General features: G+C 45.4%; 2 protein-coding genes and 2 non-coding genes across 5 annotated transcripts in view; 3 read left to right on the top strand and 1 right to left on the bottom strand.

Moving 5' to 3' along the window:
• Positions 1-24,672, bottom strand: part of LOC143804730 (acetyl-CoA acetyltransferase, cytosolic-like) — a 35,663-nt gene extending 10,991 nt beyond the window's left edge. Inside the window, exons 1-4 of the mRNA XM_077283120.1 lie at positions 24,492-24,672; positions 22,109-22,226; positions 21,703-21,846; positions 21,388-21,510 (exon numbers count right to left, since the gene is read on the bottom strand). Of these exons, the coding sequence (XP_077139235.1) occupies positions 21,388-21,510; positions 21,703-21,846; positions 22,109-22,226; positions 24,492-24,596 (490 nt within the window). The 5' untranslated portion in view covers positions 24,597-24,672. The remainder of the gene's footprint in view (positions 1-21,387; positions 21,511-21,702; positions 21,847-22,108; positions 22,227-24,491) is intronic.
• Positions 24,673-78,334: 53,662 nt separating this feature from the next.
• LOC143804733 (T-complex protein 1 subunit alpha) lies at positions 78,335-142,677 on the top strand. 2 transcript variants are annotated; one of them, XM_077283123.1, is made up of 12 exons: positions 78,335-78,492; positions 82,711-82,796; positions 93,944-94,072; positions 101,236-101,333; positions 110,004-110,114; positions 110,353-110,534; positions 112,659-112,785; positions 130,993-131,168; positions 134,644-134,767; positions 135,690-135,882; positions 140,901-141,064; positions 142,329-142,677. In XM_077283123.1, the coding sequence occupies exons 1-12, from the start codon at positions 78,429-78,431 to the stop codon at positions 142,540-142,542; spliced, it is 1,668 nt and encodes a 555-aa protein (XP_077139238.1). In that variant the 5' UTR covers positions 78,335-78,428; the 3' UTR covers positions 142,543-142,677. The 2 variants fall into 2 exon arrangements, with proteins under 2 accessions (XP_077139238.1, XP_077139239.1); XM_077283124.1 differs by lacking the exon at positions 82,711-82,796 and having other exon boundaries at positions 78,363-78,492.
• On the top strand, positions 86,322-86,455 carry LOC143810837 (small nucleolar RNA SNORA29). Its single transcript, XR_013223217.1, has one exon. It is a non-coding gene; the product is annotated as a small nucleolar RNA SNORA29 (small nucleolar RNA).
• On the top strand, positions 96,973-97,106 carry LOC143810835 (small nucleolar RNA SNORA29). The gene has a single exon (XR_013223215.1). It is a non-coding gene; the product is annotated as a small nucleolar RNA SNORA29 (small nucleolar RNA).
• Positions 142,678-144,179: the final 1,502 nt, after the last annotated feature.

The raw sequence follows: 144,179 nt of genomic DNA, 5'->3' as shown, positions 1-144,179 counted from the left end.
TCTTGTTGTTATTGGCTTTCTACTTCATAAAAGGGTATCGACTAATTTAGGAGAGAAGCCTTTATTTCCTAACAATGACCGCTCAAACTCCAAGCCGTCAAATGAAGTCCCTTCACTTGTGGATGGAGTATCGGCCCCTGGGAGAGCAAATTTGGGATGTCTGGAAGTACCCAGGGATCGCCCACTGACATCGTCCTGAGCCATGAAAACCAGGTTCTCCTGGGCCAAAAGGGAGCAATCAGAATGAGTTTCGCATGATCTTCTCTGACCTTCCTCACCACTAGAGGTAGTAGGTTCAGTGGCAGGAAGGCGTAGGCCAGAGAAAAATCCCATTTTATGAGGAATGCATCCACTGCCAGTGGATTCTCCCTGGGATTTAGGGAACAAAAGTTTTTTACTTTTTTGTTTTCTCTTGTGGCAAATAGGTCCACTACCGGTTGACCCCATAAGCGTACAATTTGTTTGAAGATGTCTCCGTTTAGAGACCATTCTCCTTGCTTTAGAACATTGCGGCTGAGAAAGTCCGCTTTTATGTTGTCTTTTCCTGTGATGTGCAGAGCAGTCAAAGATTGTAAATTCTCTTCTGCCATCCGGAGGAGACGATCTGTGATCTGCATCAGAGCCTCGGAGTGTGTCCCTCCTTGATGATTTATATAGGAGACTGCCACCCGGTTGTCTGAGAGGATCCTGACGTGGTGGCCCTGCAGATACATGGAGGTTTTTAACTGACCATTCGATTGCTAATAATTCTCTCTGATTGGAAGAGGATGTTGAGTATGGTTCCCATTGGCCTTGCACTACAATGTCATTCATGTGAGCCCCCCAACCTGAGGAGATGGCATCCGTAGTCACAACCCGGGACACGTCTATCATCCAGGGAACACCTGCTGACAAATTATCCCTATCCAGCCACCAACTTAGGGATTTGAGAGTCGCTGGTTCTAGCGTTATTTTTTCCTCTAATACACCCCTCAAGATCCTATCCTTAACCAAAATCTCTTTCTGGAGGGATCTAGTGTGAAAGTGTGCCCACCTTACCGCTGGAATGCACGATGTGAGGGACCCCAACAGGGACATAGCTTGCCGCAGGGTCATAGAGGGTGTATTTACTGCTTTCAGTACCTGATGCTGAATCTGAGATAGTTTATTTTCCGGAAGATAACACTGTTGTGTAGTTGAATCTAGTACTAAGCCCAGAAACTTCTGAATTTTTTGAGGCTGTAATCGAGATTTTTCAAAATTAATTATCCAGCCCAGGCGTTCCAACTTAACCCTAGTTAGTTCTAGTTGGGACAAACAGTGTTCTACCGAGTTACCTATTATGAGGAAATCGTCCAGGTATGGGACAATAAGGACATTAGATTCTCGCAAGTGAGCCATCACCTCTGCCACTATTTTTGTGAATACTCTAGGGGCTGATGTTATACCGAAAGGAAGAGCTCTGTACTGAAAATGATAAACAACCCCTTCCATTAATACTGCTACCCTCAAGAACTGCTGGAAATCCACATGAATAGGTACGTGGTAATAGGCATCCTTTAAGTCGACTACCACCATAAAGCAGTTTTTGAACAGTATCTTTATTGTTGAGCTGATGGACTCCATCTTAAAGGTATGCTTAACCAAAAAACTATTAAGATGTCTGAGATTTATAATGGTTCTATACGAGTTATCAGGTTTTTTAATAAGAAACAAGGGAGAATAGAATCCTTTCCCTCTATCAGTCTCTGGAACCTGTGTAAGAACATTTTTAGAACAGAGAGACCAAACTTCTTCTAGAGCAGATTGTTCTAGGGGATTAGAACGTAAGGGCGTTAACATAAATTTATCCCGTGGGGTATGGCAAAACTCAAGAGTAAGACCTCGAGAAATAGTATCTTGCACCCAGACACTATTCGTGATCTCTGACCATTCTGAACCAAAATGTAAAAGTCTGCCCCCCACCGTGGCTCCTAGTCATTTGTCCTCCTTCTTCCTTTCTTTTGAGGAACGACGGAACATATATCCCGTACCTCGTCTACGTCTGTCGTCCCACCTAGACCGATCCCTTGAAGGTGAAAAGGTACGCTTCCCTCCGCGACCGAACCTTCTTTTATTAAAGGGACGACGGTAGGACCCCAGCAGGTTGGGGAACTTCTTTTTGTCATCTCCCACTTTCTCTAGGAGATCATCTAAGGTGGGCCCGAATAGGTACTCCCCTTTACATGGAATGATGCAGAGTTTTGATTTTGACTGTATATCGCCTGGCCAACATTTCAGCCAAAGAGCCCTTCTGGCCGCATTCGAGAGACCTGCTGCCCTAGCAGCCATTTTGACAGAGTCAATAGACGCATCTGATAAGAAAGCAGCTGCTTCTTGGATCAGTGGTAAGGCAGTCAGGATAGAATCCCTTGATGCACCTTCTTTTAACTGAGTCTCTAATTGTTCCAACCAGACCATCATTGATCTGGCTGTACAGGTTGAAGCCACCGCAGGCCTTAAAGAACCGGCCGCCATCTCCCAGGTCCTTTTTAGAAAGGTATCCGCTTTTCTATCAAGGGGGTCCTTAAGGGTCCCCATGTCCTCAAAGGGGAGAGAGGCCCGTTTGGCCACCTTGGCTATTGCCGCATCCAACTTAGGGGCTTTTTCCCAGTTGGTGACTGCAGGATCATCAAACGGATATCTGCGCTTCTGTGCTGGAGGTAAGGAACCCTTTCTCTCAGGTTTTTTCCACTCTTTATTGATAAGAGCCTGGATTTTTTCATTGAGCGGGAAGACTCTGCGTTTTTTCTGCTCCAACCCACTGAACATAATTTCCTCCTTGGAAAGTTGGGGTCTCGGTTCCGTTATGCCCATCGTTCCTCTGACCGCCTTGACCAGCTTATCTACTCGTTCGAGGGGTAGACAGAAACAGGCGGTGTCCTCATCCGAGGAAGAGGATGACGCAGCCGAACCGGAGAAAACTTCCTCCTTATCCTCTTCTACTGAAGAATCGGAGAGTAACGGAGCTTTGGATTTAGAGCTTCCTCCTTGAGCAAAACCCTTTAAGGATTGTCTGACCTCCATTCTGATCATCTCCTTTAAGCTGGTGGTCATAGTAAGGGATTCCTCCGCCACCTGAGGGGGGTAAGTAAAGCAATCTAATCCCTGTAGATATAATGCTCTCCCCCTCTCCCCTTTCCTGAGACCTCACCGTCTGCTGTATACAGGGGCCACATAACTTTTTAGGGCACGAATCAGGTAGGGGAACCCCGCAGATTCCACATTCCCTGTGTTTCGCCTTCCCGGCACATTTCTTCCCCTATAATGGAACATATGAGGGGAATCATGTCACTGAGTGAACTTTCACGAAGATCACTTACCAGCGCTGCCCAAAGAATAAGTACCGGAATACGAGGGGGATTTCTCCTGGCTGACGTTCCAGACCCCTGTCTGGAGGTGCTTTTGTGGCCAGATTCACTACTCCTTTTGTCGCGATCCTTCTCTTTAGGCTTCTGGGACACCTCTTCCCGAAGCTACACGTGCTCGTCCTCCATCTTTACCAGATATGAGGCCAGAAGCAAGGGATCACGATCCGGAGTTCTTTTTATAGCCCCTCCTCCGGTCAGCAGCTGTGCCTAGCGCTCCCCTGATTGATCTTTCCGGCCTCCCCCTGGTGCAGGCGGTTTTCTCTAGGGCTGAGAACGCCGGCGACGCTATACCGGTGGGCGCCGCCATCTTGGATACACTGCGCATGCGCAGGACCCTGGAAACCCGGAAGTGACTGCCGACTCCTCCCCCGACGTCACCCGGGCTCCCAGCGCTTTACCATCAGCGCGCAGAGCGGCGAGGACGCCGGACAGAGCCGCAGCACCCCGGGTTGCGCCCCCAAGCGCCGCCGCACACAGAGACCCCAGCCACCTCAGCAGGAGGAGACCCCGGGGAAATACTCACCCGGCGCTGGCTTGGAGACAGGACACCACCGGCGACCGCTCTCTGCTGGAATGCCACCGCCATGCAGCCCTACCAGGACCATCGTGGCATCATCCAGGAATTCCGCACCGGCCGAGGTAGGAGACCCCCTCGCTACCTGAGTCGGCCGGCCGGCCTGGGATCCTTTTGTAAATTCTGTAGGATCCCGTCCCATTAGGAACAGGAAACCAACTGATGCGTGGGAGAGGTGCCGCCCTTTTGTATCTGTGGGTTTCCTGTTCCTAAAGGGGCGGATCCCCTCTCTCGTGGTGCTGTCATGGGAGTCCAAATAAAAAGCAGCTAAGTAAAGAAAAACGAGTGGCCATCATTACTTTAAGAAATGAAGGTCAGTCAGTCCGAAAAATTGGGAGAACTTTGAAAGTGTCCCCAAGTGCAGTGGCAAAAATTATCAAGCGCTACAACAACTGTTAAAAAGACTTTGTGCAGCAGGCCTTCATGGTAAAATAGCCGCTAGGAAACCACTGCTAAGGACAGGCAACAAGCAGAAGAGACTTGTTTGGGCTAAATAACACAAGGAATGGACACTAGACCAGTGGAAATCTGTGCTTTTGTCTGATGAGTCCAAATTTGAGATCTTTGGTTCCAACTACCGTGTCTTTGTGCGACGCAGAAAAGGTGAACGGATGGACACTACATGCCTGGTTCCCACTGTGAAGCATGGAGGAGGAGGTGTGATGGTGTGGGGGTGCTTTGCTGGTGACACTGTTGGGGATTTATTCAAAATTGAAGGCATACTGAACTAGCATGGTTACCACAGCATCTTGCAGCGGCATGCTATTCCATCCAGTTTGCATTTAGTTGGACCATCATTTATTTTTCAACAGGACAATGACCCCAAACACACCCCCAGGCTGTGTAAGGGCTATTTGACCAAGAAGGAGTGGATGGGGTGCTACGACAGGATGACCTGGCCTCCACAGTCACCAGACCTGAACCCAATCGAGATGGTTTGGGGTGAGCTGGACCGCAGAGTGCAGGCAAAAGGGCCAAACAAGTGCTAAGCATCTCTGGGAACTCCTTCAAGATTGTTGGAAGACCATTCCCAGTGACTACCTCTTGAAGCTCATTAAGAGAATGCCAAGAGTGTGCAAAGCAGTCATCAAAGCAAAAAGGTGGCTACTTTGAAGAACCTAGAATAAGCCGGATTACTCACCGGTAATGCTCTTTTAATGAGTCCACGACAGCACCCCACATGAGAGAGAGGGATCCGCCCATAGGAACAGGAAACCTACAGAATAAAAGGAGGCGGTCCCCTCTCCTCCTCAGTTTAGTTTACAGAGTATAAAAAGGGAACCGCAAAAGCTTTAGTATTAATTCTTATTCAGCAAAATATCTTAAAAACTCTATACAACCATTATTTGTGAATTAAAGAAAGGGCTGTGCATAATCAGGGAGGGTTGTAAATGGGTGCTGTCGTGGACTCATTAAAAGAGCATTACCGGTGAGTAATCCAGCTTTTTACCCTTCGCCACGACAGCACCCCACATGAGAGACTTTCAGAGAGTTATTACTCGGGTGGGATTACTGTACTAAGCACAGCTCTACCAAAGGTCAAATCAGACGATGAAGATAGATCAAGTCTATAATGGTTGTAAAAGGTAGAAGGTGTAGACCAAGTTGCGGCCTTACATATTAGATGGATCGGGACATCCGCTTGTTCCGCCCAGGAGGAAGCCATGGCTCGTGTTGAGTGCGCTTTAATACCCACTGGAGGAATCTCGCCTTTCGATGTATAGGCCAAGCAGATAGCATCTCTGATCCACCGAGATATGGTAGCTCTCGTGACCCCATGTCCTTTCTTGTGGCCCTGAAAGGAGATAAACAGAGCCCTACTCTCCCTCCATGTTTGACACCTTTCTATATAAGTCAGGATGGCTCTTCTGACATCTAAGGTGTGGAACTTCTGTTGTTCAGGGGTTACAGGAGAATCAAAAAAGGAAGGGAGAAATATTTCCTGTGACCTGTGGTAGGTGGATGCTACCTTAGGGAGGTATGAGGGGTCTGGTTTTAGGACTATTCGGTCATGGAATATCAGTAAGAATGGTGGGTCTACTGATAGGGCCTGGATGTCGCTAACACGTCTGGCTGAGGTCAGGGCTACCAAGAGGGCTACCTTATATGTGAGGACATTTAGAGGTATAGAATCTAGAGGCTCAAATGGGGAGCTGGTTAAGGCTTCTAGCACTAGATTTAAATCCCACGGAGGTAGACGGGGAATATGTACTGGGTTACTCCGTTCACAAGACTTAATGAATCTGGAGACCCATCTATCAGCGGCTATATTATATCCATATAAGGCTCCTAACGCTGATATCTGGACTCTTAAGGTGTTCACTGATAGTCCTAATTCTCTACCTTTTTGTAGGAACTCTAGAATAGGTGTTATCGGAACCTGTTTAGTGAATGGTACTGTATGAAAGTCTAAGAATTTTTTCCATACCCTGCTATATATCAGGGTTGTAGATCTTTTCCTACTTAGTAGCAGGGTGTTTACTAGTTCTGAGAAACCCCTTGAAGTTAATAATTGCCGCTCAAGTTCCACGCCGTCAAGTGAAGCCCTTTCACTTGCGGGTGGAAAAACGGCCCTTGGAACAGTAGTTCCTTGTCCAATGGAAGAATCCATGGATCGGATAGACACATGCTCTGGAGGCAGGAGAACCACGGTCTTTTTGGCCAGAAGGGTGCAATGAGGATTACCCTTGCTTGCTCCCTCCTGATCTTCCTGATCACTAGCGGAATTAGAGACATTGGAGGAAAGGCGTATGCCAGTTTGAAGTTCCAAGGATGGTGTAGAGAGTCCAGCATGTCTGGGTGATCCATGGAGTTCAGGGAAGCGAATCTTTCTACCTGTCTGTTGCCTCTTGTGGCAAATAGATCTATCTGAGGCACTCCCCATGCTTTTGTTATTAGTCTGAACACGGCTCTGTTTAAGGACCATTCTCCCTGGCGCAGCCTGTTTCGGCTGAGGTAGTCCGCTTTGGTATTTTCTATTCCTCTGATGTGTAGGGCTGTTAGGGACGCAAGATGAGTCTCTGCAAGTTGGAAGATCTCCCCTGCGATGGTCATCAGACTTCCTGACCGTGTACCGCCCTGGCGGTTTACATAGGCCACTGTGGTGGAGTTGTCTGAGAAAACTCTTACATCTGCTCCTTGGATCTGTGGAAGAAAATAATTTAAGGCTTTCCCTACTGCTGTCAACTCTTTCCAATTTGACGAACATGATGATTCTGACTGATTCCAGGTATCCTGGACTATATCATCCTCCATATGTGCACCCCATCCCGTAGGGCTGGCGTCTGTAGTAATTATTTTGGATGGATCTATTATCCATGGTACACCCCCTGAAAGGTGTCCCATATCTAGCCACCAGGATAGAGATTCTATGACATCTCTAGAGAGAGTTAGTTTACTCTCTAGGTGTCCTTCCCGTCCCTGGGCTGACAGTACTTCGTACTGTATTTGGCGGGTATGGAATTGAGCCCATGGTACAGCCGGGATACATGAGGACAATGATCCCAGTAAGGACATAGCCTTCCTTAGTGTCATGTAGGGGTTTTTTATCGCTTCTGACACCTTTGACTGTATAGTCCTTTTCTTTGAATGCGGGAGGAAGCTTTTTTGACTTACTGAGTCTAGCTGGATCCCTAGAAACATTTGAGTAGTGTCTGGATTCAGCCTGGACTTTTCGAAGTTGATAATCCAACCCAACTCCTGCAGGGATGAGATTGTGTTAGACAACCGCAATTTACATTGAGCCACAGAATTCCCTATTACTAGAAAGTCATCCAGGTAGGGTATTATTAAAGTGTCCCGTTGGCGTAGATGAGCCATTACCTCTAACATCACCTTTGTAAAAATGCGGGGGGCCATAGAAAGCCCAAATGGCATTGCTACATATTGGAAGTGACGAACCTGTCCCTCCAGGATGACCGCTACTCTTAGATACTGCTGGTGTTCGGCATGTATAGGAAGGTGATAGTAAGCATCCTTTAGGTCTATCCCGGCCATGACACACCTAGGGAACAAAAGCTTGATGGTAGAACTAATGGATTCCATTTTGAAAGTGTGGTTACGTAAAAAGGAATTTAGTTTTTTGAGGTTTATGATGGTTCTGAATGAACCATCTGGTTTACTGATCAAGAATAAAGGGGAATAGAACTCCCTCCCTTCTTGATCCCGGGGAACTTCTATCAATACTTTTTTAGATAGAAGCGATAGGATCTCTGATTCCAGAGCTTCTTGTTGTTGTTGACCTCTCGGAGATGTTACAATAAAAGAATCCCAAGGGATTCTATCAAATTCTAATTTTAATCCATTCCCAATAATGTCCAGAATCCAAGGACTAGATGTTATTAATTTCCATTTAGCAGCGAAATATTTCAATCTACCGCCCACTTCATAATTAACGGTACTTGTTACGTCTTGGGTTATAGGATCCGGAAAACAGAGCACCTTTTTGTTTTGGATCCTTTGCCTCCCAGCGCTCCCTTTGCTCAGTGGGTTTATTCCTGGTGAAGGGGCGTCTCCTGAAAGCTCTCCTGTAAGAGGGAAGGTACTGGTTAGGGAAGCCTTTCTTCCGCTCTCCTGCTTTATTTAAGAGCTCGTCCAGAGCTTTCCCAAATAGGAACTCACCCTGGCAGGGGATCGCACAAAGTTTTGCTTTGGCCTGTGCGTCCCCTTTCCAATTCTTCAACCAGAGTGCTCGCCGGGCTGTGTTTACTAGGCCGGCTGACCTGGCTGTTAGGCGTAGCGAATCCACCGAGGCATCGGCTAGAAATGCTACTGCATCTTTCATTAGAGGGATTTTCGACAGAATTGTATTTCTGGAAGCTCCACTTCTAATTTGTTCCTCCAGCTGCTCCGTCCATACTAGCAGTGACCTTGCAGTACAGGTGCTAGAGATGGCTGGTCTGAATGCCCCCGTATTAGCCTCCCATGATCTTTTAAGCAAGACTTCCGCTTTCCGGTCTAACGGATCAGTTAGCGTCCCTGAGTCCTCCACAGGCAAGACCGACTGTTTAGAAGTTGAAGCCACTGCAGCATCAACTTTTGGTACCTTTTGCCAGGAATTAAGTTCTTCATCACTGAAGGGGTAGCGTCTTTTAGCAGAGGATGGTAAAAATCCTCTTGTATGTTGTTTCTCCCACTCTTTTTTAACCAGCTCCTTAATTGTGGGTATGGCGGGGAAGGACCTTCGTTTTCTTTGTCCTAACCCCGCGAACATGATGTCCTGCGCTGACTTCTTTCCCTTCTCATCTGGGCACCCCATCGTGCTCCTGACGGCTTTAACTAAACTGTCTACACTGCTATTTGGTAGACAAAGCCCTCCTTCATATTCCGATGAACTTGGCTGGGACTCCTCTTCATCAAAGGATTTTTGCACTACCTCTGACTCCGAGCTTACTGGAGATCGGGACCTGCTGGGCTGGCGGGTACTGGTGCTACTTGTATGGGCCAGACCTTGCATCTCTTCCCGAATTATGGCTCTAACGTCAGATGGAGTCATTACGTTTTCTTGCCGTAAGGTCAGTACGATGCACTCTGCACATAACCTCTTAGTATATGAGTCCGGGAGGGGTTGCAAGCATAAGGCACATTCTCTGTGTTTGGTTTTATGTGTCCTTTTCTTAGTCTAGAGGAAGGGGATATAGGAGGAACATATATCAGCATATGGGAAGAGACTCTTTTAAAACTCACCCAGTGAAGCTGACAGGTACCGGTTCTGGAGGCGGATTCTTAGCTGAAAGACCTTTCTGTTTGGTGGCAGATCGCTTTTCCTGGGATCGATCTCCACTTTTGGTGCTGCTCCTGGCGCTCGTCTCCTTACTGGGAGACTGCTCTGTTGCAGACAAGTGCGCTACATCGGCCGGTGAAGCCATACTTACACACACCGGCCGACGCTAGCGCTGCACTTTTAAATCTGGCGCCGAATCTCCTGCCTCCCCGGACCCAACCCGGAAGTGCTCCAGCGGCTTCCGGGTTAGACGCGCCGCTCCTCCTTACCATGCGGCGGCTGCTGGATAAGAAGCCGGCCGCTGAGCGCGCGCGTCCTCATGGATCCGGGCGGCCCAGCGGCACCGAACCCGGACCATGGCGATGAACAGACGAGGGGGGAGGCTGCAAACAGTGGCTCCCCCGCCGCTGCCTCTGGTACCGCAGCCCCTGCCGTTCCACCAGAGACTGACGCAGGCGGGTGCATGGCCCAGGAATCCTTTTTGGACTGCAGGTACTTCGGGGTTCCCATAGAAACAGGAAACCTAAACTGAGGAGGAGAGGGGACCGCCTCCTTTTATTCTGTAGGTTTCCTGCTCCTATGGGCGGATCCCTCTCTCTCATGTGGGGTGCTGTTGTGGCGAAGGGTAAAATAAGACATAACAAAAAAGTGTGAAACAACTGAAATTAAGTATATAATTCCACATGTGTTGATTCATAGTCTCGATGCCTTCAGTGTGAATTTACAATTGTCATACTCATGAAAATACAGAAAAATCTTTAAAAATGAGGTGTGTCCAAACTTTTGGTCTGTAAAATAAAAAATTATATATTAAATTAGGGGAACACTTAAACAACAGAATATAACTCCATGTAAATCAAACTTCTGTGAAATCACACTGCCCACTTAGGAAGCAACACTGTTTCACAATCTCACATGCTGTTGTGCAAATGCAATAGACAACAGATGGAAATTATTGGCAATTTTCAAGACTCAATAAAGGAGTGGTTCTGCAGGTGGGGATCACAGACCACATCTCAATGCCAATGCTTTCTGGCTGATGTTTTGGTCACTTTTGAATGTTGTTTGTGCTTTCACACTTGTGGTAGCATGAGACGGACTCTACAACCCACACAAGTGGCTCAGATAGTGCAGCTCATCCAGGATGGTACATGAATGCGAGCTGTGGCAAGAAGGTTTGCCGTGTCTGTCAGCGTAGGAGGAGCATAACAGGAGGAGAACTGCCAGAGCCCTGCAAAATGACCTCCAGCAGGCCACAAATGTACATGCGTCTGCACAAACGGTTAGAAACCGACTCCATGAGGATGGTCTGAGTGCCCGACGTCCACAGATGGGGGTTTTGCTCACAGCCCAACACCGTGCAGGACGATTGGCATTTGCCACAGAACACCAGGATTGGCAATTTCGCCACTGGCGCCCTGTGCTCTTCACAGATGAAAGCAAATTCATACTGAGCACATGTGACAGTCTGGAGACACTGTGGAGAGCGATCTGCTGCCTGCAACATGATTCAGCATGACCGGTTTGGCAGTGGGTCAGTAACTGTATAGGGTGGTATTTCTTTGGAGCAGGGCTGTGGAGTCGGAGTCGTGGAGTCGGTAGAAATGTACCAACTCAGACTTTAAAAAAAATGTATTCATATTTCATAATTGAACTTTCATATGAATTTTATAAATGTTACTCAAATATATATGTACTATCAAACTATGAACAACAGTGATAAGCAGTTCTGCTGGAGATAGAGACATTTCTTACTTCTTGTGTGTCACTGTTCTCCACTGCCCTTATCTAATCTTATACTTGGTTAACCTCATGCTGCCCCAACCCCCCTACTTACAATGTATGAAACTGAAAGTGAAAATGTGTTGCAAATTCTTAGTAGTAAAGCTCCTCCTCTAGACTAGATGTTTACTAGGTGTGCGTCTTCCAAGCATCTCACAGCTGCTACTCAGAAGAGGAAGACTGTAAGAAGTATTATCCTTTCAACAAACTTTGCATCAGTTAACTGTGAGTACATGAGGAATAACAGTATTACTGACCACTATATCAGTTGTACGACCTGGCAATAATTTTGTACAATTGTTTTTAGGAAAAACAATTGTCATTTGGATTGTGAATGCAGAATTAAAAACCTGAGAATTTCAAAGAAGCGTCACATTAAAATCAGCTGTATTTGAACATTTCACCGTCACTCAAGATAGAAAACATTATGTCTGTCGGTGTATGACAAATGATCCAGACGAAAACAAATGCTGTGAAGCCAAGATCAGTGCATATCCAGGAAAGATAAAAATGCTCCTACCAGAGCTTCTAATCTAAAGAGACATTTACAGCGCTTTCATCCAGAAGTACTGAAAGCAATGGATGAGAGACTGCATCCAAACCAATGAACCAGTGCCCAGCTCTTCCAGCCAAACAAAGGAGCAGAGAACTTTGCAGCCATCAGTTGCAAGATATTTTGTCAGTGACAAAGTTACTGTGACAATGACAGTAGATACATTTAAAAAACAGATCATAGAGCTTGTTGTAAAGGATAGTGTGCCTATTTCATTATTTTCACGACCAGCTTTTATGTGTCTTTATTGGGAAATGGCCCGCAAGCTTGGTGTTTCTCTGGAGAGAGAGAGTATTAGAAAATTTGTTTAAAAGCTTCTTCGATTACTAAAGGAAGAACTTAAAACTCTCAAGGGACGCTTTCTGCTTCTTAAAGGGAACCTGTCACCTGAATTTGGCGGGACCGGTTTTGGGTCATATGGGCGGGGTTTTCGGGTGTTTGATTCACCTTTCCTTACCCGCTGGCTGTATGTTGGCCGCAATATTGGATTGAAGTTCATTCTCTGTCCTCCGGAGTACACGTCTGCGCAAGGCAATATTGGAAGGCAGAGAATGAACTTCAATCCAATATTATGGCCAGCATGCAGCCAGCGGGTAAGGAAAGGGTGAATCAAACACCCGAAAACCCCGCCCATATGACCCAAAACCGGTCCCGCCAAATTCAGGTGACAGGTTCCCTTTAAAATGGATGCCTGCACACGTCACAGAACTATTTTGCCATCAATGTCCGATTTGTGACAAAAGTGAAATTGTTACAAAGACATTGGCAGTAAAAGACACCAAAGCTAATCACACCAGTGAGTTTCTCCAGGTCTTGGTGGAAAAGGTTCTGCAAGACTATGAACTTAAAAAAGAGCAAGTTCTTTCTGTCATAACTGACAATGCTTCAAATATGATAAGTACTATTAACCCCTTACTGACCTCGGACGGGATAGTACGTCCGAGGTCAGCTCCCCTGCTTTGATGCAGGGCTCCGCGGTGAGCTCGCATCAAAGCCGGGACATGTCAGCCGTTTTGAACAGCTGACATGTGCCCGCAATAGCGGCGGGTGAAATCGCGATTCACCCGCCGCTATTAACTAGTTAAATGCCGCTGTCAAACGCAGACAGCGGCATTTAACTACCGCATCCGGCCGGGCGGATATGAGCGCATCGCCGACCCCCGTCACATGATCGGAGGTCGGCGATGCTTCTCCATTGTAACCATAGAGGTCCTTGAGACCTCTATAGTTACTGATCCCCGGCAGCTGTGAGCGCCACCCTGTGGTCGGCGCTCACAGCACACCTGATTTTCTGCTACATAGCAGCGAACAGCAGATCGCTGCTATGTAGCAGAGGCGATCGTGCTGTGCGTGCTTCTAGCCTCTCATGGAGGCTATTGAAGCATGGCAAAAGTAAAAAAAAATAAAAAAAAATGTGAAAAAAATAAAAAAAATATAAAAGTTTAAATCACCCCCCTTTCGCCCCAATCAAAATAAATCAATTAAAAAAATCAAACCTACACATATTTGGTATCGCCACGTTCAGAATCGCCCGATCTATCAATAAAAAAAAAGCATTAACCTGATAGCTAAACAGCGTAATGAGAAAAAAAAATCGAAACGCCAAAATTACATTTTTTTAGTCGCCGCGACATTGCATTAAAATGCAATAACGGGCGATCAAAAGAACGTATCTGCACCGAATTGGAACCATTAAAAACGCCAGCTCGGCACGCAAAAAATAAGCCCTCAACCGTCCCCAGATCATGAAAATGGAGACGCTACAAGTATTGGAAATTGGCGCAATTTTTTTTTTTTTTTTTTTTATAGCAAAGTTTGGAATTTTTTTTCACCACTTAGGTAAAAAATAACCTAGGCATGTTAGGTGTCTATGAACTCGTAGTGACCTGGAGAATCATAATGGCAGGTCAGTTTTAGCATTTAGTGAACCTAGCAAAAAAGCCAAGCAAAAAACAAGTGTGGGATTGCACTTTTTTTGCAATTTCACCGCACTTGGAATTTTTTTCCCGTTTTCTAGTACACGACATGGTAAAACCAATGATGTCGTTCAAAAGTACAACTCGTCATGCAAAAAATAAGCCCTCACATAACCAAATTGACGAAAAAATAAAAAAGTTATGGCTTTTTATGGAAGGAGGGGAGTGAAAAACGAACGCGGAAAAACTAAAAATCCCAAGGTCATGAAGGGGTTAAGCAAATGAATGAGAGTAATGATGGTGACCAGCAGCTAGAAGAACAATCTGGGTCCACAGACACAGAAATGTTTGAAATAGAGGAACACAGTATTGTAACTGAGGAGCAAACTGAAGTTGCTTCAGATGAACAGCAACATGATAGATTAGATGATCTTGTTGAAACTGTCAATACGTTGTTTCATTCATCACATGCGCTGTGTTGTGCATACGCTACAGCTGGCTATCATAGACAGTCTGCAAAAAGGACATGCTGCTGCACTGATTGGCAAGGTGAGAAAATTGGCTACTGTTACCAGAACCCCTAAAGTTGACTCAATTTTGAAGAGACGTGCTGGAAAAGGGGCAATTATTGATCAAGCCACACGAGGGGGCAGTACTTACTTAATGATTCAGTGCTTGGTTGAACTGAAAAGCTTTCTTGTAGACATGGCTAACCCTCAACTGACGCTAAATGAAAGTCAGTGGAATCAGGTGACTGAGCTGGAAAAATTGCTAGAGCACCCATTTACAGTGACTAAAAAATTACAAGCAGAGGGTTAATTGCAAGTGGCATTGCTACATCAATGAAACGGAGAGAGGAGCTACTATTACAAAATAACATTCTTTTGGCAGCTGTTTATGTAGACCCAATGCATCGGATTCTTCTAGATGATCAACAGCTAACTAAAGGAAAAGAAGCTCTGTTTGAAATAGCAGTAAGGATGAAAGGGTTGCAGAACAGTCAGGAGGAACAAGAAGAATTTGGTCGTCCTGCCACATCTTCACCCTCATCAACTGATGAAGAATTTAATTTAGAAAAATATTTGGATCACAAGGACCGTGCAAAGCGTTCCTGCATAGAAGAAGAGTCATCCCCATCAAAGAACACAGCCAGTACATTTCAGCAGATTTTCTCATGTGCACTAAAAGAAATTTGAGAAATTTGACCGTTCATCAAAAAGAACAGTGCAACAAGCGATTCCTCTGTATCCTGACATTGTCAGAGATGTTGCCCGAGTGGTTACTGCTTTGCCACCAACCCAAGTTAGTGTAGAGAGGTTGTTCTCTGCTCTCAAAATAATTAGATCAGATTTGAGGGCATCCATGAAGGAGGATCTGACAGAGGCAATACTTTTTCTGAGGACAAATTTATAGATTTCTTCTTATTAACTGCATAACAGTGTTTATTGCATATTTACTTACAAGAGTTTAGAAAAGTTTATAAAAGTTATTTGCTATATTCTAATTGTATTCTAATAAATATAGTTTTTGCTCTAAGTGGTCTGATTACTTATATGATGGTGAGAAACTAAATAAGCACGATGTTAATATTTTACAACAGTAAATTTATTGTTACGAATTGGCCATTTATGAAGGAATCAGAGTCAGAACCTGATAAAATCCAGGAGTCAGAGTCGCAGTCGCAACTGTGGCTTACCGACTCCACAGCCCTGCTTTGGAGGGCCGCAAAGCCCTCCATGTGCTCGCCAGAGGTAGCCTGACTGCCATTAGGTACAGAGATGAGATCCTCAGACCCCTTGTGAGACCATATGCTGGTGTGTTTGGCCCTGGGTCCCTCCTAATGCAGGACAATGCCAGACCTCATGTGGCTGGAGTGTGTCAGCAGTTCCTGCAAGATGAAGGCATTGAAGCTATGGACTGGCCCTCCCGTTCCCAAGACCTGAATCCGATTGAACACATCTGGGACTTGTCTCGCACCATCCACCAACGTCACCACAGACTGCCCAGGAGTTGGTGGACGCTTTAGTCCAGGTCTGGGAGGAGATCCCTCAGGAGATCATCTGAAGCCTCATCAGCATGCCCAGGTATTGTAGGGGGGGTCATACAGGCACGTGGAGGCCACACACACTACTGAGCATCATTTCCTTGTCTTGAGGCATTTGCACTGAAGGTGGATCAGCCTGTAACTTCATTTTCCACTTTGAGTTTGAGCATCATTCCAACTCCAGACCTCCGTGGGATATTAGTTGTGATTTACGTTGATCATTTTTAGGTTTTATTGTTCTCACATTCTACTATGTAATGAATAAAGATTTACAACTGGAATATTTCATTCAGCGATATCTAGGATGTGAAATTTTAGTGTTCCCTTTATTTTTGTGAGAGAGATAGAGAGATATACACATACTTTTCTTGAACCCCGACTCCCCTCTTTCCATTCTCTTTAGCTCCTGCATCCTTTTAGAAGCCCCTGTGAACTCTTAATACTTGACATGCTGTTGTGTTACCCAGGTATTCCCCATGTTGATTCTCCTTCGCATTCTTGTTTTAAATGGGACTATCGAATGCCTCGGTTGAGGATAACTGGTTAGTCTATATTCTTGACACCTTGTTCTTTTGTCTACTACAGTATCACTCCACATATGTCGTGCATTACTAGGTGCTGTTCGTGTATGTCTATTTTTGTCTAGGTGATCATGTACGGTATCTCAGTAGTTGCACTAGTAACTGGCTGTCTTGGACTGTGAAGGATCTCTGTACTCCCCGTAAGAGGTCAATGTTGTTTTCTTGGATCAGGTGATAAGAAAATTTGTCTCCAAGAAACAAATCTTACTATTGAACATTCAGGATATCTGACTAAACCTTGGACCCAGTAGATCTGTTACTCATTTGCTTTCTTTTAGAGAGGCATCTCGCTCTTAATTCTTTTCGATTAGACCCTTTACAAACTTGACGAGACACCGAGGGACACTTTATATTTGTCCATGAGTAAATTAATACAAGTCCTTCAGGATTTGAGGTATATATAATCCTCCACATGTGGGAACCTGTGCGCTCCAAGGAGCAATTTGTTTTGCTCAACAATACCACTCCTCATATGTTTTCTGCATGGGAGGTTTTAATCAGACTTTGCACCCAACGATTGGCAGATTATATTCAGTCTTACCGGATGATACCCCCTTCCCACTATAGCCAATTATAGCGAGTGTGGGCTAGGTGGACCTCTGTAGACATCTCCATCCTATGTTAAGAAAAATTATTTGATATTCTTTAAGTAGACATCCCTTATCAAGAATTGATAGAGATTATATATTTGGGTCCCCTAATTTATGTCTCCTTTGTTTCACATGGTCCCCATAGGATTTCTGATCATAGCCCAGTTATCCTGCTACAATTTGGTTATCTGTCTATAAAGCCACACTGAACAGTTCACCCCTTTTGACTTTTGAATGGTAATGATAGAATTCCGTATCAGCTCAGCTTCTACCTTGAAGTTAAAGGGACTGTCACCTCAAAATTGGCAGGATATTTAAATGACTTTTTACCTGTCCGATGGGCGGTGTTTCATCTTCATTTCTCCACCCCGTCCGTCCCTGTTGTCAGCAATATGTTAGTGAATTAGAGTAAGTGTGCTTCATAGTTGGCGCGTGCGCAATGCAATCTTCGTTCGTGCACGCGCAGTATGCTTTGCCAAACTGTGGGCAAAGCCAAAAAGCATTATTGTGAATGCGCCCGCGCACTATGTCCTGGAAGTATTTCGCTGTGTTGAGGGACATAGTGCACGGGCGCATGCGCAGTTATGCTTTTTGGCTTTGCCCGCAGTTGTGCAAAGCATACTGCGCGACCGAATATTGCATTGCGCATGCGCCACCTATGGAGGACAAGTACTCTAATTCACTAACATATCGCGGACAACAGGGACGGACAGGGTGGAGAAATGGAGATGAAACGCCGCCCATCGGACAATCGGACAGGTGAAACGTCATTTAAATATCCTGCCAATTTGAGGTGACAGAGTCCCTTTAAGGATACTGATCTACCGTAAATCCTTCACTTTGCTGGGATACGATTAAAGCGTACATAACAGGATTCCTGAGATCCTGTATCGTTTATTAAGCGAGCAACAGTGCAAGAGGAGGCATCATTAGAGTCTTGGGTCAAGGAGGCTGAGCAGCAATATATGGTATTGAGGACGTCTGTGACCCTAATAGGCTGAGTGCTCAGGTTATATAGTCATGAACTGAATATTAGCTACAAAAAGTAAGAAACTTTTCTGTGCTAAAAACATTTTTTACAGGGTAAGCAGAATTGTCATCTCTTGACACAGAATAACTAACTTAGGGCCCCTTCACACTGTGCAATCAAAGTCTGAACGAGCGTTCGATTTGTGACGTTTATCCGTCCTCGTTCCGAGGTTGCAAAGTGTGACATGGCGTTACGATTTGCGACGCAGCCCAGCATCGTACGATGTGAAAGAAAGAGCAGAACTTTCTTTCGTCGTAAATGTCCCGCTGTGGCGGTCGAAATCGTAGTATGTGACGGCGGTCATACCAGCTCGTAATGCGACTACGTGGGTTGGGCTTCCGCATACCTGTCTCCTGATTGGGCGTGACGTTTTAGCACGCCCATGCTGGTAATACGTCACGCTCGGAGTCGTAGGACTATGGCGGTGTGAAGGGTAGCGTACGATTGCGACGCGTGACGTTCACATCGCAACTACGTCAGAAAAAGCGTTAACATCGTAGAGTGTGACCGCTGGCTGCGAGCTCGTACTGCGATGTCAAATATGACGCAAATGCGTCGTAATCGTAGCAGAATCGACCAGTGTGAAGGTACCCTTAGTCCTTAAAATACAAGGCATAAACGGTATGATAATTATGGAAGCGGTAGTAATCACTTCCAGGTTTTAAGAACATTATTTTACCCTGTACAAATCTACTACTGACAACTTCATAGATAAGGTGCTGAGTACTTGCTATTACATTCATTGCATTATCCCAGCTCGATGCTACATTTACTACTGAGGAGTTGCACTTCTCCATCTCGGACATAGCATCAAACATATCATCTGGACCTGAAGGTCTTCCTATTAAAAATCATAAAAGATGAGATTTTATCCATGATTTTACTTGCCACACTGCACCATGAGTTCACGGCCCATTGACTCCTTTTATGATGCATCTAATATTGCACTTTTGAAGCCAGATAAGAATTAGACTGCGCCTCATATAGACCAATCTGCCTGGTTAATGCAGACTACAAAATATGGAGCAAAATCTTGGGCAATCCTCTACATTATCCATCTGGATCACATGGCCTTTATGCCTAGGAAGTCCACTACGACTAATATTAGACCAATATCGGCATTGGTTCAGCTAGGCATGGCTGATGATAGTTTGTGGACTTTGGCCTCACTAGATAAAAGGAAGGCCTTTGAATCACTGCAATGGCTCTACTTCATAGCCTGCTTAAAATCTTTTGGTTTTGACCCCAAATTTTCTACCCCGTCAGCTAATGTTTGTGTTAGCGATATTCCATCTGCCACTGTCCCATTAAATAGGGGGACCAGACAGGGGTGCCCACTATCACCTGACCTTTTTGCAATTGTTATTGAGGCGATGGCTATTCACCTCTGTAGTAACCCTTCTATATGGGGAGCTGAACTGGCCAGAAGAATAAATTTAGTTTTATCTATGAGAGATCCACATTATTCATTGCCCTATGCCATAGCAGTAATTGATAAATGTTCAGGTATATCCGCCGTGTTAATTGGGTAAGTCTGCCTTAATGTACCTATTCAATTCTCAGATAACTAGTCCCCCTGCCTTGAAGTTCGGGCAACGTGTACAATAATAATGTACTTTGTTCATTTGCAGAACACCTTTGGTCTCCCACGCTCATACAGGTTGAGCTACTTTAAGCTGAGACATGTCTTGATCGCATAGTTCAATAAAACCCACCATCTCTATCTTATTGGTATTCTTAGAGCCCAGGGCCTTAACCCCTTAGTGACCAAGCCAATCTTGACCTTCATGAACAAGTCAAATTTTACAATTCTGACCACTGTCACTGTGTGGTTATAATTCTGGAATGCTTCAATGGATCCCACTGAATCAGACTTTTTTGTGACATATTGTACTGCATCATAATGGTAATATTTCTTTGATATGACTTCTGTGTTCCCATCAGGGCATAAGTCCTAAATCCCCGGCAAAATGGGGTCCGGATGCATGCGCCTACAGGCCAAAAGATTAATGGTGATGACAGAGCGAACAGAGAAACACAACACAGTGTGAAAGCATCCTTTTTCTAAGTCAGAAAAACAATATTCTCCATTGGATGGCTGCCAGATGCCTCACTATTAGCAGTTGGAAGGCCCTGGTTAACAATACTAATAAGAGAAAGTTATCCTTCAGAAAAGGATATGCCCAGCAGAATTTCAAACGGTCTGGGGTCTTTGGGTCAAATTGTCTCCTAACTAGGGTTGAGCAACTTTTGCTTTTTTAGGATCGAGTTGGGTTTTGTGAAACCCGACCTTCTCGAAAGTCGGATCGCGTGAAATCGGCCGATTCTACTGTAAAGTCGGGTTCCGGACTGGAACACGAAACCCAATGCAAGTCAATGTGGATTATTTTTTACATTCTCTCTCCCTCTCTCCCCTCCGTGCAAAGCATATGTTGTGTTTGCGGAAATCACTGCAGCCCAAACGGTAATATGGCTCTATGACGCCGCAGAAACCAGGCCGGAACCTATGTCATCACGCTGCCCACACTCCTTAATTGGCTGAAAAAATGGCGGGGAAACGCGACTTTGGCGCCAAGATCGCCGACCACGTGGCCGATCCCACGCTGGAGTCGGGTCGGGTTTCACGAAACCCGACTTTGCCAAAAGTCGGCGACTTTTGAAAATGAACGATCCGTTTCGCTCAACCCTACTCCTAACCATTGACACTCACCCATCGCAGTAGTGACATTTCATTCTCGTCGTGTTTTTTTTTTCCCCCCCCCCTTCCTTCATCTCACCTTGAAGGATTGTAACTCTGATACCAGCACTATTTTGCTCAAGGCTTGGGTAGGATAATTGGTCCTGATGTATTATCTATCTGAAGAGTACTTTATATTTTTTTGCTCCCTGTATATGTTCTCCCAGGCTGCAGTAATTGGACTTCTATTTTTGCATATGTGACCACTTATTTGTTTTCAGGTTGCCCAAAAATCATAGTGACATTCATTTCTTATTAATATACAGTACATATGGCATGTTACCAAGAATTGTAACAATGGATGTGCTCAACCTCAGTTCTAGATGTGTGCCCAATGATTGTGTAAATATTACTTTTATTTGGCTACTTTTGCTTCAAACTTTCTATGCTGAAACACAAAATCACAGTATGCTCATGGAAATAGACCCCCATTTGTAAAACAAGTACTGGTATTGACAACAATACTAACCTGAGGCGTTAGCTGGGGTTACAGTACCAGTCCCATCCTTCAGAAAATAGGGTTTTAATTTTGTCATTCCCTCTAAACTGCTTCCATGTCGAGGAAACTCATCAGTTGTGACAATCACGGGGCCTGTAAAGAGAGAGGAGAGAATACAGATACATTTGTTATGCAGGACCTATACATTCTCAAAATATTAGAAATGGGAATACATTAATATTGCTATGGCCATGCAGTGCATGTTGGACAGTAGTACATGGAATCACATAGATATGTGACACTGTAGATCAGCGCTATCTCACTACCGATTCAGCTGCTTTTTACCTTTTCTTGAAGGAACTTCAACAGGTACAATCTCCTTGTCAAAATATCCCTCTTTCTGTGCAGTTTCAGTCCTTCTCTGTGATTGGACTGCCAGCAGATCCTGCTCGTCCCTGGTGATTTTCCACTGTTTGGCTACATTTTCAGCTAAAAACAAACAAAAAAACAAACATATCTAATAACTGTAAAAATTATTGACTATGAATAAGGCATCATTAAGACTGCGACAGAGATATATATAGATAGATAGATAGATAGATCTGCATTTTCAAAGAATATATCATCTGTTCAATGAAAACCAGCACTCACTTGACACAGAGGATATCTGTACAGAGTACACGAGCTCTCCATGAAAGACCAGACTGTTAGTTGGAAAATATGTCAACATTTTACAGTACAAAAATCTTACCAGTCACTCCCATATGATACTTGTAAAATGCATCATTAAGGCCATCACAAAGGATACTATCCTGTAAGGACACATCCCCGGCTTTCACACCTTCTCGCATGTGCACTATATGAGGGGCCTGAAAATAAAGTTAAATTGCTGAAATCACAGAAGTTATACAGAAAATGGCTTACTATGCACATGGAAAGTAACTGACATTTCTAGCAGACGCTGTTCCTGCCACAGACTGGTGAACCTTGATGTCATAATAACGGTATATTTCACCATGAGTGTAGTACTAGTGCATCTACATGCATGTACAGTATGTCATTAGAACTATTAAATTTCTTTTATAGCACCCTATATTTTCGGGTGTTATACATATGGTAAAGATGCAAATGCCATTTACAATACATAACATACATAAATGAATATGTACGTATATGAAATGTCAGTTACAATACAAAATTAAAGCACCGCTCTAGTGTTCTTTTTTATTGCTGCGCTGGAGTGGTGCTACTAATGTACGTTATGCTCACTGCCCCCAGCCTTATACCTGCTTCATCTTTTATCAGCACCGCTCCACTCTGTCTCCAGCAGTTTGAGACCTGCCAAGTCACCCCAGCGTTTGCTCGGAGATCCAGAAGTCATAAATCAATGTGAGTCTACGAGACACTCATTCTGGCACTCAGACTTGCATTGACAGCATGTGACTGTTAGGGTATGTGCCCACGTCAGGATTTCTTGCAGAAATTTCCTGAAGAAAACAAAATTTTCTGCAAGAAATCTGCATTTTTTTTTGGCGTTTTTTTCCCTTTTTTTAGCATTTTGCAAGCGAAATTAGCTTGCAGAATGCTAAAGTTTTCCAAGCAATCTGTAGCATTGCTTGGAAAACTGACTGACAGGTTGGTCACACTTGTCAAACATAGTGTTTGACAAGTGTGACCAACTTTTTACTATAGATGCTGCTTATGCAGCATCAATAGTAAAAAGATATCATGTTAAAAATAATAAAAAAAAAAAAAAAAATGGTAATACTCACCCTCTGCAGACACCCGATCTCCTCAGCGGGTCCGTTCCTATAGATAGTGTGTGCAGGACCTTCAATGACGTCACGGTCACGTGACCGCGGTCATATGACCGCGACGTCATCACAGCTCCTTCACACACACACACACACACACACACACACACACACACACACACACACACACACACACACACACACACACACACACCATCTATAGGAACGGAAGCGACAGCGTGCACCTGAGAGGCGGGAAGACTCTGGGGGCCATCGAAGGTGAGTATATGACTATTTTTTATTTTAATTTTTTTTTTACCAATTATATGGTGCCCAGTCCGTGGAGGAGAGTCTCCTCTCCTCCACCCTGGGTCCAACCGCACATGATCCGCTTACTTCCCGCATGGTGGGCACAGCCCCGTGCGGGAAGTAAGCAGATCAATGCATTCCTAGGTGTGCGGAATCCCCACAATTCCGCAAATTTAATGAACATGTTGCTTTTTTTTTTCGCGATGCGATTTTTTCGCGGAAAAAAATGCAACATTTGCACAAGAAATGCGGAATACACTGTAAATAATGGGAGGCATATGTAAGCGTTTTTTTCGCAAAAAAAAAACGCAAAAAATACTGAACGTGTGCACATGGCCTTACATCTGACTTCCAGTCAGTTAAAAGTTGGGTCACAGAATGGCGCCGCGGGACCGGAGCAGCGCTGATGACAGCGGCTGATAAGTATATGGATCACTCCCACTTGATATGTAAATACATGAGTGCAATCAGATATACAATTTTTGCTTTGCACTCGTCCAAATGTTAACCTATAGGCCAGCTCACATCTGAGATGGTTTCATGCCGATTCAGCATGTGAAAACAATTGCAGCATTCTGTGAGAACGAGAATCAGATTGCATGCACCTATACAAGTCTATGAGTGCGTGTGAAACAGCAGACTGCACTCTGATGTCACCCACGCACAGTGAGATTCCCGCATACGCCAACAAAATATAAAAAAAAAAACAAAAACTGGAATATTGCTTTAAATTAATGAATGACCGGGTGACATGAGTGAAAATATCAATCATGAGGAAAGCCTTTTTCCCCTATACCAATTTGGAAGTCAGTTGAAAAACAGATTTTGATGGCAGCTTGCAGTTGTAATATACTGGTCACTACTCCACAGACTCTGAATTCATGTAGGTCTGTTTGACCACATCAGGACTACACGGATGTCGATTCAAAAGTCATTTCATGCTCATACATCCATATTTGGACAAAAGCATAAAGCTGAAACATTACACCAACAAATGGTCAAAATATCCTTATACTTTTAAATATCTAGAATAATGTGAACATTTTCTCTGCACGCCATACATATTCTTACCTGACTCATATTCTCCATACCACCGGCCACCACTATACCAGATTCCCCAGTTATTATAGCTTGAGCTCCAAGGCTAACAGACTTTAAGCCAGACCCACAGATCATTTGGCAACTCCACGCTGGAATAGAGTAGGGAATTCCAGCACCCACACTGGCTTGACGAGTAGGGTTTTGTCCAGTACCTAAAATATATATGTATATATTATATATAAATATTCACACAGTTATGTGAAAAAAAGTGTTTACCACCTTCCGGATTTCTAGTCTTTTGCATGTTGGTCACAAGTAAATGTTTCAGATCAAACAAATGTAAATATTAGAGAAAGATAACACAAGTAAACACAAAATGTAGTTTTTCAATAAAGGTCTTTGTTATCAAGTGAAAACGAAATCCAAACCTACAGGGCCTTGTGTGAAAGAGTGATTGCCCCCTATGCCCTTAAAACATAAGTTAACTGTGGTTCATCACATCTTTGGGAAGAGTGGTTCAAATTCCCTAGCCATACGTGGGCCCGATTACTGCCACACTTGTTCTCAATCGAGAAATCACTTAAATAGGACCTGCCTGACAAAGTGAAGTAGCTGAAAAGATCCTCATAAGCTAGATATCATGCTGCGATCCAAAGAAATCCTGTATCAAATGAGAAACAAGGTAATTGAGGCTGAAAAATGTTATAAAACCATTTCTAAACCTTTGAGACTTCAGCAAACCATAATGAGAGCCATTATCCACAAATGTCAAAAACATGGAACAGTGGTGAGTGGAGGAGTGGGCAGCTGACCAAAACTACCTCAAGAGAGCAGCGATGGCTCATACAAGAGGTCACAAAAAAACCCATAACAACATCCAAAGCTCTGCAGACCACACTTGCCTCAGTTAAGGTCAGTGTTCAAGACTCCACCATAAGAAACTAGACTGGGCAAAAATGGCCTGCAAGGCAGAGTTGCAAGACTAAAACCACTGCTGAGCAGTAAGAACACAAAGGCTTGCCTCAGTTTTGCCTAAAAACATCTTGATGATCCTCAAGACTTTTGGGAAATTAATCTGTAGACTGATGAAACAAGTGCTGGACATTTTGGAAGGTCTATGTCCCATTAAAGCTGAAATAGAAGTAACAGCATTTCAAAAAAGGAATGATAATGGACAATGATCCAAAACACACGAGCAAATCCACCTCTGAATGGTTTAAGGAAAACAACATTAAGACGTGAGTGGCCTAATCAAAGTCCTGATCTTAAGTCGATGAAGATGCTATGGCATTACATTAAGGCCAGGTGATGCTGGAAACCCTCCAGTGTGGCTGAATTACTACAAATCTGCAAAGAGGAGTGGGCCAAAAATAGAATTAGACTTACCAGTAATTCGGTTTCTAGGAACCTTTCATGACAGCAGTATTGGAGGATGTCTCCCCGCCCTAATGGGGGACAGGAAACAAGAGGTTAAATACCCTTCCCTTCCTGCTACCACCAGTAGTTTTTTTGGGCACAGCATGTATAGTTACCACTCAAGTGCAGGAATCATCCAATAAAAATATCAGATAGGGAAGGAAATTGGTGCTGTCGTGGAAGGTTCCTAGAAAACGAATAACCGGTAAGACTAATTCTATTTTCTCCAGTCACCTTCCATGACAGCAGTATCGGAGTAATACCAACGACTAATTTATTAGGGAGGGACAACAGCCTGCAGAACTCGTCTGCCAAATGATAAGACCCAATTGAAAAATAGTCTGTAGTGCCTGGTGAATGTATGGACCGACGACCAGGTGTCGACTCTGCATATCTACTCGGAGGATGCGTTCCCTCTTTCTGCCCCTGATGTTGATACAGAACGAGTTAAGTGGGCTTTCAGTGATACAGGAGGTGAAAAATTCTGTGATGTATATGCTTGGCAGATGGCTTGCTCGATACAGTTAGCAATCGTTCTCTTAGCCTGCCTTTTTGCCCTTATTCCGTCCTAAGAACTGGATAAATAAGTTCTGGTCAATCCTCCAGCTTTCAGTTTGCTGCAGGTAAAAGAGTACCACCCTGCGAACATCCAGGGTGCGGAAGGCTTCCTCCTTTGCATTGGAGGGATTTGGACAGAATGAGGGTAGCACGACATCCTAACCTCTGGAAACAGTTTTAAGGGTCAGGTTTTTTTTATATCCAAAGATGAGAAAAGATCGAACGGATCCTGTGTTAAACTATTAAGAACCAGATTCTAGTCCCAAGGGGGAACTTCGCTATGAAGTCTAGGATGAATCCTAGCCGCAAAGGTCATGAAGCGTTTAATCCAGCAATGGGCAGCTGAATCCTGATCGAAAAGGAACCAAGAGCCGAGACCTGTACTTTTAGTGTACTAGGCGTGACTCCCAAGTCTAAACCCTAAAATTTGTGTAATATTAGGATGGAAAGGGTCAGGTGTGTTCGGGAAACACCAGGATGAAAACAGTTTCCAAACTTTAAAGGAACAATATGGTACCGCGCTAAAAATAATGGCCTAATATTAATTGTCCCTGGCCCTTGTGATAATATAATCCAATAAAGGCTGCTAGGTCATAACTTCCTAGAAATTCTCTTAAACGATGCTGATGTTAAAAACTGCTACTGTGCTTGCATAGATAGCGTTAAAATCAATTGTGAATAAAGTATACCGAGTCACTGACTGTGAATGCAAATAAGTGTTGCCATCGATTAGTATGGTGGTTATCCCAATTAACCGCAAATAGTGGCTGTGCCCTTAATGCTGCTATCAATATCACATAGGCTTATGAAGAAGTCATAGTAAACCTACTTGGTTACAGATAGATCCGGTTTAGGGTCCTGAAGACCTTATCCAAAGCGCAAGTGGTGCGCTACTGATTTCTCCCTCAAAAGGTGCATGTAGTGAGTGCACAGAGCCGTGCAGAGCCAGAGACACCCCGGCTAGCGGCGCCGCTGGATGCTAGGAAAGAAGAAGCGGGGAGGAGGGGCGGCCGCTAGCAGCATGTGACGTCACCAGGCTAAGGATCCTCGCTGGAGCCAAAAAACGTAACCAACGCGTTTCGAAGGATCGCGTCCTTCTTCCTCAGGGAACCCTGGTTACTGGTTTCCTACTCTTTTGGAGAGTTTGTATTACCCCATCTGAAAGGCGCCTGGCTTTTAGAATTTTGGCTTCAGTAACCAGGCTGCAAGGTTCAATCTGTAAACCCGGGTGTAATAGGGGACCTTGTTCAAGAAGATTGGCCTCCTGGGGCAGAGGAAGTTGACCTTTCTGAGCCATATCCACCAATGCGCCTTACCAGATTCTTGCTGGCCACATGGACACAATCAGAATCGTGGTGACTCGATCTGATCGGATTTTTTGTAGCATCCTTGCTAGCAATGGAATTGGTGGGAAGGCATATGCCAGGTTCAATTTCCAAGGATGTGAAAAGGCATCTATCCCCTGTGCACCGTTCTTGGGCCTGAGGGAGAAGTATGTTCTTGCCCTTCTGTTTGACCATTGGCGAACAGGTCCACCTCGGGACTCCCCCATTTTGATGCCAGGGACAAGACTACCTCCTGGATTAGGCACCATTGTCCCAGGTGAACATCCTTTCTGTTGAGAAAATCTGCTTGAGTATTGTCCAATCCCTTCAGATGTACTGCTGTTATGGACAACAGATGTTTTTCTGCCCCGAAAAAAAAATCCTTGCACAGGTCTATTTCAGGTTGGCGAATTTTGTGCCTCCCTGGTGCCGGAGATAGGCCACTGTGGTCATATCGTCTGAAAAGACATGTACATGGTATCCTTGGATGAGGAGAGATGCAGCTTTTAGCGCCTCCTCTACCGCTTTCAGCTCTCTCATCTTCGAGCTGCTGGACCTGATGTGTGGGGGCCATAAACCCTGGAAGTGAGACACTTCCACCACAGTGCCCCAGCCTCTCTGACTGGCGTCTGACGTGAGTATCCTCAGAGGAAGTTGATCCCAGCTTACTCCCCGCTGGAGATTTCGGTGGTATAGCCCCCATAAGAGAGGATTTCACATGACCGAGAAGGGGAATTTTACTGTTTAGTGCATTTTGGCATTTTCTTGAGTACAGCAGGACATGGGACTGAAGGACTCTTGTATAGGCCTAAGCCCATGAGACTGCTTGAATGCACGACGTCAGTGATCCCAGAATTGACATTGAGTCTTTTAAGGTTGGTGTCTTCTGGTCTCTGAATCTGGAGATCCTGTGGATGAGGTTGAGCTGACACTCTCTGGGAAAAAAGGACGTTCCTATCGCCGAGTCCAGTAGAACTCCCAGGAATTTCTCCCTTGGTGAAGGATGGAGATTCGATTTTTCCAAATCCGGGATCTACCCCAGGGATTCCAAAACTTCCAGGACTTTCGTCACATCGCGGTTCAGACGAGGGATGGATGGAGCGACAATGAGAAAGTTGTCTAAACGTGAGATGATGGAAATCCCTTGTTGTCGGATAAAAGGTCACCGCCTCCACCATAATCTTGGAAAACACTCGAAGCACATGATAATAGGCATCCCTCAGGTCTACTGTGGAGGTTTGTGGAGATGTTTTGCCACTGGGCGAGAAAATCCGAGAGTCGACCCCTGACAGGAGCGCAGTCATTGTTTATCAGGAGTCTGCTGATGTTGGGGGACAAGGATATTTCTGCCCTTACCCCCTTTTGGGTAACTGCACTGTCCTCTTACCTTTCCCCTTGTACTCTCTCTGGGAAGATTGGTCATGGGAGAGATGAAAAACAGTTTCCTAGAGCTCTTCTGCTCTGGAAGAGATTTATTTTTTTTCCGTAGCCTTGTCTAAAATTTCGGCAAGGGCGTGGCCAAATACATAGTCCCTCCCTGAAAGGGAGCTTAGTTTTAGGCTGGGGTCACACATGCGTGTTTTACGTACGTAAGAGCGCAAAAACTACGTACGTAAAACTCGCATTACATACGGCACAATGCTTCTCAATGGGGCTGCTCCTATTAGCCGTATATTACGGTTCAGTATTATACGGCGTTCTACGGCCGTACAAAATCGCAGCATGCTGCGTTTGTCAGCGTATTGCGCAAATAATACGCCAATGAAAGTCTATGGGGGCGAGAAAAATACGGATTCCACACGGACCAGCAGTGTGACTTGCGAGAAATACGCAGCGCTGTTAGTGAAAAGTCGGTAATTCAATTGCCGGCTTTTCATTTCTCCTGCACAAACCCGACAGGATATGAGACATGGTTTACATACAGTAAACCATCTCATATCCCCTTTTTTTTTGCATATTCCACACTACTAATGATAGTAGTGTGTATGTGCAAAATTTCAGTGCTGTAGCTGCTGAAATAAAGGGTTAAATGGCGGAAAAAATTGGCGTGGGCTCCCGCGCAATTTTCTCTGCCAGAGTGGTAAAGCCAGTGACTGAGGGCAGATATTAATAGCCAGGAGAGGGTCCATGGTTATTGGCCCCCCCGTGGCTAAAAACATCTGCCCCCAGCCACCCCAGAAAAGGCACATCTGGAAGATGCGCCTATTCTGGCACTTGGCCACTCTCTTCCCACTCCCTGTAGCGGTGGGATATGGGGTAATGAAGGGTTAATGCCACCTTGCTATTGGAAGGTGACATTAAGCCAGATTTATAATGGAGAGGCGTCAATTATGACACCTATCCATTATTAATCCAATTGTTGGAAAGGGTTAAAAAACACACACACACGATTTAAAAGTATTTTAATGAAATAAACACAGCGGTTGTTGTACTAATTTATTGCTCTCTCATTCCATTTTCAGACCCTCGCTTGGCAAAACAATAAACACACAAGATACATACCCTCTCTGATGTCCAATCACGTCCCACGAAGTAATCCATCTGAAGGGGTTAACTAATATTACAGGCAGAGCTGCGATAATCCACTCGCTCGTGCCTGTAATCCCCGGGTGCTGAAAGGAAAGCAGTGATCTATACTTACATTCAGTCGCGGTGATGCGCCCCTGCTGGATGTTCTCATGAACTGCAGCCTGGGAACTTTTTCCCACGCTCCAGGTCATATGAGGACATCCACCAGGGGGCGCCTCACCGCGACTGAAGGAAATGTAGGTCAATGACATCACGGGGTTGTCGGAAAAAGAAAAGCTATTGTCACGAAGTGACTGTCCTAGCGTGACCCAACCCGACGAGGGGACGGTCACAAAAAGGCGAAACACACAAGGGGACACTTTAACAACGGTGGGCCTTGTCGTTAGGGAACGGGGAATGGACACCTCCTGCACTCACCTGAGGATGTGCCCTGCTCTTACTAGCATCCCTATACGGGTTCTTTCAACCCATCGCCGAGCAGGATACCTAGTCCCTCACTTTCCCTGCTCATATCCCTAAGTAGGGAACTGGCAGGTGAGAGCGCTGGTCCCACTGCTGCACTAATACAACACAGGGGAAGTTATAGACAATAAAGGGACAAAGAAACAATAACACCACACTTCGCTTTCTCTGCTGCAATGCAGTGCACAGCAGAGTAAGGCACCAGATATTAGTATTCAGCTGAAGAACCACAGCACTCAGCAAGCTCCTTCTCCAGCTAGGTTGGTCTCCAGAAGGACCTGTATAACCAACAGTCAGCTGATGCATCAGGTGACTTTTATAAAGGAAGTTGGGAGTGGTCACCACCCATATCAGCAGAACTAGCAATGCAATTACACCAGCAGCCACCGGGGAAACACTGCATTAACCCCTGATAGACTGAAAGGAAAAAAGTTTTAATCTGAGAGGCCAGATCTGCCGTAGATCCAAACATGGATCGTGACCGCTATTTGAACAAAAAAATCAATAGATAACAAATATCAATTCCATATAACAAACTTCATTTTATTAAGTTGCGACACCAACCCAGACAGGACTGTTTAAAAATAGAGAATGGCAGGACATGGTAAAAGAAAAACCCCACAAAAAACATATAATAAAACCGATGGGAGCAGGTCAGAACATACAGCACTAATAAATGTAATCAATGTATACCATATGTAAAGAGTGGAGAATTTACGCCATAATATGAACAGTAAAATGATATACAATTTGAGCAGTATAAAGTGCAGTGCAAAAAATATTTGTAGTGATAATCACCTAAATGTCATTTGAGTTCATATTAGAATGTAAAATCAATAACCATTGTAATCAATCATTGTAACCAGCAATAACATTGCAGTCAAGGAAAGTGCATAGCGCAGTGTATTTGAAGGTATATCTCCATGAGAGTAAAAGGAGGGAAAGTAATACTAACCGGAGTTTTATTTTCTAATAGCAGTGTCTCCCTCCGTTTCATTGAAGCAGCAATGCCATCTGTGATTAAACCTCCTCTTTGGGACAGGCAAAACAACAAGTTCTTCCACTCCTTAATAAAAATGCCAGGAGTTAAATCCTCTGCTTGTAACTTTTTAGTCACTGTAAATGGGTGATGAAGCAATTCCTTCAATTCAGCCACCTGTGTCCATTGACCTTCATGTAGTGTTACCTGAGAGTTGGCCATAATTTACAAGGAAGGGTTTCAGCTCAAGCAATTGCTCAATTATTAAATTGGTGCTGCCCCACAGAGTGGCTTGATCCACAATTGCCTGTTTTCCAGCACGTCTCTTCAAGATGGAATCAATTTTAGGGGCTCTGGTAGCAAAAGCCAATTTCCTCACTTTGCTAATCAGAGTTCCAGCATGTCCCTCTTGCAGACTATCTCTTATTACCAGCTGCAGCGTGTGCACAGCACAGCGCATGTGATGAATAGGAAAAGCAGCTTCAACAAGATCATCTAATTGTAAAGAATAATTTTGTTGTTCTTTTGTAGTAATATCTGTTTGTTTCTCAGTTATGGGAATAGGACTGTGGCCTTCCATCTCCAACATACTGAATGTGAAATGTTCTTCTAGTTGCTGTTCACCTTCATTATTCATATTCATCAGTTTAATTGTACTAATCATGTTTGAAGCATTATCAGTTACAATAGCAAGAACCTGTTCTTTTTTGAGTTAATAATCTTGCAGAACTTTTTCCACTTAAGTCTGGAGAAACTGGCTGCTGTAATGAGCTTTAGTACCTTTTGCTGCCAGCGTCTTATTAACAATTTTTTTGTTGTCACAAGCATATCGAACGTTGATAGCAAAATAGTTCACTCTGTGACGTGTGCAGGCATCCATTTTAAGAAACACAAAGCGTCTCTTGAGAGTCTTTTTAAGGTCTTCCTTTTGGTTAAGGACTTCTGCATTCACTAATTTTCTAATACTTTCTTTTTCCATAGAAATGCCAAGTTTGCGGGCCATTTCTGCAATAAAAGCTGGCCATGCAAATAATGATAATGGTACACTGTCCTTCACAACAAGCTTGATGAGCTGTCTTTTAAACACATCTTCTATCATTGTTACAGTAACTTTGTCACTTACAAAATATCTTGTAACTGATGTTTGAGACGCTCTTTCCTCCTTTGCCTGGCAGGAAGTGTTGGTCTCTGGTTTCTTGGTGCTGCTGTGATCTTTTTTTAATCACAGCTTTGTAAACACCTGGGTGGCAGCCTTGTAAATGTCTTTTTAGATTGTAAGCTCTTGATGGAGCATTTTTATCACTGCCTGAGTATGCACTGATTTTGGCATCACTGCATTTGTTTTTATCTGGGTCACTTAAACAACATTTTGTGTCAGTGTATATCTTTAGTCACTGTGAAATGCTCAAATACAGCTGACTTCATAAGATGCTTCTTAGACATTTTGTAATTATGTAAATTTGCTCTCAAAAAATTGTCCTGTAAAAAAATAAGATATATTGTAATTCTTGCAAGAGTAGGGAATCATGCACTGTATAATTTAGGATAGAAATAAAACAATCTTTGCATAAATCAATAGGACAGATAAGTATAAAGTTTGTAAAATATGATGTTAGATGGCTTTACTCCGAACTTTCAATCTCCGGCTTGTCTCAGGGTACATCTCACTAAATGCTTCACATCATACAGATGCATCTCACAAAACTAGTATCAAAAAGTTAATTTATTTCTTTTTTTCATACAAAAAGTGAAACTCATATATTAGGTAGTCATTACAAACAGTGATGTATTTCAAGTGTTTATTTCTCTTTCCCCATGATGGCACCACGGAGAGAGGGGATCCACCCCACAGGGACAGGAAACCTACAGATAAAAAAGGCGGTACGTCTCTCCCGCATCAGTTGGTTTCCTGTCCCTGATGGGGAACCTACAGCCAAAGCAAGAAGACTTACCTTGGAACTTCGTGACATTCCGGGGCCGACCAGTCCGATCCAGGCAGTGGGGGTTCCCTGCCTCAGCTGGGGCGGTTGTCCAAAGTGCCACCGCTGGGGTCAGTGGACCTTGAGGGTGTGCGGGGACAGGCGACAGAAGAGACAGAGGAGCCAGCCTGTCTCGGAGCGTGTCTCGGAGTCTCCATTACGCTCGACGCTGAGAGCAGGTAGTGCCCATGCTTGAGGCGGCGCTCCCCTATGACGCAAGCAGGCCGCAATGCACTACTGGGAATCCAGCAGTGTGCATGCGCAAGGCCCTAGTGACGCGGAGAGCACGTTGCATTACTGGGAAACCAGTAATCGGGCAAGCTGCGCTCCGTGTAAAGAACGGAAGCTCTGGGGAGGTCCCTGGAGGGGGATTTAAGCAGTGTATAACCGGGTAACAGGGTATCATATGAAGCTGGGCAGTATGAGCGACCAGGACCAGGAGCAGCCCCTGCAGTACCAGTCCCCTCAGCATGGGCATCAGCGGCCGCGTCAACAGCAGCAGCGTAGGCCACAGCAAAAGAAGCAGACTGGAAAAGTCTCTTCCCAGCGACGCAGCGGCAGCAGTCATTCAGGCTCCCAACTCAGCAGGGAGAATTCATCTACGGAAATGATTTTCCCTCCAAACCCGGTATCCTTCTTTCTGCCAGGAGGGTAAGTGAGCTTTGTGAAAGTCCACTTTTTGTAATTGAGGTCTGTTCTCCCTCTCTTGTAGGGAAAGACATGTACTACAAAGTCCAAGCATAGGATTTGTGCTTTCTGTACAGAGGAGCTACCCACTACTTGGGGTAAAAAGCTCTGTGATTCCTGCATAGAGCAGACAATTTGTGAGGAGAACCCAAAATTTGCCTCGGACCTTAGAGAGCTAATCAAAACTCACGTAGAAGACACCTTTAAAGCTCTTCAAGAGTGGAAAAAATGACAAAAGCACAGACATAGAGCCCCTGAATCTGATCCTGGTGATAAAGAAAGTGAATTAAGCGATTCAAACAGCTCATTAGCTTCCTCTTCGTCATCCTCAGAGGAGGCGCACAGCTGCTTTCCAATAGAGGAGACAGACAGTCTAGTAAAAGCAGTCTGAACCACCATGGGCCTAGTAGACCCATGGCCCTAGTAGACCCATGGCCCAAGAAAACTGTCCAGGATCTAATGTTCAGTGGTCTAGAACAGAAGAAGGGGAGGGCATTCCCATTGAATGAGAAAATCTATTCCCTAATTAAAAAAAAAAGTGGAAGAAGCCAGAAAGGAAGGGACTCCTAACTCCAAAAAGAAAATAACCCTTTGAGGACCCAGTATGTTCACTTTGGGATAAAGCGCCAAAATTAGGCGTGGCGATTGCAAAAGCCTCCAAGAAATTTGCCCTGCCATTTGAAAATATGGGGGTGTTAAAAGACCCCATGCATAAAAAAAGCGGATGCGTTCCTGAAAGGTTCCTGAGAGGGGGGGGGGGGGTCTAAAACCTGCTGTGGCCGCAATCTGTACAGCTAGGGCCCTGATGGTGTGGCTGGATCACTTAGGATGACAGCTAAAAGACAAAGTACAGTATCTAGAGAAACCATTATAAATTCTGTTCCTGTAATGAAGGGGGCATTTTCTGGCGGACGCATCTGCGGACTCGGTCAGACTGGTGGCCAGGTCAGCCTCTTTTTCTAGCGCAAGGAGGCAAGCCCTATGGTTCAAGTGCTGTCCGGTTGACCTGCAGACAAAAAAGTTATGCACCGTCACACAGTGCCATTTTCATCGCTACGACGGTACGATTCGTGACGTTCTAGCGATATCGTTACGATATCGCAGTGTCTGACACGCAGCAGCGATCAGGGACCCTGCTGAGAATCGTACGTCGTAGCAGATCGTTTGGAACTTTCTTTCGTCGCTTGATCACCCGCTGACATCGCTGGATCGTTGTGTGTGACAGCGATCCAGCGATGTGTTCGCTTGTAACCAGGGTAAACATCGGGTAACTAAGCGCAGGGCAGAGTCTTGAGAGCATTAACCAACCTAGGCTGGCTGTTGAATTTTACCGCTGTGCTTTCCGGCTATGGTGCTTACACAGTGCAGAGAAGCAGAACGCCGGGGGACAGACACCGGAATGTGAGTATGTACTGTTTGGTTTTTTTACGTTTACGCTGGTAACCAGGGTAAACATCGGGTTACTAAGCGCGGCCCTGCGCTTAGTAACCCGATGTTTACCCTGGTTACCCGGGGACTTCGGCATCGCTCCAGCGCCGTGATTGCACAGTGTGACCGCAGTCTACGACGCTGGTGCGATAATCATACGACGCTGCGACGTCACGAATCGTGCCGTCGTAGCGATCAAAATTGCACTGTGTGACGGTACTTTTAGAGTGTAAGTTCCTCTTCGGACCCACACTAGACAACATCCTAGATAAAGCAGGAGACAAACCGAGATCTTTCCCTAAACTATCTAGCCAGTCCTATAAATGGCCTTTTTGGAGCAGGAAATTTATCCAGAGAAAGCACTCAGAAACCCCTAGGACAAGCGGGAAGATAGAAGGAACAGAGGCAAGGGGTTTTTGTTTAACAGGCCCATTGACAACAAAAAAAACAACCCCAATGAAGGTGTCCTCCATGTGGGTGGGAGGTTAACTTTTTTTTTCTCCTAGCGTGGGAAAAAATAACCAGCAGTGTGTTGATCTTAAACTTAATAAAATCAGGCCTGAAACTAAGATTTCATTCCACTCCCTCACCCGGTCTTCATACTGACGCCTCAAAGATCATCAAAAGAGGAACATTTAGCCTTGCATTAGTAGGAGATTCTGAGTCTGGTAGAGAAAGCGGTTCTCCAAGAAGTCCCTCGCCAGGATAGCGGCAAAGTCGTTTACTCCCCTCTCTTCTTAAGGACAAAACCAGATGGGACATTCAGGACGATTGTAAACTTAAAGAAGCTGAATAAGTTTCTGGAAATGCAATCCTTCAAAATGGAAACAATAAAAACATCAGTGAAAATGCTTTTTCCGTCCAGTTTCATGAGAGTACTAGACTTGAATGATGCATATATCACGTCCCCATACACAAAGACTACCGCAGATTCCTCAGGGTGGCAGTCACAATCCGGGGGGAAATAAAGCATTACCAGTTCAGGGCTCTTCCTTTTGGCCTGGCCATCGCCCCAAGGGTATTTACTAGTGATGAGTGAATATACTCGTTACTCGAGATTTCTCGAGCATGCTCGGAGGTCCTCCGAGTATTTTTGTTAGTGCTCGGAGTTTGTTTTTCTTGCTGCAGCTGAATGATTTACATCTGTTAGCCAGCATGAGTACATGTGGGTGTTGCCTGGTTGCTAAGGAATCCCCACATGTACTTAAGCTGGCTAACAGATGTAAATCATTCAGCTGCGGCAAGAAAAACTAAAACTCCGTGCACTAAAAAATACTCGGAGGACCCCCGGGCATGCTCGAGAAATCTCGAGTAACGAGTAAATTCGCTCATCACTAGTATTTACCAAAATAGTGGCGGAAGTAATGGCGCACTTAAGGGATCAGAACATACTAATAGTTCTGTACCTAGACGACCTCCTACTAATAGACAACTCCCCTCCTCATTGCAAAGACCAGTTAGACAGAGTCTTGAGAGCATTAACCAACCTAGGCTGGCTGTTGAATTTACCCAAATCCCCTATCGTGCCAAGTCAGACTAAAGAGTACTTGGGTATAATTCTAGACTCAAACAAGAATGTCATCTTCCAGAGGGGAAATTCGAAACTTGATAGAGCTAGTATCACGGATAAAAGACCTTCCTTCTACAACATCTACAGCAATGTCACTTCTGGGATCAATGACAGCTTGTATACCGGCTGTTCAGTGGGCCCAGGCCCATACCAGAGAACTACAATGGTAAATATTAGCAGCAGAAGTTTCTCTAGGCGGAAATTTAGAAAGGCGGTTAAACGTTTCGTCAACGACAATAATTTCACTAAAATGGTGGACAAACATAAACAACTTAACCAGAGGTGTTCCCTGGGTATTACTAATATCTCAAATCCTAACTACGGACGCAAGTCCCATGGGGTGTGGAGCCCACCTAAACGATCAGATAGCCCAAAGGGTTTGGACAGGGGAACAGAGATTGACATCCTCGAACATGAAAGAACTGTTAGCTGTGAAATTCGGCCTTTAACCCCTTAATCCCATATGACGTACTATCCCGTCAAGGTGGGGTGGACCTTAATTCCCACCGACGGGATAGTACGTCATAGCGATCGGCCGCGCTCACGGGGGGAGCGCGGCCGGGTGTCAGCTGACTATCGCAGCTGACATCCGGCACTATGTGCCAGGAGCGGTCACGGACTGTCCCCGGCACATTAACCCCCGGCACACTGCGATCAAACATGATGGCAGTGTTCCGGCGGTACAGGGAAGCATCGCGCAGGGAGGGGGCTCCCTGCGGGCTTCCCTGAGACGATCGGTACAAGGCGATGTGCTCACCTTGTACCGAGCGTCTCCTCCCTGCAAGCCCCGGATCCAAAATGGCCGCGGGGCTGCATCCGGGTCCTGCAGGGAGGTGACGTCACAGCGCCTGCTCAGAGCAGGCGCCGGGAAGTCTCCCCTCTGTGCACGTCAGATCGCCGATCTGACAAAGTGCACAGCAAAGTGTCAGATCGGCGATCTGTCACTTTACTGTGATGCGCCCCCCCTTTCTCCGGGGCAAAGTAAAAATGTAAAAAAAAAAAATTACTTGTGTTAAAAAAATATATATATATATTCATAAACAAATAATAATAATTAAAAAAAATATTGTTCCAAAAAAATATTTTCCTTTAGCTAAATAAAAAAAAACAATAAAAGTACACATATTTAGTATCGCCGCATCCGTAACGACCCGACCTATAAAACTGTCCCACTAGTTAACCCCTTCAGTGAACACCGTAAAAAAAAAAAAAAAAAAAAAGAGGCAAAAAACGCTTTATTATCATACCGCCTAACAAAAAGTGGAATAGCATGCGATCAAACAGATGGAAATAAATAACCATGGTACCGCTGAAAACTTCATCTTGTCCCGCAAAAAACGAGTCGCCACACAGCATCATCAGCGAAAAAGTATAAAAGTTATAGTCCTCAGAATAAAGCGATGCTAAAACAATTATTTTTTCTATAAAATAGTTTTTATCGTATAAAAGCGCCAAAACATAAAAAAATTATATAAATGAGGTATCGCTGTAATCGTACTGACCGAAAAAGAAATTAATGAATAGCTGGTTTTTGGCCATTCTGCCTCACAAAAATCGGAATAAAAAGCGATCAAACAATGGCACGTGCCCGAAAATGTTACCAATAAAAACGTCAACTCGTCCTGCAAAAAACAAGACCTCACATGACTCTGTGGACCAAAATATGGAAAAATTATAGCACTCAAAATGTGGTATTGCAAAAAACATTTGTTGCAATAAAAAGCGTCTTTTAGTGTGTGACGGCTGCCAATCAAAAATCCGCTAGAAAATGCGCTATAAATAGTAAATCAAACCCCCCCTTCATCACCCCCTTAGTTACGAAAAATTAAAAAATTAAAAAAATGTATTTATTTCCATTTTCCCGTTAGGGTTGGGGCTAGGGTTAGGACTACAGTTAGGGTTAGGGTTGGGGCTAAAGTTAGGGTTGGGGCTAAAGTTAGGGTTAGGGTTTGGATTACATTAATGGTTGGGAATAGGGTTGGGATTAGGGTTAGGGGTGTGTCAGAGTTAGGGGTGTGGTTAGGGTTACAGTTGAGATTAGGGTTAGGGGTGTGTTTGGATTAGGGTTTCAGTTATAATTGGTGGGTTTCCACTGTTTAGACACATCAGGGGCTCTCCAAATACGACATTGCGTCCGATCTCAATTCCAGCCATTTCTGCGTTGAAAAAGTAAAACAGTGCTCCTTCCCTTCCGAGCTCTCCCGTGCGCACAAACAGGGGTTTACCCCAACACATGGGGTATCAGCGTACTCAGGAGACATTGGACAACAACTTTTGGGGTCCAATTTCTCCTGTTACCCTTGGGAAAATACAAAACAGGGGGCTAAGAAATAATTTTTGTGGGGAAAAAAAAGAATTTGTATTTTCACGGCTCTGCGTTATAAACTGTAGTGAAACACTTGTTGGTTCAAAGTTCTCACAACACATCTAGATAAGTTCCTTGGGGGGTCTAGTTTCCAATATGGGGTCACTTGTGGGGGTTTTCTATGGTTTAGGTACATTAGGGGCTCTGCAAATGCAACATCCTCATGCGGCCTCCCTTTGGGAGTTGAACTTAGCCCTTACTACTCTATCTAAGGCTCCCTTTGAACCCCTGTCAGAAGTCCTGCTAAAAGTAGTGTCACTTAAAAGCTCTCTAGTAGTAGCTCTAACATCAGCGCGCAGAGTTAGTGATATCCAGGCTTTGCCCGCATACCCACCTTTCACACAAATATTAGTCGTTCTTAAAACTGACCCAGCCTATCTTCCAAAGGTGGCATCACGATTTTGCAGGTCTCAGGAGATATCCCTCCCTTCCTTTTGCCCCAATCCCAAAAATAACAGAGGAAGCCTTGCTTACATTAGATGTCAGGAGATGCCTAATCCATTATCTAGCAGCCACACGGGAGTGTAGGCAGGATAGGTCTCTTTGTGTGCTTCCAGGGTCCTCGGAAGGAGCAGAAAGCATCCAAAAGCACGCTTGCAAGGTGGATAAGAGATGCTATCACCCTGTCATGCCCCACACATGGGGTCGCCATTCCAGTGACAGTAAAAGCCGACTCAACAAGATCAGTGGCGACTTCCTGGGCAGAAAGTGCCAGCGCCTCGATAGAGCAGATATGTAGAGCCGCTACTTGGTCTTCCCCCTTTAAATTCTATAGTCATTATCGGCTGGACCTATCCTCTTCTTCAGACCTTACCTTAAGGGTTCTAGAGGCAGTGGTCCCCCCCAATGCAATCTCTGGAATTCTCTTCGTGGTGCCGTCATGGGGGAAAGAGAAAAACTTAGTTACTTAACGGTATTTCTGAGCCCATGACGGCACTGTACATTCCCTCCCTTCACGTGTAGGTGTGCACACTTAGTTTAGTTAACATTATGTTTAAAATGCTTGCCATGCGATGTCTCCATTAAGTTTCATAAGTAATGATAAATATTTTTATTTAGTTATTCATGTTATTAACCTGAAGTTCCTTTAGTGCTCTGTAAAACAACTGATGCGGGAGAGAGGTACCGCCTTTTTTATTAGTACATTTCCTGTCCCTGTTGGGCGGATCCCCTCTCTCCATGGTGCCGTCATGGGTTCAGAAAAATACAGTCATCGGTAAGTAGTTGTTTTTCTGTTAATGTTGATGATTATGGCTTATACTTTATAACACCAGCTTGAAAAAATTAAAAAATCCGAAATGACCTAATGAAATGTATGTTCAGTAAATGCACTCAATACTTGTTCTGGATTCCTTTTGCATCAATTACTGCATCAATGCGGTGTGGCATGGAGGCGATCAGTCTTTGGCACTGCTTGAGGTGTTATGGAAGCCCAGGTTGCTTTGATAGCAGCCTTCAGCTCGTCTTTGTTGGGTCTTGTGTCTCTCATCTTCCTATTGACAATATCCCATATATTCTCTGTAGGGTTAAGTTCAGACGAGATTACTGGCCAATCAAGCACAGTGATACTGTTGTTTTTAAACCAGGTATTGGTACTTTTGGCAGTGTGGACAGGTGCCAAGTCCTGCTGGAAAATGAAATTTCCATCTCCAAAAAGCTTGTCAGCAGAGGGAAGCATGAAGTGCTCTAAAATTTCCTGGCACACGGCTGCGCTTATTTTTGTCTTGATAAAACACAGTGGACCTACATCAGCAGATGACATGGCTCCTAAACCATTATTGATTGTGGATACTTCACACTAGACCAGAGGCAGCGAACCACTGGCCCGCAGTGGCTTTTCATGCAGCCTGGGGGAAGGTCCCCGGAGTCCGCAATGCCCGGGCGACAGCCGCATCCTGTCGACCCTTTAACTCCAAATGCATGGTACGCAGCGTTCATCACAGAACGCTGCCTGCCCTGCACATGAATGATGTAATCGGGGTGGGCGCGGTTAGCGAAGGGGTGGGCGGGGTTAGCGCCGAATGCTCTCCCGTCCTTCTGTCCCTGAAGAGGAGCTACTGCCAGAGTCCAGAGCGATCACTGTGCTGGCAGCTCTGTGTCTGCTGGTGATCTGTGCCCCTCAGCTATGTGCCCACTATGATCTCTGTACCCCCCCCGCTATGTGCCCCAATATGATCTCCTTGCTCCCCCAACTATAAGCCCCCTGTGATCTCTATGCCTCCCAGCTATGTGCCCCCAAGTCATCTTTTGCCCCTCCTGTGATCCCTGTGCCCACCCACAGTGCCCCAATATGATCTCTTTGCTCCCCCAACTATAAGCCCCCTGTGATCTGTGCCTCCCAATTATGTGCACCCATATCATCTCTGTGCCCCCTGTGATCTCTATTCCCCCCCACTATGTGCCCCAATATGATCTTTGCTCCCCCAACTATAAATCCCCTGTGATCTGTGCTCCCCAGCTAGATGCCCCCTGTGATCTGTGTCCTCCAGCTATGTGCATCCCTGTGATCTCTGTGGCTCCCAGCTTTGTGCCCCTCTGTGATCCCTGTGTCCCCTGCAATATTTGTGCCCCCTGTGATCTCTGTCCCCTCCAGCTATGTGCCCCTCCGTGATCTCTGTGCCCCCAGCTATGTGCATCCCTGTGATCTCTGTGGCTCCCAGCTTTGTGCCCCCCCCCCGTGATCTATGTGCCCCCCTGCTATGTACCCCTTGTGATATTTGTGCTCCCAAGTGATCTGTTCCCCCTGTGCTCTGTCCCATCCAGCTATGTGCCCCTCCTTGATCTCTGTGCCCCCCAGCTTTGTGCCCCCCTGTGATTTCTGTGCTCTTCTGTTATACGCCCCCTGTGAATTCTGTGCCATCGAGCTCTATGCCCCTGTGATCTGTGCCCTCCAGCTATATGCCCCCTGAGATCTCTGTGCCCCCCAGTTATGTACCCCTTGTGATTTCTGTGCCCTCCTGCTATATGCCCTCCTGTGATTTCTGTGCCCTCTAGCTATATGCTCCCCCTGTGATCACTGTGCCCCCAGCTATGTGCATCCCTGTGATCTCTGTGGCTCCCAGCTTGTGCCCCCCTGTGATCCCTGTGACCCCCGTTATGTACTCCCTGTGATATTTGTGCTCCCATGTGATCTGTGCCCCCCTGTGCTTTGTCCCCTCCAGCTATGTGCCCTCCTTTGATCTTTGTGCCCCCCATCCCTGTGATCTCTGTGGCTCCCAGCTTGTGCCCCCCGTTATGTACTCCCTGTGATTTTCTCCTACGCCTCATTGGGGGACACAGACCGTGGGTGTTATGCTGCTTGCCACTAGGAGGACACTAAGTGATACAAAGAAAGTTAGCTCCTCCCCTGCAGTATACACCCTCCTGCTGGCCCTCAGCTAACCAGTTCTTGCTTAGTGTCTGGAGGAGGCACTTGGGTCTGTTTTCAGACCCCAACTTTCTTATTTTAATTTTAATTTTTCTGTAAATTTTTATTTTTTATTCAACGGAGTGAAGGGGGCGACGGATCTTTTTATTATAGGACCCGCTCTCCCCCGAACCAGCAACAGGCGAGCACGGCGAGTATACCTCCCCGTCCCTCTCCTGCGACGCGGGAGCACGCCAATTTTTACTGGGGCGACGGGTTTCCATCTTTGGTCCCGATCTCCCTTCCCCCTGCAAGACGGCGAGCACATAGAGCTTTCTCTAATGTTCCTCTCCGGTGGCCAGACATACAAGGCCCACATCACATGGCGTTGCATACTTGCGGCAGAGCCCAAAGGGATTACAGAAGAGGATGAGGATGGAGCGCGCAGGGACAGGGGGACCTGCATTACCGGACTGTGAGTACATCAGGAGTTCCCCTCCTGCGCTCCGGATCGCTTTGCGGCCGCGCCACCGCACACCGCCGGGCAGGCCGGAAATTTAGTCCCCGGCTTTTCAGCCGGAGTAGGCCGCAGTGGCCTCTATGGGGTAGGCGCCGGCGGTACTTGCGGCAGAGCCCCTGGGGAGAGGCGCCGGCGGTCGGGAACTGCGGCGGTTAGCGTCGCTCCGTTGCGGCCGCCTCGCATCCCCAGGCAGGCTGGAAATTTAGTCCCCGGCTTTTCAGCTGGAGTAGGCCGCAGTGGGCAGATTCCTCCCACGGCCGTAACCCCGCCCCCTATTTCGGCGCTTCTCGTCCGGGACGAGAGGCGCCCTGCAGATCTCGGGGGCCATTCTTCCTCACGCTGCCTGCGTGGAAGATGCGGTCCTGGGGGTGCCACTGGCCGGTACGCCAGCGGCAATCATTCGGCGCGGGGCCCGCCGACGCGCTCCACCGGCAGGCTCCATAAATTTAGTCCCCGGCTTTTCCAGCCGGACTAGGCCGCAGTTCAAATCCCCTTCAGGGGCGAAGGTGCCTCCACGGTCCCGATGGGCTGAACTTCGTGGATGTACAGAAGCCCCTCTCCATGGTCCGGGCAGCCCCCACTGTCCCACCACTGTGAAAGTGGATGGCACAAGGAGGCGGATGGTTCCTCTCCACCTCCCTAACAAGAGGAATGATGGATTGAGGTTTATCCCTCTATCTCTGCACCGTCCACGCTGCAATACCCGACATCCGCGGCGGCTCCATGCCGGGACGCGCACCGTTGGTGAGTGGATCCTGCCAGCGATGGGCTTCTGCAGTGGGATATTCACAGGCAGTCTCAGGCTTCCCTGTGGCCCACCTCCCTGAGGTAACGCTCCAGCTGGCTACAAAATTTAGCTCCTGGCTTCGGCCGATGTGTAGGCCGCACCACCAGACTGTGGCGCCTTAAGGCGGCTCTGAATTTTTTTCCTGGCGTTTTTCGCCTGGCACGGAAGCGCTCGATTTTCTCGAGCAACGGGTGACCACCCCTAACTTCTACGCTGGCGCCGGCTGCAGAAATTTACGCCCCGGCTTGGGCCTATTCATGGAAGTCTCGAGGCTCCGCCCACGTTGTGCCTGTGGCTCCGCCCCCTGAATTGGCGCTTCTCGCTCGCTGCGAGATTCTACCTAAACCCGCACGAGCAGTATAAAGTCACACGACCAGTATTCTCTGGTCTTAAAGGCACGTGACCAGTATTCCCTGGTCTTAAAGGCACGTGACCAGTATTCCCTGGTCTTAAAGGCACGTGACCAGTATTCCCTGGTCTTAAGGGACATGACCAGTATTCCCTGGTCTTAAGGGACATGACCAGTATTCCCCGGTCTTAAGGGACATGACCAGTATTCCCTGGTCTTAAGGGACATGACCAGTATTCCCTGGTCTTAAGGGACATGACCAGTATTCCCTGGTCTTAAAGGCACGTGACCAGTATTCCTGTTGTGAATTTGGATTCTGGGCTCCCCCGGTGGCCGCTTGTGGAATTGGACTTGTCATCCTCTTTCCTGTTTCACCTGATTCCATCAGTAGTGGGTGTCGCTATTTAAGCTCATTTCTCTGGTGGTTTCTTGCCGGTCAACAATGTTATCTGATGCCTCTCAGTGCTTGTTCCTGCTTCTAGACAACTACTAGATAAGTTGGACTTTTGTCCATGTTTTGTTTTGCCTATTTGTTCCAGTTCACAGCTGAAGTTTTGTTACTGTGTCTGGAAAGCTCTCGTTGATCAGGGATTGCTACTCTGGCGTTATGAGTTAATGCCAGAGTTTAAGGTAATCTCTGGATGGTGTTTTGTTAGTGTTTTTCTGCTGACCATGAAAGTATACTATCTGTCTTCTGCTATCTAGTAAGCGGACCTCAAATTTGCTAAGACTATTTTCCTGCTGCGTTTGTTGTTTCATCTGAACTCACCGTCATTATATGTGGGGGGCTACTGTCTTCTTTGGAATATTTCTCTAGAGGTGAGCCAGGTCTTATATTTCCCTCTGCTAGCTATTTAGGTCTTAGGCCAGAGCTGGGCATCTAGCGATAAATAGGAAATGCTACCTGGCTATTTCTAGTTGCGCGGCAGGCTTAGTTCATGGTCAGTATAGTTCCATCTTCCGAGAGCTTGTCCCTCTATAGGCTTGCTATGATCTCTGCCTGCAGAGATCATGACAGTTTGACCGGCCAATAAAGTGTTAAAGACCCAGGTTGAGAAAGGAGAGTTATAAGAAGTCTGCTGGAATTTTTTTTTTTTTTTTTTTTTTTTTCCTCCAGTCTGCCTTGCTGCAGTCTTTTTTCTCTCTCTCCTCCTAATCTCTGTATGCTCTGTGTGCACCTGACAATAATGGATCTCCAGAGTGTAACTGCGGGTTTAAATAATCTCATCACGAAAGTACAAAATTTACAAGATTTTGTGGTACATGCTCCGGTATCTGAGCCGAGAATTCCTTTGCCGGAGTTCTTCACAGGGAATAGAGCTAGCTTCCAGAATTTCCGAAATAATTGTAAGCTTTATTTGTCCCTGAAGTCTCGTTCAGCTGGAGACCCTGCTCAGCAGGTTAGGATTGTGATTTCCTTGCTCAGGGGTGACCCTCAAGATTGGGCCTTCTCATTGCCAGCAGGGGATCCTGCGTTACGCGATGTGGATGCGTTTTTTCTGGCCTTGGGCTTGCTTTATGAGGAACCTCATTTGGAACTTCAGGCAGAAAAAACTTTGATGGCACTATCTCAGGGGCAAGACGAAGCTGAAGTTTTCTGCCAAAAATTCCGTAAATGGTCTGTGCTTACTCAGTGGAATGAGTGCGCCTTGGCGGCAACTTTCAGAGAAGGTCTCTCTGATGCCGTTAAGGATGTTATGGTGGGGTTCCCTTTGCCTGCAGGTCTGAATGAGTCCATGACAATGGCTATTCAGATTGATAGGCGTCTGCGGGAGCGCAAACCGGTGCACCATCTGGCGGTGTCTATGGAAAAGACGCCAGAAAGTATGCAGTGTGATAGAATTCTGTCCAGGAGCGAGCGACAGAATTTTAGACGGAAGAATGGATTGTGTTTCTATTGTGGGGATTCTACTCATGTTATATCGGCATGCTCTAGGCGTACAAAGAAGCTTGATAAGTCTGTTTCCATTGGCACCATTCAGTCTAAGTTTATTTTGTCTGTAACCCTGATTTGCTCTTTGTCATCCATTGCCACGGACGCCTATGTTGACTCTGGCGCCGCTCTGAGTCTTATGGATTGGTCCTTTGCCAATCGTTGTGGTTTTGATTTAGAGCCTTTGGAGACTCTTATTCCTCTGAAGGGGATTGACTCCACCCCATTGGCTAATAATAAACCACAATACTGGACACAAGTAACCATGCGTATCAATCCGGATCACCAGGAGATTATTCGTTTCCTGGTGCTGTATAATTTACATGACGATTTGGTACTGGGATTGCCATGGTTGCAGTCTCACAACCCAGTCTTGGACTGGAGAGCAATGTCTGTGTTGAGCTGGGGATGTAAGGGTATTCATGGGGACGTACCTTTGGTTTCTATTTCGTCGTCCATTCCCTCTGAAGTCCCTGAGTTCCTCTCTGATTATCAAGACGTCTTTGACGAACCCAAGCTTGGGTCGTTACCTCCGCACCGTGAGTGCGATTGTGCCATAGATTTGATACCGGGTTGTAAATATCCAAAGGGTCGTTTGTTTAATTTGTCTGTGCCGGAACATGCTGCTATGCGGGAATATATAAAGGAGTCTTTGGAAAAGGGACATATTCGTCCATCTTCTTCTCCCTTGGGAGCTGGGTTTTTCTTTGTCTCAAAAAAAGACGGCTCTTTGAGACCATGTATTGATTATCGGCTTCTGAATAAGATCACTGTTAAGTATCAATACCCATTGCCATTGCTTACTGATTTGTTTGCTCGTATAGAGGGTGCTAAGTGGTTCTCTAAAATTGATCTTCGTGGGGCGTATAATTTGGTGCGGATCAGGCAGGGGGATGAGTGGAAGACCGCATTTAATACGCCCGAGGGCCACTTTGAGTATTTGGTCATGCCTTTTGGTCTTTCTAATGCCCCTTCAGTTTTCCAGTCTTTTATGCATGATATTTTCCGCGATTTTCTGGATAAATTTATGATAATATATCTGGATGATATTCTGATTTTTTCTGATGACTGGGACTCTCATGTCCAGCAGGTCAGGAGAGTTTTTCAGGTTCTGCGGTCTAATTCTTTATGTGTGAAGGGGTGTAAGTGCGTTTTTGGGGTCCAGAAAATTTCCTTTTTGGGGTATATTTTTTCTCCCTCTTCCATTGAGATGGATCCCGTCAAGGTGCAAGCTATTTGTGACTGGACTCAGCCCTCCTCTCTTAAGGGTCTTCAGAGATTTTTGGGCTTTGCCAACTTTTACCGCCGATTTATTGCTGGTTTTTCGGATGTCGTTAAACCACTGACTGATTTGACCAGACAAGGCGCTGATGTTGCTAATTGGTCCCCTCATGCTGTAGAGGCCTTTCAGGAGCTTAAGCGCCGTTTTGCCTCTGCTCCTGTGTTGCGTCAGCCTGATGTGAATCTGCCTTTTCAGGTTGAGGTTGACGCTTCGGAGATCGGAGCTGGGGCAGTGTTGTCGCAGAAAGGTTCCGACTGCTCCGTCATTAGGCCTTGTGCCTTCTTTTCTCGCAAATTTTCGCCCGCGGAGCGGAATTATGATGTTGGGAATCGGGAGCTTTTGGCCATGAAGTGGGCGTTTGAGGAGTGGCGCCATTGGCTCGAGGGGGCTAGGCATCAGGTGGTGGTATTGACTGACCACAAAAATTTGATTTATCTTGAGACTGCCAGACGCCTGAATCCTAGACAGGCGCGCTGGTCTTTATTTTTTTCTCGCTTTAATTTTGTGGTGTCATACCTACCGGGTTCTAAGAATGTTAAGGCAGATGCCCTTTCTAGGAGTTTTGACCCGGACTCTCCTGGTAATTCTGAACCCACAGGTATCCTTAGGGAGGGAGTAATTTTGTCGGCCGTTTCTCCTGATCTGCGGCGGTCCTTGCAAGAGTTTCAGGCGGATAGACCGGATCGTTGTCCGCCTGATAGACTGTTTGTTCCGGATGATTGGACCAGCAGAGTCATCTCTGAGGTACATTCTTCTGCATTGGCAGGTCATCCCGGAATTTTTGGTACCAGGGATTTGGTGGCAAGATCCTTCTGGTGGCCTTCCCTGTCACGAGATGTGCGAGTCTTTGTGCAGTCATGTGACGTTTGTGCTCGGGCCAAGTCTTGTAGTTCTCGGGCTAGCGGACTGCTGTTGCCCTTGCCTATTCCTAAGAGGCCTTGGACACACATCTCGATGGATTTTGTTTCAGATCTGCCTGTTTCCCAGAAGATGTCTGTCATCTGGGTGGTCTGTGACCGTTTCTCTAAAATGGTCCATTTGGTTCCTCTGCCCAAGTTGCCTTCTTCTTCTGAGTTGGTTCCTCTGTTTTTTTCAGAATGTTGTCCGATTGCACGGTATTCCTGAGAATATTGTTTCTGACAGAGGTACCCAATTTGTGTCTAGATTTTGGCGGGCATTCTGTGCTAGGATGGGCATAGATTTGTCTTTTTCATCTGCTTTTCACCCTCAGACTAATGGCCAGACCGAGCGGACTAATCAGACCCTTGAGACATATCTGAGGTGTTTTGTCTCTGCTGACCAGGATGATTGGGTTGCTTTTTTGCCATTGGCAGAGTTCGCCCTCAATAATCGGGCCAGTTCTTCCACCTTGGTGTCCCCGTTTTTCTGTAATTCGGGGTTTCACCCTCGATTTTCCTCCGGTCAGGTGGAATCCTCGGATTGTCCTGGAGTGGATGCGGTGGTGGAGAGATTGCATCACATCTGGGGGCAGGTTATGGACAATTTGAAGTTGTCCCAGGAGAAGACTCAGCGTTTTGCCAACCGTCATCGTCGTGTTGGTTCTCGGCTTTGTGTTGGAGATTTAGTGTGGTTGTCTTCTCGTTTTGTCCCTATGAGGGTCTCTTCTCCTAAGTTTAAACCTCGGTTCATCGGCCCTTATAGAATATTGGAGATTCTTAATCCTGTTTCTTTCCGTTTGGACCTCCCTGCGTCCTTTTCCATTCATAACGTTTTTCATCGGTCGTTATTGCGCAGGTATGAGGTACCTGTTGTACCTTCAGTTGAGCCTCCTGCTCCGGTGTTGGTTGAGGGTGAGTTGGAGTACGTTGTGGAGAAAATTTTGGACTCTCGTGTTTCCAGACGGAAACTCCAGTATCTGGTCAACTGGAAGGGTTACGGCCAGGAGGATAATTCTTGGGTCAATGCATCTGATGTTCATGCTTCTGATCTTGTTCGTGCCTTCCATAGGGCTCATCCTGGTCGCCCTGGTGGATCTGGTGAGGGTTCGGTGCCCCCTCCTTGAGGGGGGGGTACTGTTGTGAATTTGGATTCTGGGCTCCCCCGGTGGCCGCTTGTGGAATTGGACTTGTCATCCTCTTTCCTGTTTCACCTGATTCCATCAGTAGTGGGTGTCGCTATTTAAGCTCATTTCTCTGGTGGTTTCTTGCCGGTCAACAATGTTATCTGATGCCTCTCAGTGCTTGTTCCTGCTTCTAGACAACTACTAGATAAGTTGGACTTTTGTCCATGTTTTGTTTTGCCTATTTGTTCCAGTTCACAGCTGAAGTTTTGTTACTGTGTCTGGAAAGCTCTCGTTGATCAGGGATTGCTACTCTGGCGTTATGAGTTAATGCCAGAGTTTAAGGTAATCTCTGGATGGTGTTTTGTTAGTGTTTTTCTGCTGACCATGAAAGTATACTATCTGTCTTCTGCTATCTAGTAAGCGGACCTCAAATTTGCTAAGACTATTTTCCTGCTGCGTTTGTTGTTTCATCTGAACTCACCGTCATTATATGTGGGGGGCTACTGTCTTCTTTGGAATATTTCTCTAGAGGTGAGCCAGGTCTTATATTTCCCTCTGCTAGCTATTTAGGTCTTAGGCCAGAGCTGGGCATCTAGCGATAAATAGGAAATGCTACCTGGCTATTTCTAGTTGCGCGGCAGGCTTAGTTCATGGTCAGTATAGTTCCATCTTCCGAGAGCTTGTCCCTCTATAGGCTTGCTATGATCTCTGCCTGCAGAGATCATGACATATTCCCTGGTCTTAAGGGACATGACCAGTATTCCCTGGTCTTAAAGGCACGTGACCAGTATTCCCTGGTCTTACAGGCGTGTGACCAGTATTCCCTGGTCTTAAAGGCGCGTGACCAGAATTCCAGGGTCTTAAAGACACGTGACCAGTGTGGTCTGATCCCCTGGTCTTAAACGCACACAGTATTCCCTGGTCTTAAAGGCACACAACCAGTATTCCCTGGTCTTAAAGGCACACGACCAGGATTCCCTGGTCTTAAAGGCACACGACCAGTATTCCCTGGTCTTAAAGGCACACGACCAGTATTCCCTGGTCTTAAAGGCACACGACCCGGATTCCCTGGTCTTAAAGGCACACGACCAGTATTCCCTGGTCTTAAAGGCACACGACCAGTATTCCCTGGTCTTAAAGACACACGACCAGTATTCCCTGGTCTTAAAGGCACACGACCAGTATTTCCTGGTCTTAAAGGCACATGACCAATCCGAAACTGGTCATAAATGAGGAGCCCTCTGCCGCTGATCCCAGTTTATCCCAGTGTAACTAGTTCCCTCAGTCTAAACTCCCTCGTAGAGCTTTTGCCATCCAGTCCGGATATGCGACTCACTGGATAGAAGCCTCTACGTGGGACGCTATGCCTGGTCTGATTTTTAAGGGCGACAGGCACTTTAAAGGGCGCCGGTCTCCCCACACCATCAACAGACGGGCACATGAAGGTCGCTTCCAGGTATCCTTTTTCTGCATCCAGGTCTAACGCCAGACAACCTGTCCTGTCCACCCGGAGACCTGAACTCTGTGGATGTACAGAGGCACCCTTTTTCGGGCGTCTGAGCACCCCCCTCTGCATCACCACTATTTAACAGAAGATGCAAGAAGGCCAATGTTCCCTCTCCACTTCCCTGTTAGGAGGATGGTGGATCGAGGCTCCTAATTTTTAACTCTATGACCTGCTGGAAGCAGCGGCGCATTCTGCCACTCGGCAGATTAACCGGGTGCAATCTCCTGTGGTTTACCTACCAGTATCCCTGCCCGATATGTCCTCAATTAAAAATGCCACGCTCTGTCGAATAGCAAATCTGGTTTGTTCCGTTTTGCGGCTACGGGTCCAGCCCTCTACCCTCCCTAGCCGCCGCATGGATTGCTAGAGCAACGGTCTCCTGCCTGGAGACCTTAACTACCTTGATTCACACCAGTACCCCTTTCCTGAAGACAGTTCAGCTGGTCAATCAAATTTTTCAGCGGGAGACTAACCAAGGATCGTACGTTCCTACAGCCCCGACCAACAGTGAAAGGGTTGTCCAGGACAGTCTAGATCTAAGGGATCTTGGTTCCTAAAAAGGGAACGAGAAGTAGGACCGATCCCGGACCTCAAACTTCTAACAACTTTTTCACAAGGTTCTTCTTCTTCGAATGGAGTTCCTCCGCTCAGCTATTACTTCAACAAAAAAGGTGCAGCCTCTGGCATCCATCGACATTCGGGATGCCTAACCTCTTCAAAATTCCTTTGCTTTTCCATTCGTGAACAGCATTTAAGTCACGACCTTGTCCTTCGGCCCTGCTACCGCACCCAGAGTGTTCGCAAGGGTCATGGCGGCTGTCATCTTGCACCTAGAGGCGTGGCCGTTCTGCCCTGTTTGGCCGACTGTTTACACGCCCTTGCAGGACTACGCTGAGTCGTCTATATCACTTGTGATATCCTCTCACCTGGACTGGAAGCTAGACTTAGACAACTTCTCATTTCCAGCCCAGCAGATATCCTTTTTGAGGATGATCCGGTATTCTTCCAGAAGGGTGGTCAATTTCCCTCCAGACAAGGTCATGGTTTTTCAACAGGGAGCTCGCGCTCTTGCTCACTCATCCCCTCATTTCATTCGATTTGCTGGGAGGTTTCTTAAAAAAAAAAAAAAAAAAAAAACAACAACGGAGACGACAATGGAAGCAGTTTCCTTCGCTCCGTTAGTTTTTTCAGCAAGTCAAGCAGCCTTTCAGACGATAGTCTCTGAGCTCTTTCTTCATCCGGGGTTTTTTTCTCCCGGTTCCATGGTTACTAGTAACTTCCAATGCCAGGCCTCTTCTCCCGATCATTGCTCTGGAGATCTCAAAGGTAGTCCTATAGTAGGTCCACTACCTTATGGCGGGTCAACCCAGCCGATTTCAATTGGACAGCGCCACGGCTGTGTCATACGTCAATCATCTAGCGAGTACCCACGTTCAAGCGCCTTGGCCAAGGTACCTCACATGGGCCGAGATCTATCACTCGGTGATCTTGGCAGTACATGTCCCAGGAGTAGAACTCTGAGCTGCGAACATATTTAGCTGTCAGGGTTTCACCTCAAGTGAGTAGGAACTTCACCTGGAAGTCTTCCATCAGACCCGCCTTCACTGGAGCTCTACAGTTGTAGTTCGGATGGCGTCCTGACTGATCGCCTGTGTACTCGAGTTTGTTGTTCGGCCTCGAGATCCAAGAGGCATCGCACTGCATGCTCTGGTTATTCCGTGGTACCAGTTTCCACTTCCGAGAGTTTTTCAGAAGCAGAAAGGGCCCCAGGGATCCTCGAAAATCCGCACTGACCACGTCAGTTCGCTTGCGGAGCTGATAGCTTTCTGTCTTTCTGCAACAAAACTGCAAGTAGGGACCACCTCGCAGGATGTTTTCACATGTAGTTCTTCCCTATTGCATACCGTTAGATCATTGGGATCTATTCTATTAGGGAAGGTCGCCCCCCTTTTTTCTCGGCGATATCCTCATCCTGACGAGTCTTCGGTGCTAACGGGTCTTTTCAGACCTTTTTCCCTTATTTCCTTCAAGGCAAGGTGGTATTGTATCACTACTGTCATGAGGGCATAGTTCTTCCCTCATCTCTTTTGGCACCAGTCCACAAAATGGAATGAGTTCCCCATATTCCGAACGAAGCGATTGCTTTGAGTAGGTACGTCTTGAGGACGGCGTCCCTCCCAAGGTTGGACACTGTATCTTGGGTTTCCTAACGGTAAGAGGAAGGCTTCCTGACGTTTACAGGAAGGGTTTGGCCGTCTTCATCGGCCATTCAGCCTGGTGTATTCTTTTCTCCATCCAGGAGTCCTTCCATGTTAGATGACAGCCTATCTCCCTGTCTATCGTGGGTTCTAGGCACCAGGCGTCGACAAGACACGCCTGCAAGCTTGCGGATTCGTCCAGTCCGCATACATTCTTGAAGCATTATAATTCCCAGACTCCCACAGATGTGGCTCTGGGCAGGCGGACTCTGCAGGCCGCGGTGGCGCACTTGTAAGTAGCAGTTACACAGGGCCTGATCTGACGTTGTCCCCACCCAGGGACTGCTTTTGTACGTCCCGCGGTCTGTGTCCCCCAATGAGGCGTAGGAGAAAGAGGGATTTTTGTGTACTCACCGTAAAATCCTTTTCTCCGAGCCAATCATTGGGGGACACAGCTCCCACCCTGGTATTGGCTTATGCTTGTTTTTTTATAATCCGATATGCTATACTCTCATATATGATATGACATGCTTTAAGCTAATATGTTGTTACTGATCTCCTACTGCTTTTTACACCGAACTGGTTAGCTGAGGGCCAGCAGGAGGGTGTATACTGCAGGGGAGGAGCTAACTTTCTTTGTATCACTTAGTGTCCTCCTAGTGGAAAGCAGCATAACACCCACGGTCTGTGTCCCCCAATGATTGGCTCGGAGAAAAGGATTTTACGGTGAGTACACAAAAATCCCTCTTTTGTGCTCCCATGTGATCTGTGCCCCCTGTGATCTGTCCCCTCCAGCTGTGCCCCCAGCTATGTGCCCCTCTGTGATTTCTGTGCCCCCCAGCTATGTGACCTCCTTAGATCTTTGTGCCACAGCGGGAAAAGCAGCTGTGAGAAGCAACATGATCAGTATCACCTAACATAACAGCTGCACCAAAGAGAAGCGGCTCCAGGGTCACATTAAGGGTGAGTTACCGTAATTGTTTGACTAAATATACCGGGCTAATATTCAAGGTGATCATTTTTATGTGACCCCCGGATGATGGTAGAAGTTTCCAAATGGCCCCCGGCTGGAAAAAGGTTCCCCACCCCTGCACTAGACCTTAAAAATCAAGGTCCCAGAGTCTGGAGGAAGAATGGAGAGACAGACAATCCAAGCTGCTTGAGGTCTAGTGTGACGTTTCCATAATCAGTGATGGTTTGGGGAGCCAAGTCATCTGCTGGTATAGGTCCACTGTGTTTTATCAAGATCAAAGTCAGCGCAGCCGTATTTCAGGAAATTTTAGAGCACTTCATGCTTCCCTCTGCCGACAAGCTTTTAGGAGATGAAAATTTCATTCTCCAGCAGGACTTGGCTCCTGTCCACACTGCCAAAAGTACCAATACCTGGTTTAAAAACAACAGTATCACTGTGCTTGATTGGCCAGCAAACTCACCTGACTTCAATCCCATAGATAATCTATGGGGTATTGTCAAGAGGAAGATGAGACACCAGACCCAACAATGCAGAGGAGCTGAATGCTGTTATCAAAGCAACCTGGGCTTTCATAACACCTCAGCAGTGCCACAGGCTAATCGGCTCCATGCCACACCATATTGATGCAGTAATTGATGCCAAAGGAGCCCTGACCAAGTATTGAGTGCATTTACTGAACATACATTTCAGTAGGCCAACATTTCGGATTTTAAAATTATTTTTTCAAGCTGCTGTTATAAATAGTGATGAGCGAGTGTACTCGTTGCTTGGGTTTTCCCGAGCACGCCCGGGTGACCTCCGAGTATTTGTTAATGTTCGGAGATTTAGTTTTCATCACGGCAGCTGAATGATTAACAGCTATTAGCAAGGCTGAGTACATGTGGGTGTTGCCTGGTTGCTAGGTAATCCCCACATGTAATCAAGCTGGCTAATAGCTGTAAATCATGCTGATGAGGCGATGAGAACTTAATCTCCGTGCAGTCATAAATACTCGGAGACCACCCGAGCGTGCTTGGGAAAACCCGAGCAACGAGTACACTCACTCATCACAAGTTATAAAGTATTCTAATTTACTGAGATAATGACATTTGAGTTTTCTTTGGTTGTTAGCCATAATCATCATCTTTAACAGAAATAAACACTTGAAATACATCCCTCTGTTTGTAATGACTCTATGTAATATTCAGGTGCATCTCACAGAATTAGAATATCATCAAAAAGTTAATTTATTTCATTTCTTCAATACAAAAAGCGAAACTCATATTTTTCATGGTTCTACAGCAGGGTTAAAATCAGAATTGTTGGCCTACTGAAATGTATATTCAGTAAATACACTCAATACTTGATCGGGGCTCCTTTGGTATCAATTACTGCATGAATATGACGTGGCATGGAGGCGATCAGCCTGTGGCACTGCTGAGGTGTTATGGAAGCCCAGGTTGCTTTGATAGATAGCAGCCTTCAGCTCATCTGCATTGTTTGGTGTCTCTAATCTTCCTCTTTACAATACCCCATAGATTCTCTATGGGGTTAAGGTCAGGCGAGTTTGCTGGCCAATCAAGCACAATGATACTGTTGTTTATATTGTTTATAAACCAGGTATTGGTACTTTTGGCAGTGTGGACAGGAGCCAAGTCCTGCTGGAGAATGAAATTTCCATCTCCTAAAAGCTTGTCGGCAGAGGGAAGCATGAAGTGCTCTAAAATTTCCTGGTAGATGACTGTGCTGACTTTGGTCTTGTTTAAACACCATAAAAGCAGATGACATGGCTCCCCAAACCATCACTGATTGTGGAAATTTCACACTATTCTAATTTTGTGAGATGCACCTGTATTTCTTCACGGTCTATGAAGAGGGGTGGAGGGAGCATGTTTCTGTTGAATCATATTCAAGACACACACACACACACACACACACACACACACACACACACACACACACACACACACTTGTCCTCATCGATCCTATTACTGTATTTCCGAATTTGACATTTTATAAAAGTGTTTCCCCTTATATTCTTGTATAGTGTATATAAGTCATCAGAACAGCTAATTGCTCCAAACATGAGCTAAGAGGAAAACAAACGAAAACACCAAGTATACTGAGACAACGTATACTGGACTATTGATTTATCCAGTTTATTGAAAGTTTAGATATGCTTTAAGAAGTACTTACCTTAATCCTGCTTTCTTGTTCACTCCAGAAGTTCTGAGATGAATGCAGACATTCCTTCCCTGTGTTTATTTTTTCCCCTTCTTTGTATAGAAGGAGCTTCACTACTTATCATGAACACAAACTGCAGCACAGATTCATCTCAGATAAAAGTCTAGACCTTTAGATCAGGAATAGGACAGACAAAACTGCATTGAACTACTGTACCCAATTTTTTATATAGTATAGGAGTTGCTCCATTTTATATTGACTCTGACTCCACAGCCCTGGTGGGAACAGAGACTGTCTGACCGACGGTAATGATTTTACTGCCGATCAGAAGTGGTGTTTGCTACGCTGTCATGCACATGACAGCGTGGCAAACACTGGATGTTCGGGCCCCCCATTCAAGTGAATGGGGGACCTGGTACTGTTCTGGTACTCGAACCATATTAACATAGTTAGCAAGGCCGAAAAAAGACATTTGTCCATCCAGTTCAGCCTACATTCTGTCAGAATAAATCCCCAGATCTATGTCCTTCTAAAGAACCTAATAACTGTAAGATACAATATTGTTACGCTCCAGGAAGACATCCAGGCCTCTCTCAAATCCCTCGACTGAGTTTGCCACCAAACGTTTTGTAACTGTTCGGCTGGCCCCGAATATCCTGGTGTCTGCACCATTTCTGCACATATTATTAGAGATGGGCAGAGAATCTTCAACATCAAAAACTCACCAAAAGCTCTTTGTGGAAATGTAGCCTTATATTTACATGCCCAATTCCTTGTCATGTCCTCCTACGCCTCAGTCTGAGATCATTATAACATAATGTCCTCTCTCCCGCCCTCAATTCATAATAATGTCATTTCCCCTACCCGACCACATTCAGTTTGTTAAACAGTAAGGGTATATGCACACGTTGCAGATTTCCTGCGGATCCGCAGCATTTTTTGTGGGGCAGAAACGCTGCAGATCCGCAAGTGATTTACAGTACAATGTATATCAATGGTTAAAAAAAATTGCTGTGCTAATGGTACGGAAAATTCTGTGCGGAAACGCTGCGGATTAAAAGTAGCAGCATGTCACTTCTTTTTTGCGGATCTGCAGCGTTTTTGTACCCATTCCATTATAGAAATCCACAGGGGTAAAAAACGCAGTAAATCCGCAAAAAATCCACACCAAAATTCGCACAAAAAACGCAACAAATCCGCACCTGCGTTTTCTGCCAAGAGATGCAGAATCCGCACCAGAAATTCCTAAGGCTAATCCGCAACGTGTGCACATAGCCCAAAAAAAAATGTAATACTTGACTCTCTCTATAGTCTCCTGCAGCCCAACTTCCTCTTGTGGCCAAGCGCGTCCATGCTGGCACAATGATGTTATCTCACCGGCTGAATTGCGTCACAGGGACGGTGACTGGAGCTACCATGTAGCATCGTTGCCATTTTCGATTGTCTGCATCAAAGCTGACTACCGATGATAGAGCACAAAATATTATAATGAGGGCAATCTGGCCATGGGTCCCAGCCGGTAGCCCTGATTGCCGTCATTATAATCTGCCTATGGTTATACAAGCATCCCACAGAGTAAGACTCCTATATCTTAAGATCTGTATTACTATGTGTTACCAGCATAATAACCTGTGCAAATTATGTAAGTATGTTTAATAACTTGGAGTATTGATCTGGGTAGTGACCTGCATTATTCTCTTCTACAGCGTTTTGAGGAGCTGCGGACTTCCTCCGTGAAGCCCCGCCCTCGGCCGCATCTCCGCCGCTAGCTCCGCCTACTTCTGCATGCGGCCTGCGTACCTATCTTTAACATTAGGTACGCAGGTCGTGCGGCTGTATGCGGATGCTTCCGCATGCGTCGTTTTGACGATGCGGAGAAAAAAATAAATTGCTACCAGCTGCGTCCTACGCTGGTCACTGCATCGTCAAAACGACGCATGCGGAAGCATCTGCATACAGCCGCATGCCCTGCGTACCTAATGTTAAAGATAGGTACGCAGGCCGCATGCAGAAGTAGGCGGGGCTAGCGGCCGAGGGCGGGGCTTCACAGAGGAAGTCCGCAGCCCCTCAAAATGCTAATGTGAAACCGGCCTTACACATTGTGTTCCCGCACCTCTTCTCTTAGGCTGCCTTGTTTTATTCTTCGTGTGCATTTAATCGCAGCAGATATGTAATCGTATAATGTATTTGTATATTGTAAATACTGTGTTTCTCCTGTGTAATAGACGGACTACTTTGGAGTCGCTGGAACTGTTTACTGCATGCTGTTTGGCAAATACATGAAAGTTCGTGAAGAGAATGGAGTGTGGAGACCAGAAGGCAATTTTAAACGGTCAGTTATTATGGAAACCCCAACGGAAGGAATGTTCAGTCTGAATGATCTTTTTACATGTGTATATGGGTGCAAGTTTTCTAAAAAGTAATGGGAGGAATTTGAGGCTAAAACTACAATTTTTTCCAATGGATGTGTCAAAAGTCTGCATGTGGATCAAACTTTTAATTCACAACAATTAGGACTTTAAAGAGAACCAGACATCTCCACCCACTCGCCTTCAGTGACCGGAAACTATCACTCGAGGAGCGGGCAGGGAGAAGCTGCTGGATCCACCTGTCATGACTAGTTTCTGGCAGCTTTTAAAGTATGTTTTTCACTGAAACACAGCAATGTTTCGGAGTCGCATGCACTGGTGAAGTCATGGAGCCAATGCTTGAAACGTGCAGTCAGTGGCTTTTATATGCTGCACAATCCATAATCTCGGCTTTGTCCGATATCCAGCGCCTCCTCTTCTGAGTCACACAACTGCAATGCCGACTCCCTGAATCACTCTCCGGTCACGCTCACACATTCAGTATTGGGTCAGTATTTTACATTAGTAAAATACCTGGCTTTGGCTTACAAATACTGATGTGAAGTACTGACCAAATACTCAGTGCACAGGCGGACCTACCGCCGGTTCAACCGGTCCAGCTGCATCGGGGCCCGAAGGTGAAGGGGGACCCTTGCAGGCAGTGGCGTACTGCCAGGGGCCCGGCTTTATGCTGCTGCAGTAGATCGTTGCCCGCACTGTATTAGAAGTGCACAAGTGCCGGCCGCCATCCCTGTATTGCAGATACTGCAGGCTGTGTCTGCTGATCTGACGTCACCTGCGCGCCTGTTTCACTCTGCTGGACAGGAGAGATGAAGAGAGATGAAGATGAAGAAGAGATGGAGTCTATCACCCATCCTCTGGAATTCAGTGCCCCAACACATCCGGTTATCCACTACTTTTGGATCCTTCAAAAGAAACCTGAAAACCCATCTCTTCAAAGAAGCTTACAGCCTGTAAAGACTACACGGCCACCTCAACACCACTGGAGCTACTGCAACCCTTGACCTACTGTCTCCTTCCCCACAATCCTGTAGATTGTAAGCCCGCAAGGGCAGGGTCCTCTTCCCGCTGTACCAGTCTGTCATTGTTAGTTTTGTTTACTGTAAGTGATATTTGTATTTTGATGTAACCCCTTCTCATGTACAGCACCATGGAATTAATGGTGCTATATAAATAAACAATAATAATAATAATGAAGTCAGCAGGGGCAGGAGGTATGTGACATGGGGCTTCATCAGATTCCTGCTGTGTTTGCTTTCTGCTCTATCTGCACTGTGAGATTTATTGCACCATCTTACACTTACATACATACAGATATGGTCGTGCTGTCATCAGCTCCAGCGACACCCGATCTGTATGTAAGAGGAAGCAATAGCTCACAGTGATCCTCAGATAGAGACTGCAGTGTGTGACCTTGAGCCTCCAGCATTATATGTCCTGCAGCCTGGCCAGTGCTCAGTGCAGGTAACACTATATATGTGCACATAGTACAGTACATAACACCTAGGACAGAGATTAGTATACAACTTTGTATTTAACAGACCTGGGCAAATTGGGGCAATTGGACCGGGCTATCTGAGATAGCCAAACGCCCCAAAACACTGTTCCGCAGGCCGTGTCATATGACCGACCTGCATCCAGAGTTCACCGCCATCTAAATCTTCAGGACGCACATAGTGGTGAATATAATGGTGGAGGACGGAAACACCAACTCTTTCCACCAGTCACAGCGTGTGCGACAACAGACAGCATGGGGCGATTTGACGTGTGCGGCGACTGCATGGAAATACAAAATTTAGCATTTTCGTGCTGTCTCCGCATGCGGATGCATTCGCATAGAACGCATGTCCCTGTGTACCAAATGTTAAAGATAGGTACGCAGGGAAATGCAGGACGCATACAGAAGTAGGCAGAGCTTCAGGGAGGAAGACCACAGCCCTCCTGAACGCAAATGTGAACCTAGCCTTAGTCTGTGATCTGGTATTGTCAATATGAGGAATAATAGGAAAAAACTCAATTCAAATCAATAGTAATCTCAGAGCAGTGCTAAAGGGGTTGGAATATTTTATACTGTACAACTTTTTCAACTCCGGAATTAGTGGTGGTCCTGATTCAGAGACTTCAACCACACATCAGAAGATCACATTGACTATATTGTTTCTCTAACCAAATTCCAATTATGTCTCCTCTTTCATAACTTATGTTCGTTTTATTGTAGATTGCAGAATGGAATAGTGTGGGAAGCCTTTTTCCATTCATTGCTGAATATCCCCGACTGTCACAGCCCATCTCCACTCAAACATTTGCGTGAAGAACTGACCCAGCACTTCCAGAGAATGTACATTGCAAAGATGAAATCTCTGCACAACAGGCTTGTTATCCTGCTCCTAGAAAACAAGCGTTCGAGGAAGTAACCTTGACCGGACTTTTTACAAAAACTCTTTCAATGTGTTGGACAACAAAGTCAGTTTATGTCCTTTCATAGTTTTAATGACTGTTTCACAGTAAGGACACAAATTCTAGAGAACATCACTTCAACCATAGTAACCTCTGACCTTCTACAGCAGATGGGCAAAATAAATGCAATGTATTCATCATGCTAAATACGCCTGAGTTCTGCCATGATTTGTGCTGAAACTGTTTTTAACAGCTTGCACCTCATTGGATTTATTTTTATTTATTTTTTTTTTAAGACCTTTTTTACAACTTGTTTTGCAGCATGGTCTTTCAGAAAAGAGTGACTTGTAAGAGAAAGGGTTATGGCTTAAATTGTGACAAAAAAATGTGCGCCACAATTTTGGTATAAAGTAAGCCAATAAAGGTGGTACTAACTTAGAATAGATAGTCCTAAAATGCGCCATATCTATCAGTGATGCCATAGGATATTTCTGTCTAGTCTAATTAGTCATCATCTAAGGATAAGACGGTTTTGATAGATCTGCCCAATTTTTAGCAATCGTACAAATGTGAACTTTCTTGCCAGTGTATTGATAGTGTTGTTCCTAAGTAAAACTATGCCAAATATTAAAAATTATCCAACTTTAAAAAAAGAAAAAAATGAAAAATTGAAAATTGTTGCAAATGTGACAAAAATACTTTAAAATTTAGAGGCCACTGCAACATGTTCAGTTTGTCTGATTTTTCTCTTCATAGGTATATTTTGAGTAAAATGTAAATTGTTCTTTTAGTCTATAAACTTCTGACAACAGGTCTCCAAATTTCCAAGCAATTAATTTTGGTTTTTTTTCTGAAAAGGAGAAAAGTTCAAAATTAAAAGAAAAAAACAGCCAGTGCTTTCAGACCTCAATTAATGCAAAGAAAACAATTTCATAATCATTTAGAAACAACAGTACTAATGGTTTAACTCAGGAAGAGTTCAGAAATCAATATTTTGTGGAATAACCATGATTCTTAATCACAGCTTTCATGCGTCTTGGCATGCTTTCCACCAGTCTTTCACACTGCTTCTGGAGCAAAAATGTAAGGAGTTCTTCTTTGATGGCTTGTGACTATCCATCATCCTCTTCATTACATTCGAGAGGTTGTCAATGAGGTTCAGGTCTGGAGATTGGGCTGCCCAGGACAGGGTTTTGATGTGGTGGTCTCTTAATTTTTGCCAGAGATATATGCTTAAAGGGAACCTGTCACCTGAATTTGGCGGGACCAGTTTTGGGTCATATGGGTGGGGTTTTCAGGTGCTTGATTCACCCTTTCCTTTCCAGCCAGCGGGTAAGGAAAGGGTGAATCAAACACCCGAAAACCCCACCCATATGACCAAAACTGGTCCCGCCAAATTCAGGTGACAGGTTCCCTGTAAGGATAATGCCACTTAAGATCTCCATATACCTGTTTTTTTCCAAGTCTCCTGTTGCTGCATGCCTTTCTTCCTCTCTTCCTGTGCCCTGGCACCAGCTCTGTTGTGTTTAAAGCACCATTGTTGTGTATAAAGATCTATTACACAAACCATGACAATAAAGATTATTCTCTACTCCCCCTCACTGACATGGATGATGGGATGGATCAATGGATGGGGAGAGATCTGAAAGTAAAGAATTTCTGCACTATTAGTATAATCAACACAACTTCTTAGTAGGCAATGCCTTACACCAAAGACAACTGCTTAATGGGTAATGCCAAAGACAACTGCTTAATGGGTAATGCCAAAGACAACTGCTTAACCCCTTAATGATTGCTTATACAGTACAGATCAAAAGTTTGGACACACCTTCTCATTTAAAGATTTTTCTGTATTTTCATGACTATGAAAATTGTACATTCACACTGAAGACATCAAAACTATGAATTAACAAGTGGAATTATATACTTAACAAAAAAGTGTGAAACAACTAAAATTATGTCTTATATTCTAAGTTCTTCAAAGTAGCCACCTTTTGCTTTGATGACTGCTTTTCACACTCTTGGCATTCTCTTGATGAGCTCCAAGAGGTAGTCACCAGAAATGGTCTTCCAACAATCTTGAAGGAGTTCCCAGAGATGCTTAGCACTTGTTGGCCCTTTTGCCTTCACTCTGCAGTCCAGCTCACCCCAAACCATCTCGATTGGGTTCAGGTCTGGTGACTGTGGAGGCCAGGTCATCTGGCGTAGCACCCCATCACTCTCCTTCTTGGTCAAATAGCCCTTACACATCCTGGAGGTGTGTTTGGGGTCATTGTCCTGTTGAAAAATAAATGATGGTCCAACTAAACGCAAACCGGATGGAATAGCATGCCGCTGCAAGATGCTGTGGTAGCCATGCTGGTTCATTATGCCTTCAATTTTGAATAAATCCCCAACAGTGTCACCAGCAAAGCACCCCCACACCATCACACCTCCTCCTCCATGCTTCACGGTGGGAACCAGGCATGTAGAGTCCATCCGTTTACCTTTTCTGCATCTCACAAAGACACGGTGGTTGGAACCAAAGATCTCAAATTTGGACTCATCAGACCGAAGCACAGATTTCCACTGGTCTAATATCCATTCCTTGTATTCTTTAGCACAAACAAGTCTCTTCTGCTTGTTGCCTGTCCTTAGCAGTGGTTTCCTAGCAGCTATTTTACAATGAAGGCCTGCTATACAAAGTCACGTCTTAGCAGTTGTTGTAGAGATGTGTCTGCTGCTAGAACTCTGTGTGGTTTTGACCTGGTCTCTAATCTGAGCTGCTGTTAATCTGCGATTTCTGTGGCTGGTGACTCGGATAAACTTATCCTCAGAAGCAGAGGTGACTCTTGGTCTTCCTTTCCTGGGGCGCGGTCCTCATGTGAGCCAGTTTCTTTGTAGCGCTTGATGGTTTTTGCCACTGCACTTGGGGACACTTTTCAAAGTTTTCCCAATTTTTTGGACTGACTGACCTTTATTTCTTAAAGTAATGATGGTCACTCGTTTTTCTTTACTTAGCTGCTTTTTTCTTGCCATAATACGAATTCTAACAGTCTATTCAGTAGGACTATCAGCTGTGTATCCACCAGACTTCTGCTCAACACAACTGATGGTCCCAACCCATTTATAAGGCAAGAAATCCCACTTATTAAACCTGACAGGGCACACCTGTGAAGTGAAAACCATTTCCGATGACTAACTCTTGAAGCGCATCAAGAGAATGCCAAGAGTGTGCAAAGCAGTCATTGAAAGCAAAAGGTGGCTACTTTGAAGACCCTAGAATATAAGACATAATTTCAGTTGTTTCACACTTTTTTGTTAAGTATATAATTCCACGTGTTAATTCATAGTTTTGATGCCTTCAGTGTGAATGTACAATTTTCATAGTCATGAAAATACAGAAAAAATCTTTAAATGAGAAGGTGTGTCCAAAGTTTTGATCTGTACTGTATACCTAAATGTATAGCTCCCCCCAGAATCTGAAATTCTCCATGGTCTCTGCTACCTGGGGTAGCTTTTAGATCCACAATCATGTGATCGCCGTTATTCTACAAATGATGGCAATCACATTTAAAAAAAAAAAAAAAAAAATGCAATCTGAATTAAAAAAACCCCTCTCTTTTCTGACATGATCTAGTATGTCAGAGGAAAGAGAATTTGTGACCCAAGAATCTCATGGGACATCTGTACTGGTGACGCCATCCCCCGACTCCCCTCCTCTTTGCTCAGGTACAATGGCAGGCACATGCTCCGTGTACCCACCGAGATCTGGCAGCCGGCAATGTGAGATGCCAGTGGAGTTTGTTCTTGATGTTTGATCACTGTGATAGACACTAGCACAGAGCATCCATCTCCATCACCCCTGTTCATCCCCATAGTCATATTAATTTTGTTTTCATTCTTTGCTGTTGGCTTTGTTCACGTGTTGCGTTTTTGCAGACAAAACATGCGCTCTTGGCAGTAAAGAAGCCGGTTTTGCTGCTTTTTTTGCAGTGTATTTGCTGCACTTTTGTTGTCTCTTATGCATGCTGATAGTTTAGCCCCATAAAAAATGATGCAACTTCCTATGATGAAAACAAAACTAAAGTAAAGTGTAAAAAAACAAAGGTATCAGGTTGTGCTGCCTTTTTTCACTTAATGCTTTCTATCTGTGAAAAAATGTGGAAGGTGACATGCTGCAGTTTGCAAAAACGCAGCAGCTTTCCAAGTTAGTCATGAAAAGAAAACCATGTATGCATGACGTTTCTGAAATCTCATAACTTTTGCTGGTTCTGTAAAATGCAGCCTAAAATTTAGCATAAAAAGGTAGCAAAAACATAACGTGTGAACATAGCCTTAAAACTAGGGTGAGGTTTTTAAAAAGTTTAAAAGAAATAAATACTAGTGTTGGTCATATAAATTACATGAACAATAACATTTCCTAAAGACCCACTGTCTTTCATTCCCGTTCATTGATCCCCACAAATGTCCGTGAAATAAAGAAAAAATAAAATTTAGGTGTTACCCTGAACATAGGTTTATTAAAAAAAAAATTGCTCCTAGTGGGCATCATAATCTGTCCACGGCACCCTTGTATTTGCAGCTGCCATGTTCCGAGCCCATTGTGAAGCCCTAATGACGTTCCTTTAATTTAGTGATAATTCCTAAGAAACCCCAAACTATAATCGCCTTTAACAACTTGAGACCCCCAATTTCCCTCCTAAAATATTTTTGACATTCCTATACCCCGAAGCACAATGTTGCAGTTGACGAAGCCTTGGTAAATTTCAAGGGCCGTCTGTCATTCCGCCTATTTTTCCCTGCCAAGCGAGCCAAATACGGTATCAAATTATATAAAATGTGTGAGAGCTCAACAGGGTACTTGTGCACCTTTCTAACATATGAAGGTAGGGGCCGCCAAATTAACCCACCAAACTGCCCCAGACAATCTATCCCAGGTAAATTTCATGCCCAAAAGAAGTTGTACTCAAAGAGGAATATAACAAATTTTATTAGACATGAACTTCATACATGAACATAATATATAGATGAAACATATATCATATAAGCATTGTCTGAAATGAGTCACTAGTGATTATTCAATAAAAGATTTAATTCAAATTGACCACTGCTTGAAAGAGAAGTATAGTAAGTATCAATGGTCTGTAAAAGATCAAATAAAGTGCAATTTGGAGTAATAGAATATAATTGATAAGATCAAACACAGGTATGAGATTACATAAGGTTAAGAAAACAATTAATGTGAGGCCATATATAACAAAATCAGTGATCCAAGTTCATATAAGAGCAGCCATGCCAGGTGCTAAGTAAGTAAATGTTATGATGTGATACTGCAAGATACCAACCCTAAAGAGGCACACCACAGTTCCCCTCACACCACTCCAACGTCCGTTTCGCGGTTGCTTCGTCAGGGACTGTAATCATATATATCTGTACACATATCTGTGTTTGATAATATCAATGATATTGTATTACTCCGTAGAGGTTAACAGCAGGATGTGTTAAGTCGGCCTCATTATGCATGAGACAGATCTGTAACAAAATATACCTTATGTATTTAAGCATTTTCGTACACCTGTGTGACTCAACAGGAGGTGGAATAGACATTGAAATATACATACAAAACAATTCAGCCCGATAAGGATAATATAGACATCCCATGGTAATTTCTCCAAGCTTCCCATATTTTGTGATATTTATGCATAGCTCTCTGTTTTCTGTATACCCCTTTCTCTTACAAGCCATACCCTTTTCAGAGAGACACCCTCGTCTTCTACCTAATTTAAAGAAGTTGTACAGTACTACAACCCCAGGCAAACATTGTGGAATCACCAGCCTGCTGGTTAAAAAAAAAAAAAAAGTAACCATTACTACCACATTTTTTGTTCTTGATTTCTTTTAGTGTTTCTTAAAGCCAGAAAGTTGCCATTTGAAATGACTTTAGTTTTGTGCCATGTCTGTGATCTGCTTTTTTGTTACAAAATTAAACAACTGAATGAATATCCTCCAAGGCCGGTGATACCATAATTTTTGCCAGGGGTTGTATACTTTTTTTTTCTTCATAAATCTTGCTATTACGTGCCACTCAAAACATTCACTGTAGCTGTGCTGTAGCAGCACATCCTCAGTGCTGGATCCAGCTCTCATGGGGTTAATCAACGTCCTTTCTCCTGACTGATTGTGCTCTAATACTACAAGTATGTCATGGACTCCTGTACCCCAACCCTGGACATATCCCTATCCTCCAACTAAAGAGCCCGATATGCCATGGACTCCTATACCCCACCATAGACATGTCCCCTATCCTCTAAAAGGAGCCTGATATATCCTGGACCTCTATATGCCTCCCTACCCCACCCCCTATTTTTACCATATGGTTTGGCAATGCTAACATGAATGAATTGAGAGAGATAGATATGGGAGAGATAGAGATAGATATGGGATAGAGATATATCTATTTAGAGATCAGTCTAGAGATTTTTCCATAAATATATCCATATCCATGTTTCTTAATGAACAATGTTTCAGTTAAAATAAAAATGGCGTGGACTCACAGACAATTTTCTGCGCCAGAGGGGGAAAGCCGACGGCTTGGTGCCAATATTTGTAGCCCGAGTAGGGAGTAATACCCATGGCCCCTTCCGAGGCTATGAATATAATTCCACAGCTGTCTGCATGGCCTTTACTGGCTATTAAAATAGGGGGACCCCCCCCAAAAAAAAAAAAAAAAAAAAAAATGACGTGGGGTCCCCCTGTATTTTATAGCCAGGCTACGCAGACAGCTGCGGGCTGATATTTATAGCCTAGGAAGGGGCCATGCCCTCCCCTCCGGCTACAAATAACAGCCCGCAGCCACCGCAGAAGGCGCATCTCTAAGAGGCACCAATTCTGGCACTTAGCCCCTCTCTTCCCACTCCTGTGTAGTGGTGGGATATGAGGTAATAAGGGGTTAATGCCACCTTGCTATTGTAAGGTGACATTAAGCACTGTCAATAATGGAGAGGCGTCATTAAAACGCCTATCCATTACTAATCCTATACTAGTGAAAGGGTTAAAAAAAAGACGGCCAGAAAAAAGTATTTTAATATTCTTAAAGGGAACCTGTCACCCCCAAAATCGAAGGTGAGCTAAGCCCTCCAGCATCAGGGACTTATCTACAGCATTCTGGAATGCTGTAGATAAGCCCCCGATGTATCCTGAAAGATGAGAAAAAGAGGTTAGATTATACTCACTTAGGAGCGGTCCCGTCCGGGGCCTCCCATCTTCTTACGATGACGTCCTCTTGTGTTCACGCTACGGCGCAGGCGTACTTTGCCCTGTTGAGGGCAGAGCAAAGTACTGCAGTGCACAGGCGCCGGGAAAGGTCAGAGGCCCAGCGCACTGCAGTACTTTGCTCTGCCCTCAACAGGGCAAAGTACGCCGGAGCTGCAGCGTGAAGACAAGAAGAGGACGTCATCCTATGAAGATAGGAGGCCCCGGACTGCGACGCCCATCGGATCGGACCGCCCCTGGGTGAGTATAATCTAACCTCTTTTTCTCATCTTTCAGGTTACATCGGGGCTTATCTACAGCATTCCAAAATGCTGTAGATAAGCCCCTGATGCCGGTGGGCTTAGCTCATCTTCGATTTTAGGGGTGACGGGTTCCCTTTAATTTCATCATACTTACAAGCAGTCCTAATTCCTGCAACGCCCTCGATCGCCTGCAAAAAATAAACCAACTGTATACTCCCTGTCTGACGCAGTCCAATTAATAACGAGTGTCCAACAACAATCTCCCCTATAGAGCTGTCACATCAGGAGACGTGACAGCTCTGTAGACCTTCAGTGACACACTGACAGGAGACAATGGCTCCTGCAGTGCATCACTGAATAGGTTACTTTAGTTCATTGCTTTCACTGTATGGCAATGCTGGGTGGGAAATTTCCCCGGCAGCAGTGCCGCAAGTGAGAGTATGAACTATACTGTACTTACAGCGGCGGAGGGATACAGTGCGGAAGGATACCTTCAGTCATTGTATACCGGAGTCCCTGGAGAGGGGTCACATCAGCTGATGTTACAGCTCTCCACGGGAGATCGTCGTGGGACAATCATTATTACATGGATTACTGCAGATCAGGGAGTGTATTGTTTGTTTATTATTTTAATATTTTTTACAGGTAAGCGAGGGCTTCTGGAACAAGGTGATTGGTGAGTATGAACTCTATGTTGTATGTACTGTGTATGTTTTTTTACATTCAACACATTAGCTGGATGATGGGACTACTACTGTCCCATCATTGGCTAATGTGTCACTCACTGTCACTGTAGCAGGCATAGCCAGATGGGACTTGTAGTCCCATTGGACGATACCTGCAGACACACACAACCCCCCAAAGACCCCCCTGCGCAGCCCTGGACAGACTGCCGGACAGCCCCGCAGACCCCCGGATAGCGCCGCACGCAGACCCCAGCACCGCCCACAGCCCAGTCACTCTTGATGAGTGACCGCTGTCTGGGGATCCTGGGTCACGCCTGCTGATGATGTCACGTCAATTTCCAGAGTCAGGAAATTGACGCGACGTCGGCTGATATTAGCGGCGGCTGCAGCCTGGGGGTCACATGACCCGGAGTCAGCTGCCGGCATACCGCCGCTCACAGGCAGTATCGGCAACAGAAGGTATTTACAAAATTTATTAGGGGCCCCGGGGGATACATTGGGTGTTAATTGAAAGTAGTGGACAACCCCTTTAACCCCTTCACCCCCAAGGGTGGTTTGCACGTTAATGACCAGGCCAATTTTTACAATTCTGACCACTGTCCCTTTATGAGGTTATAACTCTGGAACGCTTCAACGGATCTTGGCGATTCTGACATTGTTTTCTCGTGACATATTGTACTTCATGATGGTGGTAAAATTTCTTCGATATAACTTGCGTTTATTTGTTAAAAAAACGGATATTTGGCGAAAATTTTGTAAATTTCACAATTTTCCAACTTTGAATTTTTATGCCTTTAAATCACAGACATATGTCACGCAAAATACTTAAGTATCATTTCCCACATGTCTACTTTACATCAGCACAATTTTGGAACCAAATTTTTTTTTTGTTATTGAGTTATAAGGGTTAAAAATTGACCAGCAATTTCTCATTTTTACAACACCATTTTTTTTCAGGGACCACATCTCATTTGAAGTCATTTTGAGGGGTCTATATGACAGTATAAAATACCCAAGTGTGACACCATTCTAAAAACTGCACCCCTCAAGGTGCTCAAAACCACATTCAAGAAATTTATTAACCCTTCAGGTGTTTCACAGGAATTTTTGGAATGTTTGAAAAAAAGTTAAATGTTCATTTTTATTTACACAAAATTTATTTCAGCTCCAATTTGTTTTATTTTACCAAGGGTAACAGGAGAAAATGGACCCCAAAAGTTGTTGTACAATTTGTCCTGAGTACGCTAATACCCCACATGTGGGGGTAAACCACTGTTTGGGCGCATGGCAGAGCTCGGAAGGGAAGGAGCGCCGTTTGACTTTTCAATGCAAAATTGGCTGAAATTGACATGGGACGCCATGTTGCGTTTGGAGAGCCCCTGATGTGCCGAAACATTGAAACCCCCCACAAGTGACACCATTTTGGAAAGTAGACCCCTTAAGGAACTTATCTAGATGTGTGTTGAGTACTTTGACCCAACAAGTGCTTCACAGAAGTTTATAATGCAGAGCCGTAAAAATAAAAAATCATATTTGTTCACAAAAATGATCTTTTCGCCCCCATTTTTTTATTTTCCCAAGGGTAAGAAAAGAAATTAGACCACAAGTTGTTGTGCAATTTGTCCTGAGTACGACGATACCCCATATGTGGGGGTAAACCACTGTTTGGGCGCATAGCAGAGCTCGGAAGGGAAGGAGCGCTATTTTACTTTTCAATGCAAAATTGACTGGAATTAAGATGGGACGCCATGTTGCATTTGGAGAGCCCCTGATGTGCCTAAACATTAAAACCCCCCACAAGTGACACCATTTTGGAAAGTAGACCCCCTAAGGAACTTATCTAGATGTGTTTTGAGAGCTTTGAACCCCCAAGTGTTTCACTACAGTTTATAACGCAGAGCCGTGAAAATAAAAATTCCTCTTTTTTTTCACAGAAATTATTTTTTTAGCCCCCAGCTTTGTATTTTTACAAGGGTAACATAATAAATTGGACCCCAAAAGTTGTTGTCCAGTTTGTCCTGAGTACGCTGATACCCCATATGTGGTGGGGAACCACTGTTTGGGCGCATGACAGAGCTCGGAAGGGAAGGAGCGCCGTTTGGAATGCAGACTTAGATGGATTGGTCTGCAGGCGTCACGTTGCATTTGCAGAGCCCCTGATGTACCTAAACAGTAGAAACCCCCCACAAGTGACCCCATATTGGAAATTAGACCCCCCAAGGAACTTATCTAGATGTGTTGTGAAAACTTTGAACCCCCAAGTGTTTCACTACAGTTTACAACGCAGAGCCGTGAAAATAAAAAATCCTTTTTTTCCCACAAAACTTATTTTTTAGCCCCCAGTTTTGTATTTTCCCAAGGGTAACAGGAGAAATTGGACCCCAAAAGATGTTGTCCAATTTGTCCTGAGTACACCGATACCCCATATGTTGGGGTAAACCCCTGTTTGGGTACACGGGAGAGCTCTGAAGGGAAGGAGCACTGTTTTACTGTTTCAACGCAGAATTGTCTGGAATTGAGATCGGATGCCATGTCCCGTTTGGAGAGCCCCTGATGTGCCTAAACAGTGGAAACCCCCAATTATAACTGAAACCCTAATCCAAACACACCCCTTACCCTAATCCAAACGGTAACCCTAACCACACCCCTAACCCTGACACACCCCTAATCCCAACCCTATTCCCAACCGTAAATGTAATCCAAACCCTAACTTTAGCCCCAACCCTAACTGTAGCCTTAACCCTAGCCCTAACCCTTACCCTAGCAATAACCCTAGCCCTAACCCTAATGGGAAAATGGAAATAAATACATTTTTTTTATTTTTCCCTAACTAAGGGGGTGATGAAGGGGGGTTTGATTTACTTTTATAGCGGGTTATTTAGCGGATTTTTATGATTGGCAGCCGTCACACACTGAAAGACGCTTTTTATTGCAAAAAATATTTTTTGCGTTACCACATTTTGAAAGCTATAATTTTTCCATATTTGAGTCCATAGAGTCATGTGAGGTCTTGTTTTTTGCGGGACGAGTTGACGTTTTTATTGGTAACATTTTCGGGCACATGACATTTTTTGATCGCTTTTTATTCTGATTTTTGTGAGGCAGAATGATCAAAAACCAGCTATTCATGAATTTCTTTTAGGGGGGGGGCGTTTATACCGTTCCGCGTTTGGTAAAATTGATAAAGCAGTTTTATTCGTCGGGTCAGTACGATTACAGCGATACCTCATTTATATCATTTTTTTATGTTTTGGCGCTTTTATACGATAAAAGCAATTTTATAGAAAAAATAATTATTTTGGTATCGCTTTATTCTCAGGACTATAACTTTTATTTTTTTGCTGATGATGCTGTATGGCGGCTCGTTTTTTGCGGGACAAGATGACGTTTTCAGCGGTACCTTGGTTATTTATATCTGTCTTTTTGATTGCGTGTTATTCCACTTTTTGTTCGGCGGTATGGTAATAAAGCATTGTTTTTTGCCTCATTTTTTTTTTTTTTTTCTCACGGTGTTTACTGAAGGGGTTAACAAGTGGGACAGTTTTATAGGTTGGGTCGTTACGGACGCGGCGATACTAAATATGTGTACTTTTATTATTTTTTATTATTATTTAGATAAAGAAATGTATTTATGGGAATAATATTTTTTTTTTCTTTATTTAGGAATTTATTTATTTTTTATTTATTTACACATGTGGAAAAATTTTTTTTTAACTTTTTTGCTTTGTCCCAGGGGGGGACATTACAGATCGGTGATCTGACAGTGTGCACAGCACTCTGTCAGATCGGCGATCTGCTGTGCAGGGCTGCAGGCTTACCAGCGCCTGCTCTGAGCAGGCACTCGGTAAGCCACCTCCCTCCCTGCAGGACCTGGATGCCGCGGCCATCTTGGATCCGGGACCTGCGGCGAGGAGGGAGGTAGGAGACCCTCGGAGCAACGCGATCACATCGCGTTGCTGCGGGGGTCTCAGGGAAGCCCGCAGGGAGCCCCCTCCCTGCGCGATGCTTCCCTATACCGCCGGTACACCGCGATCATGTTTGATCGCGGTGTGCCGGGGGTTAATGTGCCGGGGGCGGTCCGTGACCGCTCCTGGCACATAGTGCCGGATGTCAGCTGCGATATGCAGCTGACACCCGGCCGCGATCGGCCGCGCTCCCCCCGTGAGCGCGGCCGATCGCGTATGACGTACTATCCCGTCGGTGGTCATACGGGCCCACCCCACCTCGACGGGATAGTACGTCAGATGTCAGAAAGGGGTTAAAGGGTCTTGATATAGCCCCGTTAACTTTTATCTGCGCACATGGATTAGCATATAATAACTTGGCCCAGGCCAGGAACTTTTTCCTCAAACCCCATGCCCCTCATTACTGCCCAGAGGTTCTCCCACTTGACACTGTAGAACGCCTTTGCTCTATCAAGCAAGAGCACCGCAAGCTCCCCAATATTCAACAACTGTATCTGTAAATTAAGAAAAGACGTCTTAGGCTAGGTTCACATTGCGTTAACAGCAGCCCATTCAACACATGCGTTAACGGGCTGCTGTTAACGCAAGTGCCGAATTTCTCTAGCGCAGATAGAGCTAGCAGATGCTCTATCTGTGCTAGCAGTGACGGACCCGGAAACGCTGCAGCACGCATCCCAGGGTCCGTCACTCAATGAGCCCACAATGCGCGTGCGCTAGCGATGCGTCCGACATAGGGATTAATGGCAGCGTTAACGGACTGCGTCATGCCGCAGTGTAATGCAGTCCGTCTTAACGGACTGCCAAAACGAAATGTGAATTTGCCTTATATTTTTAGAGGTAGACTTGGCCGGTATAAAGCTCGTCTGATCCTCATGAACCAAAGACGTAATTCTCTGCCCTTCATTCCATTACAGAATTCTGTAGATAAGCCCATAATGGCAGTGGTCGCAGCTTATAGATGAAAAATGAGGTGACAGATTCCCTTTAATACATCCTAGAATTTTATCTCCTTTTTTTTTGCTGCATCACACTGTTTACTCTTGTGCAGTCTGTGATCTATTAGTACACCAAAGTCTTTTTCACATGTGCTGCTGCTTGGTTCTATTCCTCCCATGCTATAGATGTAATTTTCATTTTTCTTTCCCAAATGTAGAATCTTGTATTTCTCTGTTAAATACCATTCTATTGGATGCTGCCTATTGTTCAAGCTTATCTACATCCTTCTGAATCTATTCTGTCTTCTCTAACCTTAGCTATCCCTCCTAGCTTTGCATCGTCTGTATATTTGATTAGGTTATCTTCAGTTCCATTATCTAGATCAGTTATAAAAATGTTGAATAACACTGGGTCCAGGACAGAGCCCTGTGGTACCCCACTAAAAACACTTCTCCAATTGGATGTGCAACCATTTATTACCCCTCTTTGAGTACGATCACTGAGCCAGTTAGGAATCCATCTAACCATAGCCTTGTCAATCCCAAACTTGCTCATTTTTTTTCAATAAGGATAGTATGAAATACTTTTTGAAATGCTTTGTTGAAGTTGAGATATAGTATATCTACTGCAATTCCCTGATCCACAGTCAATAATTCCATCATAGAATACATTTAGATTAGTCTGGTATGACTTGTTTGCAACAAACCCATGCTGGCTCAGGTTAATGACTGTATTATTATCCAAGCACTTACATACTATCTGTCTCAGCTAAGCGAAAACACCAAAAGTCGCAAAATTTTCGAGTTGTCTCACTTTGTGCAAAAAAATTGTGACATTTTCAAAATATGATAAATTGGGCTATAGTGTCCTGTCCTGGGATTGGAAGGCAGGGTAGATTTTACAAACATCCACATACACTAAAATGCAGATTTTCTTGTAAATCACTTCTGTGCAGAATCAGCAAAAGGGCGGTCACTAGTTTTCGGACGCATAACAGGCTATCAATAGGTTAAAAAAACCTCTTTATGCTCACCTATCTGGCCCCTCCGCTACTAACTGCCACCCATGCACTTCTCATCACATCTTCTAATCCCCTGCTGCTCACATTAGTATTTTTGGTCCTCTCGCACTATGTGCAGGTGTCACGGCGCAAAGGTGGGTTCTGCACTGAAGATCACAGTGCACGTTGAGACATTGGTGACAGCCTGCGCCGAGCCCTCCCAGGCATCATGACATCCTGAAGTCCGAAAAAGAGCAAGAGGAGCAAAGACTCCAATACGAGTAGAGGGGGATCAGAGGATGTGTTAGGGAGCAGTGAGGAGTTGGGATGAGGGGCTGCTCCCATTGTGCCCGACATCAGGGTTTCATGGTGCCTGGAAGGGTTTTGCGCAAGCTGACACTGTTGTCTCAATTTGCTCTGTGATCTCCAGTGCAGAACCCACCTGTGACCATGACACTCAAAAGTCCGGCACAGTGCAAGAGGACCAAAGATCCCAATGTGAGCAGACGTGTATCAGAAGATGCTGTGAGGGGAGTATAACGCTTCTTTTACACTTGCTGTGATTTTGTGACCCCAATAAATTTCTATGGGGCTGCAAAAAACGGGCTGCAATAATTCCACGGCTCACCGTGCGCCGTATATACGGCTGTGAAAAAAGACTGAGCTTTCTCAATCTTTTTCACAGCTTACGGTCACGGCCCCCATTGTAAATCAATGGGGCCACAAAAACAACGGAAGATTGTTTTTGCGGTGCACTGTCACTTCCGGTTTTGTATATCGCCTTTTTCCCCCCCAATACTTTAGCTATAGTATTGGGAACCTGGAAAACGTCGATCCGCAAGTTTTTTTTGCTGTCCGTTATTGCGGCAGACCTTGAAAATTGCGGCAATACGGCCCGCAGAAACCATGGTATGTGTAAAAGTAGGCTAAGGCGGGTGCACACGATCCAGAAGTGGCAGCGCTTTGGACAGGGTATATCCACTGCATCCAAAGCGCTGCCGGCTATCGAACGTAGGTTACTCCTCTGTGATCACTGATCCGTGCGGATTCACCGTGTCAGATACATTGTATGAGTGAGACTTATCACGTCTCCACAAGAAGACTTGACATGCTGCGGTCTGGAGAGACGTCCCGCGGGTGCGCCGACGCACAGTCAATCCCACAGCAACCAACTCTGGATCGTGGACAAACCCTTGGAGTTTTCTCCCCATCTTACCTGGATTATGCTCGGGGGTCTGCAGAACCCCCAGAAGAGCATAATAAGGCACATATATTCATGGAGAATAACTTCTGCAAGCTGAATCTCCACGGAAACCTCCTGAGACCAGGCACTAGCTCTGGGCCCCGCTCCTCTGCGCACAGACACTAGCTCGGTGCCCCGCTCCTCTGCGCACAGGCACTAGCTCGATGCCCCGCTCCTCTGCGCACAGGCACTAGCTCGGTGCCCCGCTCCTCTGCGCACAGGCACTAGCTCGGTGCCCCGCTCCTCTGCGCACAGGCACTAGCTCGGTGCCCCGCTCCTCTGCGCACAGGCACTAGCTCGGTGCCCCGCTCCTCTGCGCACAGGCACTAGCTCGGTGCCCCGCTCCTCTGCGCACAGGCACTAGCTCGGTGCCCCGCTCCTCTGCGCACAGCCACTAGCTCGGTGCCCCGCTCCTCTGCGCACAGCCACTAGCTCGGTGCCCCGCTCCTCTGCGCACAGGCACTAGCTCGGTGCCCCGCTCCTCTGCGCACAGGCACTAGCTCGGTGCCCCGCTCCTCTGCGCACAGCCACTAGCTCGGTGCCCCGCTCCTCTGCGCACAGCCACTAGCTCGGTGCCCCGCTCCTCTGCGCACAGCCACTAGCTCGGTGCCCCGCTCCTCTGCGCACAGGCACTAGCTCGGTGCCCCGCTCCTCTGCGCACAGGCACTAGCTCGGTGCCCTGCTCCTCTGCGCACAGGCACTAGCTCGGTGCCCCGCTCCTCTGCGCACAGCCACTAGCTCGGTGCCCCGCTCCTCTGCGCACAGCCACTAGCTCGGTGCCCCGCTCCTCTGCGCACAGGCACTAGCTCGGTGCCCCGCTCCTCTGCGCACAGGCACTAGCTCGGTGCCCCGCTCCTCTGCGCACAGCCACTAGCTCGGTGCCCCGCTCCTCTGCGCACAGCCACTAGCTCGGTGCCCCGCTCCTCTGCGCACAGGCACTAGCTCGGTGCCCCGCTCCTCTGCGCACAGACACTAGCTCGGTGCCCCGCTCCTCTGCGCACAGGCACTAGCTCGGTGCCCCGCTCCTCTGCGCACAGGCACTAGCTCGGTGCCCCGCTCATCTGCGCACAGGCACTAGCTCGGTGCCCCGCTCCTCTGCGCACAGGCACTAGCTCGGTGCCCCGCTCATCTGCGCACAGACACTAGCTCGGTGCCCCGCTCCTCTGCGCACAGACACTAGCCCGGGCCCCGCTCCTCTGCGCACAAGCACTAGTCCGGGCCCCGCTCCTCTGCGCACTGACACTAGCTCGGGGCCCGCTCCTCTGCGCACAGGCACTAGCTCGGGGCCCCGCTCATCTGCGCACAGACACTAGCTCGGGGCCCGCTCCTCTGCGCACAAGCACTAGCCCGGGCCCCGCTCCTCTGCGCACTGACACTAGCTCGGGGCCCGCTCCTCTGCGCACAGGCACTAGCTCTACCCAGCTAGCTTTGCGGCCCCGCGGCGGTTGGTGAGCACGTTGTAGCCGGTGTGTGGCAGACTGTAAGGACAGCGGAAGATGGAGGGCCCGTTAGCCGTGTTCGGGGAGCGCAGCACCGGAGAAGCCGTCAGGAGCCAGAATGGTAGATATGTGTGTAAGCGGCCGGAGCCGCCGTGCTGCACAATGGAGGGAGGCCGCACTGAGCCTCTCTCCCCAGCGGTGTGCGGTCTCCGGCCCGTCAGTAGTATTCTCCGCCGGCCTTATGGATGTGTGAGCCTGCGGGACTGAGCACAGGGAGCCCGACACCGGCGGGGAGCAGGAGAATGACGAGACGGAGACCCTGATTCCAGCGGCGCCGCTGCCTGCTGTAGTTTTGATATGGTGACGTCAGCAGGAGATGGTCACTACAGTAAACCTGCAGCCGTGTGGTCTAACTAATAAATAACTACACCCCACCACTGATTGGCAGCTTTCTGTGTACGCTCTGCATAGGCAGCAAACTGCCAATCATTGGTGTGAGTGAAGTTATACAGAGCTCAGCATGTGAGACCCGCTGGATCTGCAGCAGAGGAAACCTAGTTGGGATCAGGGTCTCTGCCCCTACAGTGTGCTGCTCTCAGCTGGGGAGGCAAAAACCTAGTGGCAGATTCACTATAAAGACCTCTCCCCATGGTTTCTTGGAATGATGGCGATGCTGAAGATCTGAATAAAATGTCTGTATTTCTTATCTCTGACATATTGCCTTGTACACTACATGCGCATCTCCATATAACCTGAGGGGCGTCAGCAGGGATTCTAGGGGGTGACACTAGCCAATCATAAGAAGGAGGCCTTCTGTGGGTGAAAAAAAACACCGAGAAAATGTCTCACCTGGTTTTCTCTGTGATATGGTAACTTGTGTACCCATTTATATTTCATTCTGTCATCTTGTAATTTGCAGCAGATACCTAACGTGTGCACATACAGCGGCTGTGAGCTAGCGGGGGATGCAGGGTCACAGATACAACGGCCGTTTGTGTGATTTAGGAGCAGTGGCGGGTCTGCAGCCAGGTGTGAGCGTCTAGGAAACGCTCTGCTGGTGTGTGCTTTACAGGGAATCTGACACCCCAAAATTCGAGAATGAGCTGCGGCCACCGACATCAGGGGCTTATCTGCACCATTCTGTAAAGCTGTAGGTAGGCCCCCGATGTAACCTGAAAAATGAGAAAAAAAAACAAGTTATATTATACTCACCCAGGAGCGGTCCGGCATCTCCCATCTTCTTACGATGACGTCCTCTTGTCTTCACGCGCAGGCGTACTTTGTTTGTCCTGTTGAGGGCAGAGCAAAGTGCTGTAGTGCGCAGGTGCCGGGCCTCTCTGACCTTTCCCAGCGCCTGCGCACTGCAGTACTTTGCTCTGCCCTCAACTGGTCAGACAAAGTGCGCTGGATCCGCAGCATGAAGAGGACGTCATCGTAAGGAGATGGGAGACTCCCATCGGACCCGGACTGCAGCGGGTCCGCCCCTGGGTGAGTATAATCTAACCTCTTTTTCTCATCTTTCAGGTAACATCGGGGTCATATCTACAGCATTACAGAATACTGTAGATAAGCCCCTGATGCCAGTGGTCTTAGCTCAACTTCCATTTTGGGGGTGACAGGTTCCCTTTAAAGTGTGTGTTTTGTGAAATTTTGCAGTGTTTCAGAGAAAAATATACCTGGTTGCCATTGAGCAGCCCGGCTCTGACTCCTACTCATCACAGCTTGGGCAGCATGAATCAATGACAGATTCCCTTTAAAGTGCCACAATTTTCTAGGTTTACATCCAGTGAATCAGACTGGATCTACTGGTTACTACACAGTGCTGGGGACAGAGCAAGTGTCATGTCTTAAAGGGAACCGGTCACCAATTTTTTTTTATTTTTTTTTACGATGTAACCTACAGCCACCATCTTTCACCCCACGAGACAGCAATTTATAATGCTGCACATGTGACTCCAAATCACTCTGCAAGACAAAAAAGACCTTTTATTATAGTCATCTACAGGGTGGTCCGGTCAGATGGGCGTCACTGGTCTTGGTCCTGTACTGCCTCTCTTCTTGCGATGCCGTCCTCCTATGCTTCGTGTGGATGATGCATTCTACGTCATCCACAGTGTTCCCACACACTTCTGCGCAGGTGCATTTCTCTCTGCTGGGGCAGGCAAAGTACTGCAGTGCACATGCGCCAGCGCTCTTCTGACTGTTCCTGGCTCATGAGTACTGCAGTGCTTTGCTCTGCCCTCAGTAGGACAGGGAGACGTGTGCTGGGTGATGTAGGATGTCATTCACACAAAGCAGAGAAGGAGGATGTCTTTGCAAGAAACGGGTTGCCACCGGACCAAGTGCAGCGAGGTCAATTTGACTGGTGAGTATAATAAAAGGTCTCAAAAATTGCGGAAACTAAAACAAAGAGAAAGCCGGCACCATTCAACCATTGTGTGTGAACTTGTCCTTAAACCAAACTTTGGACTGAGCAGTCAAGCCTGCAGGTACTGGGTGCTCACAAAATAAGATGCAAACTTGTATATAGGAAGGAAAAGTAGTGGCACTCACCGGTCCTTTACAATCCAATGTCCTTATTCAGAAAAACATGTTTAAGACTGGCAGGTCATTCCAGCACGGCCCCCTGACTAAGCCGACGCGAAACGCGTGCTGGTGCTACTGGCGTGTCCCTTTTGCATCTCATGATGGGTAAGAGTTTCTAGTGATATTTGGGGTGGGCTCCCGGGAGTCCTTTTGACTCCAAGTACTGATATTATATGGAGTCCTGCCACACTTTCCTTCCCCCATGTCACCACTATAACCCATAGGTGTACACATGCACTATGCATTTTCCTTCTATGAGGAGGTAAATACCCTATTTTTCATGCAATATTGACGTCTTGCCGTTCTCTACCTGATCTCTTTTCTCTTAAAAACCTTGTGTAAACTGATTTATTATGCACTACATGGTTTGTTATGTTATTTGTACTTTGAATAAATTTATACCTTTTATTATTCCCTGGACATTTTTACTCCATTTTTTCTTCTGTTCAGGAAGAAAAACTAGTAGCACTCACCCAGTCAGGTCCTTTAAAATCCAATATCTGTATTCAGAAAAACATGTTTAAGGGTACCGTCACACTAAGCGACGCTGCAGCGATAGCGACAGCAATGCCGATCGCTGCAGCGTCGCTGTGTGGTCGCTGGAGAGCTGTCACACAGACCGCTCTCCAGCGACCAACGATGCCGAGGACCCCGGGTAACCAGGGTAAACATCGGGTTGCTAAGCGCAGGGCCGCGCTTAGCAACCCGATGTTTACCCTGGTTACCAGCGTAAAATGTAAGTACATACTTACATGCGTCCCCCGGCGTCCGCTTCCTGTAATGACTGAGCGCCGGCAGTAGCAGGGCACAGCGGTGACGTCACCGCTGTGCTGTGCTTTCACTTTCAATTTGCGGCGCTCAGTCAGTGTGGGAAGCGGACGCCAGGGGAAGCATGTGAGTATGTAGTGTTTGTTTTTTTTTACATTTTACGCTGGTAACCAGGGTAAACATCGGGTTACTAAGCGCGGCCCTGCGCTTAGTAACCCGATGTTTACCCTGGTTACCAGTGTAAAATATCGCTGGTATGGTTGCTTTTGCCGTCAAACACGGCGATACACGGCGACCTAGCGACCAAATAATGTGCAGACCTTCTAGCAGCGACCAGCAATTTCACAGCGGGATTCTGATCGCTGCTGCGTGTCAAATACAGCGATCTCGCTCCCTAGGACGCTGCAACGTCACAGATCGCTGGCGACGTTGCTTAGTGTGACGGTACCTTAAGACTGGCTGCAGAGAGTGAAGGAGCACATGTGCTGGACGACGATCGTTTTGTACTTTCCTGTGCTTCTACTTGGCCCTGGAATGACCTGCCAGTTTTAAACCTGTTTTTCTAAGTAAAGACATTGGAATTTAAAGGACTGGTGAGTGCCACTACTTTATATTCCTATATGCATAATAAGAGGTCTTTTTTATTATTTTGCCTGCAGGGTATTTGGGCAACATTATAGAATGCTGTCACATAGGGCTGAAAGGTGGTGGCCATAGGTTAGTTTTGAAAAAAAACTGGTGACGGGTTCCCTTTAAGGCCGGGTTCACACTTTTTTTTTTGGGCTGGTCTGCGCATGGCTGCGTACTTCCTCCCTTAAGCTCCGCCTACTTCCGCATGCATCCTGCGTACTTATCTTTAACATTGAGTACGCAGGGACATGTGTTGTATGCGGATGCGTCCGCATGTGGCGTTTTGACGTGCCTGCCAACAGCATGGGTACGCAACATGTTGAGGCATGTTTACATCTGTAATTCTTTCTTTCAGTGATGGCAGCAGCATCCATTGCAAATATTCTGAAAAGCTCACTTGGTCCTGCTGGCCTGGATAAGATGTTAGTGGATGATATTGGAGTAAGTACACAACTTGATTACAAACCACATTACCCTATGTATAGGCTTACCTTTAGTACACCGTATTACATAGACGTACAGGGAATCTCACCAGGTTTTTGCCACCTAATCGGTGAGCAGCATGATGTAGAGAGGCTCTGATTCTAGGGATGGCACTTACTGCGCTGCTTGTTAGTTTTGATTAAATCAGTTTTATCAGTAGGGGATTTTACTAGAGGACTAGTAAACCTGCTGCCATGTAGTCGACCATATTCGTGAGCTCTGTATTACCCTGCTCCCCCCACTGATTGGCAGTTTTCTGCCTATGCACAGTGTACACAGAAAGCTGCTAATCTTTGGTGTGGGCAGGGTTACACAGTGAGAAGTATTTAAGGAACTGCAGCAGATAAAACAGGGATGCAATCAAAACTGCACCAAGTAGCCTAGGCAAATGACACATTGCTGGAATTGGGATTTCTGCCTATGATGATGACTGAGTAGTAAAAACCTGATGACTTCAAGATTTCACTCCTCAAACTATATCTGCATGTAGCTTTTCAAAGACAAGACCAGCAATACCTTTCCATGTCCAGTCCCTTTCTCCATCTCTGAGAAAGCTGTGATTGATTTGATATGCAAATTAGGCTGAAGGACTGTGGTAGATCTCAAGCCTCAGTCACTCCAGCTCTATTCTGCACCCAGCGCCGTCTCCTTTACCTGAAGCCGCGTAGCTTGGAGGCTAGCAGTCAAGCAGGTGGGGAATAGAGCTCTAGTGACAGAGGCTTCAGATCTATAGCTCATTTGCATATCAATTTAAACCCTGATTTCTCAGTGACGGAGGAACGGACTGGCTATGTAGAGTTATTGTTGGACTTGCCTTTGAAAGAGTTTTATGAGCATATAAATAGTTTGTGGGATGAAGGCCTACTGACAGATTTCTTCTAAGGCTGGTTTCACACTTGCTTTTTGATCTGCAGCGTTTTTAAAAAAAACAAAAAAAAACGCATGTGGTGAAAAAAGCATGTAAACGCGGCAAACGCCGCGTTTTTTAGACGCATGCGTTTTTGCATGCAGAAAAAAAACGCGGCATTTACATCAGTTTTTTCCTGCGTTTGCGTTTTTTAAACGCATGCTGAGAAGTGTGTGACAGCTGCCAATCATCAAAATCAACTAGAAAACCCACTAAATACAGAAATAGCTAGGGTTAGGGTTAGGATCCCTAGTAACCCTAGGGATCCTAACCCTAGGGACCCTAACGCTAAGGGTTAGAATCGTAACCCTAAGGGTTAGGATCCCTAGGGTTACTGGGGATCCTAACCTTAGGGTTAGGATCCCTAGTAACCCTAGGGTTAGGGTTTTCTTGTTTTTTCTTGTGGTTAGGGTTTTCTTGTTTTTTCTTGTGTTTAGGGTTAGGGTTTTCTTGTTTTTTCTTGTGTTTTTCTAAAAAAAAAAACGCATGCGTTTACATAGACAGCAATGCATTTTTTTGCAGCGAATAAACGCATGCGTTTTTTTGCGGCAAAAAAACGCAGCTAGAAATTACATGTTGCATTTCTGCAAATGAACGCACGCGTCAAACGCATGCGTTGCTGAAACCGCGTCAAAACGCACGCTAAAAAACGCATGCGTTTTTTAATGTTAAGTATAGAAAAAAAAACGCATGCGTTTTTTTAGCGCTAAAACTCTGCAGATCAAAACGCAAGTGTGAAACCAGCCTAAGTTTTGTAAAATTTCTGATCCTGATCTACGGGTTGTCTTTTGTCTGTCACATGTCTATAGATTTAATTAAGAGAAGTGTTCGCTCTATACCAGGCACTCTACAGCTACACAGTATAGCAAAGCACACTCAGCCGCACCGCAGAGAGCCTTGTGGAATAGTCAGCTAAGCTGTAACCCCTTAATGACCAGTCCCATGCATGTACAGAACGTAGCGGCAGAGGGTGATTGGAGAGTAGTGACGAGTGAGTGTGCTCGTTACTCGAGATTTCCGAGCATACCCTGGTGTGTTCTCCGAGTATCTTTCTTGGGCGTGCTTGTAGATTGTTTGTGTCCCCACAGCTGCATTATTTGCGGCTGTTAGACAATCTGAACACATGCAGTGATTGCCTGTATGTTAGGGAATCTCCACATATATTCAGGCTGTCTAGCAGCCGCAAATCATGCAGCTGCGAGGACACAAACATAATCTACGAGCATGGCCAAAATACTCGGAGAACACCCGAGCATGCTCTGAAAACTGGAGTAACGACGCACTCGCTCATCACTAATGGAGAAAGCTCAGGAGCTGTCTGCCCCGTTTCCTGGCAAATAATGGCTGTTAGTCAGCTGTCATCTACCTCTAACAATCATGAGTGGAGCAGAGGTCCACCTGCAGCTGGTAGCCTGTTAAATGCAGCTGCCATTCCCTGCCAGTGGTATTAACGGTGCGCTTCCACCATGGCGTACTGTTCTAACTGCTCATTGGCACCCCCGTGATACATTTGCGGGGTGCCAATGGTATGCCATGACGGCTGGGGATTTTCTGAAGATCCCCTTGCCTGTCATGGCATTATTCCTGTGAACGCCAAATTCTGGCTGGTGTTCATAAGAGATTATGATCTGTTAAGTACAGCAGTGCTGTGGTATAGTACAAGCGATTGGATGATCTCAGGTTCAAGTCTACTCGGGATTAACAAGTAAAGTAAGAGGTAGAAACCTTTTTTTTTTTTCCTTAAAATATATAAAAAAATTCTAATTCCCCCTTTAACTTAGTTTAACAAAATATGAAAAATACAGATGTGGTATGACTTTGTCCATAAAACTATGATAAATCAAAATATAACTTTATTAGTAAACGTAAAGAGAAAAACAAAATCCAGAATTGCTTTTTGTTGTTACAGCTCCTCCAAAACTTCAATGATAAGCTATCAAAATATTGAATTCACCCCAAAATAGTAGCATTAAAACCATCAGAATTTTTTTTTTCACCACTTAAATAAAAATTACGCAATTTTGATATTGATCTTATCGTCCTGACCAGGAGAATCCTATTTCCAGGTCATTTTTACTGCACAATGAATCCCACACCAACAAATGAAGGATTGCATCGGTTTGTGTTTTTTTTCCACTTAAACCACATGTGGAAATTTTTCCAGTACATTATATGAATGGTGTAATTTAGAACTACAATTAATAGCTATGTGGTTGGAATGTGAAAAAGTTATGATCCTTGGAAAAAGGAAATAAAAAAGCGAGAGCACAATCGGAAAAACTGCTCTCTCCTTAAATGATTAAAGAGGTGCCAAGATTGGAGATTCTCCCATCCACAGGACGGTGGATAACTTCCTACCCTTCACCGATCCTGAGAACTGGGCTCTGCTGACACTTGTGTGAATTGAGCAATGGTCGAACCCTGTACTTGGCTATTTCTGGTAGGCTCAGAGAAAAAAAATATATGAAAAAATGAGTGGCATGCTTATTTAAGGCAGATTCTGCACTAGATTGCAGAGTTTTTACCTAATCAATCCCTTTAAATTGGTCAGATGCTTGGATTATACCTGTGTAATAACCCCCATTTTAGTACCACTTCTTTTGTTGTCAGAAAAAGTGGCTATGCTAATGGGGAACAGCAACCTCTGCTATCGTCTGAAGGGGAAAGTGTCTCTCGCCTTCTCCTATATGGAATAGCAGAACATTTTCTCTATCGCCTCTCATTGGGGGACACAGGAACCATGGGTGTATGCTGCTGCCACTAGGAGGCTGACACTATGCAAATAAAAAAGTTAGCTCCTCCTCTGCAGTGTACACCCTACCGACAGGAAGTAGGATATTCAGTTTAGCTTAGTGTCAGTAGGAGGTGGACACGGGTCTTTCATTAGACCCTTATCTCAATGTGCGTCGTTTCTTTTTAGGTTTTTCCGAAGGGATACAGGGTGAACAGTCACACCTGTAGTCCCACATAGCGGACTATGAGTACGGCGTGTACTGCCACCCCGTATCCTCATAGATCCCTGTCCAGGACCAAGATCCTAGCACACAAGCGTGCTCAGAAGTCCGGTCCTGGCTCCGTCCCCCACCCACTCGCCCACCAGAGCCTGTCGGTCGGAGGAGACGAGGACGTCCATCAGCAGCTCACATGGACGTCTGATACCTTCACAAGGTTTGAGGTTAGTAATGGACGACGTGGGATGTTTTAGGTGAGTATCCCCTTTAGGAGTGGGCAGCAAGGACATTGTCCGAAGCGGCTGATTTTCTGACAGCCGTGCTCTTTTAACCGCCGCGGCCCCTTCTGGCGGTCGCCGTTTTTGGCCTAATTTAGGACCCGGCTCCTTCCGGGGCCCATTCCTGGCGATGTGCTAGCCTGCGGCCGCGCTCCCTTGCAGGCTGCCGCGCCGGCGCCGCGGCACTCTCCGGCGGTCGCCGGTTCCTAATTTAGGCCCCGGCTTCCCCGGGGCCTACTTCCGGCAACTAACCTTAGGCCGCGCTCTTGCGACGGTCTGGCAGCTGCCGCGCCGATCTTCCGCTGTCCGGTGCCGGTGCCGCGGCACTTCCCTGCACTCTCCGGCGGTCGGCGGTTCCTAATTTAGCCCCCGGCTTCTACTCAGGCCTACTCTTCCGGGGCTGACTCCGCCCACTTCCTCCTCTGTCGGGCAGGCTTTTCTCCCGCCCGACTGTCAGAGCCGCCCACCGGCGCCATCTTGGTGCTCCCCTGGTACAGAGCGGCTAGCTCCGCCCACTTCTAGCCGCCCCATTCGGCCTGGGATCGCCGCTGTCTTGCTGAGGAGCGTTCTCTTCCGGACCCGGTGACTGGGTCCCCTGCATCCTCCGTCTCCCTGCTGGTGCCCTGGACCTGTGCCGTGATCTGGCCGCAGCTACAGCCGGGAGCAGTCTACAGGACCCTACTATTGCTGTGAGTAGCTCTGCCATGCAGTCCATTACTCCCCTCTCCTGTTTCCCCTAATCATTTAGTGGGTCTGCTCCCAGGCCTAATCCTAAAAAGACAGCGTTCCCGTTCTCCTGCTGCAGCAACTCCACTGTCCGTCCAGGAGTCCCCTCGCCGGGCGAGACCGAGACACCAGGATGTCACGACCCTGGGGTCTGTGCTTGACCGCAGTTGCCAGTGGGTCACAGGATTCTCCGTCTGGCCTTTTCAACTCTGGCACAAGAGATCCAGACAGGAGCGAAATTCTAGGTTCCTTTTTCGGAGGGATACAGGGTGAATATTCACACCTGTATTCCCACATTAGGGACTATGAGTACGGCATGTACTGCCACCCCGTATCCTCACAGATCCGACAGCAGGACCATGATCCTAGCGCACAAGCGTGCTTAGAAGTTCGGTCCCAGTTCCGTCACCCACCCACTCGCCCACCAGAGCCTGTCGGTTGGAGGAGACGAGGACGTCCACCATCAGCTCCATGGACGTCTGACACCTTCCTTCTCGCCCTCCGGTCTGGAACGGTGAGATCCCTCTTCCTGATCCTCCTCTCTCTCAAGAGAGAGAGAGACGGGCGTCCTCTGTCATGTTTGCAAAGGATGTTTCAGACTTGGTTCTCAACAGGTATAACCTTATTGTTGCAATAAACCAGACCTTAAGCATCATGGATACCTCTACGGAACCCGCAGGATAGGCGGTTTCGTTTAGACGGTCAAAACCACCTTCCAAGGTCTTTGCCCCACTCACTGAATTTGTGGTGGTACTTGTCAGGGGAAAGGCGAACCATACCAGATGCTTCAGACAGGGAAGCATCTCTGCATCCTATATTCCTTCTCGTCTGAGCTCATCGCTAACAGACGGCAGGATGCGGTCAATTGTGGACTTGTCAGTCCCCAGACTGGCTACCAACTTGGCCCCTCCACTTCCCTCATGGGTTCCAAGGATACAATTCTAGAATCGCTGGATAAATCAGCCTTTGAAACGGCTGCTTCTACTTTGTCGGCCATCACCTCTACCTTGGTCTCAAGGACTATAGCTAGATGGATCAATCAGCCTTGTAAGAGCACCCCGGCTGGAGCTCCTCTGGGAGAGCTAGCCGACCTGACGGACCAGATTTCCTGTGCAGGGAAATATTTGGTATCTGTCTCCCCAGATGTGCGGCTTGTGCAACTCACGCGTCCAGCAATATGGGGGCCATCCGACGGAATATTCGGCTCTACTCCCGGCAGGCGGACTTGTCTTCAAGAAGTCCCTTACCAGACTCCCCTTCCAGGGGGCCCGTCTCTTTGGCTACATGCTGGAACAAATTATTAAGGACGCCACGGGAGGCACGAGCTCCCTTGTCCTTTCGCTGTTTTGCAGTGTCGGAAGATTCCTCTAGCTAACACAGACCGCGATCTCGTCTGGCTAGACAAAAGGCTTCCTTTAAGCCTACCCCTTCCCGGCGTCCCCGCAACTCCCATAGTTTGTCCACCAGGCCTAGATCTGGCAGATCTTCCTCGGCAGAACTCTGGCTAGGGGCCCAGCGTTCCCTTCAGTTTGGGCCGGCGTCTCCTGTTTTGTTCAGAAATGTTTGGCTGGCCTCGGTGGAGGACGCTTAGATCAGGGAGGTGGTGTCCTCTGGATACAAGGTAGGGTTCGCTTCGCGGCCCGGAATCGCTTCTTCGAATCTCGCCCTCTAAAAATCCTCCTTTGATCCCAGGTTTTCTTTGCGTCCATTACCTTCCTTCTTTGTTCGGAGGTTATCGTTTCCATCCCACAGCAGGAACGCTTCACAGGTTTCTATTCAATCCTGCTTGTAGTGCCGAAGAAGAGCGGCGCAGCTCGACCCACCCTGGCTCTGAAGTTAGTGAACAGAAGGTTCCGCATGCGGCATTTCTGGATGGAGTTCCTCTGTAAGGTTCTGGCTCCCATGGATCCACAGGAATTCCTGTGCTCCATGGATATCCAAGATGCCTTGCTCCATGCCCTGATTTTCCCAGCACACCTGAGTTTTCCTGCGTTTCGCGACGCAGAAGGGTCATTTCCGGTTTGTCGTCCTGCCGCTCGGTCTTGCGACCGCTCCTGGTGTCTTCATAGAGATCATGGCCACATTTATGGCCATATTGAGGATCAGGGGCCTAGTGCTTCCTCATCATGCCTCTGCCTCGCTCTCAGGCCCAGGTGAGTCTGACCATTGTCCTCGACTCCCTGTCCCGTTTCTGGTGGCTGGCCATCAGAACAAAGTCTTTTCTTATTCCGAGTCAGCGTTTCGTCCTCTTAGGCATGTTGTTCGACACCGTCAGTCGGGGGTTTTTCTTCTCGAGGAGAAGCGGGCAATTCTACATACGCCCTCTGCAAGGCCTTCAGCTGCCTTCCTTCTGTTCAGCAATGACGGTACTGTGACGCATGGTGACAGCATCGGGAGCGTTCTCTTTTACGCTGTTCCACTTGAGACCACTTCAGCAGGCCATCCTTTTTCAGTGGGACACGTCTGTACGGTCTCTGGATCCCTGATCCGGGTTTCCATCCGATTCCAATAGCCTCTCAACTGGTGGCTGTCACAGTGATGGGGACATTGGTCGGAACATTCCCTCTCATTCCCCAGGTCCGGTCCTTCCAAGGCAGGTGGTGACGACGGTCACCCGCCTTCCTGGCTGAGATGTGGTTTCTCGCCATCTGTCAGTGATGGGGGCATTGGTTGGAGCAAGAGTTCTCTTTGCCGATCGACACCCTTGAGATAGGGGCCATTCCTCTATCTCTGAGTCACTGTGAAAGGCTTCTCAGAGGTCTGCCAGTCAGAATCCAGACGTCCAATGCCTTGATTGTGGCATATGTCTATTACCAGGAAGGGAATCAGAGTCTCTTGGCAATGGCGGAGGTATCCAAGATCATCCTCCTGGGCAGAGGCGACCTTTTCGGCACTATCCGCAGTGCATATCCCCGTCGTGGTCAACTAGGTGTTTTCTCTGCCACGAGGGCCTTACGGCAGGAGAATGGTCCCTTCTTCAGGGGGCCTTCCTTCAATTTTGCCTTGATGGAAAACTCCGGACGCGGATCTCCTGGCGTCCCGACTGCTTAGCAAGGTTCCACTTTTTGTCTCCAGGTCGGTGATCCTCTTGTTGCGGATACCGATACTTTGACCATTCCTGGGTCGCATTTTGTACTTCCCTATTTGTTCCTCCCTTCCCTTCCTTCCCAGGCTGTTGAAGCTCAATGCGGAGGGGGTTCCGATCATTCTGACCGCACCAGATTGGCCCAGAAGGTTCTGGTTGCTGAGATCGTTCATATCCTCGTGGACTCCCACTGCAGGCCCCAGACAGGCCAGATCGTCTGTACTAAGGACCGATCTGCCACAGAGTTCTTGGTGGCTCGATTTAACAGCTTTGCCCCTGAAACCTTCCATTTTGGCCGTTTTCTCTAGGCGGGACTTGATGCTGGCCTTGCCCTTAGTTCTCTAAAGGGTCAGATAGCATCCCTTGCCATTCCTTTTCTGAAGTCCCTTTCAGTAGTCCTTAGCTACTGGCTACCACGGTACAGAGATTTATATCCGTTCAGTTCTCAGATCAGATCTTTTCTTCAAGAAGTGGCACATGCGGCTCCCCCGTACCAGACTCTCGTGGATCCCTGGGACCTCAATCTTGTTCTGGAGGCTCAGTGGGGTTCCCCCCTTGAGCCCCCCCCATGAGGTCTCACTGTCTGTTTTCTGTCCTGAAGGGTAGCGTTTTCTGGTGGCCTTTTCCTCCATTATCCTCGGAGTTGGTGGCTCTCTCCTGTCGCCCCACTTCTTGGATTCTTCACCAGGATAGGGTAGTTTTACGGCCTTCATCGCTCCTTCTACTTTAGTAAGATCGTCCGTCCCACCTTTGTCCTGCTCCGACCGATTCTCTGGGGTCGTTCGCTGAGCAGGCTATGCCTGGTCAGGGCGGTGAGGATCTATTTATCTAGGATCGCCTTCTTTAGGAAGACGGACCGTCTATTTGTCATTCCAGACGGCACGCCAAGAGGCCGGTCGGCCTACAAGGTTATAATTGTTCTCTGGATCAGACCTACCTCTCTGGAGGTTTACTGGGTCAAGAACAGAGTGACCCCTCCTGGTATTAAGACTCACTCTGCCTCGAGCAGTGGGCGCCTCCTGGGCGGTACACCATGGGGCATCCGCCCTACAACTTGCTAGGCGGCAACCTGGTGTTCCGTTCACTCGTTTGCCAAATGTTATATACCTGCGCTTCGGCAGTTGCCAGCCTAGGCGGGAGGATCCTGCAGGCGGCAGTGATGTGTCCTCTGACCTGAATGGAGTTTTCTGCTGTTCCCACCCCAGGGACTGCTTTGGGACGTCCCATGGTTCCTGTGTCCCCCAATGAGAGGCGATAGAGAAAACAGGATTTTTGGTTGCTTACCGTAAAATCTGTTTCTCGGAGCCTTCATTGGGGGACACAGCACCCTCCCTTGTTGAACAGCTCTGTTTATTGTGTTATACTGTTAAAGTTTGTGTTCTTTGAACGCTCTTTGAGGGTTTGAAACTGTTCAAACTTAAGCAGCGCTTTACAGTCTTTGGCGCTGTATAATTGAAGATTATTATTATTCTTTCTCATTTACACGTTGTTTCTCCTACTGCTTTCTCACTAACTGAATATCCTACTTCCTGTCGGTAGGGTGTACACTGCAGAGGAGGAGCTAACTTTTTTATTTGCATAGTGTCAGCCTCCTAGTGGCAGCAGCATACACCCATGGTTCCTGTGTCCCCCAATGAAGGCTCCGAGAAACAGATTTTACGGTAAGCAACCAAAAATCCTGTTATCCTTTACGCAAGGCCTTCTTTATACATCCGTATAAACCACATATGTGGAGAACCTGTATCAGGGTCATCAGTTTTTTCCATCAGTGTGTCCCGAGTTATCTGTGTTTTTGCAGTACGGATAAAAAAAAAAGAAATTCCAAAGCTTCTCCTATAGTTTGCAATGTTCTACACAGACAGTACACGGATGTGTGTTTTTCACTGAGCCATAGGCTTGTATTGGCCATTATCATCTGTGTTGCTGGGAGAAAAACACATGCCTGCGCGTGTTCTGCACCAATACTTGTTCTGTGTAAAAACACAAATGTGCATAGCACCATAGGTTATAATGGGTATGTCACGTACCAGCTTCTCAGCATGGGACTTGGGGCTGTGCCTGCAAGGGTTAATCTATATCCTTTCCCTCAGTCCATCATTCAACCTCTGTCATATGCTGCAGTGGGAGTATAATTCACACCCTGACACAGTCCACACACCCCACTCATACACGCCACCACTCACCGAACACACGGCTGATGAGTCCCGGAAATACTACTAATGTCTGCCAATCAGCAGGGTCACACACACTCAAAGGATATGGATTCTTAGAGCATACAAGGTTCAAACTTATTAAATTTTTAAGCTTTAATAGAAAGGTACAGTGCTTTAAAATAAGATATAATAATATGGAAACAAAAAGTGACATAACAAATATGCAAAACGGTTATAAAATAAAAGGGAGAAAACTTACAGAAATATCGAACCTTGCAGTCTGGTATTCTACCTCTGAGGGAGGGGGAGATAAGGAATGGATCACATCAGCTTGGCTGCCCTCACTGTGAACGTGTTTCTATGTGTAAAGGCCTAACTTATAGAGTTAACCCGGGGGTCAGATTTCTAGACCAGCCTCTCAGGTTAATATTCTAATCTTTGGTTTGTGCCTGGATCCTGGCTATTTTACCAATTAAAACATTATTTTTTTTTAGGGTTCAATCTTTCTCAAAGTAAATATAGTGTGTCAGGCTGCAATTTGGTGTTTTCTCATCAGAGGCACTAGGAGATGTGAAGTGTTTCCAATTCTGTGTGTTCAGGTCACCTCCCTTTACCTGGGGTGAGGCTAGGAGACTGTCTTTTTCTCTGGATAACATAAGTCATGACCTTTGTGAAGAGCTGCAGTCTAAGGACAGATGTTATTTTGCTGCTGGTCATGCATCCATACCTATACATATTTCACTACAGGGTATATGTGATATCCGTGGGAAAAACATGGACATGTGAAGGAGACCTTACAGGTAGTCTTCTAAACGGAACAGAACAGACACTTGTCCCACGTGATTTTGCTGAAATTGTTTTTGAAAATTTATATTTCACAATCTTAAAAGAAACACAGCAACAAACTGCAGCTAAACTAATGTTGCACTTTATTTTTGTAAACCAGAAATTAATTATTTTGTCATTAGAGGTTAATCCACTCTGATAGAAGTTTCTTCATTCCAGGATGTCACCATAACAAATGATGGTGCAACGATATTAAAGCTTCTGGAAGTAGAACATCCTGCTGCTAAAGTCCTCTGTGAACTTGCTGATCTACAAGACAATGAAGTTGGAGATGGGACAACCTCAGTTGTAAGTTTTACTCTTTCTGTATTTTTATGTATTTAAATAGGATGGGGTTGCTTCAGAGTTGTGAACGATCATCGGTGCTTAGTTCAGTGATTGAAAGGCTCAACCTCTGTCACACTGTTTCCTGCTATATTTTGTTATTCTCAGATGGAAGAGACAACCGAATTAAAGAATTCCCACCATTAATGGGTGGTTGCTCATTTCTTGGCTCAGACTGATATTGCTAATTATAACTAAACAAATGCCCCTAATGCTAGATTATAGGATCTGAGTTTATAGCAAAAGTTGGGGCTGAATTTCCGGGTTGTTGTATTCCGGCAAGCGGAATTTGGATCTTTCAACCCTCTGCAGCCCCGCTCACTGTGAAAGTGCAAGATTTTGCTCTTTGAACTAAAATTAACAATACACATTTTTCTAAGTGGTTACAGACTAGTAAGTGATCTGATGATTTTATGTCATCTACTGTTTAAAAAATGACGCGCTAATGCTAGTTTAGTTCCGAGTTCTTCCACGATGCAAGGGGCTATAGAGGGCTCTGGGATACTGTTCTGCATGCTGTGGTCCCACAATACTGGAAGTTCGAACCTGACACTTGCTAGAAAGTTTGATTCTTTAGTCTAGCAATAGGGATCCCTCTGAGCATTTTGGTTAGTACATTATATTTAGTAAATCATCTTTCTGTAGCTGCACACTGTTTTCTTAAAGGTGTTGTCCACTACTAGGTCAGCCTCTTCTTTAACCCCTTTCTGACATTAGACGTGCTATCCCGTCGAGGTGGCCTGGGCCCGTATGACCACCGATGGGATAGTACGTCATCACCGATCAGCCGCGCTCACGGGGGGAGCGTGGCCGGGTGTCAGCTGATTATCACAGCTGACATCCGGCACTATGTACCAGGAGCGGTCAGAGACCGCTCCCGGCACACTAACCCCCGGAACACTGCGATCAATTATGATCGCAGCGTTCCGGTGGCATAGGGAAGCATCGCGCAGGGAGGGGGCTCCCTGCATGCTTCCCTGAGATTCTCGGAACAATGCGATATGATCGCGTTGTTCCAAGCGTCTCCTCAGTCGTCCTCCCTGCAGGCCCCGGATCCAAGATGGCCGTGGGGGTCCTTCCAGGTCCTGCAGGGAGGTGGCTTGCAAGCGCCTGGTGAGAGCAGGCGCCGGCATGCCTGCCGCACTGCCTGTCAGGTCGCTGACCTGACACAGTGCTTTGCAAAGTGTAAAATCAGCGATCTGATAATATATAATGACGTCCCACCCTGGGACAAAGTAAAAAAAAATATTAACATGTGTAACAAAAAACAAATCCTAAATAAAGAACAAAAATATTGTTCCAATAAATACATTTCTTTATGTAAATAAAAAAAACAATAAAAGTACACATGCTTAGTATCACCGCGTCCATAACGACCCTACCTATAAAACTGTCCCACTAGTTAACCCCTTCAGTGAACACCATAAAAAAAGAAGCAAAAAACAATGCTTTATCATCATACCGCTGAACAAAAAGTGGATTAACACACGATCAAAAAGACGGATAAAAATAAACATGGTACCGCTGAAAACGTCATCTTGTCCCACAAAAAAAAAGCCACTATACAGCATCATCAGTGAAAAAAAAAAGTTATAGCACTCAGAATAAAGCGATGCAAAAATAATTATTTTTTTTATAAAATAGTTTTTATTGCAGAAAAGCGCCAAAACATAAAAAAAGAGATAAATGAGATATCGCTGTAATCGTACTAACCCGAAAAATAAATTCATGCATTGCTACTTTTTGTTCATTCTGCCTAACAAAAATCGGAATAAAAAGCGATCAAAAAATGTCATGTGCCCGAAAATGGTACCAATAAAAGCGTCAACTCGTCCCGCAAAAAAACAAGACCTCACATGACACTGTGGGCCAAAATATGGAAAAATTATAGCTCTCAAAATGTGGTGACGCAAAAACTATTTTTTGCAATAAAAAGCGTCTTTTAGTGTGTGACAGGTGCCAAGCATAAAAACCCACTATAAATAGTAAATCAAACCCCTTAGTTAGGGAAAAATAATAATAAAAAAAAAAGTACTTATTTCCGTTTTCCCGTTAGGGTTACTGTTGGGGCTAAAGTTAGGGTTGCGGTTAGGGTTTGTATTATGGTTGGGTTAGGGGTGTGTTGGGGTTATGGTTAGGGGTGTGTTGGGGTTAGGGGTGTGTTGGGGTTAGGGTTGGAGTTAGAATTGGGGAGTTTCCACTGTTTAGGCACATCAGGGGCTCTGCAAACGCAACATGAGGCCCACAGACCATTTCATCAAAGTCTGCATTACAAAACACCACTTCTTCCCTTCCGAGCCACGACGTGCGACCAAACAGTGGTTTACCCCCACATATGGGGTATCAGCGTATTCAGGACAAATTGGACAGCAACTTTTCCGGTCCAATTTCTCCTGTTACCCTTGGGAAAATAAAAATTTGGAGGCTAAAAAAATCATTTTTGTGGGAAAAAAGATTTTTTTTTTTAATTTTCACGGCTATGTATTATAATCTTTAGTGAAACACTTGGGGGTTCAAAGTTCTCATAACACATCTAGATAAGTTCCTTTGGGGTCTAGTTTCCTATATGGGGTCACTTGTGGGGCGTTTCTACTGTTTAGGTACATCGGGGCTCTGCAAACGCAACCATTCCATCAGTCTGCATTGCAAAACGCCACTTCTTCCCTTCCGAGCTCTGCCATGCGCCCAAACGGTGGTTTTCCCCTCACATATGGGATATCGGCGTACTCTGGACAAATTGCACAAAGCTTGCAAAAGCTTTGATAAGTCGGACATTGTGTGTCTATAGGGGTGTATCAAGAGTGGTGAAACATGGGTGACTTCACATCTTATAGCTCAGGGGCTTATATTATACCTGTGTAATAACCCCCATTTTAGTACCACTTCTTCTTTTCTAAGATTAAGTGGCTATGCTAATGGGGAAGAGCAAAATCTGCTATCGTCTGAAGGGGAAAGTGCGTCTCGCCTTCTCCTATATGAAATAGCAGAACATTTTTTTGCAATCTAGACCTCTGGATGGCATCTTGGTTTCCATCTGCTACTGTTGTTTCACCATACTAATTACTAGTAGCTCTGTGTGAATGTTATGCCTCACGCTTTATAGGCTTTTGATAATATAAGATTAATTAGGCCAAACCTGTCAATATAATAAAGGGAACTTGTCACCACCGCCTTTCTTGGTTGATATGCAGCATTCCGTAATGCTGTATATAAGCCCTCAACCCGACCTGAAAGAACTGAAAAATAACTTTTCTTATACTCGCCTGCGAGGCGGTCCGGTCCACGGGGTGTTACTCTTCTTGGTCTGGCACCTCCCATCTCCTTGCGATGCTAACCTTCTGCTTCATGTGGATGATGCATCCCTGCACTATCCTCACAGCCTGCTCGGCACCGCGCTCCTGCGCTGAGGGCAGAACAAAGTACTGCAGTGCGCAGGCGCTGGGAATGGTCAGCGAGGCAAAGCGCCTGTGCACTGCTGTACTTTGCTCTGCCCTCAACAGGGCAGATAAGTAAGCTTGCGCAGGAGCACGGTGCAGCGGAGCCTGTGTAGATGTAGGGACGCGTCATCCGCACAAACCAAGGAGGAGGACGGCGATCATAAGATGGGAGGCGCCAGACAAAGAAGAGCGACAACCCTTGGACCGGACCACCCCGCTGGTGAGTATAAGTTATTTTTCTTCTCTTACATGTCGGGTTGGTGGTAAATATACTGCATTATAGAATGCTGTAGACAAGCCCTGAAAGGGGGTGGCCGTAACTTATATCGGCCTAACCTGGTGACAGGTTCCCTTTAACAGGCTTTATACCCTGCACTACATGAGTAGGTCATGTAGTGTATTATGTAAGTGATAAAATGATTGCATGTTCTGGTTCCCCTGGAGGACTAATAAATATTATGGAAATAACATATTGAAACCACCACAACTAAAGCAGCTCGTACAGTAAAGCTAGTGATCCTGCACAGTAAGTGTTTTAAGAAAAGAAAAAATCCTCAAAACTCTAATATACTTAATATTGCTGTTAAATGAATGTTTAAATGGGTTGTCAATAATTTGACTACTTCAATACTGATCACTTGTTCTAATAGGTCATCAATACCGGATCATTGGGGGCTGACAACCTGTTGGCAAATTCTAATTGTGTGGAGTCAGAGCTTCATGACTGTAGAGTGGCTTCTCCGTGTACTATAGCTCAGCTCTAATTCACTTCAATTCACTTCCGCTCTTTACACTCCACTCAAACTGCCCTCACTAAAGTCTCTAATGATCTAATAACAGCTAAATCCAAAAGTCATTGCTCTCTGCTGATTCTCCTGGATCTCTCTGCTGCATTTAACACTGTGGATTACCAGCTGCTTCTCACTATGCTCCGCTCCATAGGCCTTAAGGACACAGCCCTCTCCTGGTTCTCCTCCTACCTCTCTGACCACTCTTTCACTGTATCTTTTGCCGGCTCCTCTTCCTCTCCTCATCCAATTGCTATCGGGGTTCCACAGGGCTCAGTCCTAGGCCCCCTCCTCTTCTCTCTATACACGGCCCCTATTGGACAAACAATCAGCAGATTTGGGTTCCAGTATCATCTCTATGCTGATGACACCCAATTATACACTTCTTCCCCCAACATCACCCCTACCCTAATTCATAATACCAAGGATTGTCTGTCTGCTTTCTCTAACATCATGTCCTCCCTCTATCTGAAACTAAATCTCTCCAAAACGGAACTTCTTGTGTTTCTCCCTTCTACTAACCTCACTCCTTCCCAACATCGAAATTACCCTGGAGGTTTCAACCATAACTCCCAAGCAGCATGCCCGCTGTCTTGGGGTCATATTCGACACCGATCTTTCCTTTACTCCCTATATCCGATCCCTCACTCGCTCTTGTCACCTGCATCTTAAAAACATCTCCAGAATCCGACCTTTTCTCACCTTTGAAACTAAGGCCTCTTTCACACTTCAGTTGTTTGGCGTCAGTCTAAATCCGCCATTTTCCTCAAAAAACGGATCTGTTTTTTTCCCCATAGACTTGCATTAGCGACGGATTGTGACGGATGGTCGTCCGTTCCATCTGTCATGCGACGGATCCGTCAATTTGGCGGACGTCATCTAGACATTGACGGTCATAGCAACGTTTTTTGTCTGCGTTGAAATGGCGGATCGCGACGGATCCGTCGCGTCCGTCATTTCATAGAATGGCCACCTATGGGCGACGGATCCGTCGCGACCGTCATTTCGGCGGATCCGTCGCCCCAATTCGTTTTTTCAATTTTTTTCAATTGCGCATGCTCCAAAAAGTATATACAACCCCCGAGTAACAGATCCGTCAAAAAAACGGACCCGTTACATCCGTTTTTTCAACTATTGTGACGGATCCGTCGATCCGTCATTATGTCGGAAGTGACTGACGTCAAAAAACTGAAGTGTGAAAGAAGCCTAAGACTCTTACTGTCGCTCTTATTCATTCCCGTCTGGACTACTGCAACTCTCTTCTGATCGGTCTCCCTCTTACCAAACTTTCTCCTCTCCAATCCATCTTGAATGCGGCAGCCAGGGTCCTATTTCTGTCCAACTGCTTCACCTATGCCTCCATCTTGTGCCAGTCATTACACTGGCTACCCATTCGCTACAGGGTCCAGTATAAACTCATCTCTCTCACCCACAAAGCTCTCCACAGTTCTGCACCGCCTTATCTCCTCTTTCATCTCTATCGCCCTACACGTGCCCTCCGTTCTACACATGACCTAAAGCTAACATCCGCCGTAATCCGAACCTCGCACCTGTCTCCAAGACTTCTCTCGTGCTGCGCCAGCTCTCTGGAATGCACTTCCCCAGACGATCAGACTGATACCTAGCCCCGACCTATTCAAGCGCGCTTTAAAAACCCATCTCTTCAAACAAGCCTACCGCATCAACTACTCAGTAAACTAACTTTGCCCTGTTCCCTCCTTCCAAATATTACTCTGAATCTGCCCCCTACTATTCATGTCTCCACACCCTCCATGCACATGATAACTGCACTTGATACTTGACTATTGCACTTAAACACACGGGCTGATGACCGGATCATGCAGCTTTATATGAAAATCCCTATTTATTATAATTGCCAGACCTGAAATAACAAGCACTTTTCACCTCTTGTGTCCCCCCATTTCCTTGTAGATTGTAAGCTTTCGAGCAGGGACCTCAGTCCTAATGTCACTGTTTAAATTGTCTTAACTTGTATTGAATTTGTCTGTATATGTCCCCGCTTAATTGTAAAGTGCTGCGGAATATGTTGGCGCTGTATAAATAAAAATTATTATTACTTCAATAGGAGCTGAGCTGTAGTTCTTCAGTGTACAGAGCCAGATTGTCCTGCTCCGCACTCTGTGCACCCTGCTGGCACGGTCTTCCACTGATCTGATATTGATGATCTATCCTTTGGATGGGTCATAAATATCGAAGTAGTGGAAAACCTAATTTGGCTTGGATATATATATTAACTGCTATACCAAATATTTTTTTCCCAGACTGCCAATGTGTTTAGCTTCCCAAATGTAAAAGTCACAAGTCTTGTTGCAGTTTTCTGGGAAACCCCTGCAACACAGCTTGAGACAGTGCGAGACAACGTTCATTTACAGCAGGGGTGGGGAACCTCAGACCCGTTGGACGTTTACGGCCCTCGATGACTTTATCTGACCCCCAGGCTGATTCCTGTGGACCGCAGTACTTGAGCAGTCAGCTTTCGATGGCCACCAGCCCATTAGTTTCCTTTCTCTGTGAGCATGCAACATTCACTACTGAATGCTTAGGCGAGGGCAGTGAAAGATCACATTCTGACTCCAGTGCCAGCGTCAGGACATACTTTGTGGGCGGAGTCGGTGCGTAATTTGTACGGCCCCGAATGACGGTATAAATATCCAAAGGGGGGCCCTTAGCAGAAAAATAAAATAAAATTATCCCCACCCCTGGTTTATAGAATTGACCTTACTGCTATCATCACAACAGTACTTTTTATTTTTATTTTTTTTATTTATTTTTTTTAAATGCAGCCTGCTAAAGCCTCGTAGGCTTAGTTATACACTTATGCATGCATTTGTATGCCTTTTTAAGTTTGTTTGCCTTTAACATAGTATCTTTCTGTACCTAGGTAATTATTGCCGCTGAGTTGCTGAAGAATGCTGATGAGCTTGTGAAACAGAAAATTCACCCCACATCCGTTATTGGAGGCTATAGTCTGGCCTGCAAGTGCGTAGCATTTATTGTAACAATAGTTTATACAGCTCCATTAATTCCACAGTGCTTTACAGACATTATCATCACTGTCCCCATTGGGGCTCATAATATAAATTCCCTATCAGTATGTCTTTAGCGTGCGGTAGGAAATTAGAGAACCTTTAGGAAACCTACACAAACGCGGGGAGAAAATACAAACTGCTTGCAGCTCTAGTCCTTGGTGGTAGATTCCCCCACCCACCCCAGGCTCTTTATTTGCAATGGCTACAGACCATGGTCTGCTTGCCAAAAGATTGGGTATAGTCAGACCTGGAGGCTCCTGGTGCTAAACAATCATTGCAAATAAACAAAACCACAGAGCTTGACTAGTCATTGTTGAAATCTGTGTTAACCCCTACAGCAAGCTGGCTTCAGCTTATATTGCAATAACCCGCTGACATTCAAACCACCTAGCCAGGGGCATGTCGTTATATTATATGGTAATACCGTTGTAAACGTTCTTATTACTAAACTAGATGGTGGCTCGATTCTAATGCATCGGGTATTCTGGAATATGTATGTAGTATATAGCACAGCCCACGCGGTATATATACTCACCTTCCGGCGGCCCCCGGATCCAGCCCAGGCCTTTAGCGATGGTCCTCGCGACGCTCTGTTCCCAGTAATGCCTTGAGGCAATAACTTGTGGTCATGTAGCGGTCTCGCGAGACCGCTACATGATCTTGAGTCATTGCCGCAATGCATTCTTGGGACCAGAGCGTCGCGAGGAGCGGGAAAAAGTGCAGCGGATGCTGGAAGGTGAGAATATAATGTGTTATTTTATTATTATTTTTTTAACATTATATGTTTTTACTATTGATGCTGCATAGGCAGCATCAATAGTAAAAAGTGAAGCAGTGTTTAAATCCCGCCCCAATATCCGCGATCTACCAGCGACCCGGGATTTCCATTCCAGAAGTTAGACAAACAGACGGAAGTACCCCTTAGACAATTATATTTATAGATTACTAGTATTGGAGATTGTCTCCAGTGCCACGTATCGGAAGTAGCAATCCTAACAGTCAATGTCGACCCCTTAACGAGCCTTGTCACATGACTTAAAATAAAAGCCAAACCAGAGAGTTACTTTTAAAAATGCTGCTCGTCAGTCCTTTCCTTCTGGTGGAACACTGCCTCGTGCTACACTAGGGACCACCTATTGGCTCCTTACTGCTCTCTTAAGTGACATCTCACAGGGTTTCTTTGGAGCACAAAGATGCCCCCATTATAGCCATGAAGACCCATCTGCACGCCGCAGTTGCTGAATTATGAAGGGGTGTTTTAAATTCTTTGGTTTCAGTTGACTGCAGCTTCAAAGTTGTTAAATTGCCATATTCATCTAACTCCAACCATGGCAGATATTGAATATATCCTGTATAATATAGATAAAACACGCATTGTATGGAGTGAGCTCAGCTCCCAAGCCTGTTCCTTATATGTGCCACTTACATCTGTTGTACAGTGGCAGTGTCAGGAAGGGGTTAATGAACTAACGTGTTGGCACCTTTGAAATTGTTCAAAAATGAATTATTTCTCACAGCAAACTATTGCAGTTAAACATGTTGAACACTTGTTTATTTCCTGTGTATTGGGACAACACAATAACACAGAGGCAAACTGGACAAAATTTCACACAAAACCCCAATAATGGGCTGGATAAAATTGTCGCCCTCAGCTTAATATTTGGTTGCACACTCTATGGAATGTTATGAACTCCGTTTTCAGGCTCCCTCTTGTGGTCACAGATGGTATTGTGTGACTTTGGTTTTTTGGCTCCCCCTGGTGGTTTGGTTTATTATCCTGCGGGTCTGCTGGATCAGCTGCCTCGTTATTCACCAGGGAGGCTCCTATTTAGCTCTGCTTCACTCCCACTTGTTGCCGGCTGTCAATGTATTCAGTGCTATTCTGATTACTCCTGATTATCTCGTTTTCTGCCTCTTCAGGATAAGCTAAGTTCTGTTTGAGTATTTTTTGCTCATCTGCCTGCAATATGATTTCTGTGTATGATGAGTCTAGTCCAGCTTGCTAACATGTGATTTCTTTTTGCTGGTAAGCTCTGGGGTACGGAGTTGCTTCCCCCGCACCGTTAGTTGGTGCGGGGGCTCGAGCAATCTCTGCGTGGATATTTTGAATAGGGTTTTTTATTGACCGCACAGTTTCCTTCCTATTTTCTGCTATCTAGTATTAGCGGGCCTCATTTGCTAAATCTGATTTCATCTCTGCGTTTGTGCTTTCCCCTTAACTCACCGTTAATATTTGTGGGGGGCTAATCTATATCTTTGGGGTCTTCCACTGAGGCAAGTGAGGACTTACTTTCCCTCCAGGAATAGTCAGTTTCTCAGGCTGTGACGAGACGTCTAGGATTTTTTAGGTAACGTTCCACGGCTGCCTATAGTTGTTTGCGGATAGGATCAGGTTGCGGTCAATCTAGTTACCACTTCCCCAGAGCTAGTAGTCTGTTCAGTTACTTAGCTAGTCCGACCTGCGATCCTTGCCACTAGGATCATAACAGTACAGCCGGCCTATAAAGTGTTAATTGCATGGCAGAAGCAGGAGAAAAGAAGCTTGGAGATTTTTTATTTATTTTTTTTTTGCTGCCGTGTGTCTAGCTGCTGTGTGTCTGGCTTCTCTCCTCCTCTTAATCTTGGTGTGGCTCTGAGTTCAGCTGCTGATATGGATATCCAGAGTTTAGCCTCCAGTGTAGATCATCTTGCTGCAAGGGTACAAAGTATTCAGGATTTTGTTGTGCACAGTCCTATGTCAGAGCCTAGAATACCTATTCCGGAGTTGTTTTCTGGAGATAGATCTAGGTTCCTGAATTTTAAGAACAATTGCAAGTTGTTTCTTTCTTTGAAACCTCGTTCCTCTGGGGATTCTGTTCAGCAAGTTAAGATTATTATTTCTTTCTTGCTTGGCGATCCTCAAGATTGGGCTTTCGCATTGGCTCCAGGGGATCCTGCGTTGCTCAGTGTGGATGCGTTTTTTTCTGGCCCTTGGATTGCTCTATGAGGAACCTAATCTTGAGAACCAGGCTGAAAAAGCGTTGTTGGCCCTCTCTCAGGGGCAAGATGATGCAGAGGTAGGTGTACTGCCAGAAATTTCGGAAATGGTCGGTGCTTACTCAATGGAATGAGTGTGCCCTGGCTGCAAATTTCAGAAAAGGTCTTTCTGAAGCCATTAAGAATGTCATGGTGGGGTTCCCTACGCCTGCAGGTCTGAATGAGTCAATGACTCTGGCAATTCAGATTGATCGGCGTTTGCGGGAGCGCAAACCTGCGCACCATTTGGCGGTGTCTTCTGAACAGACACCTGAGTCTATGCAATGTGATAGAATTCTGACCAGAAGTGAACGGCAAAATTATAGACGGCAAAATGGGTTGTGCTTTTACTGTGGTGACTCAGCTCATGTTATCTCAGTATGCTCTAAGCGCACAAAAAAGATTGATAAATCTGTCACCATCGGTACTTTACAGCCTAAGTTTATTTTGTCTGTTACCCTGATTTGTTCCCTGTCATCTTACCCGGTTATGGCTTTTGTGGATTCAGGTGCTGCCCTGAGTCTGATGGATTTGTCATTTGCCAGGCGCTGTGGTTTTGTTTTGGAGCCTTTAAAATTCCCTATTCCACTAAGGGGAATTGATGCTACACCATTGGCTACGAATAAACCTCAGTACTGGACACAAGTGACCATGTGCATGACTCCTGTTCATCAGGAGGTGATTCGCTTTCTTGTATTGCATAATTTGCATGATGTTGTCGTGTTGGGCCTGCCATGGTTGCAGACTCATAATCCAGTCCTGGATTGGAAAGCAATGTCTGTGTCAAGTTGGGGTTGTCAGGGAATTCATGGCGACGCTCCTGTGGTGTCAATTGCTTCATCCACTCCTTCTGAGGTCCCTGCGTTTTTGTCAGATTACCAGGATGTATTTGATGAGCCCAAACTCAGTTCTCTACCTCCTCATAGGGATTGTGTTTGTGCTATAAATTTGATTCCTGGTAGTAAGTTTCCTAAGGGACGACTTTTCAATTTGTCAGTGCCGGAGCATGCTGCCATGCGGAGTTATATAAAGGAGTCTTTGGAGAAAGGACTTATTCGCCCCTCCTCCTCCCCTCTTGGTGCTGGGTTCTTTTTTTGTGGCTAAGAAGGATGGTTCCTTGAGACCTTGTATTGATTATCGCCTTCTAAACAAAATCACGGTCAAATTTCAGTATCCTTTGCCATTGTTATCTGATCTGTTTGCTCGCATTAAGGGGTCTAGTTGGTTCACCAAGATAGATCTTCCTGGTGCGTATAACCTTGTGCGTATTAAGCAGGGTGATGAATGGAAAACTGCATTTAATACGCCCGAAGGCCATTTTGAGTACTTGGTGATGCCTTTTGCACTTTCTAACGCTCCTTCTGTCTTTCAGTCCTTTATGCACGACATCTTCGGCGAATATCTGGATAAATTTATGATTGTGTATCTGGATGATATTCTGTTTTTTTCGGATGATTGGGAGTCCCATGTTAAGCAGGTCAGGATGGTGTTTCAGGTCCTGCGTGCCAATGCTTTATTTGTGAAGGGCTCAAAATGTCTTTTTGGAGTCCAGAAGGTCTCTTTTTTGGGTTTCATTTTTTCTCCTTCTGCTATTGAGATGGACCCAGTCAAGGTTCAGGCTATTCATGACTGGACGCAGCCTACATCGGTTAAGAGTCTTCAGAAGTTCTTGGGTTTTGCTAATTTTTACCGTCGCTTCATCGCTAATTTTTCTGGTGTTGTTAAGCCATTGACGGATTTGACCAAGGAGGGTTCTGATGTTACTAATTGGTCTCCTGCGGCTGTGGAGGCCTTTCGGGAGCTGAAGCGCTGGTTTTCTTCGGCTCCGGTCTTATGTCAGCCAGACGTCTCCCTTCCTTTCCAGGTCGAGGTTGATGCTTCTGAGATTGGAGCGGGGGCTGTTTTGTCGCAGAGAAGCTCTGATGGCTCTGTGATGAAGCCATGTGCTTTCTTTTCAAGAAAGTTTTCGCCTGCCGAGCGGAATTATGATGTTGGTAATCGGGAGTTGTTGGCTATGAAGTGGGCATTTGAGGAGTGGCGACATTGGCTCGAGGGAGCTAAGCATCGTGTGGTGGTCTTGACTGATCACAAGAATTTGATTTATCTCGAGTCGGCCAAGCGGCTGAATCCTAGACAGGCTCGTTGGTCGTTGTTTTTCTCTCGTTTTGATTTCGTGGTCTCATACCTGCCTGGTTCGAAGAATGTGAAGGCTGATGCTCTTTCTAGGGGTTTTGTGCCTGACTCTCCTGGTGATTCAGAGCCAGCTGGTATCCTCAGAGAAGGGGTGATTTTGTCTGCCATCTCCCCAGATTTGCGACGAGTGCTGCAGGAGTTTCAGGCGGATAGACCTGACCGTTGTCCACCGGAGAGACTGTTTGTCCCGGATAGATGGACCAGCAGAGTTATTTCCGAGGTTCATTCTTCGGTGTTGGCAGGCCATCCTGGGATTTTTGGTACCAGAGATTTGGTGGCTAGGTCCTTCTGGTGGCCTTCCTTGTCGCGGGATGTGCGTTCCTTTGTGCAGTCTTGTGGAATTTGTGCTCGGACTAAGCCTTGCTGTTCTCGTGCCAGTGGCTTGTTGTTGCCTTTGCCTGTCCCGAAGAGGCCTTGGACGCACATTTCCATGGATTTTATTTCAGATCTCCCTGTCTCTCAGAGAATGTCGGTCATTTGGGTGGTGTGTGATCGTTTTTCTAAAATGGTCCATTTGGTGCCCTTGCCTAAGTTGCCTTCCTCCTCCGAGTTGGTTCCTCTGTTTTTTCAAAATGTGGTTCGTTTGCACGGGATCCCTGAAAATATTGTTTCCGACAGAGGATCCAAGTTTGTGTCTAGATTTTGGCGGACCTTTTGTGCTAAGATGGGCATTAATTTGTCTTTTTCGTCGGCCTTCCATCCTCAGACGAATGGCCAAACCGAGCGCACTAATCAGACTTTGGAAACCTATTTAAGATGTTTTGTTTCTGCTGATCAGGACGACTGGGTGACTTTTTTGCCATTGGCCGAGTTTGCCCTTAATAATCGGGCTAGTTCTGCTACTTTGGTTTCGCCTTTTTTTTGTAATTCAGGGTTTCATCCTCGTTTTTCCTCGGGTCAGGTGGAGTCTTCTGACTGTCCTGGAGTGGATTTTGTGGTGGATAGGTTGCATCAGATTTGGAATCATGTGGTGGACAATTTGAAGCTGTCACAAGAGAAGGCTCAGCGCTTTGCCAACCGCCGTCGCTGTGTGGGTCCCCGACTTCGCGTTGGGGATTTGGTGTGGTTGTCTTCTCGCTTTGTTCCTATGAAGGTCTCCTCTCCTAAGTTTAAGCCTCGGTTTATCGGTCCTTATAAGATTTTGGAAGTCCTTAACCCTGTGTCATTTCGTTTGGACCTCCCGGCATCGTTTGCTATTCATAATGTGTTCCATCGGTCGTTGTTGCGGAGGTATGTGGTGCCTGTGGTTCCTTCGGTTGAGCCTCCTGCCCCTGTGCTGGTTGAGGGAGAATTGGAATACGTGGTGGAGAAGATCTTGGATTCTCGTATTTCTAGACGGAGGCTTCAGTATTTGGTTAAGTGGAAAGGCTATGGTCAGGAGGATAATTCCTGGGTTGTCGCCTCTGATGTTCATGCGGCCAATTTGGTTCGTGCCTTCCATGTGGCTCACCCTGATCGCCCTGGGGGTTTTGATGAGGGTTCGGTGACCCCTCCTCAAGGGGGGGGGGTACTGTTGTGAACTCCGTTTTCAGGCTCCCTCTTGTGGTCACAGATGGTATTGTGTGACTTTGGTTTTTTGGCTCCCCCTGGTGGTTTGGTTTATTATCCTGCGGGTCTGCTGGATCAGCTGCCTCGTTATTCACCAGGGAGGCTCCTATTTAGCTCTGCTTCACTCCCACTTGTTGCCGGCTGTCAATGTATTCAGTGCTATTCTGATTACTCCTGATTATCTCGTTTTCTGCCTCTTCAGGATAAGCTAAGTTCTGTTTGAATATTTTTTGCTCATCTGCCTGCAATATGATTTCTGTGTATGATGAGTCTAGTCCAGCTTGCTAACATGTGATTTCTTTTTGCTGGTAAGCTCTGAGGTATGGAGTTGCTTCCCCCACACCGTTAGTTGGTGCGGGGGCTCGAGCAATCTCTGCGTGGATATTTTGAATAGGGTTTTTTATTGACCGCACAGTTTCCTTCCTATTTTCTGCTATCTAGTATTAGCGGGCCTCATTTGCTAAATCTGATTTCATCTCTGCGTTTGTGCTTTCCCCTTAACTCACCGTTAATATTTGTGGGGGGCTAATCTATATCTTTGGGGTCTTCCACTGAGGCAAGTGAGGACTTACTTTCCCTCCAGGAATAGTCAGTTTCTCAGGCTGTGACGAGACATCTAGGATTTTTTAGGTAACGTTCCACGGCTGCCTATAGTTGTTTGCGGATAGGATCAGGTTGCGGTCAATCTAGTTACCACTTCCCCAGAGCTAGTAGTCTGTTCAGTTACTTAGCTAGTCCGACCTGCGATCCTTGCCACTAGGATCATAACAATGGAATAATTAACAGCAATCAGTTACTACTTAAACCTCTCAACTGGAATTTTGGACCACTTTTCTTTTGTAAACTGCTCCAAATCTCTCATATTTGAAGGGTGTCTTCTCCCAACAGTAATTTTAAGATCTTTCAACAGGCTTTCAAAGTGATTTAGATCTGGTCTCATTGCAGGCAACGTCAGAGCTCTCCAGCACATTGTTTCCATCCATTTTTGGAGTTCTTGCCCTGCTGGAAGACCCATTGCCTAAGACGCAAACCCAGCTTTCTGACACTGGGCACTACATTGCAGCCCATAATCCGTTTTTCCCATTTCATGATGTATTACAAACAGTCAAGGCACCCACTGCCAGACGCAGCTAAACATATTTAAACCTCCACCATATTTGACTGTAGGTACTGTGTTCTTTTCTTCGTAGGCCTCATTCTAGTTTCAGTAAACAGTAGAATGTGCTTAACCAACAAGCTTTCTTCATCTCTGTAAACTTCTTAATTATGTTGCACACTGTGGATATAGGAACATCAAGATCTCTCAAAATGAACTTGTAATCTTCAGATGATGATTTTTCAACAATTTTGGTTTTCAAGTACCGTACTCAGTTTTCCTCTCTTTGTTATCCGTGCTTAGTGTGGCACTCTTCCCTTTGTATCTGGTTTGAGGTATGATTTTCATATTGCCACAGGTGAGTTTGAACGAGCACCACATTTTTGAAACAAAGTTGTTTATCCACAATTTTGGAAAGGTGCCAACATTTTTGTCCAGCCCAACTTTGAGGTTGTGTGTGAAGTGATATTCAATTTGCCTTTTTTTCTGGTGGGTTTTGTTCCAATAACACAAAAGAAATAAACAAGTGTATAACAAAATATGTAATTTCAATAATGTTATGGCAGAAATGCGACAATTTCAAGGGTGACAACACTTTCAGCCATGACTGTATATGTTAAAAATATATATATTTCAAAAGTGTAGCTCTAAACCTCCTATCCTTTCCCTGCACATGCGTGTCTATGAACGTCTTAATATATACAACCAATATGTTACAATTCTTGCTCTTTTTTGAAATGTAATGTTTTTTCTTTTTTTCTCTTATAGAGAAGCTGTTAGATACATCAATGAAAACCTCACTATGAACACTGATGAGCTCGGGAAGGACTGTCTTCTTAATGCTGCTAAGACTTCTATGTCTTCTAAAATCATTGGAGTGTATCCTTTGCCATGTTTTCTGGGTGCAATCACAGACAATGCTGGCATTATGGCAGTCATTCTTAACAGCTAATTATATTCAGATAATGGTTTCTGACAAGTGATGTAGCCACTTGGTCATCTATAGGAATTTTTCGTCTTCATTTAACATGGCTGCATGTTTTAGGACTTCAGATGGTTAGCTCCTATAATACAAGCTTTGCCCGATCAGTCTTTGATCCTTGACTTGTTTGCTCAGTGATAGCGACTTCTTTTCTTCTATGGTTGTCGATGCTGCACTTGCTGTGAAATATGTGGATCCAAAGGGTCAAGCCCGTTACCCAATTAACTCCATTAATGTGCTTAAAGCTCATGGTCGGAGCCAGAAAGAGAGCATTCTTGTTAATGGGTATGCGCTGAACTGCACTGTGGGCTCACAAGGTGACTACAATATTAATATAACTTGTTTTCATGCGTCCTATGTTTAGTGGAGATGTGTTGACTCTGGATGGAGTAATGCTGTTGGTCTTCTGTATTGCAATCCTGTCCTTTTAGGGTGCAGACACTGTCCTATTTCTCTTGTTAGGATCGCATTGCAGTGCACGGACTGGCACGGCACCTTTCCTGACTTGACCATGACAGTGTGATGTATTTCTATGCAGCTGTCATTCTCGGGTCAGGAGAGACGACTATCACTAACGAGGATTCAAATGCAATCCGCACATAAGAAATACAGCCGTCTTTCTGCCCCCTAACATGGATGCTCATAGAGGGGTATGTGACCCAATTGAAAAAAAAAAAACACTGCAAATATGCAAATTTTCAATACACAGTGGTTTTTATCAGGGGCTGCTGTTGGTTGTTGGGTCTCATGCCCTTCAGTCAGTGGCCGTGTTCAGTAAAGGATGAATGAGAACAGTTTGCACCGAAGATGATCTTTCAGGGTAAGAATTAGGATCTGATATGATATATTAAGTGGCACATTTGTGTTTTTTTCCCAAATGTACTGGACGTAGCATTAAGTGGTCACCTATTTAAATGCTTTCATTGCTATTCAACATAAATATCTGCTTTTAATATAATAATAATCTCTATTTTTATATAGCACTAACATATTCCGCTACGCTTTACAGTTTTTGCACACGCTTATGCCTTCTAGTCAGTGTAATTTCCAAATATTTGTTGTAGGAGACTGTTACATTTTTACACATGAATATTCATTTTATTTATATTTCGCCAGTATGTTCCCCAGCAGTTGACAAGGCTGACATGTCCTGACAATAAAGATGTTCCACAGTTATAGTAGCAGTGAGGGTCCTGCTCACAAGTTTACATTCTACAAGGAAATGGGGTACTTGATATGCTAAAAGAGCTTGTCATGTATGGTGCAGTCATCTCTATAATAAATATGGGTTATGACATAAAGTTGCATGATCCGGTCATCAGCTAATATCTAAGTACTGTTACCAAGTGATATGGAGGATATAGAGACAGATGAATAAGAGAGACCAGGTTCTCAGGAAACTTTAGAACAGGGAAGGGTTAGATCAGTAAAGATAGCGGATTGGCCTCTCTAAAAAAATGTTTTTAAGGCAAGCTTAAAAAAAAAAAAAAAAAAAAAAAAAAAGGGCTAGGTATTTATCTGATTGGTGTAGTACATTCTAGAAAATGTCAGTGCAAGGTTCAGATTGTGGAGGATGTTAATCTTAGATTAGTTGCAGAACGGAGAGCACAGGTTGGTGTGATGGATGGTGCAGAACTGTGGAGAGCTTTGTGGGTGAGAGAGAACTTTTTACTGTAGCTGATGGGTAAACAGTGCAATGACTGGCACAGGGTGGTGGTAGTATCGCTGTAGTGACTGGACAGAAATACGACCCTGGCTGCCTTATTCAGAATGAGTTGGAGAGTAGAGGGGATGTGGGGTGGTATAGTTGTGGGTGGTGGAGTTGTAGGAGCATGTTTCCAAAGGTTACGTATAAACACTGAGTGGATGAAACCATCTGACCAGCTCATTTTTAAAGAGAGCTTGTCAAAATTAAAGTGTAGTCAGATCTGCAGGCACCATGAGAAGCTGAGCAGATTGATATATTTTGTGAGAAAAGATTCAGTATGACTTGTTTTCATCATTTAATTTTCTGGGATTTTGGGCCCTGTGGGCTGTTCTATCAGTGACTGGCAGCTATATCGTATACACACATATAAAGAAAGCTGTCAGTCCCTGATATGACCGCCCCCTGGACCAAAAATCCCAGAAAATTAAATGATGAAAACATCGATTATACTGAATCTTTTTTCACATAACTGTATTTCAATCTACTCGGATCCCCCTGGTCTATAACATGTGCTTGCAGATTAAACTTCAAATTCACGGTGACAGGTTTTCTTTAAGGATCATTGTCTGAAACGTTACATATAATGTACTGATACTTGATTTGTGCTGTTTCTGGGGATGTCTTAACAGAATTTTATAGGTTTGATTTTTGAAATGGAGGTTAATAACACTTATACTTGGCTGAATATGAGAATGTAGTGTTAGCCTGAAACAACTTGTTTCTCTGATTCAAGGAATGAGTAAGAGGATCACAAATGCAAAAATTGCTTGCCTGGACTTTAGTCTGCAGAAAACTAAAATGAAGCTTGGAGTACAAGTGATCATTTCAGACCCATCCAAGCTGGACCAGATCAGGCAGAGGTATGTATATATCAGCTGCTTAAATTCATATTTGCTTTCACGTTTTTTTATTTTAGATTTTTTTTTATATACAGCTGGCAAAAATTGAGACCACTGCACAGTTTTATAAAGATCAGCTTCTCTACATGTCTGACAGCCATTCCGTTCCAGTGTCAGTTGAATTCTAACCAGAGTACACCTCCTTCTACTTAATGTGCTTCTGATTAGGAGATCACCTGAACCAAATCTTATTTAACGAAGGAAAGAATAAAAAATCACTGATGTGTTGTTCAGAATTGTCTTGTAATAGGAATAGGTCAAGCTGGATGGCAAAACAAGTGCTAGTAATAACCCAAACGTAATAGGAATGAAAATAACATTTAACCATGCCAAAGGAGTTGAAAAGAAAAGTCTTCAGTGAGGAAAAGGGCTCAGTTCTGGCTTTACTAGCAGAGGGATTCAGTGAGCGTCATGTTGCCTCCATCCTTAAAATTTCTAAGACGGCAGTCCATTACAACAAAGTCAAGCAGCAGATATTGGGGACAACAAAGCTAGAGACCAGCAGAGGGTGAAAACAACTCTCCACTGACCGGGATGACCGTCATCTTATTTGAATGTCACTCAGCAACCGCAGGATGACATCAAGTGACCTACAAAAAAGAAATGGCAGCTGGGGTGAAGTGCACATCAAGAACAGTTCGTAACAGGCTCCTGGAGGCAGGGCTCAAGTCATGTAAAGCTAAAAAAAATAAATGTAATCAATGAGAAGCAAAGGAGAGCCAGGCTGAAGTTTGCCAAAGACCATAAGGATTGGACCATAGAGGACTGGAGTAAGGTAATCTTCTCTGATGAGACTAATTTTCAGCTTTGCCCAACACCTGGTCATCTAATGGTTAGACAAAGACCTGGAGAGACGTACAAGCTACAGTGTCTTGTACCCACTCTGAAATTTGGTGGAAGATCTGTGATGATCTGGGGATGCTTCAGCAAGGCTGGAATTGGGCAGGTTAATCTTTGCGAAGGACGGATGAATCAAGCCGCATACAAGGTTATCCTGGAAAAAGTTGATTCCTTCTGCTCAGGCAATGTTCCCCAACTCTGAGAACTGTTTTTTCCAGCGGGAGAATGATTATTCCACAAAATATTGATTTCTGAACTCTTCCTAAGTTAAAACATTAGTATTGTTGTTTCTAAATGATTATGAACTTGTTTTCTTTGCATTATTTGAGGTCTGAAAGCACTTTTTATTTTTTTCAAATTTTGACCATTTCTCCTTTTCAGAAAAAAAAACCCAAAATGTATTGCTTGGAACTTCGAAGACATGTTGTCAGAAGTTTATAGACTAATAAAAGAAAAATTTACATTTTACTCAAAAATATATCTATAAAGAGAAAAATCAGACAAACTGAAAATTTTGCAGTGGTCTCTTACTTTTTGCCAGAGCTGTATATACCTTGAAATCCATATTTTGAGGTAATGTACAATTTTAATATTTGCTTCCATTCATTGTTTGGGGTGTCAGCAACTGTACCTGTAAGGTAAATTATAAAGTGAAATTGTTCAAGATTCTCAGCTGTTCCTTAAAAAAAAAAAAAGGTTTCCCTACAGCATTGTTTAATCCAATAGTAAAATACCGTATTTTTCGGATTATAAGACGCAACTTTGCCAAGATCTCCATCTGCGCGTGCGCCTCCCCTGCCAGCCATTTTCCCGGAGTTCACCACATAGTAAACCATGCAAGTTCGGGGGCTCTGGGCTTTCACAAAATGTCATCAGAGGCCCCGCACCACCGAACACTCCCCGTTCCCAGCCTGCAGCAATGCTCCACTCTTGCTTCCTCCAGCAGCGACCCTGGGACCACCCCCGGTTAGCAATAAGACTCATGGATTATAAGAAGCACCACCATTTTATTAAAAAAAAGTTGCTGTTTGTTCCTGTTTTTATCCTCAAAATTTGGGGTGCGTCTGAGGGTATGTGCACACGTCCGGATTTCTTGCAGAAATTTCCTGAAGAAAACCGGAAATTTTCTGCAAGAAATCCGCATTTTTTTTTTTTTGCGTTTTTTTTTCGCGTTTTTTTTAGCATTCTGCAAGCGTAATTAGCTTGCAGAATGCTAAAGTTTTCCAAGCGATCTGTAGCATCGCTTGGAAAACTGACTGACAGGTTGGTCACACTTGTCAAACATACTGTTTGACAAGTGTGACCAACTTTTTACTATAGATGCTGCTTATGCAGCATCTATAGTAAAAGATAGAATGTTTAACCCCTTCCCGACCCATGACGCCACGTAGGCGTCATGAAAACCCGTGCCAATCCGACCCATGACGCCTATGTGGCGTCATGGAATGATCGCGTCCCTGCAGATCGGGTGAAGGGGTTAACTCCGATTTCACCCGATCTGCAGAGACAGGGGGAGTGGTGCTTCAGCCCAGGGGGGGTGGCTTCACCCCCCCGTGGCTACGATCGCTCTGATTGGCTGTTGAAAGTGAAACTGCCAATCAGAGCGATTTGTAATATTTCACCTGAAAAACTGGTGAAATATTACAATCCAGCCATGGCCGATGCTGCAATATCATCGGCCATGGCTGGAAACACTAATGTGACCCCCCCCCCCACCCCACCGATCGCCCCCCCAAGCGACCGATCTGTGCTCCGCTCCCCTCGGTCCTGTGCTCCGCTGCCCCGTGCTCCTGCCCGCTCCCCCCCGTGCTGCTATGCCACCCTCCTGTGCTCCGACGCCCCCCCCCCCCCGGGCCCCGATCTCCCCCCCCCCCCCTTATACTCACCGAGGCTCCCGGTGTCCGTCCGCCTCCTCGCTGGGCGCCGCCATCTTCCAAAATGGCGGGCGCATGCTCAGTGCGCCCGCCGAATCTGCCAGTCGGCAGATTCGTTAAAAGTACATTTTGATCGCTGTGATAGGTTCTATCACAGCGATCAAAATAAAAAAATAATAAATTAACCCCCCCCTTTATCACCCCCATAGGTAGGGACAATAATAAAATAAAGAAAATATATATATATTTTTTTTCCACTAGGGTTAGGGTTAGAACTAGGGGTAGGGTTAGGGTTACGGGTAGGGGTAGGGTTAGGGTTATGGCATGTGCACACAGTTCGGATTTGGCTGCGGATCCGCAGCGGATTGGCCGCGGATCCGCAGCGGATTGGCCGCGGATCCGCAGCGGATTGGCCGCTGCGAATTCGTAGCAGTTTTCCATCAGGTTTACAGTACCATGTACACCTATGGAAAACCAAATCCGCTGTGCCCATGGTGCGGAAAATTCCGTGCAGAAACACTGCGTTGTATTTTCCGCAGCATGTCAATTCTTTGTGAAAGCGTTTTACACCTGTTCCTCAATAGGAATCCGCAGGTGAAATCCGCACAAAAAAACACTGGAAATCTGCTGTAAATCCGCAGGTAAAACGCAGTGTCTTTTACCTGCAGATTTTTCAAAAATCGTGCGGAAAAATCTCACACGAATCCGCAACGTGGGCACATAGCCTTAGGGTTAGGGTTGGAATTAGAGTTAGGGTTGGAATTAGGGCTAGGGTTGGAAATAGGGTTAAGATTAGGCTTGTGGTTAGGGTTAGGGGTGCGTTGGGGTTACAGTTGTGGGTAGGGTTGGGATTAGGGTTAGGATTAGGGTTGGAATTAGGGTTACGGGTGTGTTGCGGTTAGGGTTGTGGTTAGGGGTGTGTTGGGGTTAGGGTTGTGATTAGGGTTATGGCTACAGTTGGGATTAGGATTAGGGGTGTGTTGGGGTTAGTGTTGAAGTTAGAATTGAGGGGTTTCCACTGTTTATGCACATCAGGGGTCTCCAAACGCAACATGGTGCCACCATTGATTCCAGCCAATCTTGCGTTCAAAAAGTCAAATGGTGCTCCCTCCCTTCCAAGCCCCGACGTGCGCCCAAACAGTGGTTTACCCCCACATTTGGGGTACCAGCGTACTCAGGACAAACTGGGCAACAACTGTTGGGGTCCAATTTCTCCTGTTACCCTTGCAAAAATAAAAAATTACTTGCTAAAACATAATTTTTGAGGAAAGAACAATTATTTTTTATTTTCACGGCTCTGCGTTATAAACTTCTGTGAAGCACTTGGTGGTTGAAAGTGGTCACCACACATCTAGATAAGTTCCTTCGGGGGTCTAGTTTCCAAAATGGGGTCACTTATGGGGGGTTTCTACTGTTTAGGCATATCAGGGGCTCTGCAAACGTAACCTGATGCCCGCAGACCATTCATCAAAGTCTGCATTCCAAAACGTCACTACTTCCCTTCCGAGCCCCGGCATGTGCCCAAACAGTGGTTTACCCCCACATATGGGGTATCAGCGTACTCAGGAGAAACTGGACAACAACTTTGGGGTCAAATTTCTCCTGTTACCCTTGCAAAAATAAAAAATTCTGGGCTAAAAAAATATTTTTGAGGAAAGGAAACACATTTATTATTTTCACGGCTCTGCGTTATAAACTTCTGTGAAGCACTTGGGGGTTCAAAGTGCTCACCACACATCTAGATAAGTTCCCTTGGGGGTCTAGTTTCCAAAATGGAGTCACTTGTGGGGAGTTCCTACTGTTTAGGCACATCAGGGGCTCTGCAAACGCAACCTGACACCCGCAGAGCATTCCATCAAAGTCTGCATTTCAAAACACCACTACTTCTCTTCCTAACACCGACGTGTGCCAAAACAGTGGTTTACCCCCACATATGGGGTATCAGCGTACTCAGGAGAAACTGGACAACAACTTTTGGGGTCCAATTTCTCCTGTTACCCTTGGGAAAATAGAAAATTGTGGGCTAAAAAATCATTTTTGAGAAAAGAAAAATTATTTATTTTCATGGCTCTGCGTTATAAACTTCTGTGAAGCACTTGGGGGTTCAAAGTGCTCACCACACATCTAGATTAGTTCCTTGGGAGGTCTAGTTTCCAAAATGGGGTCACTTGTGCGGGAGCTCCAATGTTTAGGCACACGGGGGCTCTCCAAACGCGACATGGTGTCCGCTAATGATTGGAGCTAATTTTCCATTCAAAAAGCCAAATGGCGTGCCTTCCCTTCCGAGCCCTGCCGTGCGCCCAAACAGTGGTTTACCCCCACATATGGGGTATCATCGTACTGAGGACAAACTGGACAACAACATTTGGGGTCCAATTTCTCCTATTACCCTTGGGAAAATAAAAAATTCTGGGCTAAAAATCATTTTTGAGGAAAGAAAAATTATTTTTTATTTTCACGGCTCTGCGTTATAAACTTCTGTGAAGCACCTGGGGGTTATAAGTGCTCACTATGCTTCTAGATAAGTTCCTTGGGGGGGTCTAGTTTCCAAAATGGGCTCACTTGTAGGGGAGCTCCAATGTTTAGGCACACAGGGGCTCTCCAAACGCGACATGGTGTCCGCTAACGATTGGAGCTAACTTTCCATTCAAAAAGTCAAATGGCACGCCTCCCATTCTGAGCCTTGCCGTGCACCCAAACAGTGGTTTGCCCCCACATATGAGGTATCGGTGTACTCAGGAGAAATTGTCCAACAAATTTTAGGATCCATTTTATCCTGTTGCCCATGTGAAAATGAAAAAATTGAGGCTAAAAGAAATTTTGTGTGAAAAAAAAGTACTTTTTCATTTTTACGGATCAATTTGTGAAGCACCTGGGGTTTAAAGTGCTCACTATGCTTCTAGATAAGTTCCTTGGGGGGTCTAGTTTCCAAAATGGGGTCACTTGTGGGGGAGCTCCAATGTTTAGGCACACAGGGGCTCTCCAAACGTGACATGGTGTCCGCTAAAGATTGGAGCCAATTTTTCATTGAAAAAGTCAAATGGCGCTCCTTCCCTTCCGAGCCCTGCCGTGCGCCCAAACAGTGGTTTACCCCCACATATGAGGTATCAGCGTACTCAGGACAAATTGGACAACAACGTTCGTGGTCCAGTTTCTCCTTTTACCCTTGGGAAAATAAAAAAAAATTCGCTAAAAGATCATTTTTGTGACTAAAAAGTTAAATGTTAATTTTTCCCCTCCATGTTGCTTCTGCTGCTGTGAAACACCTGAAGGGTTAATAAACTTCTTGAATGTGGTTTTGAGCACCTTGAGGGGTGCAGTTTTTAGAATGGTGTCACTTTTGGGTATTTTCAGCCATATAGAACCCTCAAACTGACTTCAAATGTGAGGTGGTCCCTAAAAAAAATGGTTTTGTAAATTTTGTTGTAAAAATGAGAAATCACTGGTCAAATTTTAACCCTTATAACTTCCTAGCAAAAAAAACATTTGTTTCCAAAATTGTGCTGATGTAAAGTAGACATGTGGGAAATGTTATTTATTAACTATTTTGTGTCACATAACTCTCTGGTTTAACAGAATAAAAATTCAAAATGTGAAAATTGCGAAATTTTCAAAATTTTCGCCAAATTTCCGTTTTTTTTTACAAATAAACTCAGAAATTATCGACCTAAATTTACCACTAACATGAAGCCCAATATGTCACGAAAAAACAATCTCAGAATCGCTAGGATTTGTTGAAGCGTTCCTGAGTTATTACCTCATAAAGGGACACTGGTCAGAATTTCAAAAAACGGCAAGGTCATTAAGGCCAAAATAGGGTGGGTCATGAAGGGGTTAAAAATAGTAATAATAAAAAAAATGCTTATACTCACCCAGACGATCTCCTCAGCGGCGTCCGTTCCTCTTCCTATAGCTGGTGTGTGCGCGCAGGACCTTCCATGACGTCGCGGTCACATGACTGCTCACGACCAATCACAAGACAGTGACGTCATCACAGGTCCTTCACCGCACACCAGCTATAGGAACCGAAGCGGCAGCATGCAGCGGTGAGGCGGGAACACTGCGGGGGACATCGAAGGTGAGTATAGGACTATTTTTTATTTTAATTCTTTTATTTTTGACCAATTATATGGTGCCCAGTCTGTGGAGGAGAGTCTCCTCTCCTCCACCCTGGGTACCAACCGCACATGATCTGCTTACTTCCTGCATGGTGTGCACAGCCCCGTGCGGGAAGTAAGCAGATCAATGGACTCCTAGGTGTGCGGAATCCCCGCAATTCCGCATTTTTAATGAACATGTCGCTTTTTTTTCCGCGATGCGATTTTTTTCTCGGAAAAAATCGCAACTTTTGCACAAAAAATGCGGAATACACTGTAAATAATAAAAGGCATATGTTAGCGTTTTTTTTCGCGTTTTTATCGTGAAAAAACGCGAAAAACTCTAAAAATCCTGAACGTGTGCACATGGCTTTACAATCCGCAAAATACGGTAGATCATAACATTAGTTACAGTTCCAATTACGGTTTATCCCTACAATCCCATTCTGTGTCTGCAGGCTGCATATATTGTTTCTTTTCTCTAGAAAGGAATAAAAATTGTAGAAACAGGAGGACAATTTTGTCTGCACAAGTCTTGAGTCCCTGAAAGTGCCTGGCAAAGGGGAGGGGCGGAGTCAGGATGATTTTTCGGTCAATATGGCTGTGGGAGGGCTTGTTTTTTGCCGGGCAAGTTGTACTTTTGGACTTTTATTAAGTTGTGGCAACCAAAAGAAAATACTTCTGGCGGTTTTTGTTTTTTTTCCTCGTTATGCTGTTTACCGATTAACCCCTTTACCCCCAAGGGTAGTTTGCATGTTAATGACCGGGCCAATTTTTACAATTCTGACCACTGTCCCTTTATGAGGTTTTAACTCTGGAACGCTTCAACGGATCCCGGTGATTCTGACATTGTTTTCTCGTTACATATTGTACTTCATGATAGTGGTAATATTTCTTTGATATGACTTGCGTTTATTTTGAAATAAAAAAACGGAAAATTTTGAAATTTTCCAACTTAGAATTTGTATGCCCTTTAATCACAGAGATATGTCACACAAAATACTTAATAAGTAACATTTCCCACATGTTTACTTTACATCAGCACAATTTTGGAACCAACATATTTTTTTTTTTGTTAGGGAGTTATAAGGGTTAAAAGTTGACCAGCGATTTCTCATTTTTAGAACACTATTTTTTTTATTATTTTTTCTTAGAGACCACCTCACACTAAGTCACTTTGAGGGGTCTCTATGATAGAAAATACCCAAAAGTGACACCATTCTAAACTGCACCCCTCAAGGTGCGCAAAACCACATTCAAAGTTTATTAACCCTTCAGGTGCTTCACAGGAATTTTTGGAATGCTTAAAAAAAAAAAATGAACATTTAACTTCTTTTCACAAAAAATTTACTTCATATTCAAATCTTTTTATTTTCCGAAGGGTAACAGGAGAAATTGGACCCCAAAAGTTATTGTGCAATTTGTCCGGAGTATGCCAATACCCCATATGTGGGGGTAAACCACTGTTTGGGCGCATGGCAGAGCTCGGAAGGGAAGGAGCGCCATTTGACTTTTTCAACGCAGAATTGGCTGGAATTGAGATCAGACGCCATGTCGCGTTTGGAGAGCCCCTGATGTGCCTAAACAGTGGAAACCCCCTAACACACCCCTAATCCCAACTGTAACCGTAATCCTAACTTTAGCCCCAACCCTAACCCTAATGGGAAAATGGAAGGGTCATTCCATGTCAAGTGAACCAATGATTTTTACCTCCTATAATTTTTAATTCTTTTGAGATTTTGTTATTTGGTAATAGTGTCAGAGAATGCAAAATGTGAATAAAAAAAATTCTAGATATTTTTTTTTTTAATTTGATTTTCAAGGTTCGGAAAAAGTGTGAATTTCGGTGTTGCCTGCCTTTACTTACATTTCTCCTCATAACTCAGGCTAGAAAAAAGATGGAGAAACAAAATAAACACCATTCTACTCAGAACTGTACAGGCTTTCACCAGATATGTCACAGGAGTATCTTTAATATTTTACCTATGCGAACGCAACATTTTAAAACACATTTCAGAAAAAAACTTTTAATTTGAAAGTTTCAAAACCTGCACATGTGCCTGCTATGCTCCTAGCCACATCTGTACCAAAACACGAGTTTGGATCGTGATGGGATCATATTTAACCCCTTCATGACCTTGCCGTTTTTTGCAATTCTGACCAGTGTCCCTTTATGAGGTAATAACTCAGGAACGCTTCAACGGATCCTAGCGATTCTGAGATTGTTTTTTCGTGACATATTGGGCTTCATGTTAGTGGTAAATTTAGGTCGATAATTTCTGAGTTTATTTGTAAAAAAAACGGAATTTTGGCAAAAATTTTGAAAATTTCGCAATTTTCACATTTTGAATTTTTATTCTGTTAAACCAGAGAGTTATGTGACACAAAATAGTTAATAAATAACATTTCCCACATGTCTACTTTACATCAGCACAATTTTGGAAACAAATTTTTTTTTTGCTAGGAAGTTATAAGGGTTCAAATTTGACCAGTGATTTCTCATTTTTACAACAAAATTTACAAAACCATTTTTTTTAGGGACCACCTCACATTTGAAGTCAGTTTGAGGGTTCTATATGGCTGAAAATACCCAAAAGTGACACCATTCTAAAAACTGCACCCCTCAAGGTGCTCAAAACCACATTCAAGAAGTTTATTAACCCTTCAGGTGTTTGACAGCAGCAGAAGCAACATGGAAGTAAAAAATGAACATTTAACTTTTTAGTCACAAAAATGATCTTTTAGCGAAATTTTTTTATTTTCCCAGAGGTAAAAGGAGAAACTGGACCACGAACTTTGTTGTCCAATTTGTCCTAAGTACGCTGATACCTCATATGTGGGGGTAAACCACTGTTTGGGCGCACAGCAGGGCTCGGAAGGGAAGGAGCGCCATTTGACTTTTTCAATGAAAAATTGGCTCCAATCTTAAGCGGACACCATGTCGCGTTTGGAGAGCCCCCGTGTGCCTAAACATTGGAGCTCCTCCACAAGTGACCCCATTTTGGAAACTAGACCCCCCAAGGAACTTATCTGGAAGCATACTGAGCACTTTAAACTCTCAGGTGCTTCACAAATTGATCCGTAAAAATGAAAAAGTACTTTTTTTTCACACAAAATTTCTTTTAGCCTCAATTTTTTCATTTTCACATGGGCAACAGGATAAAATGGATCCTAAAATTTGTTGGGCAATTTCTCCTGAGTACACCAATACCTCACATGTGGGGGTAAACCACTGTTTGGGCACATGGTAAGGCTCGGAAGGGAAGGAGCGCCATTTGACTTTTTGAATGAAAAATTATCTCCATCGTTAGCGGACACCATGTCGCGTTTGGAAAGCCCCTGTGTGCCTAAACATTGGAGCTCCTCCACAAGTGACCCCATTTTGGAAACTAGACCCCCCAAGGAACTCATCTAGATGCATAGTGAGCACTTATAACCCCCAGGTGCTTCACAGAAGTTTATAACGCAGAGCCGTGAAAATAAAAAAATAATTTTTCTTTCCTCAAAAATGATTTTTAGCCCAGAATTTTTTATTTTCCCAAGGGTAATAAAAGAAATTGGACCCCAAATGTTGTTGTCCAGTTTGTCCTGAGTACGATGATACCCCATATGTGGGGGTAAACCACTGTTTGGGCGCACGGCAGGGCTCGGAAGGGAAGGCACGCCGTTTGGCTTTTTGAATGGAAAATTAGCTCTAATCATTAGCGGACACCATGTCGCGTTTGGAGAGCCCCTGTGTGCCTAAACATTGGAGCTCCCACACAAGTGACCCCATTTTGGAAACTAGACCTCCCAAGGAACTAATCTAGATGTGTGGTGAGCACTTTGAACCCCCAAGTGCTTCACAGAAGTTTATAACGCAGAGCCATGAAAATAAAAAATAATTTTTCTTTTCTCAAAAATGATTTTTTAGCCCACAATTTTTTATTTTCCCAAGGGTAACAGGAGAAATTGGACCCCAAAAGTTGTTGTCCAGTTTCTCCTGAGTACGCTGATACCCCATATGTGGGGGTAAACCACTGTTTTGGCACACGTCGGGGTTCAGAAGGGAAGTAGTGACGTTTTGAAATGCAGACTTTGATGGAATGCTCTGCGGGCGTCAGGTTGCGTTTGCAGAGCCCCTGATGTGCCTAAACAGTAGAAACCCCCCACAAGTGACCCCATTTTGGAAACTAGACCCTCCCAAGGAACTTATCTAGATGTGTGGTGAGCACGTTCAACCCCCAAGTGCTTCACAGAAGTTTACAACGCAGAGCCGTGAAAATAAAAAATCATTTTTCTTTCCTCAAAAAAGATGTTTTAGCAAGCAATTTTTTATTTTCACAAGGGTAACAGGAGAATTTGGACCCCAATATTTGTTGCCCAGTTTGTTGTGAGTACGCTGATACCCCATATGTGGGGGTAAACCACTGTTTGGGCACACGTCAGGGCTCGGAAGGGAAGTAGTGACATTTGAAATGCAGACTTTGATGGAATGGTCTGCGGGCGTCACATTGCATTTGCAGAGCCCCTGATGTGCCTAAACAGTAGAAACACCCCACAAGTGACCCCATTTTGGAAACTAGACCCCCGAAGGAACTTATCTAGATGTGTGGTGAGCACTTTCAACCCCCAAGTGCTTCACAGAAGTTTATAACGCAGAGCCGTGAAAATAAAAAATAATTGTTCTTTCCTCAAAAATTATGTTTTAGCAAGTAATTTTTTATTTTTGCAAGGGTAACAGGAGAAATTGGACCCCAACAGTTGTTGCCCAGTTTGTCCCGAGTACGCTGGTGCCCCAAATGTGGGGGTAAACCACTGTTTGGGCGCACGTCGGGGCTTGGAAGGGCGGGAGCACCATTTGACTTTTTGAACGCAAGATTGGCTGGAATCAATGGTGGCGCCATGTTGCGTTTGGAGACCCCTAATGTGCCTAAACAGTGGAAACCCCTCAATTCTAACTTCAACACTAACCCCAACACACCCCTAATCCTAATCCCAACTGTAGCCATAACCCTAATCACAACCCTAACCCCAACACACCCCTAACCACACCCCTAACCGCAACACACCCGTAACCCTAATTCCAACCCTAATCCTAACCCTAATCCCAACCGTAACCCTAATCCCAACCCTAACCACAACTGTAACCCCAACACACCCCTAACCCTATCCGTAACCCTAACCACAAGCCTAATCTTAACCCTATTTCAAACCCTAGCCCTAATTCCAACCCTAACTCTATTTCCAACCCTAACCCTAAGGCTATGTGCCCACGTTGCGGATTCGTGAGATTTTTCCGCACGATTTTTGAAAAATCTGCAGGTAAAAGGCACTGCGTTTTACCTGCGGATTTACAGCAGATTTCCAGTGTTTTTTTGTGCGGATTTCACCTGCGGATTCCTATTGAGGAACAGGTGTAAAACGCTGCGGAATCCGCACAAAGAATTGACATGCTGCGGAAAATACAATGCAGCGTTTCTGCACGGAATTTTCCGCACCATGGGCACAGCGGATTTGGTTTTCCTTAGGTGTACATGGTACTGTAAACCTGATGGAAAACTGCTTCGAATTCGCAGCGGCCAATCCGCTGCGGATCCGCGGCCAATCCGCTGCGGATCCGCGGCCGATGCGCTGCAGATCCGCGGCCGATGTGCTGCGGATCCGCGGCCGATGCGCTGCGGATCCGCGGCCGATGCGCTGCGGATCCGCGGCCGATGCGCTGCGGATCCGCGGCCGATGCGCTGCGGATCCGCGGCCGATGCGCTGCGGATCCGCGGCCGATCCGCTGCGGAACCGCTGCCGATCCGCTGCGGATCCGCGGCCGATCCGCTCTGTGTGCACATGCCATAACCCTACCCCTAACCTCAACCCTACCCGTAACCCTACCCCTAGTTCTAACCCTAGTTCTAACCCTAACCCTAGTGGAAAAAGAAAAAAAAATATTTTCTTTATTTTATTATTGTCCCTACCTATGGGGGTGATAAAGGGGGGGGGGGTTTATTTATTATTTTTTTATTTTGATCGCTGTGATAGAACCTACCACAGCGATCAAAATGTACTTGTAATAAATCTGCCGGCCGGCAGATTCGGCGGGCGCACTGAGCATGCGCCCGCCATTTTGGAAGATGGCGGCGCCCAGCGAGGAGACGGACCGACACCGGGAGCCTCGGTAAGTATAAGGGGGGGGAGATCGGGGCACGGGGGGGGGGCGTCGGAGCACCGGGGGGTGACATAGGAGCAGGGGGAGAGCGGGCAGGAGGACGGGGGAGCGGAGCACAGGACGGAGGGGAACGGACCCCATAACGGAGCACTGGGGGGGGCGATCGGTGGGGTGGGGGGGGGGTCACTTCAGGTTTTCCAGCCATGGCCGATGGTATTGCAGCATCGGCCATGGCTGGATTGTAATATTTCACCAGTTTTTTAGGTGAAATATTACAAATCGCTCTGATTGGCTGTTGAAAGTGAAACTGCCAATCAGAGCGATCGTAGCCACGGGGGGGTGAAGCCACTCCCCCTGGGCTGAAGTACCACTCCCCCTCTCCCTGCAGATCGGGTAAAATAGGAGTTAACCCCTTCACCCGATCTGCAGGGACGCGATCATTCCATGACGCCGCATAGGCGTCATGGGTCGGGAAGGGGTTAAAAATGTAACTACTACAGTGTCAGTTCGAATATCTCCAATTCAGATCTGTTCAGCCGGTGGTCTAAAAGTGTGGGGTCTATTTATTTACCAAATAATCCAAGATCTTTAGATATTACTGTATTATGTTACAGCTTAGAAGCAGGAGAGGACAGAGGAGAAGCTTTGTTAGGGCTGAGAATGACCAGGGGTAGACAGTGAATGCAGAGAAGATGACCGGCCGGCAGCTCGGGCCTCCACAGGCCATATTCACACCAAATCTTAACACCCAGGCAACTGTTAAAATGGAGGGAGAAAAATATTCTTAACATCCAGTTCATGTATTGTACAAACCAGTATTACGAAGAGGAGGAGAGTTTGTTATAACATCGGTTACAGGAAGCAGAACCATCACAGGGACTCAGCAATAACGGACTGTCATCCCACGTAGTGACACAGAAATAAAAACAAAGACCGTGAAGTCCATGAAGTGGTAGAAGGCGGCACAAGATCGGCACTGGATGACCTATCTGGTTATGTGACCTGTGAATATGATTGGTGCTGGTGGCGGCTACTGTGAAAGATGGTGAAAATGAAGAAGTAGAAGTGACTTTTTTGCACCTTCTGGTACAGCCCCATCCTTTGTGTATCCAAAAAAACCAGACATTTGTAAAATTTACAAAAATCAGATATTAACTCAGGTGAAGCCAAATACCATGACAGCCGCACATACTCTGACACAAAAGGAAACGGCCATTGCTAGTAAGCGCATATGGACAAGATGACATTTCACCCACTAGAAGGGACACATTGATGATAAAAGCCAGTTTAAAAACCTACTATTGTTTGATTAGTTCATATTTTATAGAACGAGGATTTAACTACTGGACTATTCTTCTAAAACACTTCATAAATGACATGTTTAGTGATATAATAGAAAAAAATTGTTACATGTATAAATAGGTGGTAAAAATATTGGTTCTTTTATTCTTGTTGTTAACATATAATTAGTAAAATCACATTTGAGGATATGATCACTTTTTTTTTTTGGCTTGTTCAGTGCATTCAGGTTGAAAATGCTGAGCAAGTTGTGTTATGATGATTAAGATGCACTTCGGTTTTTGGGGGTTTTTTTGCGTTACTTCATTGTGTCATATAAATGTTGAATTCAATAAGTTGTAATTTGATAAGAAGAAAGGAAGAAACTCACACAATCCTAAAATCAAATGATTCAAGGCTTAAAAAAAAAAAATTTGGTAGGTCCCAAGTTGAATCCCTGTACAAATATAAACAAGAACACAACTAACATACATGCATGTTTTCACAATTTTAAAACATACGTTTTTTTCACAATTGCACATCAAAATTTTGAATTTGATTTCTCCAAAACAAAATATAAATAAACTTAGTCTTGTCACATATCAAATGAAAGCCTGTACCGTTCTGAGAAAAATGATGCCTCTCCCACCTCTTTATCTTAATTCTAGCCTGAGATATGATAAGAAATGTTAACCCATACCAGGCCAAAATCCGCTCTTTTTCCAAACTTTAGAAGTCTAAAAAATTAACTGATGAAGAAAAAAATTCAAAACTTTTTATTTGTAATTAAACTAAAGTTGTACTTCACTAAAAAAAAATCTAAAGACTTCAGGTAAAAAAAACATTTGGATCACTTGATGTGGAATGACCATTTTTTTTATTTTTCCCTAACTAAGGAAGTGCTAAAGAGGGGGTTTGATTTACTATTTATAACAGGTTTTTGTTTGGCAGCTGTCTCACACTAAAAGATGCTTTTTATTGCAAAAAGGTTTTGCTTCACCACATTTTGAGAGCTATAATTTTTCCATATTTTGGCCCACAGTCATGTGAGGTCTTCGTTTTTTGCGGGACAAGTTGACGCTTTTATTAGCACCATTTTTGGGCACATGACATTTTTTGATCGCTTTTTATTCCAATTTTTGTGAGGCAGAATGAACAGAAACCAGCAATTGATGAATTTCTTGGGGGGGCGCTTATACCATTGTGCGTGTGGTAAAATTAATGAAGCAGCTTTATTCTTTAGGTCAGTATGATGACAGCGATACCTCATTTATATCCTTTTTTTAATGTTTTGGCGCTTTTATACAATAAAAACTACTTGATATAAAAATTATTTTTGCATCGCTTTACTCTGAGAGCTATAACTTTTTTTTTTTTTTTTCTCGTGATGGAGCTGTATGGCGGCTTGTTTTTAGCAGGACAAGATGACGTTTTCAGCGGTACCATGTTTATTTATATCCGTCTTTTTGATCACGTTATTCCACTTTTGTTAAGCGGTATGATGATAAAGCATTGTTTTTTTGCCTTTTTTTTTAAATGGTCACTAAAGGGGTTAACTAGTGGGACAGTTTTTCATTTTTAACTTTCAAATTTTTTATTTTTTTTATTTTTTCTTATTTTTACACTTTGTCCAATTATGGGACACCCATTTTGTGCAGGCTGATCACTTCTATAGCATGCAGATGTGCATGCTATAGAAGCTGTCAGCTCTGCAGTTTGTTACACTGACCCGAGAGACTTCCTAATCATCACTGCGCATGACAGGAAGTCTCTCAGGTCTGGAGACCCGGATGTTGTTGTGACATCGGGTCTCCATGGCAGCGATCGGGACCCCGCGTCATGCCACGGGGTCTCTGATCCAAAGGCAAGAGGGGCTGTCAGCCCCCTGCTGGCTCCGGAATGCTGCGATCATGTTTGATCGCAGTGTTTCAGGGGTTAAATTGCCGGGAGCGGTCCGTGACCGCTCCTGGCACTTAGTGCTTGGTATCAGCTGTGAGAATCGAAGGGAGAGCGGCTGATCGCCTGTGACGTACTATTCCATCCATGGGAATTAAGTGCTAGGATACATGGACGGAATGGTATATTTAAATAGATTGGTAAGCCAAACCTCAGACTTATCAACTTCCCTGACTCCGATTCCACAGCACTGCCTCACTACTGAGCATGTACATAAAGTGCAGCACAGATTCATCTCCACTAAAAGCTGAGATCCTTCGATCAGGAACAGAAGACATTTCATAATTTTCCCAAATGCTTATGAAAAAACATAAAGCACATCCTGCACTGAACTACTGAACCCAATTTATTATCTATTTTAAGAGTTGGTCCATTTTATACCAAAACCACCAAAATTGACACGCCACAGCCCTGGAGATATCTAAGCGCTGTGCTCAGCTGGTCTTTAACTCTCCCTTAAGAATGAGTGTCGGTGTGCATGATCAACTTCTGCTCCAGTCACTCTTCAGAAACCTGTTTCTCAGGATCTGTGGGGAGCCCATTGGTTAACCCCTTTCTGCCATCGGTCGGAATAGAACGTCCGATGGCAGAACCCCCACTTTGATGCGGGCTCCAGCGGTGAGCCCACATCAAAGCCGGGACATGTCGGCTGTTTTGAACATCTGACATGTGCCTGCAGTAGGCACGGGCGGATTGCGATGAACTATTAAATTAACTAGTTACATGACGCTTTCAAACTGACAGCATTTAAAAAGCGCATCCGGCCAGAAATGCGCGCACTACTGACCCCCATCACGTGATCGAGGGTCATCGGTGCGTCGGCATAACAACCAGAGGTCTCCAGCAGACTTCTATGGTTGTTGATGCCAGATTGCTATGAGCGCCACCCAGTGGTCGGCGCTTATAGCAATGCAGTAATTTTGCTACATAGGAGCGATCTGAGCATCGCCTCTATGTAGCAAAGCCGATCAGGCTATGCTAGCTTCTAGCCTCCCATGGATGTTATTGAAGCATGGCAAAAGTAAAAAAGAAAACATTTTAAAAATATGAAAAAAAATAAAAAAGTTCAAATCACCCCCTTTTTGCCCCCTTCAAAATAAAACAAAAAAAATCAAATATACACATATTTGGTATCGCCGCTTTCAGAATAGCTCGATCTATCAATAAAAAAAGATTAACCTGATCGCTAAACGGCGTAGAGAAAAAAAAATTCAAAATAGCAGAAAAATTTATCTTTTGGTCGCCGTGACATTGCAATAAAATGCAATAACGGCAATCAAAAGATTATATCTACACCAAAATGGTATCATTAAAAACTTCAGCTCAGCACACAAAAAATAAGCTCTCACCCAACCTGAGATCACGAAAAATTGAGACGCTACGGGTATCGGAAATTTTTATTTATTTTTTTATTTTAAGTAAACTTTGGAATTTTTTTTCACCACTTATATAAAAAATAACCTAGACAAGTTTGGTGCCTATGAACTCGTAATGACCTGGAGAATCATAATGACAGGTCAGTTTTAGCTTTTAGTGAACCTAGTAAGAAAGCCAAACAAAAAACAAGTGTGGGATTGCACTTTTTTGCAGTTTCACCACACTAGGAATTTTTTTCCCGTTTTCTAGTACAGGACATGGTTAAACCAATGGTGTCGTTCAAAAGTACAATTCGTCCCGCAATTAATAAGCCCTTACATGGCCATATTGACGGAAAAATTATAAAGTTATGGCTCTGGGAAGGAGGGGAGCGTAAATGAAAATGCAAAACCGAGAAAAGCTCCGGTCATTAAGGTGTTAAAACGCCAGCAATCAGGAACTTATTCCCTTATATGTGTGTGTGTAGGGGGTAACTTTGAGAATACCCCTTTAATGGTATATGAGACTTTGTGGTGTGTAAATGGCTTTAATAAAGGCCTACTTTATATTCTAAATATAAAATACTATAAAAGTGAACAGCAAACTTTTTAATGTTTTGTCCTAGGGAATCTGATATTACCAAAGAGCGTATCCAGAAGATATTGGCAACTGGGGCTAATGTCATCCTCACTACTGGTGGAATTGATGACATGTGTCTCAAGTATTTTGTTGATGCAGGTGCAATGGCTGTACGAAGAGTACTGAAAAAGGATTTGAAACGCATTGCTAAAGCTACTGGCGGTGAGTGTTTCTCTGATCATTTTCTCGTTTTATCGAAGATCAGCCATAGCATTTAATGAATTAACATGTTAGTAATGAAGGTATAGTTCTTGGGTTTTGTCATCAAGTAGCTTTAGGGTAAGTTCACACTGGGTTTTTTATGCTAATTTTCAGCTGCTTTTTACAGTACCAGCAAAGCCTACGAGATTTCAGAAATCTCATGCACACACATTGTTTTTTTGTCATCAGGATTTTATTCTTTGCTGCTTTTTTTGGACATAGAGCATGTCACTTCTTTCAGTGTTTATGCAAAAACGCAGGTATCATTATTAGCAGTGTTTTTTCTGAATATAAGTCAATGGACATTAGCATGGACAGAGACACAATCATTAATAATTCAATGCTGAGGCGTAGTGTGAACCAATGCATATTCTACCTCTATCTCTATCATATTGAAGCTAGGTCATAACCACGTGATGACAGTGAGCTACGACGAGTTCCATATATCCCAAATTTTATTACATTTCCCTAAGCAACCCCTATTCTGGTATAATGTTCGTTCATAAGGTATAATTGAGTTTACCAACTCAATCCAGGCCCTGAGAGATGGATGTGTATTGCCCATCCAAGGTAAGGCTAATATTTTCCTTGCTAAGAAAAGTCTCTCTCAAAAAGATTTGAACATGGTAGCCAGACATCTTTTCCTCCAGTGCTCCAAATAAGCACACTAATGGATTCAAAGGGACGGGGGAGTTTGTACAAGAGACGTCAACAACGAAGTTACCTCGTTCCAAAAAGATAGGATAACTGGACACCCCCCCCCCCCCCCCCCCATACCATGTGTATAAAATCTGCATCCACTGTATGGCATCTTGGGCATTCTGAAGAATGAGACCACCCCATTTTGAATAGTCGTAACGGGTTTAAATATGATTGGTGTATTATATACATTTGGATCATTTTATTATCCGATGGGGACACCTTAGTTTGGGACTCAAGAATAGTCTCCCAGTCCTCATCTTAAAGATCAGTAACCAGGAGCTTCCATTTTTCTCTGTCAATAAAGCAGAATCAGCGCACACGGATAACGTCTATAATATAATGCTGGGAGCGTCACTCTGTCTGAAGCCTTTATAGACTGAGCAAGCACCTACGCAGTCTGGACTCCACAGAGTGACGCAGCCCAGGAGATCGCTGTATGTGTAAGCACTGAACGCATATCACGATCTCCGACGGAGAAGCAGGGACGTGCCAGGAGAGGGTGACTATGCTATATTCACCTGTCCTCATTCCACCGCTGCGCACCGCTCTGTCTTCCACGTCCTCTGCCTGTGACATTCATTTCAGAGGGCGCGATGACGCGATTAGTGCGCGCCGCGCTCTGAATAGTCACAGCCAGAGGACCCGGAAGACAGAGCGGCGCGCAGCTGTGGATCAGAACAGGGGCGCAGGATAGGAGCACCACATGACAGAATAAGGCAGCACATGACACAACAGGGGGCACAGGACAGCAGCAGCACATGACTGCATGGGGGCGCAGGATTGGAGCAGCACATGACAGAACGGGGGGGCATGATGGGAGCACCACATGACAGAACGGGCGCAGGATAGGAGCACCACATGACAGAATGGGGGCCCAGGATGGGAGCAGCACATGACAGAATGGGGGCCCAGGATGGGAGCAGCACATGACAGAATGGGGGCCCAGGATGGGAGCAGCACATGACAGAATGGGGGCGAAGGATAGAAGCACCACATGACAGAACAGGGGTGCAGGATGGGAGCAGCACATGACAGAATGGGGGCCCAGGATGGGAGCAGCACATGACAGAATGGGGGCGAAGGATGAGAGCACCACATGACAATGGGAGCGCAGGATTGGAGCAGCACATGACAGAACAGGGGCGCAGGACGGCAGCAGCACATGACAGAATGGGGGCGCAGGATGGGGGCAGCACATGACAGAATGGGGGAGCAGGATGGGAGCAGCACGTGACAGAACAGGGGCATAGGACGGCAGCAGCACATGACAGCATGGGGGCGCAGGATGGGAGCAGCACATGACAGGATGGGAGCACCACATGACAGAGCAGGGGCGCAGGATAGGAGCACCACATGACACAACGGGTGCAAGATGGGAGCAGCACATGACAGAATGGGGGCCCAGGATGGGAGCAGCACATGACAGAATGGGGGCGAAGGATGAGAGCACCACATGACAGAACGGGGGCGCAGGATGGGAGCACCACATGACAGAACAGGGGCGCAGGATAGAAGCACCACATGACAGAACAGGGGTGCAGGATGGGAGCAGCACATGACAACAGGGGTGCAGGATGGGAGCAGCACATGACAAAATGGGGGCCCAGGATGGGAGCAGCACATGACAGAATGGGGGCGAAGGATGAGAGCACCACATGACAATGGGAGCGCAGGATGGGAGCAGCACATGACAGAATAAGGCAGCACATGACAGAACAGGGGCGCAGGACGGCAGCAGCACATGACAGCATGGGGGGCAGGATGGGAGCAGCACATGACAGAATGGGGGTGCAGAATGGCAGCAGCACATGACAGTATGGGAGCAGCACATGACAGGATGGGGGTGCAGGATAGGAGCAGCACATGGCAGGATAAGGGCGCAGGATGGGAGCAGCACGTAACAGGATGGGGCGCAGAAAGAGCAGCACATGACAGGATGGGGGCGCAGGATGGGAGCAGCACATATCAGGATGAGGGAGCAGGAAGACAGCAGCACATGACAGGATCGGGGCGCAGGATGGGAGTACATGACCGGATGAGGGCTCAGGAAGAGAGTAGTACATGACAGGATGGTAGCAGCACATAACAGAATGGGGGTGCTTGATGGGAGCAGCATATGACAGGATTGGGGTGCAGAATGGGAGCAGCACATAACAGGATGGGGGTGCAGGATGGGACCACGACATGACAGGATTGGGGTACAGGATGGGAGCAGCACATAACAGGATGAGGGCTCAGGGAGACAGTAGCACATCACAAGATGGAGGCGCACATGACAGGATGGGGGCGCAAGATGGTAGCAACACATGACAAGATTAGGGCGCAGAATGGAAGCAGCACATACCACGATAAAGACCATATACCAATATAAATGCTCGCCACCCGGGCGTAGAACGGGTTCAATAGCTAGTATATGTATATAATGCAGAGATAAGACCACCGGGTCCCAGTGATCTAAGAATCCCTATAAATGGTAAGGATGATATTATTCGCGCTATATTTACGTTACGTATATGTGATTGATTTGCTGATTTGAGCTGCAGATAGCGAAAGAACTGGGGCCTCGGGATATGCTTAATTTGCAGTTGTTCAAAAGACAGTAGAACGCCCTACTCATATAGATCATTAAGAAATCAGGTTTTGCTGCAGAAAAAAAATGCCCACTGTGAACTTACCCTTAATTGGTATTTTTCATGCTTCCTGTTCCTGACTCTTCAATACTTCCAATCAACAGCTATTGTTTGTTCAACCCTTGCAAATCTGGAGGGCGAAGAAAGCTTTGAGGCATCCATGTTGGGACAAGCTGAAGAGGTTGTTCAAGAGAGAATATGTGATGATGAGCTGATTCTTGTTAAAAAGTAAGTGTTCTTTAAATTTATGTAAGATTCATTCCCATTTCTTCGTTGCCATGCTTAACGTATTTACAAGGTTTTTTTGTGTTAGTGCGTTTTTTTGTTTCTTAATTTTTTTTTATTATTATTGCAGAGGAGAATTTGAACATGGTTCTTTATCAGGGATAAATAAGTCTCTGAAAAAGGCTGAGCTTGTTCAGGTTCCTTAAATGGAATCTGTCACCACTTTTATGGCATGGCAGCAAAAAATATCGCCTTATTAAGCGTCTGCTATGCATTCCTTACATCATTATAGAACCCCCTGACTCCCCCTTGTATACTTGCAAAATCGTTATGAGCTCATGTACCAGAACTACGTTTCAGTGCATACGCACTTCTGTTTTTTGGCGTTGCCCGCAGTTGGGCAAAGCGTATTGCGCAGGCGCACAAGGCTATGTTTCTCAGCAGGCGCGAGATGTCGCACGGGGTAAGAGGCGTTATTTATGAAGTAGGACGGTGACCAGCAGCCGATGGGCGTGATGTAGAGACCCTACACCACGCCTATCGGCCTGGACAGAGAGATTACCATACAGCGCGGGATACATTAAAACACGTTTATGGGAGTATACAAGGGGAGTCGGGGTTCTATAATGATGGCGGGAATGCATAGCAGAATCTTAAGGCAATATTTTTAGCTGCTATGCCATGAAAGTGGTGACAGATTCTCTTTATAATGTGGAGACTGTATAATGTTAAGATTGTTGCAGAACTTGGTGTACTAGTTATATTTTCTATAGACGAGTCACATTCTCTAGTAACCACAGGGATTTCATATAGACCTGCATCAAGGCTCAATCAGCTTTTGGGGAAATGTGAAGGTATAACTAAGGTATAGTAGAGTCCTTTCATTTGTTCATAAAATTGTATATTAATTGCATAATTCTTACAGTACAAAGGCCCGAACATGTGCATCCATCATTCTTCGCGGTGCGAACAACTTCATGTGTGATGAGATGGAGCGATCTGTCCATGATGCCCTTTGTGTAGTGAAGAGAGTTTTAGAATCAAAATCTGTCGTGCCAGGCGGAGGCGCTGTGGAAGCTGCACTTTCCATTTATCTTGAGAACTATGCTACTAGCATGGTAAGGATGGAGCTTCATAGAAATTTTTATTTTTAATTTGTTTTATTTTAGCTTGTCTTGAACTCCTTTTCGACCCATGACGTATAGGTATATCATGGATCGCCTCCCCCTTCTTTGGTGCCCACACCTTTTCGGGCACATGACAGATGATCTGATCATCTGTCATGTGACTTTAACAGTCATGGGTGGAATCTCGATCCCCCCATGGCTGTTAACATGTGAAATGCCGTTGTCAATCTCTGACAGGGAAATTTTACTTAAGCAAAACTGGATGCATGTTATTGGCTCCGCCCACTGGGTTCCCTGTCACATGACCGTGGGACGCTGATGGGTTGTCAAGACAACCCAGGGCATGCTGGAGACCCCTGTGGTTGTCATTGCCGAACTATCAGCGCCACCCAGTGGCTGGTACTCATAGCAGATGAGCATTTTTGATACACATAGCTGGGCTATCTGTAGCACGAGATCAGATAATTTTAGCTTCAAGTCTTCTAAGGAGATTTAAAAAAAAAATGTAAAAAGGATTAAAAGAAATTTTTAAAAAATATAAAAGTTCAAATCTCCCTCTCCCCCCACCCCTTTGTCCTATTCAAATTAAAAAAATAAATACACTTTCAGTATCGCCGTGTTCAGAAACGGGCAATTTATCAAAGTATAAAAGTAATTAATCCTATCTGTAAACAGCGTAACGAGAAAAAAAATCAAAACACGAGAATCACTGTTTTTGTGTTGTTTTTTTTGTTTGTTTTTTTTTGGTTGTTGCAACATTGAAATAAAAACAATAACATGCTATCAGTCATATCTATCTCAAAATGATATCCATAAAAATGTCAGGTCAACTTGCTAAAAAATGAGCCCTTTCTCGGCCCCAGATCCCCAAAAATGGGAATGACCTGGAGAATCATAATGTCAGATCAGTTTTAGCATTTAGTGAACATGGTAAAAAACAAACAGAAAACCATTATAGAATTGCACTGTTTTTGCAATTTCACCACAATACACTATATAGAAAAAAGATATATCCAGCAGGAACAATAGCTAAAATTTCAATTTTTATTCATCTATATTATAAACAGGTTTATTCTTGCAGTAAACCACATGGAAAATATGAATAAGTCGCAGCATTGTGCATATACTGCATTTTACAAACACGTTTCGACAAACTTCTTAATCATGGCACAATACACTATATTATTATTATTATTATTATTATTTATTGTTATAGCGCCATTTATTCCATGGCGCTTTACAAGTGAGGAGGGGTATACATAATAAAAACAAGTACAATAATCTTGAACAATACAAGTCATAATAGGTACAGTAGGAGAGAGGACCCTGCCCGCGAAGGCTCACAATCTACAAGGGATGGGTGAGAATACAGTAGGTGAGCTGGTCATGCAGCGGTTTGGTCGATCGGTGGTTACTGCAGGTTGTAGGCTTGTCGGAAGAGGTGGGTCTTCAGATTCTTTTTGAAGGTTTCGATGGTAGGCGAGAGTCTGATGTGATGTGGTAGAGGGTTCCAGAGTAGGGGTGATACACGAGAGAAATCTTGTATACGATTGTGGGAAGAGGAGATAAGAGGGGAGTAGAGAAGGAGATCTTGTGAGGATCGGAGGTTGCGTGTAGGAAAGTACCGGGAGATGAGGTCACAGATGTAAGGAGGAGACAGGTTGTGGATGGCTTTGTACGTCATGGTTAGGGTTTTGTACTGGAGTCTCTGGGTAATGGGGAGCCAGTGAAGGGATTGACAGAGGGGAGAGGCCGGAGAATAGCGGGGGGGACAGGTGGATTAGTCGGGCAGCAGAGTTTAGAATAGATTGGAGGGGTGCAAGAGTGTTTGAGGGGAGGCCACAGAGCAGGAGGTTGCAGTAGTCAAGGCGAGAGATGATGAGGGCATGGACTAGGGTTTTTGCAGATTCTTGGTTGAGGAATGAACGGATTTGTGCAATATTTTTGAGTTGAAGTCGGCAGGAAGTGGAAAGGGCTCGGATGTGTGGTTTGAAGGAGAGATCAGCGTCAAGGATAACTCCGAGGCAGCGAGCTTGTGGGACTGGGGAGAGTGGGCAGCCATTTACTGTAATGGATAGGTTCGTTGGGGGGGTCACGTGAGATGGGGGAAAGATGATGAATTCTGTTTTGTCCATGTTAAGTTTCAGAAATTTAGCGGAGAAGAAGGATGAAATAGTGGACAGACATTGAGGGATATGGTATATGGTAAATTCCATGGTGTCGTTCAAAAGTACCACTCGTCCCACAAAAAAACAAGCCCTCATATGGCCATATTAATGGAAAAGTAAAAAAAATTATGGCTCTGGGAAGGAGAGCAAGATACAAAAACGGAAAAACCCAAGGTGGTAAAGGCATTAAAGTTAATGTTTCGTTAAAAACCCAATTTCAAAAGTTTAATTTTCTACATTGAATGTTTTTTTTTCTTCATTTTTTTTTATAATGCTAATTCTTGTACAGATGACTTTTCAGAAGTCTCCTTATCCTTAAAAAGGAGTATTTTTGGTACGTAACGTAAAATCAGTTTCTCGTAGTCTTCATTGGGAGGACACGGAAACCATGGGTGTATGCTGCTGCCAATGTGCAGGCTGACACTAAGGCTGCTTTTACACTTACCGTTTTTTTTGCGGGCCATATCGCAGACTGCAATTTGGAGTGGAGCAGTTGGGTCAGGAGTTGAAGAGGGGGATGATAAAGGCAGGGACAAGACTTCCTGTTTCTTCATAAAGCTTTAAATACAAACCCACATACCGTATATACTCGAGTATAAGCCGAGATTTTCAGCCCACTTTTTTGGGCTGAAATTGCCCCTCTCGGCTTGTACTCGAGTCATACCCGGGGGTCGGCAGGGGAGGGGGAGCGGGGACTGTCTAAAAATACTCACCTAGTCCAGGCGCGGTCCCTGCAGGTGCCTGTCTTCCCCGGGGCCGGCAGCAGCAGCTTCAGCTTCTTCCTGTACTCAGCGGTCACATGGTCCCGCTGATTACAGTAAATGAATATGCGGCTCCACCTCCCATAGGGACCGCTGAGTACAGGATGAAGCGCTGCGGCGTCGGGGAAGCAGGATCTACACAGCGGCAGGACCAGGTGAGTATACGGGGAGGGGAGCGCTGCGCTGCGCGATAGTCACCTGCTCCTCGTTCCGGGCGCCGATCTGTCTCCAGCACTGACGCTGAGGTCAGAGGGCGCGGTGACGTGGTCAGTGCGCGCCCTCTGCTGAACGTCAGTGCTGGAGATAGATCGGCGCCCGGAACGAGGAGCAGGTGGCTATTGAAAGTGCGGGGGCCTGAGCGACGGAGAGGTGAGTATGTGATTTATTTATTTTTTTATCGCAGCAAATGGGGCAAGTGTCTGTATGGAGCATCTATGGGGCCATAACGTTCCTGCAGCGCTATATGGGGCCATAACATTCCTGCAGCACTATATGGGGCCATAACATTCCTGCAGCACTACATGGGGCCATAACATTCCTGCAGCACTATATGGGGCCATAACATTCCTGCAGCACTATATGGGGGCCATAACATTCCTGCGGCACTATATGGGGCCATAACATTCCTGCAGCACTATATGGGGCCATAATGTTTCTGCAGCACTATATGGGGCCATAATGTTTCTGCAGCACTATATGGGGCCATAACATTCCTGCAGCACTATATGGGGCCATAACGTTTCTGCAGCACTATATGGGGCCATAACGTTTCTGCAGCACTATATGGGGCCATAACGTTTCTGCAGCACTATATGGGGCCATAACGTTTCTGCAGCACTATATGGGGCCATAACGTTTCTGCAGCACTATATGGGGCCATAATGTTTGTGCAACACTATATGGGGCAAGTGTCTGTATGGGGCCATAAATAACGTTTGTAGGGCACTACGGCATATGGGGCAAGTGTCTGTATGGAGCATCTTATAGGGCCATAACGTTTGTGCAGTACTATATGGGGCAAATATCTTTATAGAGCATCTTATGGGGCCATAATCAGCATTTGTGCAGCATTATATTGGGCAAATGTGTCTATGGAGCATCTTATGGGGCCTTTATTAACCTTTATGCAGGATTATATGGGGCATATTTTAATATGGAACATCTTATGGGGCCATAATGAACAGTATGGAGCATTATATGGGGCTCCTGATTCAATATGGATATTCAAAGACACTTAACCTACTGATGTCTCAATTAATTTTACTTTTATTGGTATCATTACTTTTGACATTTACCGGTAGCTGCTGCGTTTCCCCCCTAGGCTTATACTCGAGTCAATAAGTTTTCCCAGTTTTTTTGTGGCAAAATTAGGGGGGTCGGCTTATACTCGGGTCGGCTTATACTCGAGTATATACGGTACTTGTATAGCTAAAACCATGGAAATTCCAACAGCAAAAAACCTGTGAAACGGTAGGCAGCAAGCTACTACACTATTGACATAAGTGCAAAATTGGGCCATGGATGGGTGTCATAAAGTAAGATGCCTTCTAGTGGTGCCACTTTCTGCCGGTCTGTTTCCTGTTGTACTGACATTCCTGATTATCTACCTGACCACTGCGGCGCACCACTGTCATGTGAAACCAGTGATAGGGAGACAATGGAGCACTGTAAATACTGTTGGGGTGTGCCAGCATGCAGAGTATTTATCATGGAATATGTCTATCATACACCAGAACCCACCACCACCTACTAGTGATGAGTGAGCTTGAATGAGCATTGGGGTTCTTGGGTGGGTACGCATCATGTATCATGGGTTTTCGAGCGCCACACAAGGCCCCGCATGTTACGTGGCTGTTGGCCAAAAAGCAAGCAGGGAATGCCTGCCATACAGTCAATGTCTGCATGTTTAATAGCTGTGAAACATGGCAGGACGGACTCGAGCGTGGCTCTCAAGCACCCACTATACTCGATGCATACCAGAGCACCCCTATGCTCACTGAAGTGGCGTGCACACTCGCTCATCAGTACTCCCTGCTCCTTTGCCACACTGTTGATGAAATTTGACTTATTCTGCTTTCAGGGCTCCAGGGAACAACTGGCAATTGCAGAGTTTGCAAGAGCACTTCTGGTTATTCCAAAAACCCTTGCTGTGAATGCTGCACAAGACTCTACTGACCTGGTTGCAAAGCTGCGAGCTTTCCATAATGAGGCCCAAGTCAACCCAGAGCGTAAAAATCTGAAGTGGTAAGGATCTAAACTCATTACTTTAGTTTGTGTGCATCTATGGTTTTTAATGTACAGCTAGTAAGTAAAGCTTAGCCCTATCCTATCCCCAGCTAAGCGAGTGATTTATTTATGATTACATGCCAAGTTTGATGTACTTTAACTTGGATTTCTACATATGTTTGTATTCATATATAATTCCTCAGTTTATAGGCTTTTAGGTGTGAACTGAATTAACGTTTAGCAGCAAAACATGTTTTGGACAGGATTTCCCTTCACATTTTAGGGTCTTTGGCCCATAAGTTACTACTGTAGTAAAATATTAGCAGTGGACGGTCCCTTTTTAATAAGTCTTGGGCCGGGTTCACATTTGCGTATGTGTGCGCAGCGTATACCTGCGTACCGATCCGCATGCATCTTGCGTACATATTTTTAACATTGTATACGCAGGGACATGTGTTCGCATGCAGATACTTACGCATGCGTCGTTTTGCAGTGTGCTGCGAACGCAACATGTTGCATTTTTTGAGGCGTCAATTTAGCGCAGACATACGCATGCGGATGAGTGCGTCAAAACAACGCGTTCAATGCGCTTGCGTCTTCCGGACTGAGCATGTCAAGGACACGCCAATTGAGACACGCCCTCATGGAAATATTGAATGCATGCGCATAATCAACGCAAACGCAGGCAAAACCGCATTCAAACGCAGCTTTTTTTCCGTAAACTGATGCGGATAAAAACTGCAGCATAACCATGCGTTTGAATGCGTTTTGGCATGCGTTTGCACAGATACGCTAATGTGAACTTAGCCTAAGAAGGTGGGGTTAAACTCACACACCAGACTGGCACTAATACATCCTATGCCGGTAGAATTAATTTCCAGTATGGGCATAACATAAGTGCCTGCAACCAAACTGCTGTCATTGATCTGCTAAGCTATTACTATGGACATACAGGTAATAAAATTGTTAAACTAGTCTTGTATGGTTCATAGCTGTGGTCTAGATGTTGAGAAATGCACTCTTAATCTTATGGTAATGATTTCTTCCAGGCTCCTTCTATGGGCAGTGTCTTCGCCCTGCATCTGCAAAAGCTAGTCATTGATTATAAAATGAGAAGTTATGCCATTTTCTGATGTACTTTGTGTACCAACTGCTCATGGTTTTCAAGTTTTCTGCTTGCAATCATTGAATGGAAATTCACATTACTGGAGCTACAGATGTAGCCTATATCTCTTAATGTCTGAAATTGATTTTGACTTATTCAATTTGGTATTTTTTTCAGGATCGGTCTTGACTTGCTGAATGGAAAGCCGAGGGATAGCAAGCAGGCAGGGGTCTTTGAACCCACTGTTGTCAAGACAAAAAGCCTGAAGTTTGCCACAGAAGCTGCAATTACAATCCTGCGAATTGATGATCTCATCAAATTGCATCCAGAAAGTAGAGAGGATAAAGGCAAATATCATGAGGCAGTGCAATCTGGATCAATTGAAGGCTAATGTGTCATAGAAACCTGAAGTTTTCCTTTTTGTATTACTGTAATTTATAACTAGTAACTTTGTTTATCTTGCACTTCTTGGTTTTGTACCAAAAATACATCACCCAAACAATAATAAACATAAAGTGTGAGCTAATTTTTCTTTTATTATTCAGTTGAAACGTCATTGTCATTTTCTCCGGTGGTCACGTTTGTTTTGCCAGCTGAAGCCCCTTTAATTGCTTCTAGCATTAAAGAGCACCTCATACAGTGTTCACTATTGTATCCTGGGGTGCATGCAATGAGTACATCCTGAATCTGGCCAGTACCAACATCAGGTTGTACTTTGTTGGCAGTCAGCTTGCTCTGCTCTCCACTCCCAGGGACAGACAGCAGCCCATGCCCCCTCCCGTGGGATGCATATGGCCCAAGCCCCTGTCACGCACAGTGTGGGAAGACTAAGTGCAACCCCAGGGGAAGGGAGGAATGGAGACCCTTAGGCAGATCTGAAGTCACCCTGTCTACCCTAAACATCCATATATAGGTTCTGCACCCATCGCCAAGCAGGAACCTAATCCCTAACAAAAACTTCACAACAAACACCATTTCCTAATTCAATATCTCCCTTAAACCACGTGGTAGGGGTGCTACAGTGGCACAGGACACTCTCACATAGCCATTCCACACAAGAGAAAATGAGCACAAAGTCCCAAATAATGTCAGAATCATAATTTATTTTTAAAATTACATATAAAGCAAATTAATTATTAGCAGCAAGAGTTCACAGACAGAGTAGAATAGCAGATTTTCCCTTCCCCCATGACGGCACACCTGAGAGAGGGGATCTGCCCAGCCAGGACAGGAAACCCTACTGAAAATAAAAGGGTGGTACCTCTCTGTCGCTTCAGTTGGGTTTCCTGTCCTGACAGGGACCCTCGTGCTGAACACGGCGGTGATTCCACTCACCCAGGTCCCGTCCCGGCGTGGAAGAGCAGGCAGCGCCTGTGCGTCGGTGTTCGGGAGCCTGGAAGCGCCGTCCGCAGGTCCCCCGGGGTCTCTGCGTCCGAGCGGGCGTTGGTGCTCCTTCCGTGGCTGCCACGCCGCCCTCCTCCCTCTGCCGGCATCCAGGTGCGGAGGCCGCTTCCGGGTCGCCCATCTGACGTCACGCGCAAGGCACGCTGGGAATGGGCGTGCCCGCGTGATGTCGGGGGCGGGCGCCGGATCCAAGATGGCGGCGCCCATGAAGAAACGCCGGCCGGTGGAAAAAGGACTCCGGCGGCGCGGCAGAGGAGGGGAGGGGCTACCATTGGGCACCGGAGGAGGCGGGGAGTGCAGTGGTCCCCCATAAATGGGTGTCTGACCACAGAAGACGCGCTCATGTCCAAAAACTTCAGCATGGAAGTGGGACAACCAGAGCAGCAGCAGCCGCCATCACAGCAGCAGCGTCAGGAGCTCTCGCCAGATGCCTTGCCGAGCCACCAGCAAAGGAACAGTCGCTCAAGTGGTAGGAGCAGCAGCCGTCCTGTCCGGCAAGACTCTTCAGCGTCCAGAAGGGACACTGCACGTGCATCTGTCCAGCCTCCAAAACCGGTACCCTTGACTGACAGCGGTGGTGAGTGATCTTCGTGAATGTCACCCTTATGGTAACAGGGTCCATTT

This window comes from Ranitomeya variabilis, chromosome 2 (genome assembly GCF_051348905.1).
Source record: "Ranitomeya variabilis isolate aRanVar5 chromosome 2, aRanVar5.hap1, whole genome shotgun sequence".
NCBI classification, from domain to species: Eukaryota; Metazoa; Chordata; class Amphibia; order Anura; family Dendrobatidae; genus Ranitomeya; species Ranitomeya variabilis.
The sequence above is the reverse complement of the archived record's forward strand: the minus strand, read 5'-3'. Positions and strand labels throughout refer to the sequence as shown.

Bases quoted from the DNA above. Each gene is read 5' to 3' on its own strand.
- LOC143804733 (XM_077283123.1), top strand. From the start codon at position 78,429: ATGGAGGGCCCGTTAGCCGTGTTCGGGGAGCGCAGCACCGGAGAAGCC. The intron at 101,334-110,003 runs GTGCGTAGCATT...TTTCTCTTATAG, and splicing joins GGCTATAGTCTGGCCTGCAA to AGAAGCTGTTAGATACATCA. The intron at 112,786-130,992 runs GTATGTATATAT...GTTTTGTCCTAG, and splicing joins CTGGACCAGATCAGGCAGAG to GGAATCTGATATTACCAAAG.